This window comes from Nipponia nippon, unplaced genomic scaffold (assembly GCF_047370975.1).
Source record: "Nipponia nippon isolate SJK-2023a ecotype South Korea unplaced genomic scaffold, ASM4737097v1 scaffold_2, whole genome shotgun sequence".
Classification (NCBI taxonomy): Eukaryota; Metazoa; Chordata; class Aves; order Pelecaniformes; family Threskiornithidae; genus Nipponia; species Nipponia nippon.
This window is the reverse complement of record NW_028262336.1, coordinates 111,035,557-111,179,735: the sequence shown is the minus strand read 5'-3', so window position 1 is coordinate 111,179,735 and position 144,179 is coordinate 111,035,557. Positions and strand designations below refer to the sequence as shown.

Sequence of the window (144,179 nt, the reverse complement as noted above, 5' to 3'; positions counted from 1 at the left end):
TAATTGAAAGCTGCACCATAGAAATATTTGGTATCAATAAAATTTTCTAAACAAAATAAAAAATTCTATTTTAATGGATGACAGTAGAGAAAATATTATCCAACATGTACATATTTCATTTCAATGATTGTTATTTACTCATGATTTATTACCCCAGTGCAAAGTAAAGATCAGAGATGACTCATGAATTTCCGATGCCAATTTTTTTTTCTTTGTTTCCCTGAAATTATGGTCTCATCCAATCCCAAGATCAAAGTATTGCCCTACTATGAAGCCATCCAAAATGCTCCAGAAGAAATGCAGGAGCATTGAATTATAACTTTGATTCTAATAAGAGGTTCAACATCATCTTTGTTCTTAAATAGAAAGTTTCATAAGAGATGAAGGATAGGTGTCTAACACCTTCTTTAAGAATAGGACAGGAGACAGACTACATAGATGGTATAGTAACGGCCTACAATATACTTAAGTGATTTGAAATTGATAGACTATAATATTTTTGTAATTTCTAGCAAGTCAATCCTATTTCCTCAAAATATGAGCCTGACTGGTGTTTATAGGAAAAGTCTTTAACACAGATTGGCAGTGTAAAAAGAATCTTCAGGTGGAGTCAATAACCTTTGAATTGCATGATTTAATCCCCTTTTTAATACCTTGTTTCATGGCCCGAGTGATGCAAAAGTAAATGCATCCATGTAAGTGGGTGTCAAGCCTCAGAACAGAGGTATGTCCTGAGACACAATAAAGCAAATACCTCTGTTTTGACAGAGGACAGGCAGTGTTGGGAGGATTGGGACAACTAGCTGTTAAAATCAGAGCCAGCTCCTTCCCTTACTGTTATAAACCACATCTCCAAAGCTCTGTTCCTTGCCGCTGCCTCTCAAGGCAGTGCCTTCTGTTACCTCCGCCTCCTCAGGCTTGAATCCAAAAATCCCACGGGCTGTGTCCACGCACCCTCTAGCCTGGCTCCCTGAGCTGGTTGTCCACAGCCTACCAGCACTTCCTGGCGTTGCACACACATTCAGCTCTGCAGCTCCCTCTTCCATGGGGTAAAACCTCCTTCTGTAAATAGCTCCTCTCTTGTCAGCAATGCAGCCAGAAACCAAAGCCTAGCAATATTCCATATACTGGCTTTCCAAGGATCTCACTGGGAGGTGGGTGTGTTTGTATATGTGGGGAGGCTCACAAGATAAGTACAGCCAGAGAAGAAAATTGCTTTGAGTCTGGTGGGGGGCATGTCTGTGAAATCTTTTCAAAACTCTCTTTTTATGATGTCTGTCACATGTTTCAGTCCATATTTATTGTAGCTTGTGGTTTAACTAAACATTTCTATCTTTAAGAGTAATAATTTGAAATCTCCCCTTATCTTTCTGATTGTCATGGTCAAGGCAGGACAACTCTTGAACTATTTTTAGAGCAAAGACTCTTCTTTAAAGTTTTTGTTCTGAGTCAGAACTTTATTCCAAATTGGGTTTTAAGTGACCCTTAAGTATCTGGTTAAATCCTGTCAGAGCCTACAGAGCTTCTGGCCTGTGTTTCAAACTAAGCATGTGCTTAAATAATGAACTTAAATAAATGCATCTTGCATCAAGGCTTTAGTCGATAGGGTATTTTTCAATAAGCTGGTACAACATTTCTTTCTAGTTGATGTATTGATGTCAAAGGGCCAGGATGGTTAGGTTTTCAGCCTCTAATTTGAGATCTTTTCCTGGCTGATCTAGGATTGCAACCACTGTCTTAATTCTACACATGCATCTTGCATGCTTGTAAATAAAAGTCAAAACTTCCATTTACTTCTGTTGTGCAGGAATATTTCCACAATATACTGACAGCTCCTTTGACTTGACACCGAAGCACTAAATTAAGAAACGTGTGCTTATCTTTCCAAATCTCAGGCCTTTTTTTCATTTAAAAATATGCTAAAAAGCAAGTACCATTATTTGCAGCTTTAAAAAAAGAAAAAAGAAATAATTTTTACCTTACTGTTATAAACAAACATCCTGTTTTCTGCAAATTGAGCTACAGAGCTTTGGTCTAAATGTGAGACAAAAAAAGGCTTTTGCCTAGCCTTATGTTTTCATGTAATGCTAAATATATATATGAAAATTGTTTTTCCTTCATCAGTGTTTCTATCAACAGTAGACATATTACAGTGCACTATATCCTCTCTCTCTCTTCTGTGTTCATTCATGGTCCTTAATGTGATCATCACTTAGGAAAAATTACATGGCTTTTCTAAAATGAAATGTAAGGGTTCACAATGAAAACAGAATTATAATGTTCAAACAGCTCAGAGATGAAGATAGACAAATTCAAAATGGCGGTCAGACACATATTTTTAGCATGAATCTAACAAAATGTGAGCCGAACAGCATGATCCTAAGAAAACATTGGAACAACTCAACAAAGGATATTGCAGATGCTCCATTGATGAAAGCTTTAAACTGGGATTATATTTCTAAGAAGAAACAAATCTGAAATTTGTGTTTCAATGCAGGAACTGTTGGGTGACATTTCATGGCCAGTGATTTTATGCAGGATATCAGTCCACTAAATGATTATAATGGTCATATTGTAATAAAATCCATTCTTTCAATAATACAACAGACATCAGTCAGGACTCTGAAATCCTGCTAAATTTTACAAATGACACAAAGATGTGGGAGTCTTAATTATTGCAAATTGCAGTCACACAGAGTGACTTGAATCCACGAGTAAATTCAGGAAAAGTGTTTTGATATGATCAAAAGTGCAGGGAAATAAAGAGGGAAGGTACTGGTCCAACTCTGGCAAAGATTTCTGGGTCAGACCGATGAAGTAGCTGAAAATGAGCTCGAGAATGGCATAGTGTGAGTTTTCCCTATATGATTAGTGGAGTGATGACTGAGTAGGAAGGACAACATGATTTTACTTCTCTGCATGTTAGCTAATTAGCTACTGCTAATTGCATAGTGTGTACCATCTTGGCATGTCCACATTCAAAAAGGTGAGACTGCAGATGCTGGAGCAAAGAGCGACAGGGAAAAGGGCCTGCTGGTGAGAGACTGGAAGCCAAAGCATTTGCCAAAATAGACATTGTGGGATACCCCAATTTCAGTGTGTTAGCACCCTCAAAGGGGGAAAATACTGTCTGCTTTTTGATGGAGAGAAGACAAGGACCCTCAGCTGGAAGTGGAGACCAAACAAAACCAGACTAAGTGGGTTTGAAATTGGCTTCTTTTCTGGAAGATAAACATTAGTGAAGATATTAAACTCAACAGAGTCATAACTGGTTGAAGACCAGATGAACTGTAAGATGTCTAGAGGATCTAACGGTCTTCTCGCTCAGATAGTTTATTATGTGAAAGCAGAGTACGTGGACAGCAGCAGAATCAGGGACACTATTGTTAGAATACAATACTGACCTAATCCATGCTACCCTTCTCTCTTCTGCTACAAAATGTCATGGCAGTGATGCTGAGAGGAAGATAAGTTTCGGTGGAAGCAAGAACAAAGAGGAGCTTTCCATGGAGTAATATTCAAATCCTGAGCCCTGAAATTCTGCAAGATCTGGTGCTTTTGTACACCTGGTTCTTGGGGAAGGAAGTCTAAAAACTGACTGACTCGAACTGCAGTGGGAATCTGCTGTGGGAACCTGAACTTCAGTGGGAGTACTGTGCTGGAATTATGGAGCGTAGATACATGGAGACATAAGATCTTTTTAATTTGAAAGGTCACTCTGTCAGAACTATTGCATATACATATTACGGGTTAGAGTACTACAGATTACATAAAAATAAAACCAAAAGACAAAGTCATATATATCAAATTCTCTGGAAATTAAGGATTTGGGTAAGTTGGGACATAGATAAAACTATTTGTAGTTTTGAGTATATAACACTCAGCTGAGGAACTTGTGAGATCAAAATTACCACTTCTTTTCAAAATTTTAATAGGGACTGTATAATTTTGTAAAGTTCAAACCCTATCCCCTTCCTGCTCTTCTCTAGCTCACACAGCACCAACCTGTGCCAGTTCCATTATCTGATGTTTCTGATGCTGAGGGACAGGTGAACTCTGTGCACTTAATAACAGCCCAGTTCTATTCACTCAAAACCTATGTGTATCAGCCTGTTAATAATTACCACTGTTCTGACAGACTTATTCCTGCTTCACATCAGTGTATGTGAACAGGCCCAATATTTTTTTATTCTGATGTTTTGAGGCATTTTTACTGCATTCTTCCATAGAACATTCCATTCTGCTTCCTTTATTTTGATGTTAAGTCATGTTCTCATGTTTTCTCCAATGATTAATGGTTGTATCTTATGGTGACTCAGAAGCATGTATCCAGTGATTATGGACAGTGGAGTTAAACATTGTTGGGACTTTTACTTCGATCTATTCTGCTTATATTAATTTAGTTCTATTTGCAATTTTAACATCTTAAAAGGGAGCTTAACTTTAAGTACAGAGCAGCTCTGGTCTATGGAAGAATAATTTTCTTGGTGAATCTATTAGTCTTTTAACTTGCCTTCTGGCTGAATAGCTAGAATGGAAATTATTCCTCTCCACCCCTTTTGGGTTTGCTTTAAATCAAGAGATAATTGACTAGGCAAAAGATACCATTCACAACTATCTGGATTCGGATAGATAGCCACTGTGGTCTGCAGTGTAGTAATACACGTGGTAAGACTCAGCCTTTAGTACTGCTCTCTAGTGTAGTACAGGGGAGGAAAGGTTATCTTCTGGGAGCGGTTAAACAAAGAAGGAATGGACATTGATATGCCAATGTATATTGATACTTCTGCAGTAGGTTTGTGTGTTGGTGAAAATGGAAGCAGCCTGGCGACACCTCTGAAGAGTCTCCTACCATGTTTCCTGCAGAGCAGGGATGGTTGAGGGGCTGTTAGATCTGCCGTATCGGCTCTCAGGCATCATGGCATAAGGACCTTCAGTGCAGGAGAGATTCTGCAGTCCAGTTCTCTGGAGGGTAAAAAACCCTCAATTTACCATTTCCTTTTTCTCTCTGCACATATTCTGTACCGAACAAACTGAAGAAAAGTCCAGCCTAATGATGGTGTTTCTGGGACCTGCATTGTACTTGATACACCTGCAGGGAGCAGCTGAGGTGGCCACCAATGTCCTACTCCAAGAGCTGGGCTCTTTCTGTGGAACATGCAAAAGGTAGGAAAGAAACGAATTATATATCCTTATAGGTGTGAACTGGGGAAGGAAACGGCCAAGTAAGATCCATGCAAGGGGCTTTTCTTTTAGGAGTCGGTAAAGGAAGTCCAGTGCCAGCCATGGGAGATGTAGTTCAGGAACCGAAGCAGCCAAAAAGCAGGGTAGGTAAAGTTCAAGAAATCAGCATCAGCCATCTGAAAGCTGTGTACAGCTCCAGTGTTGGACACCATGACCTTTTATCAGTTACAATGTGGCTTTGGGCAGCCAATGGGACTTTCGTAATCCCTGTGCTCCTGCGAGACATTTATTAAAAGAGAAAAAAAAAACAACTGAACTGTAGACAAGCTTCTCTAAGGGTATCAGAGTGTCAGGGCCCAGAGGGCACCGTCTGCTCTAACGGCCCTGCCCAGCTCCCCCTCAGAGTTCCCCCCACAGCCCACAGCCCAGGACCTCATGTCAGCCCCCTGCGCTGCCTGTCGTCTGCCCTGCTCCTGGCTGGGATGGTGGGACAGGCTCTGGCTCCTGGGCCCCGCCACCCCCAGGAGCCTCCACTGCTCCCGGCTCCCAGGGAGTGCCTGGCCCCCACGGTGCCCTGACGCAGAGGAGCCTCTTTAGGATCGTGGGAGCCAACTTCTTTCATAGTAATCCATCAACGGGGCGATGGCATAGGTAACAAGTGATTGCATACCTTGGCCTCGTGTCAATGGACACTTACATGAACCAGAGTACCTAGACTGGATCAGAAATTATATGCTGAGATTGATCTTAATTCAAACTTGTAAATCACAGATCATAAACTATAATGAGATTTCACTTTAAGTGAGGATGAGAAGAAAATCTGTGTCCAAATCACCTTGTATACAGTGCAGACTTGGCCATCAGACACGACGATGACATAATGCTGGTCTTTATGGAGTCAGCCTTTTGCAAAAAGCCAAATTGACTGGAGAAAAAAAATTCTGAAAAGCATTTCTTATTCTTTTTAGAAAGCTATTTTATAGTAAAAGAAACTGCCTTGATTTAGACAGCTCTTATTGTACACAAAGGAAGCTGCTGATATCTATTTTTGAATGTTTCAACAAAATGTGGCAGCTGTGGTCAGGATTGCTGACTTTTTTTGAAGGAAATCCATTGGGGATGCTAGCTCATCTATTACTTTTGATAACCTATGACAAACTGAGCAGGATTTGTGAGAAACTGATGCTGAATTTCTGTGGATACGACACTTCCATACAGTTGAAAACTTCTGGACATTAAGAAAGCTTTTCTCTGGCCAGGAAGGTTGAATGGAAAAAGTGCAATTATTGTGTGATATGGAAAGAGAAGGTGGGTCACGCTCATTTCTTCCACAGTGAATTGCATGGGCCTTTTGCATACAATGACACAGAAGTAATTACTGCAAATGAAAGTGGAAACAGGTTGACCAGTACTATTTGGATGTAAATGGACTAATGTGATGCAGCAAATGCCCCTATGACCTTTTGTTACAGTAACAAGAACTTTTCTACTGATTATTTTTTTTACTCATATTTTGAGTGAGATTGATAACTGCACGTCTTACTGTCTGCAGGAGGCAGTTTGACTGAAAAGAGAGAATAGCTGTGTCACACAGAGAGATTGCTTTCTGACATTTACAATTAATGTTCATCTACGTATATATAGCATATTGTAGCTGAAAGTAGGTAAGAGAAACCTCATGGATCTTTTGGGGTCTTGTATCCAGTGTAGCACTGATGATCAGAATGGTTATGAAGATAGGAAGACAGGCCAAGTAGCGATGCAATTATTTTTGATAGGGACTATGTGATTTAGTAAATTAAAATATTTTATTGTTTTATAGAAAAATTAAAAAGCCTCCAGGCTACATATGTACACAGAGGTGTTTCAGCCATTCGTTCCATACAGGAGTAGTCCTGGGTCCTGAAGGCACAGGGAAAGAAGAAAAAGCACTTAGGATTGCACCTGGGATGCTGTTCTTTTTACCTATTTGGATCTTGGAGCACTTACCCTGTGAGAAGAGGCTAAGGGAGCTGGGCTTGTTCAACCTGGAGGAGAGATGGCTTCAGAGGGACCTAAGTGCAGCTCCCAGTGCCTATGGAAATGTCACTGAGGAGATAAAGCTGAGCTCTTCACAGTGGTGCACAGAGGAGAAAGAAGAGATTTGTTGAATTGAAATTGAATTGAAAGGGGGGTGGGAGATGTATGGATATAAAGGGGGGGAAAAAGATACACCATGAAGACAGTCAGTCATTGGAACAGACTGCCTTGCGAGGCTGAGAAACTTCATCTTTGGAGGTTTACAGAGGTCTGACAAAGCCCTGAGCAGCCTGGTCTGAATTCAGTCTTGACCCTGCTTTGAGCAGGAGGTTGGACTAGAGACCTTCTGAAGTCCCCTCCAACCTGAACAAATCTATCATCTTCTTTGGATAATAAAAGGTAATGTGTCATGACCTCTTTAGCATTACAAAACATGATAAGCTATTTGCCAAATCTGCTATATTATTATCATGATTAGCTCAATTATGACTAAACTTTGCTGTTCATTTTATACATATAAAAAAGAATATACTATTTCCCTCTTGACTCTAGTAATCTTGCTTTTTTAGAATCGTATTTCCCCCATTGATCTTAGCCATAACATTAGCTGACTCATCTTCAAACAAATTATTTATGAATTAAGATTATAAATCTTTCTGTAGTTTCTATATGTTTTTTTTTTTTTTTACTACAGCTTTATAATGTTTGACCATTGTGTGCTAATTATGTCTTTCCTGAATGAACATTCTGCTTGTAATAAAATCAGTCAAGGAGATTATCTCCATGGGCCCACAAAGGGCTTTGGTATGCAGAGAGTGCAGGTCAGTTTAGTAGTATGAGATGATGGAGTGGATCTCCTTGGAAGAGTACAAACTGCAAAGGGTTTGTATTCTGGGCCATGAAAATTCAAATTTGGCTCTTCAGCAAAGATGGAGAAGAAAACTTTCTGCCAAGGCAGCAATAGGATTTACTTCCTGGCAATGTCAGATATATTCTTCTCAAAGAAGAAGCTATTTTCCCCAGAAATCTTTTCTTCTGTACACTGCTTCTTTTGTTTTAAGATGACCTGGAGCTAGAAGGGAGAAAATTTTTCCTCCATTTTGTAATTTTCAAGTTTGAGTACACATTACTTAAGCCTTGATGTTGTACCAGGATTATTTTTTTTTTACATATAATCTGCAACAATATGAAGAAATACTTATGTGAGAGAGACCGGCATAAGGCTTCTGTAAATTTGCCTCTCCTAATATTTATTCTTTTTTTCATGCTATGATCCCTTCTCTAACCCTCATAGTGCTAACCTAGTCCTCTCATGTTCCTCATGTAACATCAAAGAATAATTCAGGTTCCTCTTTGAAGGATACATGTAAAAGCATTTACCAGATCTTCAGGTATACATAAAGATTTTCAAATAGAGAAAATTAATCTAATTTCACTTTAATGCCTTTAAAAATAGAGTATTTTGCAAGCTCATTTAAGCAATATTAGACTCATGAGAGTTAGTTCTTACTTCTTTTAGCCTTCCTCTCTTTAATGTGTTAATATTGCTCCCCAGAAGTTGTTCATGATGCCTGCAGGATTTCCTGGGTGATCAAGGCCATAGGATACTGCTGCTTTCACAGATTTAGACTGTCTGGCAGACCGTGTGGACTGTAAGTTTGGATGGCAGGTGGCTCAGGACATCCCTGTCCTTGAGGCCACTCTAATGATTCCTGGCTAGCAAATCCTTTCTCCAGCTGTTACTCTGGAGTCATGTTGCTGGAGCACAGCCTCGTGCCAACCACCCCCTCTGCCTGGGCATGTCCCTGGCACTGGGAGGAGATTGCAGGTAACCAGGTATTTCAGTATGGCACTTCCCAGAGCTCTACACTGAGCCCTCTGCCTTCCCACACAGTCAGGGGCCAGACTCAGATTTCTGGCTCTGTGGCAGCAATAGGAGAGATCAAAAAGGTCTGTGTGGTGTGGTCTAGAGAGGGTATCTTTTTGTTTTGTTTTGGTGAAAGTTTTGTGCATTCATAATAATCATCTTGCAGCAGTCTTGGCTATGTCTTTTAACTTTTTGCTTTGCATATATATCAGATACATGAGTGAACATTGAGATATTGGACAGATTTGGTTACCAGCCATTTGTCAAGTATTTTGGAGGTAACCACAAGTTCCAAGAGTGGAAGAAAGAGGTATTTCAGTACCTGACCGTCACAAGTTATTATTAGACTTTTTTTTCTTATCGTGAGAAATAGCTTCTGACCCAGTACAGAAGTTTAACTAGCTAGAAATAGAGTTTAACATTTATTTAATAGGCTCAGGAGAAGTTAAAGATCAAACCAGAGAGACCTTCTGGTTCCATGCCAAAGTAATCATACCGTATGGACTTCCTATGCATAGGGCATTTCTTTCAGAACCTCATACAAATTCCATAAAAAAAAAAAAAAAATTATCCCTCTAAATGCAAGAAAAACATTTGAATGTATTGTATCCTTTTATAAAGGGAAAGTCAGGAAAATCTATTTTTCAAGGTTTTGGTTTATATTTCCTTAATAGTTTAATTAGTTCCTCTGATTTGGAGTTGTCAGAGCCAGCATTAAATAGGGAGAAATGTCTTTGCATAATGAAAGACGGATGCTAACTGCAGTGACATGGCCACATTCCAGTTTGAATAATTACACATGCTTAAATAAAATATCTTTTGACATTTCAGTTAAACAAAAACATTATTTAACCCCACCTGTCCTAAACTGAGGAATACTGCTAAAAAAACCTTTGCATTTCATGTGAGAGTCAGTTGTCTTTCATGGAGGGGCAAAATGAACCTGGGCTATTAATGGGTGACCATGTATAGAAAGGTTGACCCTGTGGAAATCAGTGGCAAAATTTCCTTTTACTTTCCTAAGTGCAGGATTCCACTCATCATTTCTGTGTCTGGTTTTGCCATCAACCTCACATGGGATCTTGTTACCTCACTACTTCATACAAAAGCTTTTCTCCCCCCTCCAAATTCAGTCTAATGGTGCTTAAAAATTGACCACAACCTTAAGTACAAAAAATAAGTACTGTATAAGGCCTCTATTTTAATATAATTAGTATGAGCAAGGCAAGTAAAAGTCTTTTTAGTTTAAGGTTTTCCATTACAAGACTCCATTTTTTGGCTATTTATGTCAAATGGCCTGAGCACACTTATATTCTCCATGTGGGGTAGGGACCTTAGGCTGAGGTCTTTTGGAAATGTCATCACAAAGTGCATTTTTCTTCCTGTGTCTGAAGAGGTGCCCAGATTTGGCCAAGTTATGTGTTTCTTAAAATCTTAGTTCTTATTTGGTCAGCAGTGACCTGGCAGAAATTGGCATTTGGGTTTCCGAAGATGCCATCTGCACTGGGCATCCTCTGTCCCAAGGCTACAGGAGAAGAACATGACTTTCCCTGTAATTTCTCCTCCTGTTTCCACGTACGGCTATGGCACAGCATCTAATAGCAAGGTCTAATATCCTCTGCTCCTGCTGTTCTTCCTTCTGCTACCCTAGCAATGAAGAGATGGAGGCAACCTGAGGGGAATGGGAAGGATGCAAAATCGAGGAACACAGGATGAGGGAAAATCTGCTCAGACTTACTCAGCATCACAGAATAATTCTGTGGCTAGCTCATGCATAAAATTTGCTTTTCCTAGAATAGTGTTATGGTTGCCAGACATGCCATGTAATATGGGATTTCCTGTATTATAGTCTCAAATTCTGTGCCCTGTATTAAAGCATACATGTTATTAATTTCCCTGTATATTCCAGAACTATACAGTCATTGTAAAATCTGGTAATCCTACCACTAACTTTGATCTCCGTCTTCTCTGTGGGTTTTTCTGTGTTTCCTTCCTCACATTGTGTGGGTAAACCCACTTCTGAGGGTCAGAACAGGAGGTAACAGCACACAGTCACACATACGCTTTATGCCACTGCTAGAGCAAGCTGTGCACCTGACTAACTTCAGGATGGGTTGCAAATGGACCTTCAGGAAAGCAGGTTATTGGGTAAGGCAAAAGAAGAGAGTAAGGCTGAGCACAAAGTGAAATACCAGTTTTAGTTCTGGATCTGAAAGTAGTGAAGAGTTGGGGGAAAAGGCCTTCTGGTGGTAACCCCTGCCCCCAGTACAAGGGGCAGGTGTGGCGAGGGGATTGCAGCGATGCCTCATGCTGGATAGTTGGTTGTGAGACCTTTAGGGTTTTCTGAAAACAGGTAAGTCGTTTTAAGCAACTTGATCTGGATGGAGCAACACTATTCACAGCGATGCTGGAAAACAAACCTTTGTGTTCAGGCTCAGGTTTGCTGATCCTCACCTTTTTTGATTTACAGTTGATATGTTGGGGTGGTTTTGAGGGTCCCTGTCCCACTCTGGACCCCAGCTGAGAGCCTCCACTGGTACTCAACTGCAAGCCCTTCTGCCATCTTCTGCACATGAAGTTGTGAGGCTGTTAGAGAGAGCTGGACCCTGTGCTGCTTGCGTTGCCTGATGTTCTGGCTAACCTTCCCCCTTGCCTGTTTCTGGTGCCAACAATGCCTAAACACTGTAAAATTTTGTTTTAAACAGCCCGGCTGCCCTGCTTCTCCTCAGTATCACTTCCCCTGAAGCATCATGTCTTCAGGCACAGCTCCTCTGCACCATGGCTGCGGCTGCTGGGGATCATCTGCGCTTGCTGGAGTTCCTCTCCCTACGCCCCTCTCCAGCACCCTCATTAGAAATGTGCATAATTCTGTGTTTGTAATTAGTATATGCTGTTTGAGGACTAATTATACTATATGTTCTGGTTTATCAAGCACTACTCATCTGTTGTGTGAAAAACAGTTTAGGAATCCCAGCCTGACTTCTGTAGGAGTCTTCCTCCTTTGAAGTGGGAAGATCAGAGTCACGGCTCGGTCAGCGCAGCATGAACTCTTCTGCCCCCACTCAGGGTGCTGGGTGTCAGCAGCAGTGCAAGATGGGCTCCTGTTGTGCAAACATGGCTGGAGCACTTCATGTCCCATAGTGCAGCTCAGAGACAGCGATAATCCTCAGCTGAGACCTATGAGCAAGCTGTATCAGAGCTAGCTGTATTCTTCCCTTCTTCCTTTCCTTTCCTCTTTTATTCTATTTAAATTTTCTTCTTGCTTTTAAGCGTTTTCTTTTAGTAGTGACACCAGCTACCTTTGTGTTTAAGGAGAACAGTTGATATTCACCCATCACTGGAAAAAATATTTTGTACCTAGGCCACGAGCCAGTATTTTCAATGGAAATCATGGTGTGCGGTACTGCAAGTTATTTTAAATCTAATGAGAAATGCAGGAAATCCTGCAATGAAATGAAGCTGACCTTGGTGACCATGACTGTCTCTCAGCATTGAGTATACTAGTGCAGTGTAAAACATATACAAGCCTGCTTTTAAATAGGGAGGCACAAATATTTATTCTACCTACTATTTTATAGAGAATTGGGAGTAAATAGCATTAAAAAAGCTTTACAATAGTTCTAATATCTCTTCTTTTGAATGAAGGAATATATTAAAAAAAAGTTGAACCTGTATAATATAATAAAAGGCAGAATAAATATTTTCAGCATATATTACAGGGATAACCTGATCCTAAGATATCCTGACACCATAGTTTATAGCATTCAGTGTTTGAACATATTATTGACAGTTTTAGGGGGAAAAAAAAAAAAGAAGATCTGAGAGTTATCCAGTGTAGCAGCAAGGATCAGAAGAAGATGCTCCCGGTTGTTCACTCGGGAAAGCCTGCACTGGCATTAGACAGTGTAATAAATGATAGTGTGGCCAGAGCAGTTCATCAGGTTGCTGGTTCAAGAAACTTGAACTTCTACCCTCTTTTGGGTAGAACCCCTTCTCCTCAACACCACAAATGAAAAACCTCCCCTACCCTCCTGTCAGCATGGTTAGCAGGACTTGGGCTACCTGGAGCAAGGTACAATGATAATAAATGGGGTTTGCCAAATGCAATGAGTCGCTGACTGAGAAGTGATCTAGTGATGATGCAACCTCATGCCACTGAGAGCTGTATGACAGCAACCTATCCTAGGAAAAGAAAACTGTGATGTGAAACTTAATCTTTTGGGTGTGTTAACAATTCAAGACTGTCTCTAGGGAGTAATAGGAACAGGAGTGAACGCCATCCCATGTCTCCCATGTAGGCACTTGGCAGAAAATGAAGACAGTGCTCCTGTGTATCACAGCGCCTGCCAACAGTGGGACGGTGCAGAGACTTACTGCACGGAGCACTTGGCACAGGACACCCAGACACACTCCATCCTGGAGAGCTGACAGATTAAACACAGAAGTAGATGGATGGTGACATCAGGTAAGTGTGACATTGTGTTAGCAGGTCGTGTTAGTGCCACACTTTGTTTACATGGCTTATGTGAACTCTTCTATTTTCTAGAGGAAAGGACAAAGTTTAACATGGTTTGTAATGAAGCCTCTGCTCATGCAAACAGAAAGCTGCATGTATCACATGTTGAGGATTTAAAAAGCATGTATAATATGTAAGACTAACCCGTATATTGTGTGTATATATATATGCATATACTTATATTTATATTAAAAATATATCATAATACACATACATCAGTATATGTTAAAAATAAGGCAGAATAAAGGGCAAATTGAGATGTTTCTGGTAAAAGCAGAGTTATCTTTTAAGGCTCTTCAGTCTGGACACAGCCTTGAGTTACCTGGTTTTATATAAATCTATGTATTTTTTTACATGTGCATACACTGATGTATATGTATGGATAGGTATATGTATAATTTATATTTGTAAAGTCATATGAAAATGAGATATCTCCATATAAAATTGTAGCATACAGAAGTGTGTCTGTTTTTATAGGTTTCCAATGGGGAAACACATAATTTCAATAAATATTTCTTCTTCTCTAATAAGATGCAAGACATACATTGTACAGACTATTGAGCACTGCAAAAAAGCCCTGAAGAATCTCAGTCTCACCTTACAGAATTCAGCAATAATCTTTACTTGAATACATGAAGATTAAAAGGTTGAAAAATGGAGGTGGAGATAGCATTCCATGAATGTGCTCATAAGCATCAGATTTATTTATGAAACAACAGATTTATGTGTGGCAGCAGGAACTATACACGTTCCCTAAGTATTCTCCACACCCTGAATCTGAAGAGAAGAAAGAAAAAGACTATTTGCTGCAGAAGCCAAAAGAAAGAGAAAAGGGTTGCTGATCTGAAAGTTAAATGGTGTCACTTGTCCATTTTAAAATACACTTGTGATCCTCACTGGGAAAGGTCTCAAAATACATATGCCACTGCTTCAATTCTGTCATTTACTGTCACACTGAACTTGCAAAACAAAGTACAGCTCATCATGAGAGGCAGTGTGAGAACTAAGCTGCAGAAGTTCTGTTCTGGAGAAAGTTAAACAGTCCCACAGGATACCTGTGAGGAGTTCAGTACCCCAAGCATGATATGCTCAGACCTTGGAAAAACTGCCTTACAGGTTTTCAATAAATCCTATACTTGAAACATAGATCAATATACTTATTACTAGTGTAGGCAACAGGCAGTACATCCGTATCAGGGTATTCTGGCTGCTGATCTGATAGATTCACTTATATAATTGAAATAATATCTTGGCTTTCTCTACGTTTGGCTTCCTAATGGGAAAAAAACAAAAAGATGAGGACCATGAATCATAATGAGAATTGGAAATTTTGTGGTATCTATTATCACTTGGCTTGTTTTAACCAAATAATTTTAGGTAACCATGTCATGTTCCTGCCAGAAGACTTAAATGTTCTCTGAAGTCAATGATTCAGCAGTGTTTCTATGAGAAAGATTGTTTTGATGCTAATTCATTAGGGAGGATGAAGTCAACATACACATGCAGTTTAAAATTCTCTCTCTCAAAAATATACAGCTGATTGTTTATTATCTTTGAATATGCAGGAATTGGCACCTCTAGAAAGAGCTAATTTATTTAGCTGCCTAGAATAGGATTTAGGGAACTTAACAGGAAGCCGTATTTGGAGATACTGGCCTCAGTCCACATTCTGTATCATGTGCAGCTAAGTCTTCTGGTTCAACGTGATTATAGGAAAGGAGATAGATCGTGTTCAAGTTCTTACACCTGTTATGCTTAACTAACATTAGAAGAACAAACTGGGATTTGTGAAAATCCTTACTAGGTCTTATAAGGTCCAGAAATCTTCATTATCCCCTCTTTCATCCCAGCTTGGTCTTCTACACTCAAAACCAATCTATCCATGACAGTAAGCATGTATTAAGATGGTTTATCATAAGGAGATGAACTGCTTTCCATATTATGTTATATGACTCTTTGGCCCTATGTCACATGCAGTAAACCATCATCACAGATTATTCATTGAGAATTGGATTTCTTCTGGAGAAGTATAACTGTGCCTCAAATAAATCTGTTCTTGGTGTCTGTGATGGCTTAAAATATGTGGAAAAGTGTATGGGAGAGTAATTCACTGTGAGTTCAAGGAGGGAGGAGAAGTAAGGAATACAGAAAGTTCCTAAAGAGACCAGACATCACGTGAAGGTGCAGGAGGAGAGGAACGGGGACAGTGACTATGCTGAACTGACTTGGGCAAAGGGAATGTGGGTCCGGAAAGGTCCTTCCAACTTGCTGGGTACAGTGAGCAACCATTCATAAACTCTGGAAGTTCCACCATAAAACTGCTTCCCTAGTATGTAACTAAAACAGGATCTTTCTCAAACTGACAGTTATAGCCATAGAAAAGAGCATGCAGGATTTTTCCACTTTCTTTTTCTTTTGTTTGTGCGTGTCTGTCTGAATAACAAGGCGTAATGCAGCTCTGATATTTTTCAGGCTTCAGTTATGCTTCATACATAACATTAACAAATATAAACTATCATGATCAGAAAGGAGTTATGATGCATTAATGACATTTGCAGTGCTTTACTTTTCATCATCTCCTGTACCAGGAAACCTTCAGAGTGTGCTGCTGGCCACAGTATGCAAAGCCTGCCTCTGTGTTTTGTCTGGTCTAAAAGACCACACTCAAGAGTCTAAAATATTATATGTCTAAATGCCCTGTGAAGAGCTACTTGGCTGAGCTTTCCACTTGCTTTCGCAGCTGCACAGTCCTGGCACACAGCTAAGCGAGTGGCTTGTGGCTGTAGCTGAGAAATCCTGAATGGATGGCAGGAATGGGGAATTTCATGCTGCCACCATGGGAAAGTGTCAGAATCTCCATGATGACCTTCCTGAGCGTTGACTCCCTGTGTTTGATTATGTTGTTTTTACTATTGAAATGCCACTACTAGGAGACTTGAGAGCGGGTTTATAAAGCGTAGTATCTAATCCCTGCTTTGGTTTAACATTTGTCAGTGTCATACTGCAGTGTTAGGCTGTAGAACTGAGGGACTATTTGCAGTTTACTGCAAGCCACTGAAATACTTTCAGGTTTGTAACCACAGCAAAAACCTTCTATTTCAGATACAGTCAAATATAAATTCACTGACAACAGAAAGATCACTTGTTTGACATCAAGAATGCTTCCCCTCTGAGATAATAAAAATGCTTTGAGGTACATTTCTTGAAACCTTGACATTTGCTTTATTCTTTATGATTTTATAGAGGTTTTGTGTACTTTTAAAGCACACAGAGAATTTAAAGCTATAGCTTCGTGAAAAAGTGAGGTTCAGCGGTTAGCACATTAACCTGGGAGTCAGGGGACATAGAGATAGTTCTCACCTTTGCCCACAGGCTTGAGTAAGTTATCTCTTTCCTTGTTGCTTATTTTCTGCTGTAATTAATATGGCTATATTGATGGTTATCTTTTCATTGTCCTTGCAGACCCAAGGAAAGCATCGTAACAATTGTGACTATTTTTGTGATTTTAAAAACAGGAAGCTTTTTGATGAATTCCTTTGAAAATGATGCAAAGCTTTAGGTTTTGCTGATTTAATAGCAATCAGAACTGCTGAGTAAGTCTTGGCCTTGAATGAAGGGCAAGAAAGCACTCATTACTCTGAAATCTTTCTATGTGGACTAGACCTACAATTTTGCACAGTATATTTCTGGTGTGTCTCTTTTTTATTTTTCTTTTCTTAATGTGGAAACAACAAAAATAGCAAATCTTCTGGGGTTATCTTCATACTCTCTCTGGTAATGACTAGACCATGGTGACAATATTGGAAGCTCAAAGGCTTGGAAGGTCTCACTGGGATAACGCTGGGGCCCTTCCAAAGCTGATGAAAGTCAATAGGAGTTTTTCCATTAACTTAAATGGATTCTAGATTACATAGACTATGTATGTCTCATTTCACTGTATATTTATGAACAAACTAGCAATTAAGGGCTGGCTTTACAAAGAATGCATGTTAAGCATGCTATCAAGGACTTATTGGATACAAAACCACCCTTGCGAAAAAAAGGATATCTTTTCCAGAAGAGTCAGCCAAGTGACTGAAGTGACTCTCTCTGCAAATAAGAATATGTTTTGCAGGTATGTTAGCTCTGAGTTAATCTAAAACAGTAACAGATTTTCAAAAAACTGTGGACAAAGTGTTAGTAATAACAACAAACCAAAGCATTCTGCTTCGTAATGATACAGGCTTTTTGTTGCCTTCTGTCTGGGGCTCTAGAGGCTGTAGAGTAGAATAGGGTACAAATGTGGCAGTCAGAGCCTCCTCATCTTGAACATGATTAGCTGACTTCATGCATGACCTTCAAGTTGAAGCTACAAAAGGGCCATTCAGCATTAGGCCTTAAGATGTGAACAGTCCAGAGCGCTTTTGGATGATTTTCTGGGCAATTAAGTCTACAATCTGCCTAGGAATAATTATAGCTCATCCATTTGCTGTGCTGTGCTTACCTTGTCAACACTACTCTTTAGGCACACCTGTGACGTGAGAGGAAACGGGCTAGAGATTATCCCCTCCTCCCCTTTTCCCAGAACAAAACATTGCAACCCCTTGGACTCTTCTCCATCTTGCTGCCCTAATGTGAGTTTCAGAAAACCATGGTGTTCCCTGCTGTCCTTTATGAGTGACCTGGGATCCCTATAGCAGCTCGTTTGCTGTGCCCACTTCTTCCAATGACTTGAGAACCTGGATATTTCTTCATGCCATTCCCTGCCTTCTTTGTCCTCTCACCTCCTGCACACATGTGTCAGATATAGATTCATCCCATTCCCAGATTTTGTCAGGGCCTGGCGGAATCCAAGTCAGGGTTAAGAAGAAACTATTTCTATGGGTAATAGGAAAATTGATGGTCAGCTACTCTCTTCAGTGATGCAGGATGGCCACTCATGTGTTTTGAGAGTGGGAGGGCTCTGGGAACTGTACTACTTCCTCCTGTCTTGAATGTGGTTAGACTAAATCATAGGGCGTAGAGAATGAAACACCAGCTGTGCTGCAGTACTGCACAACGGGAACAGCATCCACAGCTGCAGTCCTTGATTTTGGTGACAATGCGAGGAGTATTGAGACAAGCAGATTTTGACTCATTATTCTAAGAATAGCCCTGCCCCGCTGATGTACTCTTGGACACAGCTCTATTTCCAGAGAGCTGAATTTGAACAAGAAAGTCCAGTGAAAGCTAAAATGCTCCTGGATAGGTCAGATCCCAAAAGACCTGGTTATTTAAAGATTGACCTTTACAGTTTCAGATCAGAGTCTGCACTATATTTCAATAATACTTTTGTACTGAAGGTATGATAAAGCCATTTCTCCTGGATCCGTGCCTCATTAGCTATACTGAGTTTTGCTGTTGACAAATTTGAATTTTGATATAAATGAAGATGACTGCAAAATGAGAAAAATAAGAAGGCTAATATGGAGATACTCCCAGCATCTTAGTAAGGGGAGAGGAAAAAAAGATTTTCTTCATCAATATAGAAAGCTTTGACATATGATATCCAGCCTTCTGGAAAGGACCAGCTGGGCATGAAAAAAAAAGATCTCTGCATCCCATGTTACAGGTGATCTGCACTGACTCCCAAAGAAGGGAGCTGTGCACAAACAGCAGCACTCTACAAATAGTGCAAAAGGTATATGTGTGGTACTGAGGGCTGGGAAGAAAGGGAATGTCGCTGGTCTCCCAGCTACTGCAGTCCTGTGCTTGTCCTCAGCCCCTGCAGGAGCGAGATCATCTTGATTTCAAATTGTTGAATCAACACCATGTTCTTGGTGAGTATTTGCCCGGTCCTTTTCCCTGCAGCATGTTGACACAACAGCAGGGAGGGCACCTCATTGTTTGAGATGGCACAGACATACTGGTATTTACCTTCCATGTTGGAGAAGAGACAGTGAACAATTTTGTCACAAAATTTACCAGATTTTGGCTGTTGAAGAAAATGTAGGGTGGAAATTTAAACGACCTTTTCAGCAACTCAACTTTCATTACTGCATTATTTCACCAGTGCAGTTGCATATGTTAACCCCATTGCTATGGTCTAACTTACACATTTACATTAGTACATCTGCTTCCACTGGGTTAACTGCAATGCTGCTCGGCACTACCTCCCTACCTAGATCAATGAAGGGCAGATACAAGTCTTCTGAGGATATTAATGTTCTGCAAAATCACTTGTTTCAATTAATGACACCTCTTTCATTATTGGAGCCATGGCTGATAAATTGCATGTCTGTCAGGTCTGTGTTGCTTCATGAGGGAGTCAGAACTAGTTCACATGAAACAATTCACATGAAAAAAACCCCAAACAGCTCTCGCTGTTCCTCCCCACACTCCTCTCCCCTCCACTGCTTCCAAAGTGGGGAATTCTGTATTTCAGGACAAAACCCCTCAAAAGATAAAATTTTCCTTTGTCTGAGAACAGTTCAGACTATCCATTGGCAGACCCAGGTCATGAATTCATGCTTGCTCCTCATAGTTTGGGGCAACAGCAACAGCTAGAGGCAGCCTCCAAGGACTGAACCCCACCTGTGCAAACACATTGCTCGAAGTTGTACAGAGGCTCAGTCTGGGCGGAATAATGTTTGTATATGCGTTACAGATGAGGAGAGGTCATGCATGGTGTCTGCAATAGAGCAGGGAGCTGAGCCCTCACCTCTGAGTGTCACTCCTATGCCTCCAGACAGAAATACTGTTACTGGATTCATTTATGCTCCTTTGTGGTCTACACAAGAAAGTGGTTGAGTCTCCTCTGAGACCCTGCTCCCTTTCTCTGCCCTGAGAAATCTTGAATTTTGGGTTTTTGCTTTTTTATTGGGTTGGAGTCAATAAGCTAGGTAGCTGAACAGCAGGAGGGCTGCTTGTCAGCCTCTGGGCTTGGGATTTTACAGCAGCCTGCTGAGGCAGTGAGCTCTAAGTGCAAGGTGAGGACTGTGAGTCCTGCTGGGATACTGCTGAAGGACTGGCTCCTTCTGTGCTGTGCAGGGAGACAGAAGCTTGGCACAACTGCATCTGTACTGCTGGTAGTGTGCAACCCTGCAGCAAAGTCATCGCTCTTCCCTGCCTGGGTTTCTGGCCAAAAGAACTAGTTAGTTACTGCAGATTGGAGCCTCGGAGCAGGCTATCATATACGCAGTGCAGACAATTGAAAGATCAGGGCTTTTCGGCAAAACAGAGAATAAATTGAACGGACAGTATGAATCTCTTTACCAACACACTCATCCTCCTAGAAGAGGAACTATTTAAACCCATCAGATTGAATGCCTTACAGATCTAGATTAAACCTGCCTCACTGTGAAGGCAGAGATAAGGGACCTCTATTAGCCACCACTTTGTCCATCCTCTAATTAGTTTCTAGGGTTTAGAAACATTTACTGATTTTCCTTTGATGAACCTGAAACTCATCAGAATTTTTACTCAGAAGAAAGAGACCCTTATGCCAAAACTGCCAGCAGCTCATGGGGGTTGCAAAACCTACTTTTTCTGTATGAGGCAGGGCAGGGACACAAACCAAGCCTGTCACACCCTGGGCGAGTGCCCTCACCAGCAGGTTGTGAACTGAGTAATCTCTCTGGAAAGCAATTCCTTCTAAAGGTTCACAAACTCTTCTGCAGAAAACTTGTGTTGAACATGGCAAGACAGTATGGAAAATTTTGGTTATAACAAATCATTTTTTCCCAAAGTTTCATGGAAAAATTGCTGAACTGCTCTATATTAGGTATTAAGCCCACTCTGGTCAGAGGTGCAGCTTTACCAACAAAAGAAGTAATATCTAAAAAGTGTTGTCTGTAGTCTGTTGGACTAGTGACAATAACTATGCAAAACATTACTGGAGTTGCTGGCAAAAGAACAGGCACAATTTACTGGCTATAAGATTCAGGTTAGGGCAAGATGAATAGGAACTGTGGTCTAGTGAGTAGGTTACTGGCTTACGATGCAACAGAACAAGGCTCAACTCTTGGCTTAAGTTCAGACTTTTTTGTTACTTTGGGGAAGATACTTAAATCTTTCCTGTGTCACGGTTCTCCATCTGTAAAAAAAAGATAATGATACTTTCCTACATCAACAGGGATGCAGGGACGGTAAATCCACTGATGACTGCAAAGCCTTGAGGTACTGCAGGAGGGAGGGTCTAGACAGGGAGATGTTCAATTCTGTATCTTCCAGTTAAGGAAAGAGAATGCAGAAAATATTTTCTAAAGACATATTGCAAGCTTGTTTTCCCCTCTCCCAAATATGACATGTAGAGAGATATTTCTACCCTTTTTCTCTCCTCTATTCCTTTTTAAGTACATTCCTTCCTTCCCTTGGAGGCAGAGACAGACATGCAGCAAAGCAGATGATGTCTAAAGCATATGATGTTCCTGTATTGTTTCAGGTCTGATCTGATGGTTTTCTGACACTGAAATAATCAGAAGTTTTATGTTTGATTTCATAGTGCTGTTTCTGAGAATTTGATGTTTCACCTTGACCCTCCAGATTCTTCAAAACAGCCTATAAGATCTGCACGGTGTGGGAGGGAATATTTCTGGCAATCTTTGTCCTTTCCAGGAGTTATTTTGTGTGAAGTTATGCTAATGGATTTGCTACCACATTAGTCAAAGCTTTTCTCCACTAAGGATTTGCACATTTGTTTTCATGTAGGAAAGCAAACAAAAATCACTCATTTCTGGAAGATAAACATTTTACTTACCAACTTTTGGAGTGTAGTTTCCTTTGAAACTCAGTTTAAAGAAATAGATGGCAGACAAACTGTATCTAGCTAAGTTAAAATCCTTTTTTCCCCTCTGAAAACCAATCATCTTTTCAGCTAAATTGTCCCTTTGCAAATTGCTTATATTTTACTCTGCAATGGGATTCATTTCACTTCACTCTAGTCACTGAATGTTCAATTTTCTCTATATAAAGTCAGGCACCTGTGGAGCATGAATCATTTCCCGTGACAGAGGGCATTGCACTCTGAAGGTACCTGTTGCTCATGCTTGACCGTAGAGGAAACCTGGATGACTTATTTAGGCTAGTTACCTAGTTTTCGGATAGGCAAAGTTAGGCAGAGAATCCATATAGTTGGCATCAATATGTGTGCATACTTTACTTTTAAATCATTGCATGACATTCTCTGAGTCTTTAGACTTAGTTTGAAATAGGCTTTCCAAAATTCAGGCACATAACATGCTAGGCTTTTTTTGAACTTCAGGGCTTCTTACCTACAGGACTTAGGTATTTTCTGAGGAAGAGATTTGACTCTGGCTTTATTTGAGTAGCTGTGTTGCTAAGATCTGCATGTCACGCTAATCTCCCTGTCACATGCCACATTTTCAGGTGAGAAAGCCCCATGATAAATGATCATTAGCTTTCAAACTCATCTTTTAGGTGAAGCCATGTGATATTTCTATTATTTTTTTATTTAACCAGGACCAGTCACCCTTCACCTCCCCCCCCTCCAATACTTGCAAAGCCTGAAAGTGGGTTCTGTATCCCCTCTGCACAGGAAGGTGTGTTACCACGACCATGTGATGCAGAGTTTGTCCCTCCTGTACTGGGTGCACTGCTTACACTGGCTGATGGAGGTGGCTGAGCTACTACTTTACTCCTTTTCTCAGTTCCCCTAGAAATGAATGGAGATTTGAGCTGGGGTTTCTCACCATTTTTTTGCAGTGGAAATGGGGAGGCAGTCTCAGTGGCTGGCATTTCCCTGTCCCTTCCTTCCCCAGCAGCATCTTGGTGCTGGTTTGGGTGGTGAGCAGGCTGCAAAGTTTGCACAAATCTGTCACTAATTCTCAGGGCCAGACCCTAACAAGACCTCCTAATGGCACCTTCTAAAGTAGCTGCAGTCTTCAATGGAAATTAGAGCCATGGGAGTAAAAGACTGTACAGGATGGAGAGTTTTGCTGCTTTTAGAGATAAGATTTAAACTGATATGTGGGATGGGGGAAAAACATAGTATTCCCTTCATCTTGTTCTGTTTTGGCATTTGTAAGGCTCCAGTCACCGTGGCATCTAGGCATGAAAGATACCTTGTGTCAGCAGGATATGCATCAAAGGAGTCTTTTTCTAATGGATAAACCTGATATCAAAGAACTGAAGAAACTGAACCAAAATTTACAGGTGTCCTTTGCTTTGATCATTAATTAAAATGTGACTTATACTCACAGTGTCCCTATTAGAGGACTTGACACAACAAAGCATCTGAGGTACCCGACTATTTCTTGTAATGCTGTGAAAGACAGGTGTTCATTCCTGGGAAAGCTTTGAAGCTAAAAATAAAATAAAACAAAATTAAAATTAAAGGATATTTCCAGGTACATAGTAATCATCTTAATACTTACATTTGAGGGGTTTTTGTGTGTGTGTGTTAAATACTGACAGAACTCCTGGCTGGAAAGGAATGCAGACAATGAGGTAAAGTAAAGCCTTGTAAGTCATTTGAGATCAATCGTCAGAGAATGAGTCTCAGCCATGTTATTATCAGATTAATAGCTGAGTTCCAATTTAAGCTGGAATTATTTGGATAACAGAAATCAAAAGGAAAGTTTTTGCAAACAATTTGCCTTGAAGCAAAATAAAAGTATTAGAGAGAGGATTTTTTGTGATTTTCACCACACCCCTTGAAATTCCATGCAGACTAGATTGCTTCGTAGGCAGACCATGAGAGAGAGCCAGTCCCAGCACCCTGGGTTATTCCAGCCTGAAGTGTAATATGGATCAGGCCATCTGATCTCCCCAGCAGTCAGCCCAGACAATAGAAACCCAACCTATGGGTGTTAATGGGCCATATGGCAGCCATATGTGGTGATGATCCAGAAAAGCTAGCTTAGGTAGAGATGTGAAGATGCCGCCTTACAACAGGTTGTTTGGCAAGTGAGCTTTCCTGCAGCTTTTATCTCTGCTTTGCTTTCCATGGCAAACTTTAAAAAAACTCTCCCAGCCTTGCCATTTTGTTTTGCCTCCTACTCACTTTGCTTTCCATCCCTTTATGTTCCTCTCTTATTCATATTTCATAAGTTCACAACTTAATATTTAAGTCTATCTCTTGTTTGAAATAGCATTGAATATGCCTGGGGTTGAATCAGCTTTTAAAGACATTTCAAAGACACTTACATGTAGATGACAGAAGTTGCCTAAAGAATCCTGCTGCCGTACCCAAATATTTAGCAACCTCTTCAACACTAAACACATTTTATCTTCCCCTCTCCTGCTGTGACTCTGTGAGTTTCGCTAGCATGTCATAAATGTATTCTACTCTGTGAGTGGTTGTTGTATCATTTGATCTTTATAACACATTGGGGTGAGGGGATACAACAACACGCAGAAATTTCATTTGCAAGAGCATGGGCTCCTTGTGAGGTGTCACACTGTGCTGTGACCCTGAGGTGGTAGCAGTTACCGGTGAGTGCTGTGTGGCTTCCAGTGCTATGGCTGAGCATCTGCCTGGTGTCCATCCCCAAACTCATGGTTCTGTGGAGGGAGCGAGGTGTTAGAGGAGAGGATCCTCCAGCTGTCAGTCCCTCCATAATCTACAGGTACTATGGATGCTAATGGCAACTTGTTGTTAGACTCTTCTACCCCTCAAATGTAGAATAACTGAATAATTTCTGCAGCTCTGGAGAGATCCTATTCACTCTGTACTGTGGTGGGTGCGGTAGCAGTGTGGGAGAAGGCAGCACCACACCAGGTCTGGCCTGTTCCAGCTTAGACGAGGACCCCCTGGTTTTTATTGTTTCCAGTCACAGGGACCAGCTCCCCACTTGGTTTAAATCTTGCTTTAATTTATGCCATCTGAAAAGTTGGTCCACTCATACTATACCACATAACAATTAAATCAAGGATTTAAAGACTAAGCCTAGAGTTTTGCTCTATGAAATTTATTTCACAACATTAGGTTCACCAGGCTGATTTCTGTAATTCAGGACTTCTATGAAACATCCCTGAAAAGGCTGAAAAGGATGACAACCCATGAGCAGAGTCAGTACAAGACTAGCTAGCATGCAAAGCAAATCACAGGTATTTCTGGCTAACTTTCTGTGAGAAGGATGACCCTGTGAAGTCCTGTGTCACTGCAAGTGGGATCTACCTCGTTGCAGCACCCTTTGGTAAAGCCCATAGCACAGCCGCAGCTGTGGAGACCTGACAACTGACAACCCCTTTACCCATCAGAGACGATTTCTCCATCAGCGTTCAGGTTCTGATTTAGCACAAGTGACTCCAGAATACAAGGGCATTCTTTTTTTTTCCCCTTGTTTTTACCTGATGTAAGAGAACACAACAGTTTATAATACTTCTAATGTCCGATGCCATTTTTTGCTTTATCTTTGTCCTTGATGTTGCACCAGTAAGTAGATAGGTCATTGATACATGTATATATTCTGTACTGCAGTTTTTAAAAACACATGTGGAATGGACTGTTGACATTTCTAGCTGTAACATATTTTCACCAGATGTGTTATGCCCATTCATAGATACTGTGTCCTCACTCCTTTTTTAGTTAGCTGCTTAACTTGTTATTTGTCAGTAAGCACCCCTGAGGAATATTTCTGTGAAATATAAAGAGCTTGCAAGTATCCTTAAAACTGTCAATTAGCTAGATGAATGGCACGAAGAGTGAATCAACAAAGCCATCCAAAACAGCGGACTAGTGAGGACAAAACTTTTCATCCTTTCCAGGAAGAGTCTCCTTTGTTTATATTATCATTAACATCTGCACTCTTCAATTCAGATCATATGCCTTTAAAGAAATGTAAATTAACTTCATATTCCTGGACATTCATTTCTAAACATGGACTGTAAAACTTTACCTACTTTGGGAGAGATGCAATATCACCCTGTTTACTAATGACCTAAGAGTCTGGAATTTGAAAAAAGGGAAAGTGTAGACAGTATCCATCTCCCTTTACTAATCCCAAGACTTTAAAAGAGAAGACAGTCACCTCCTATTTGCACAGCCATTGCTGATGTGAGACCTATTCCATGCCTTTTAGATTCTACTTTATCTTTGTAATCTTCATGGAAAAGGACTTGCCAGGGAAAATATCCCTAAAAGAAATTATTTTGATATTGCATTGTAAAGAAAATATAGTTCTACCATTGAAAGGAACTAAAGAAAAGAAAAACACTGAATGTCAAGGTCAGATGCAGCCTTAGGTATCAGGTAGAAAACGGGGGGGGCAAAACTCCCTCTTCTCTGCTGATCTTTGTCTGCAGTGTATATGAACTTCTGCAACTGACTGTTACAGCTGTGGCTTATTTCATTGTTGGCTGTTCTGTGAATTATGGATTATTCCAAAGGTCTGTGTCAGTAAATTTCCAAGAAGTCATTAGCCAATGAAGATATGTGTTTTATTTTGGAATCATTGCTGTATCTTTATATATATATCTGAACACTTGATCTATCTCTTCTTGGCAGGCATTGAGAGAAGGGCTGTATGTAACTTACATATTCCCCTTCCAAGAATTGCAAGAGAGGGAAAGTCTTAGCAAGAGAAGCTGAGAAAGAAAATTCAGTGCCTGATTTAGAGTAAATACATCCCTAAAATGACAAAATTGGCCAGGGAAATAATTTGGGATAGATTGTTTATTTAATGAGGAGTTAAAGAATGGCCTTTACTCTGATATGTTAAGTTTTGTTGATGGGGCCAAGGGCTGTTGGTAGAATTGTTTAAAAAACTGAGTGAAGGGTTTAAGTGAAATTCAGTTCAGAACGGAGCACCTGGCACCTATGTCTATGAGGCACAGGATCTGCCTGTACAGAAGCAGCAGAGCAGATTCAGTCACCGCAGATACGATTCATGTGTGTGTGTGTGTGTGTGTGTGACTTTCTGCAAGACTGTTACAAGCATGATTGTAACAGGTGGCATTATGAAATCTTCAGTGTTTCACAGCTCTGCATCAGTGGGTCTGAGCCATCTAGAACTGGTAGGGTACAACAACTAAAAGCACTTAAAAATGAAATAAAAAAACCCTGAAGTATAACCCAAAGGCTTTTAAGCTGGAATATAAACAGCAAGAATCACATGTTTATTTGTATAGAAATCTTTAGCTATAAATTCAGCACGTGTATTTTTTTTTCAGATAATCATGATTTTGAGGATCTGACTCATGAGAAAATGTGGACAGAGAGCCCGGTGTCCTTCCTGCCACCCTCCAGTCATCCATGATATTTTAATTATAATTTTTTTCCCTATTTCTTCATCAATTTCTGGAAAGAACACTTGTTTTTATAACTGTCACAGGATTATTTGCAAAACACTGGCATTTTTCTTCTGGAGATATATAGGATGAGTACAGTGAAGTTTGTTAATTTACCATTGCTGCAAGCAACAGATTTTTTTTTTCCAGAATTTCCCTACCGCACTCACAAACTAAAATTCAATTTCATCAAAGAGTTTAATGAAAAAACTATAGGTAAATAACTTGACTGGCAAGAATTACTACTTCTTCACAAATCAGGGCTTAATATATTTTCAGAAGATTTTTCTTGGCAAGCCTAAGCACCTGACTTCAATACAGGAGTAACTGGATGAGATTCTATGGTTTGAATTAAAGAGGCAGACTAGATGATCTAATGTTTTCACTCTAACCTTTGCATCTCTGAGATGGGGATAAGTCATGTGAGTCAGGCTACTTCTACATAAGCGTTTTTAACCGTAACATCATGCTTTTTTGTTGTGCTAGGCCTTCTCTGAGGAACTCTCCCATTACTACACTGATCTGCAAAGTCAAAATTTTGCTTTACAGGTATCCGGTTGAGCAGTTTTGCTAGGAAGGTTACAGCTGAATTTGATAATAGCTGTTACAGACTTTTTTATACCCTTTGTAAACTGCATAGCATAATAATTCCTGAAAGCAGTAGAAGATTGTGGTAACTGAGGATAGGAACATATTTTTGGATTACAGGTGTGCTTTTCTAGTTTGAAGCTGTCTATCAAAGACTGTAGAGAACATGAAAATGTGATCAACCAGAACCATAAACAAAAATCCCAGCCCAACAACCACATGGAAAAATAGCCAACTGCAGTCTGGATTACCACAACTGTCAACAAGATTTCCATTCAGAAATCCTCTCTTTGGCCTGTCTTCTAATACTATCACTAATGGAAGGAATGCTCTTAAAGAAGGCAAACTCCTTTATATAGTTGCTTTTGATCATGTACCAAATAGAGTTTCAACTAGAGAAAATGGATAAACATCTGTAAGAATTTGCAAACAATTACAGCATGTTTTTTATGCCTCTCTCTTTCTCTCTGCCTATCTCAATACAAGTGTGTGGACATGCATAGCTTTTTCAGATTTGTTTAATATTCAAATATTATCCAGTGACATTTTGCAGTTGTGGAATTTTTCAAACTATGTTGCAAATTTTCTTCAGTGATTCCAAACTGTGCAGCCAAATTGTGTTGCTTCATTCTGACTTGTCAGATGGGGTGTCAAGTTTTCTTATAGTGTCTTTTACAGTAGAAATGGCTGCAGTTGCAATAGTGCAGGAAAAGGACAAGACACAAATACAGTTTATTATTGCTCTGTTTGGGGTATTTGCAGAGGGGATTAGAAAGAGATTTCTCAACACATAGCTTTAAAGATGCTACTTAAAGGAAAGCTCTCGACTTCTATTCAGTATGCCAAATGACACTTAAACCTCACTTGCTGAGATACTGGCTTTGATCTTCAAAAGTGCAGTTTATGGCAGTGGAAAAACAGAGATAGATCCAGATTCACTTTTTCAGTGTTTGACTGGTTCTTCTTGATTTGGTGAAGAACAAGAAACAAAACAATAAAGTCAGGGAAAAAAAAGAAATAACTGCACATAAGATGTATAAAAACCTGTTCCAAAATTGAGAGTGTTATTGATTATCTAGTTCAAAGCACAGGTGCTTTTATTAATGGCAAGTCATGACAGCTGGAACATACTTCTTTTATTTAGTGGGTGAAATGAATCACTGATTCTCCCATTACACTGGTCTGTCTCTATAAATTCAAAGATGTGAAACAATGCTGCTATGGCTAGTACTCTGAGCATGGCCTGCTAAATCCTGTGTTGTCTATCTTTGATAGTTGTTTGTACATAGAGACCTGCTGTGAAATCAGTCACCTCCGTTTATGTGCAGGGTAACACTTCTGTTTTTATATAAAAGCTGCAGTTTGAAAAATACCGCTATGTGGATAACAAGGTTCGTATCCTGCAATGGAAATGTGAGGCTGTCTGACAGTTTTCACTAGCTGACCCAGCTTTAAACTAGTGGCTGTTTCTACGATGCCTTATTTCAGTTCTGGAAATACAGCTTGAAAAATGGACCAGACTCTGCAACTGCTCTCTCTGTGAGGAGCACACACTTGCATGCTAATAATCGTGATCAGGGGTATGAATCTGATAAACTTGTTCTACAGTAGCTCCAGGAACGATTTTAAATGACTCATCCTAGCACTGACACTAGAAACGGCCCTCTCAGCACTGATTTTAAATAATGATCTCCCCTGATGCTCAGTGCCTAGCCTGCCCACGGAAACATCAGTTATTTGGAGACTGCCGCAATTCTCAGTCCACTAAAACTGTGATGAAAGTCTTCCTTCTCTTCAAGGATTTCTTTGCCAGAAGCAAATAGCTATGGCAGGCAGATAACAGGCAAAGTACCTCCCAAGAGCAAAATGAAGTTTTATTTAATGTGCTCTAGGATAAACACTGCATTAAAATGTTAGCATGAGCAAATTTCTCCAAACAATTGTTAAGACATAGACAGAGATACATAGCAGTTGCTTTTGCCACATCACCCCAAAAGCAAAAAAAAACCCCAGAGGAATATCTCCCTCCATTTCCCTGTCACCCGCGAATTGCTGGGTAGGTCACCCATTTCTAATGTTAGCCTATCTCTGGACACTTTAGGTTGTTTTTCTATACAGAAATGTGTGCTTTTTCTCAGGAGTTGTGAGTTTTGCTGAACTAATGCCAGAATGAACATTGATACCAGGTGCCTGCTCTGGCAGAATCCAGTATCACACCTACAGATAAAGTGTAAAATTACATGTGTCATGCCCAAGCACCACAAATTACTCTGCTCTTCATCTCACATAACATGATAACTCCTACTTTGAGACTTCAGACAATGTAGTCTTGGCAAAAGGAAAGTTTTTCATAGCCAAACATATCAAACCTCATGTATTTTACTGCACCGGAGGGGTTGACTTTTAAAGAAAATGTATTGCCGAATTGAATCTACCTTTGGTGTATAAAATAAAACATACTGCCCTGGACAACTACAGTGATAAACAGTGTTTGAGTAGTTTGGGAGGAATCACAATGCTCTCGCGCTGGCTGCTGGAGGCTCAGGTACGAAGGTGATGCAGATACAAGTACATGAGGGCTCATGATGAGAGAAACAGAGGGTTAGGAATGACGGAGTCCTCTCCTCTGAGATTTCTGACTCTTGCTAAAGTGTTGGAGATGTCTATACTTCATGTTCATTGCCTGAAGGTTGTTGAGGATTTGAGAGGAGCAGTGGTCATGGCTGGTAGCACCACACAGGCACTGGGGAGGAGGGCGATGACTCTTGGGACCCTGCAGGCCACCACAGCTGTCCCAAAACCACAGGCACTGTGTGGGCTGGTGGGATATCTCTGGGCATGTTCCCAGTTTAACTGTTCACATTCAACCAGTAAAAAAAGAAATTTGGGACTTGAACTCCATACCTTAGTTTCTCTGATTTCTAACACATCTTGAAATTTTGGATCCTTCAAATGCATGGCTGATTTCCTAATTAACCTAAAACACACAGGGTGACTAGTTGGCAAACAAAATTTTGCTGAAAGTGAGACCTGATTAAGCAGATTATAATTTTTTCATGGACGATCAGGTCCAATGTACAAAACTACTTCTGCTCCTGAGAGTGAAGTGCCGACTCCCAAAGGACTACATTTGTAAATAGTCTCTAAAAACATGACTGAAATATTTCTTCGTAAATATTTGCATGAGGAAGTTTTCAAATTGTGCAAAGCAATGTCCTTTTTCATCCAGAAATGCAGGAGTTTGAACTGAGGAATGGATTTGACCTCAAAGAACTGTGGACTGTCAGCAGAGATCAGATGAAAATTTACATATTATTAAGATCAAAAGAGTAATTTCCTGAAGTTTTTTTTAATCCATTTTCAGGCAATGGCAATAAGGTTATTCAAGACTTTCTACTTCAAATTTTTTGGTGGGATAACAGGCTGACATCTGTTTTTTCTGAAAACTTATGGACTAAATAGTTATGACAACTTCTATCGTAACCTCAGTTTCATTTTGAATTTCTGAGCTTTGTGCATTTTGCTGAAACAAAGAGGGTAGGGAAAACGTTGGCAATTCTAAAATAAGTGACTGCTTAGCGTATCATTGCTAATATGGAACTGGCCTGGTTAAAGACATAAATCTTTAAGGACAAAGATAATAATCTTTATAGCTTGCAAATTCCTTATTAACGTGCGGATAGTGTTACTATAAATTCAAGCTGCAAATTATGAGCCACACATTTTTAGCTGTTTGAATTCATTCCCTGAATATTTAGTAAGATGATGAAGGGAGGTGAATGGCATCTCCCCAGCTGGACACAGTTCCAGCTTAAGCAAGATGATAAACTTCTAATATGAAGATGGAACTTATGGATGCTGGCCAGAACAAAATAACATTTCACCAGTGGAATTCCAGTTCAAACTCTATTCTGGAAAGAAATCATTCTAACAAGGCTCCTCTCCCTTTTAGGGGCTTCTGGAAAAAAAAATAATGGAAAAGCCAAGTGTGTGGTCTTTTGAAATTTCACATTAATTTGTAAAAGAGACAGCATGGGCAGCTTTTAGGAAAAGAAACAGAAACAAATGCTGCAAGTTGACAAGAAGTATTTGCTGTCCATAAGCTCTTATAACAGCACCCATGACCCTGCAAACAGAATTTTTTTTCCCAGCAATATGCCTAAAACAATGACCCTTAGACCCTTGTGCAGATTATGGAAGTGGTAGTTGATTTTCTGGACTTTTTTAAGGCAAAAAAAAAGATATTACACACAGGAATAAGAAAATTAATTCTGTTGGGATACGTGGATCTTGATGCTTACATTTTGGGATCCTTTTAGATTCTTATGTAGTCTTTATCCTTGAAATAACTGTTCAACTTACCCTTTGTTTTGTCACTTAATTCATATAATGGCATACATGTCTTGGAGAGTGCTATTGATAGGTAAGTCCTCACATGCAACAAATCTAAGTTAAGGCTAAGTGATTTCAGCGTGTAGAGAAATGCTTATTTATCTGTGAAGGTATGGCAATAAGATGGAGCCCCAATAGGAGCGTGCATGATCACAGTCCATGCAAATCTATGTAAGTCCTAACATCTTCAAAACACTGGGTGTGATCCTAGATGCAGTAAATCTTTGTGATGTTCAGCAGTGTACTGTGACTTCATTCTGGCTCATCCACCTGTGTATTTATCTAGCCAAAAGTTTGCATTCACTCTGGTTAAAAAGTGTATCCTTCACTAGTACAAAAATGTTTGTCATGTGGTTTTCTCTGCTAGTGTGTTTGACCTTAAACTCACTGGTCACAAGATGTTTCTATGCAATAATAGCTATCACCCCCTCCACCCCTGGGAAAAAAAAAAAAATCAGAGTGTTGTTGTGGAGTCTGTACCCTTGGACCTATTCAGAAGTCAAGTGGTCAAGGCTCTGACCAATCTCATCTGATGTTGATGCTGACCCTGTTTTTAGCAGGAGGTTGGACTACTTGACCTTCAGAGGTCCCTTCCAACTCAAACTATTCTGTGATTCTACAGTTCAACTCATTACCAAAAATCCACTCTTTCAGGCTGGATAACATGACAGAAACATGTATTAAAGTCCTTCTATCTTAATATTCTAAGAATCAACCATCTTTCACTGTAGACTCAGATCCAGATTCATGCTAGACTCAGGCACATCGACTCAGTCACACAACTGCCCAGTAACCTTTCCCAGCTAGTCAAGCCAGAGGTCTTATGTAAAGATTTCTGCATCCAGAAAATGCCTTTGTCTCTCTGCTGACTCTATGGGCAACCTACAATACTTGCAGTTCTAATTCATACACCTTAGTTTGCTGTCTATAGCTAAGTGGGATGAATTCAGGCCCCAGCACATATTTCCAATTTGTCTCTAATAGTAGACATTTACTTTATTTTGATAATAAGTGACTGTGTTATATACTGAGCCACTCAGACACATGAGCCCAATGATAGAAAAATAAAGCAGGAACCTAAGGAGCATTTAGTTCAAAGAAAGCCAGAGGATTTGCAAAACATTGCTGGAAGTGGGATACAGTGTTTTAATTCCAAGAATTACTGGTAATTTGAAAAATTGGCCCCACAGAGATCAGTGGTAAGACTCCAAGATAGGTTTGAGCCGCATAAAAGGAGCTGCTTTTCAGAGCAGTTACTTTGGGAAGGAAATTCAGAATAATCAACAATTTGCATTTGAGATACTACTAAAATCAACGGCCTCCTTTGGCAGTTTTGCTTCTCAAAGACCTCTAGTTAGTGTGGTTGTTAGCCTCGTTACTGTGTGCTACATTTCAGCAGCTGGAGCTGCAGGGTATGCCCAGTGGAGGAAGAATGAAGGAGATAAAGAGATTTTACAGATTACTTGTTTTTGCATGAAGGCAAATACCGCATTTTCCTTTTAAAGCAATTGTTATTTTATCCCATAGATGCTGTTATTTACAGTGGCTCAAATAGTTTACATTCAAGACAAAAGCTTAACAAGATCAACTTGCTTGATAAAACCAAACTAAACACTTTATAACAGTTTACCAGTGAAGTTCTCATGCAGTGATAGCCATACAAACTGTTTGCTCAGGTGATAGAAAACACAAAATCACTACTGTGACACTCCATTTTGGAATGAAGTTTGGTTATTAGAGTTGGGTTGGGTTATTATTGGTATAAAAAGGCCTTAGCAAGATGCAGAGCTGGCAGCCACCCTGGATGAATTCACTACTGTGCAAAAGGTACAGTGACTGGAGTCCCTTCATACTTGAAGGCCCACTGGGAAAAATACACTTTGCTAGTTCTCTGCACAGAGGTGAACTGCACACTGCATGCTCTAGACAGAAATATGAAGCAGTCCGTGATGCAACATTTTGGCAAATTTTTCTAAGTATAAAAGAAAGCCATGAGAAAAATCAGGCATCCCTTTCAATTATGTAAATGTTTTCATTTCATGGAAGTCCTGGCAAAAGCCCAAGCATTCTGTATGATAATTCATATTCACTTGCAAAATCTTCATGTTCTTAGCAAGACTGGTGCATAAATAATTCTAGAGAACAGTTCTTGGAAATGATCATCTATAGTAGTAATGTTTTAAGACTTGTGGGGACACATTCAATTAAAGCTTCATATAGTTTCCATACCAAAGAAATCCACACAAAGCTGAATAAATAATAGTGGAGAAAATGTTTCCAGCCTACACTAACTTATACTATGGCTCCTTTACACTGCTTTAGAGATGTAAAGGGACCTTAAAAAGGTTTAACTGAACTGTTAATGCAGGACATAAAGGACATTAGCATAAATGAGAATCAGGTCCATGAATATTAGGAAGTTAAACTATTGTCTGGATTACTTGGCTTCAGAAATTAGAAGAAAGATTATGAATCCAATTCTGACTGAAAATTATTAAGCCTTCTCCTTTGCTTTACTTTTTATTTCATCTTTTCTTCTCAGCCATGAATTGTGATTGCTTTTATGTTCTGTGGCTCAGCTTCAGAGGAAGGGAAGGGAGAATGATGCTATTCCACGCAATTCAATAGGCTAGTTGCTGGATATCCCCCAAAACCTGCAATGTGGGCTCAGGTTGTGGATTTCAATCCACTCACTAAAAACACTCGCTAAAAGAACACTTGAACTTACTGACCAAGAGGCGTGTAACTCCATCACCCCATTTTTTTGTACTGAATTTGGTGCTATCTGAATGAATCAAGAGCAGGCTAATAAATCAGGCTCCTCTGAAGGCTTATGCGGGATTTCCTTGCTCAACTCTGAAATACCAGAAGGTTAGATGTCTTGCTTACACCTGTCTTGCCAGGTCAAGGACTTCTGAATATGTATGAGAATTTAGGTCCTCTGAGGGGTTCAATGATATTACAGCTCAGGCTAGAAGTTAGTCCCGTGACTGTAGGAGTACCCAAGGTAGGACCAAGATGAGAAGTTAAGGTGGCACCAGGAGTAGGGATTTGAGGCAGGACTGGAGCAGAGATAGGGAGTTAAGGCCTCAGCAGTCAGTGAAAACTAATTTGTGAAGTGCCAGTCCATTTAGGCTGGGTTAAGTATTGCCATGAAAGTTGGACTTTCTACAATAATCCTACAAATCTCTTCTCCAGATTTGTGTGGAGTGTATGAATTGGCTTTTTTTCTGGAAACAGGATTCTTCCTCATCCCTAAAGTTTACTTAAGACTCTGGACACAAGACTGGACACAACACATACGTCCAGGTTTCAGAAGAAACACCAAATCCTTCAGGCCATCTGGGAATTTATCATTCAGTTACAAAGGGACTGATGGAATCACTAAGGCTTAGGACTTGATATCTGGGTTCACCGAGGTTGCCCATTTCTACCCAGCAGAGAAAACTCCAGGAGGAGGTTTCTGAGTCCTGAGGGAGAAAAAAGGTCTTGAAGACTCAGGATATTTCAAAGATCAAGAGACAGCAGTCTGAAAAGCCTCAGTGGAAAAGAAAGGCTTTTGCCATTTGGCAAGCACAGAGACCAGTTTCTGGGTTTCATGGAAGGGTTTGAAGGTTCCCTGGGCTTTGGGGACACAGTTAGGGAATATATGCAGGGTTCATGGATAGAGCAAAATAAATAGATGCAATGGCATAAATAAATAATGACATTTGATACATGGCCTTTGAATACATAACTCTTTGGACGTAAATCCTGCTAAAATACTGATGGAGGCAGGAATGGGAGCCAGTATCAGAGTCTGGGGATTGCATTGTTCATTCGCCAACGTGAAAGAGAAAGGTATATGTGAACCAGGCGGAAGCAAGGAGATTCTACTTACACTCAGGTAAGAGTCCTGGCATGAATAGGAACCCATTCCTGGCCTTTGTAGCCAGGATTGGGTTGTAATATTACATTTCTTGGTCAAGGGTCATTCCTGGATGCTTTTGAAAGACCAATAGTGCTGGCAGATTGGAATGAGCTGTTACTGTTAATATGAAAAAGCGTGGAATAATTTGGCTTCTGAATGGCAAGGAGAGGACAGCACATACCAGTGGTAACTCATTCTTGACTGGAAATGGCTCATGAAAATGGTTAGTTTGTTCGTTGTATAGAATCTGGCAGCTCACATGGGTGAGAAGTCATTGCTGCTTGTTGGTGCTCCTTCTCTTGATGCAAATTCACATTATCTTATCTGGGAAAGCAGGAGGTGGACAACAATACCAAGTGAGTGAATGCCCCTCATCTATATATATTTTGTTCTGTTTGAATCATCAGTACACATGCAAAAGACAGTAAATTTTTCATTTCCTGGGGACTGGTTTTCCAAAGTGAAGAAACCTTGCCTGCCCCTGTCAGCCTCTTCCAGGAGACACAGTGTGTGGTGATGGAGTTTAAAATTGCACTAACTGTAGGAGCAATTCAAATCCTTTTGTGTCCTGTGTTTTTCATTCCCATTTGCATGATTACAGCTACTGCTGCTCTCACTTTTCTATAGTCCCTAAAAATCATGTTACTTTATTTTAGGCATAATTTCACAGAATCATTTTATGGCAAACAATTTGACTTCTCAGTCTAGCTAGGCATCCCAACTAGAGCTTATCTGTGCAGAGTGTGAACTATTAACACCGACTTCACAAAATTTCTAGAATAAAGAGGTGGGACAGCACTGAAAACCTTGCCATTGGCTGTAAAACTTAGTCTACAGAAAGTGATTCCTAAGGAGCTAAAGGAGCCGCTGGAAAGACTGTCCAGGAGTTGAGGTGGCAGCTGCAACCTTTCTGTGCCTAAGGTGTTGCTAATGGGTCTGGAGGGACTGACCACTGATTCAGTCGTCTTCTCTAGAGATGTATTTAAATATTCACCGGCATCAAGCGATGGAACGTATATGTCCCATTCTTACCATACTGGGGAGAAGTCCCTTGTGGTTCTCTTCAACTCACTTAACATCTAACCACGCTCGTACATTGAGGAAGGAGATGCCAGAGGAGCCTCTTTCTACAAACCAGCCAGGAAGGGTGTCCTCTGCTAGAGAGCGTCAGTCTGGATCTTCTCAGGAAGACCTGGAAGTTCATCTGGACTTTCATCTACACCCTCAAGGAATCCAACAGGCAAAAGAGAAGCTCTCCTCAGAAACATGAAAGTAAGTCTTCTAAACTTCATTTATTATCTTGGGCTGAATGAGTCAGGGTTGGTTTGGTTTTGGTGGGATTTTTTTTTTGTTTGTATGGTTGTTGTTTTTTTGCAAGAAGAAAAAGAAAATATGTTATTTTGGGTGAATCTAAGGTTGTTTTTTTTCTCTTTAACAGCCAAATCAACATCCTCTCCTAACCAGTTGTTTACCCAGGACACTCCTATAATCATGACTTACTCATAACAGACCTTTAAAGTAGTTAAAAAACAGAGAACAGAATATTAAGGAGAAAGTCATCCTTAGTGTAGCTGATGAAACTGAAGTAGTTAATTCCCAGCTAAAGTCCAACACAGACTTACAAGTCCATGATGACCTAGGAAGCTTATCAGATGCTATCTGACAAACCGGAAGTGGACAGTGCTGAAAGACACTGAGAGTGCAGGTCCCTCAGGGAGCCATGGCTGAGAAAATCCTCCAGGAAGAAGAAAGAACTGAAAGACTTCTATTTATAAAAAAGAAAACAAGTAAAAAACCCAACAAGAAAGAATTCTGTTATAAAACAACTGATATCATCCAGACCCTGCCCATCATCATTATACAACACACAGTGATAACAAAAGACAATGTTGCTCTGTTTCTTACTTCACTTCTAGGTCCCAGAGGGTCACTGTGCATTATTAAAATTCTGACGATGTGTTTGATTCCAGGAAAGTCTTTGTACTGAATTAAAAATGCAGTAAATGCTAATTGGAGTTGATATATCTCCTGCTGGATTAATTTTGAATCTAGTACTGTAATATATTGACATCATTTTAGTGATCAAGATGTTCTCTAAACTTAAAGTGTTTCCCAGGGAATAATTACAACTTGGAGGAAGCAAGAAAAGATTGAAGGTGTCAAGGATTAAAAGCACTGGATATTTTTGTTATGGTTTATGGGACTTATAGAGCAAGTAGAAGTGCTTGCCTGAGTACTTGAGGAACCTTTGAATATATTTTAAAAGATCCCATGATTGTTAGATATGGCTGGAAGAAAAAAAATCAGTTCAAGGAAATTGTTGAAGTTGGGAGTGCCTCTTGCCTCGTGTTACAGAAAGATGGACACTTTTTAATACTTCCATGACATAAAGGAGGAGAAGGATCCAGGTGATGTGGGAGTGAGCAGCACAAGCACACAACCAGCTCTGATCAGCAAAGGCTCTCACTGTGTTCCCAGTCCTGCTCTGCCTTCACCACTCTCACTGATGCTTTGGCAGGGGGAATCTTCTTTGGATTTGCAGAGAAATTTTCTCCTAGTCCTGAGAGAGTGTAATCAAATCAGTGTTTCTGTTTTTGTTTGTTTTTCACAGATTTGACCAATGAGCTGTTCCTTATGAACCCACTTTCCTTAGCATGGACCTGATCCATTAGCTGTTGATGTTTGGGAGGCTTCACCAGAGGTCTGCTACCTGTAGGACTTCTGATGAGTGCCTCCAAAGGGACTGTGGCACCCTTCTTTTCTACCCAAACACAGTAGCTGTCTCCTTTCCCTCCTGTACCCACCTGCATTCACAAATTTGTTTTTTCCAATCTCAGGCCAGGGAAGCTAGAAGACAGAAAGCAACAGAATGACTTATTTTAGACAGTGTCGCTATGTGCATGCACTTTCCAAGATTTTGTTTTCCTGTGTGAAAATTTAAGATTTTATGACATGTGAGTATAAATATCACTCTTCTTCCTACACACGGACAAAACCAGACTTCATGTCAGAAAGAGAGAGCTTTTAATCTTGTTTGTTTTGGGATGGAGGAGGGCACAGAGGCATGCGAGCTGCTTGCCACAGAGCTGGAGGGAGGAGACCTGCGTGGGCCAGGAGGGAAGAGAAGTAGCCCCTAGCAAAAGCTGAAGGAAAATGGCAAGGAGTGTGAGGATAGTGCTTTATCCAAAGGGAAGACAGGAACCAGTGGGGGCCAGCTCGTCACCTGGGAGGTGGAGGTACATGGCTTCTACCATCTCTGTATGGTAAAATGCAATTAAGCTTCAGTGGGACTTATGCTTTTTTAAAACACCCAGGAAAGATCCACATTGAGACCTTGCATGTATTAAAAAAAAAAAAAAGGAAAAAAAAAAGAAAAAAAGAGTAGCCTCAGTATTAGGTTTCCGTACAGATTAATCTGCTGATAACCAGCAGCAGAATCACAGCAATGGACCCATCAGGTTTCTCCAACCCTTTGCTGTTGGTGTGGGATTGCTCCCGGGAACATACTGTCTCTTGCTTTTGCCAGTGGATTCTTCAATGGCACACTTAACCTGATGGGATTTTCACCACCTTCTCTGGGAGTAATTCCACAATATGCTTGTGACAAGTTGGCAATATATTTAATTGCAGTGTGTGAGAGATGCCTGCATTTGACCACAAACTCATTTCACATACTGTAACATCGGTTGGCTAACAGATGGTAGCAATTTTTGACTATCATGGACCTGGGATGTGTACAAACCAGTCAGAAAAGAAAGGGTCCACATCCTACAACTAACCCTCAAAGTCCTTCAGCCTCATCATTATCGAAATAAAAAACAATGAGTCAAATGGTAATGGATCATGATCATATTAAGACCTATTGAAGTTAAACTATGTGTCAGTTTCAGAAAGATGCTAATCTGCAACTAGGTAATAAGGTATTATCTAAGATGCTTTAGAAGATAAAAAAAATGAAGAGCCTCAAAACTTATGGGAATCATTCCATGTTAACTTGTTTTCCCAATTTGTGTTAGAACAATCTAGTTCACAGACATGCAAACCAACTGATAATTAGCAAACTCGAACAAAATGTCCCCATTCGTAAATCAAAATTATTCAACACAAATAGTAATTGCAAATTTAGCCTTTTTTTTTCTGTTCATGAATATATTTGTTATGCATAAATATTCATTGAGTAGCTTATGAAAACAGATTTTAGTCTGTGAGTTGTTTTTAAGATGGTTATTATATCTGTATAGTCTTTACTTGTGCATCAAAATGAGTCAATAATTCACACAGGTATCGCCTCTGCTCCCTTGAAATGAGATTGTGACTTTAAAAACAAAATAATATGGAAAAAAATATAGGGATAATCGCAGTGTTGGCATCATGTACAGGAACAAATCATATGCACTAAAAATTGAGGAAAGTATGAAAATTTGTGATTATCATGACAAATACCCACAGCTGTGTGAGGATTTATAAGCATGACATGTTATAAAAGCACAAATAGCAGGAAACTCTACTTATTTCTTTTATTCACAGAAGTATTCTTGAATCACAGCATTATTGTAAATGCCCGTTCTTACAATGATACAATTTCCTGTTTGAATCTCTGAGCAAATGAACAGCATTAATTGTAACTGTTTGTCAGCTTCCAAAAATTGTTAGACAAGATAATATCCAAGCTTTATGTTCACTTGAATAGATACTGCAGTCTGCACCCCCTGTCCTTTCCCTGTCCTCCTTCCAGAGCATCACTTTTTCTGAGGAAAATGAGACAAGCTGCTCTTTCCATTTTTATTGCTGAGAGCCATTCCCCCATCAACAACTCTGCACCTTTTAACCCTAGTGATGTGATGTTGATGGAGCTGCCACTTAAAAACAAATTCTGTTTGGCCATTGGGGAGCTTCCCGCAGTGATGGAGATGACAGAGGTTTTTGCAGGAGGCTGCTTTTGAATCTGCTGTTGGGGGGGAAGCCCTTGTTGTCTGGTATCTAACAGCATTTGGGTTCAAACATGAAATCCCTGGGCTCATTCTGGATTCCTCATGTGTAGGAAGCAGAGCTGCTCGAGTGCTTGGGAGGGAGCAAAATCAAGGGAAGGAAACTCTCACTTGGCATAAAGCCTTGTTTACCCAGTCTTGTGGAACAAACAAGCAAACAAAAAAGACTGTCCAAAACAAGCCCCACTGTGTAACCCACTGTTTGCATGTGGAGTTCAGAATATCTGTTGGCTTTGAGTTCAGTGATTTGAAGGAAGAAATTACAGGAATGCCCTTTGATAGTGAATCTTTCTTTAATACACTAATTATTCTTACTAAACTTGCTATGATATGGGACTTAACACTGCTTATTTCATGATCTTTCTTTTCTAGCACAATAGCCCTCTGAACAGGTGGAGGGGATTTTATCCAGCACATCTTTGGTTGTTAGCCAGCACATTCTTGCTCTTCCAGACGTGAAAATATTTACATATTAGTACTAGGAAATAATATCTTTCACTTTTTAAAAAATTAGTAAAACAGCACACTAACAGCTTATCATGTACTCCTTTCCAGCAAAAATTAATACAGGAAAACACACCTCCACCTTGCATTCACTGCCCCTAGCTAACAGCAATATTTTAATGTTAACTCTTTGTCACTGGGAGTCGATTTTTCCCAGCGCAGCACCTAAGTGCAAAATGCATTAGCACAAATGTCTGAACTCCAAACCCATCTGGCACTAGGAGCTATAAAATATTGCCATATTTGTCTACAGTAGATTTTAACAGACTTTCTGGACAATATCATTTAAAAAACATTGTTGTGCAATGGAATTAATTAACACAAGTAACATGTACAACATAAATTTTTATTGTTTCTTATATGCCATAAAATTTCCAAGACAGAAGCACCTGGTAAAACCATACCGTCTGACTGGGCATGGCATTAGGAAGGCCTAGATGGGAGCAGATGGAAAGTCTGAGGATGAAATAAGAACAGATGGGAAGTCTGAAGGTGAAATTTGAACTTAGGTATTTCAAAGTTCACATGGCTGAACATAAAGTCCCATTAAACATGCTCTGATAAAGAGTTAAACTGACGAGCTCTGCTGTGCCCTCCCTCCTTTTGGATTTCCAGTGTCACTTAGCTGTCAACAATGTTTGTGACAGCAGTTAAAAAAGCACTTGCCTTAGCTTTGCCTGCTCATTTCAAACCCAAGTTTTCACCATCCATTCTGTACCTGGGATTTTATGAAGGCATTAGTGCTATAAACATGGAAAAGCATTTTCAGTTTCATACGGAGCTGATGGCTCTCCCCTGTAATTTCCTTCCACTTCATATAGACAACTGGGCAGCCACAGAAACCTGTGCTGGCAGGGAGGCAGCAACGTGCAGCCAATGCCAACTTGTGGACAAACACATGGGGTTACAGAAGATAGCACCAAGCGTCACCGATGACCGGTGTCACAAACAAAAAGCCCAGCTCCTGCTAGCATAACTTCATGCAGCGTGCAGTTGGCTCATTTTAATGTGTACAGTTTCTTGGAAAAACTTCCCCTCCTACCGTTTCTCCAGCAGAACAGGTCTGTTGCACTTCTAACAGAGAAATGTCATCCAAAAATGTAGGAACAAATATGATTGCTACCTATATGTTAGAGGCAAAACCACAGGGTGGAAAAAACTCTGGACCTGTTCCTTGATGCTTGCTGGAGCTTTTTAGCACCTTGTTGGGGATTTGGTGAAAGGTTTTTGTTTTAGAGTGAATTTGTCTCAGTTCAGTGGTGTATTATTTAGACTGAATTTGTGTGTAGGATCTTGCATGAACAGTATTAGCAAATGTGGTCAACTGACAAATAAGGTCCTGGTATTACTACTAAATCAGGATGCTTTGCATGAAATTGTTACTCCCAACAGGGATGATTATTTTTTCCAGCTCCCACAGACAGGTAGAGTTCCCAGTTTATAGCTCACCATTGGTTGTACAATGCAAATACTGCATCTGGCTCTGGGTTTTTGGGTTCAAAGGCTAAGGCAGAGAGATACTTCTAAAGTTTAAATAGATGGCTCTTTTCAGACGTTGATACAGACATGACAATTTGCCCACTGGTTCTAAAATATTTCTGTAATTTTTAAAATTATTGCCATAGCAGGATATATCTGCTTCAGGATTTGATGATCATGTGGAAAGTGCCCAGAATGGAGACTGATTTACAGTTCAGCAAGTTCCCAGGTCACTTATCTCATGGATGTGGCTGGCAGGATATTTGGGAATGGCCAGCTGTGCCAAGCCAGGCAGGGCACCTGCGTCGAATTTGTGGAGGGCTTCCAAAGCCTGGGAATGATGTCCTTCTCCAGCCCAAAAAAGCTCTATGCCACCATCATCAAATCCATCCCTCCATTGCCATGCCATGTCACCTGGGTCTCAAGGAAGGATTAGCATATTCTGAAATTCTGGAAAGCTCTTGAGTAATGGTCTGAGAAATGAGAGGCTCCCACATGTCCCTACTGTACTTGAGGAAGTGCATTTCCCGTGACTAATGGCCCCTCTGCTGTGCACAATGCCTTTTAGGATTTTTTTGTCCCGCTGTAAGCCAGACCAAAGAATGTTTCCAGTTTCTCAGGCTCTATTTACCTTCTCTCTCATTAGCGGAGGCTCTCTCCCTCGCTTTCTGATGATTGTGCACATACTTAAACCCTTCTGACTGTTTTCAGCTGCTACCACTGTGTTCCAGAAATCTGACACAGGGGAACGCATCCCCTCACTGCCGGCGTGCAGCAGGCGCTTCCCTGGGACTTCTGCCCATTGCATTTGCAGTCCAGTGGGAGAACCAGGTAGAACTGTGACCCCAAGGGTTTCGCAGGGACTCATCGAGCTTGACACATGTCCCCTTCCCCTTCCTGCCACCATGCCTGTAGCTGCATAAGAGTTTCAAAAGCTACAGGAGCCTGGCAGAGCCTGGCACGAGAGGGAAGGCAGCCTGCTGTGGACTGGGCTGGGCAAACAGGCAACAGGCTGGGCAGCCGCTATAGCTTTTTAACTGTGCACCACCAGACCACCAGAGAACAACGTGATGTAACTCCTTGCCTAATTCTCAGCTGCTCAGAACTATCCAGTCTTCAAGGTTGTGATCTTGCTTTTTTTTTTTTTTTTTTACTATAACTGTTCCCTGACGACAAAGTAATATATTTTTAGCATAGTTCAAGTATAAGACACTAAAATTATACTACCTCTCATAAGGGTTGCCTCATAAATACAGCATTCTGTTTTCACGGACACTGGCGTGGGTGTTTCATAAAGTATCATAAACAATTTATTTTGTAATGAAATAACCCAGTAAATTGTCTTTGGTTTCAGATCGTGCTTGCAGCTCCACTGAACTCTTTTTGGTGCAGTTTTTAAGCCAGGGCTGTGGAAAGTCACCCCTCCCTTGCTCTCTCACTAAATATAAGTGAAAAGCTGAAATTATTTGAGAAAAATGTAAAACTTATCAGCTGAACATTGGGAGGTCCAAAAGTATTTGAGGTAGAGCAACACCCCTTGCTAGAATGAAGCAATTGCATTTACTACTTACCTCCTGTGTCTTTTTTAGTGTCATTGAGCCCTGGTAAAGAGATGCAGCATCTCATCTCAGGTAAGATGTACTGGCACAATGCCCTGTTCAGATTGAGGGGATGATGGCACCATGAGGCTGTGATTGTGGTGTGGTACCAGACCTGTGCACTGGCAATGGATGCCACTGAGAGGGTGAGGGGTGGTGTGGAGAGATGCTGCTGCTGTAGACACTCCTCCTGTTAATCCATGCCTCTATGTGACTCTTTTCCAGTGCTCCATGGGTGCAATTCATTTTCTTGCATGAGAAGTCCCCAGTTCAGCCAGATAGTTAAATATGTGCTAATGTGCCACAGATCTACAATGGGTCACAGGATGCTTGAAAGGCAATTGAGTAAAATAAATACGTAAGAATGTAATTACACTGAAAAAATGATTCCTACTTATTTCTTTCCTTGGACTCTGTAGAGAGGTAAGGCTGACCACTGCTTTGTAAAAATCACAGTAAAAGATGGTGGTTTATGTCATTCCTGCTTGTTTTTCTCTGTTTTAGCTTTCAATTTCTTTCATAAGTCCCTGTAGTTATCTATGGCTCATTTATTTGCATTGTGTAGCTATTTAGGGTCAAATTCTAATCCTAAAAGAGCTCAGTTAAAAGATCTGCTGTCACAGTTAGTGAAGCCGGGACTTCATCCACAGCATGTGCGTTTCTCCACTGCCAATTACTGTCAGAAGTAGTTCAACCTTTGCCGTTATCCACATTTTCAGTTCTGTTTTTCTCTTTAAATCTAGTGACTGATTGAGAAATAATCTGCAGAAATGACCTGCATTTTGTTCACTTGTAGGACAGTGAGTTTCCTGCCATGGTGTTCCACCATTTTTAAAATGTTTTTTGCCTTATCTATGAAAGTGTTATAATGACATAGTGCCTTTCACAATATTGTTGCTCAGTGACTCCAAGTGCAGATGAGTTGTCTGAAGTAAAACATCAGCTGGGCAGGTATGCCTTGGTCTTTGCAGTCTTGCTGCTCAACTTCCCAATGACTTCTGAAAGTGCAAGGTGGGCAAGAACTAGACACACAGTTTATAAATTAATTTCTTGAGGTCCTTTCCATCCCCTCCCTTGTCAGTATTTATATATTCTGTGCTTTATTGCATCTAGTCACAGCTTCACCTGTATCCTCCTTCAACACCAGCTCCTTTGTGTGCTGTAGCAGTGTGACACAGTTTTAAACAGTGCAAAATGAATGCTACTTTTCCACAGAGAATGTGTGTTTCATATAAATGTTATTTCCAAGTAGTATTATATAGTACTCAGGATATGATACATCATAGTTGCTTTTTTTTACTAACACAGTGTGATAATTAAGAATAGTTTGTTTGAAATACTTAAAAATTCATATAGTTGTAAGTGTGTGCAACAGGTCAAGTACTTGCTAATAAAATGACTGTTCTTAACATAACTGCACAAAAATAGGATCTCTGCTGTTTGGGGGAAAAGAGCTTTTAAAGCACTAGCAGTCAGATTTGTAATGAAGAGGAAAAGACGAGTGTACGAGTGCTGCAATTTTGACAGCAAGCAGCTGGTAGATTCTCTGGAAGATGACCAGTAAGCTCTGACATTACTCTAAGTAGCATCACGAGAATTGATCCAAGAACTATTCAGACAACTCTTGTGGCATGATTACACTTAAATTGAACTCTTTTTCCTGTTTTGACTATTTTAAATGTTTCAGTGTTGCCATTGCACTTTCTGTGAGGAAGATCTCTCACTATGCTGTCTTGGCCCATTTTGGCTACTTTTTTCTCATGATCAGCTTGCTTTTCAGACCCTCCTTTCTGTTCTTTCCTGACACAACTTGGGTTTGAGAACTGGCAATACACATTGCTAATGTCCATTTAATGCTGCTGTGTCTGGCTTGTCCTCACAGGTGTTGGGGTTAGGGCAGATGTTGGGAGAAAAAAGAACAAAGCCAGTAAAGACTAGTGCCAAGTTTACTGAGCAGATGTGCCATCTCAAGATGGGGAAATCTTTCCTTTTTTTGCATCTAAATTTTTAATGACAATCTCAAATATTAAATTTGTTTCTTTTAAGATTCAAATGGTCAACTAAGCTCTATCAATTGCTGGTGAAAAAGAAAAGCATGGGAATTTCAAAAGAATCTAAAAAGTTCAAGGCAGCAGGGGCATACAACAGAAAACCAAGTTTCAAGAGCAGCTATTCCAAATAAGGGAGGAACTGAGGAGAATTTAGACTAACTTTGCTTTAGTGTAGTTTAATAAAGGTTCTGTGTATTTACCAAGGAAACAGTGTTATCCTACTGGAAAAAGTCATGCAAATAAGATGCTCAGGGTAAATAATTTCCAGAACAAGTTCAGTTCATTGAACTACAAAGATCTGAAAGCACTTTACAGACCTGATAAAATCTCTGCTTATCAAAAATGCCAAAAAAGCAAAAATTTTACTGACACAGAAGCCGTGGCAAAGAATACATATTCCAATCATGTTGACATTACAGTACTTACATAAAGCATTGAGGATGTGCAAGGAATGGGATAAATATGCAAATTAACCATGTTCTTACATGGTAGATGTGTGGCAAAACATGGATTGCATGAAAAGTTTTTTTCTGAGAGTCCCACAAGTTAACGTTCTTTGCTCTTTCCAGTTCACTCAGATCACCTGCAAAGTGTTGGCCTGAAGAAAGGGAAGAACAGTAATGCCACATGTGGTTTCTGGGAAGTAACAAGGTACTATTTCTGATTTGCTAAGGCATCCAGGGCAGCTCCAAGTTGGGACAGGGGAAGGTGACATGAAGGACTGAATCGCAAGTAGAGATCCAAATATCCTTGTTTGGAAGGTGGTTCACTTTGGAGGTTCGCAGCTTGCCCTGCTCAGTCTGGGTGGTGTCTGGAATCTGACGCAACTCAGTGCCTGGGCTCTGCACACACTGGCCCCATGCAGCAGCAGAACAGTCCCTTGTGCCAGGCTTTGGGGTGAAGATGCTGCTTTCTCTTTTACAATATATATACTGAAGCAAAATCCTTAGCTACCTCTTTGCTGACCATTTTACACATTAGGCTGCTTGTGATTTACAAAGTTTAGGACTAGAAGAAACAAGTAGAAACCTACTCTGTTCTCCTGTGTATTTGAACAAGTTAGCCATTGCTTGAACCATACCTGTTCCTTGACCCTAGACATATGATTTTCCATTTAAAATATAAGGACAGCTGTGCTTGGGCAAATGGAAATTTCAGCCAGCGCAGTGCCTGCTCTCTTACCAGAAAGGCTTAGGGACAGAGGACAAAGACAGGAAAGCTAAAAGCTGATCCCTCCTCCATAAAACTTTCCAACTAACAGCAACTTGCAGCTAAGCGAGATGTTATAGCCACATCTTTTAGTACCAGTTAAGAGACTTATTCTTCTGCCCTGTATTAAAATATATGTTCTTTCAGTAGATGCCAGTTTATTGAACAAACTAATTGCTCTAAATAAGTGTCTTGTCTGCATCATGTTGTATTGTTCCACTAATCTCTAAGTGAGTACTAAATTTGTTCTTATTACTCTTGATTAATATAATAATATCGGATAACATAAGCTATAGTAACAATCCTTAAAGAATCCCGCTGGGAACACAGCCTTTCACTGAGTTTTCCCTATCAATAGTCAAGAGCTGTCATTTGGCCATTTCTTAGATCTATTAAATAGGTGCTCCAGAGATGAAAAATGTTATTTTTAAATAGAATATTATGATTTATTACTTTAAATGACTAACAATATTCCCAGGTAAGTCACATCTGTAAATAACCTTTGCCATCTGAATTTGTAATCTGAAAGACTATGACCTGTTTGTTTTTTTTGTCTGTTTTACAGTGGCTATTTGATTGACGTGAATTAATTGTGAAGTACATACTACCTTTTCCATTATTTTGCCTGGATATAATGTTAAACTAATCAACCTGTAGTTATCCAGACTTCTGCTTGTCTATTTTTTTTTCCAAACTGAGTATCTTCCAGTCCTTTGAAACATCATTATCATCAGCAGGTTCATTAAAAATTAGCATCACTGGCACAAAGATCACTGTAGCTAACTCTTCTAGGACTCTCAACAGAAAGTTGTATAAGCATAGTTCCTTTAAAATATTTCTCTAAAGTAGATGCCTTTTTTTCAGCTAATGTAGTTCAGAGTTTCCTTTAGATTTTTGGAAGTAGCCATTCTGAAGCATCACATATATTTTATTCTTTGGGGCTATCCTTTGTTTGGGTATATTGAATGCAATGAGGTCATGATCATTGGTTCCTAGGCAACGACCAACTTCTACTCCAGTGATTAATTCATCTTTATCCATCATATGAAGTCCAAAGCAAAGTAACCTTCTGTGTCAGAAACTTATGATGTATAATTTTTAGAAAGGCTATGACATTTCATTAGTGTGAGACTTTGAGCACATTTTCCAAATGGAAGTTGCTCTCTGTAACATCTGTTTGTTTCTCATTCTTTATCTGTATTGCAGATATTGATATTTTTATGACAGGCAAATAAGCTAATATTAAACCATTTGCTTTGAAATACTTTCTCGACTCTATATTTAATAAGACAGAGATCTGATATACATAGTTGCAAGTATGAAATATATATTTGGACAGAGAAAAAAAATAAAAAAAAATTTGTGAGATATTTTGCATTTGTATAGCACCTTCATCCTACCATCCTAAATGGCCTTTAAAAAAAGAATTAACATAGTTTTGTTAGAAATTTATGCCAGTCACTGCAGTTTCTTTCCTCACTAAAAGTATTGAGCCTGATAAAATGTATTAGCTTGATTTCTTGTAAGTAGGGAAATTGAAGGGCAAAGTGGTTAAGTTCAGCATTTGAAATGTGGGCATCTCATCCATATTTAGGCACCTCTGTGGCCTGATTTTCAGAGTTGCTGAGCATCAGCATGATCCCATTAGGGTAACTTATCAAGGTCATGCAAAAATCCTGTGCCAGGAATAGTCCTGACTCCCTGCCCTGTGTGTTAACGATATGTAAAACCAAAATTAAGATATCAACTCCTTTATAGATAAGGAAAGGCAGAAAGGCCCAGAGTTTCTAAAAAAAGAAGAGACTAGGCATGTCCCCCCACCTCCAGTTTCATCAGATCCATACAATTTCATCTCCACAAGCTGTAATGAGCTCACAGCCATATTATGCTGTTTTGCAGTTCCCCAAACTAGCGCTAGTCAAAGCACAGAAAAGCTAAGTTTTAAACAAGCTATTTGAAGCTACTGCCTGTTCTCTTGTTGCTTTTCTCCGGCTGCGGGCTGCTCACCCTCCTCCCAGAACAGCCAGGGCTGTTTGCAGCCTGGTCACTCTGGTGAAAGGGTATGGAGGATCCACAGGCAGCTGTAGGGGAAGGTGATCTGAGACAGATTTTAATGAAGCAGTGTGAAAATGGAGAGCAAATGCAAATTTCTGTACTGGAGAACAGAGAAAGGGAATGGCAGGAGGCAAAGAAGAACGACGGCAACTTAATTGTTCAACCTAGATGAAAAGTCCTACGACTCAGACCCATGAAGCCTGTTATCTGATTGCTGTATGCCGCAGAGGTTTTTCTTTATAGGGCTGGAGAGGGATGGGAACAGAGACATTAAACCCTGAGCCCCCAGGTGGGCAGGGAATTCAGATGCTGCCAGAGCAGGAGCGCTGAAATGAAAAAGTTATGTTTAGAATGAGTTCACTGGAACATGACCCCATCTGCACAGGATTTCTTTCTTTCTTTCCTTTTCTTTTCTTTTGGTAAGTGGCAGGCAAGTTCTGGGCCAGATTCCTGATATGAGAGAAAAGAAGCAGAGTGAAATCAAAATTTTGGAAGAGCAGTTCCCTGGGAAACAGGGCTTGAGAAACGGCACCGCTGCCTGCCATTGACCTCCTCCCCTGCTCTACCACTCACCTTCAGCAGAGAGAGTGGGGAGTGAGGAAGGAAAGAGAGATGGGAGCAAGAGACAAGCATTATCTTAACAAGTATTGAGTAGTCTGCTTTACTGTACCCTGTATGGTGTAGACACTTAACTGCTTACCTTTCTTTCACCATCACCTTTAATTAAGTTCCCTTAAGGGTCATCATGAGCATGGAAGCTTGGCTTTTTTGTTCTCCACTCTTTTTTAAAGTGAACTGACACACTAGCCAGATTTTCCGAAGCACACAACTCCCTTTTGAATCAGATTTTCCACCAGATGAAAGTATAGAGGGAAAAAGAGGGTGAATGTGATTTTTTTTTTTTTTTAAGGCTGAACAACTTTAAATTATCCCCATTCCCACTTTGACTGTAAAGAAGCTGATATTGCACCTTTCTTTTAAGGCTTGCTAGGTGAGAATTTTCCCCTGTGCTCCCACAGCTCCACTTACAGGGCTGTGCTCAGTCTAGGCTCACCATGATGTCAGCCAAAAGCCAGCCCGCTGCCGGCCTGAGCAGCAGATTTGCTCGGGGGGGAACTCTTCTCCTGAATTTGCTCCTTGGGCTGCTTGGTTGGAGGGCCACCACGGGTGCTGCAGGGAGGGCAGGGGCTGGTGTGTGATGGCCGTGGCACTCTCTTCTCACCAGGAGAGCCCCATGCAGCCCTGTGCACTGTATCTCACACCCCTCTGCAATCCCAGACAGGGCATGTTGGTGCATTTATCCCCAAGGGATGGATGTCCCAGGTTGCATTTCCAAGCCATGGTAGGCACAGAGGTGGTTTCTGCTTTATAGAGTAGCTCCCAAAGAGTCTAATTGTGGATGTGAAGAAAGCCCTGGACAGTAAGCAGTTTCATGGAAGTCCTTTACCTCACTGTAGTTATGACTACCCGGTAGATGTACAGAAAAGGCAATGGGTATCTCGCTGAAATGTAGGGCACCAAACCTCTGTCACATCTGCAAAAGAAAACCTGCCTCTGATGAGATTTTGCCTCATCCCTGTCTTCTCACATTTGGCGATTCTCCTGAAAGTGAAAATACATCTTTTCCACAGCTTGCAACACTGAGAGCAGGGGCCTGTTGCCAAAATCCAGGCCTCTCAGGACATTTTAGATGCTCTAAGGTAGCTAAGCCACCGACACAGAGCTGGTAGAAAGGACTTCAGGGTCCATGGGAGACCCACACCCTTCTAAAGCCATAACTGCAGGTCATACCAGATACTCTACAGCATCTCAAATGGTGTGAGAGGCCTACGTTGAGGCAATTTAATGCTTCCCTGGGAGTCCTTGGTAGCTGAAGACTGCAGGATCCAGCTTGGTTAGACATGATAAGTACCGTCATGCATGTGTTTTGTTTTGCAAGTGTGTGTGTGTGGCAAAAACCAGTAGGAAAGGCACAGAAATGACCTATAGTAACACTCATCTGGCTGTTCTCAGCTTTGACTTTTATATTGCTTTTACTTTTTAATATGTCCAAATTTGCCTGTTATGGAGAAACTAAGATTGTCCAGATGAGTATTACTAGAGATTACCTATAAGCAGTCATAATTAGCTGCAGCAACTGCATTCTCTCTAATGTTAAAAGGGGTGGCAATCCCATCTGCTGTTGGCTGTCTGCTGCATCGAACCTGTTTTAAGTGCTGTCTTCTGTGGTGGGGAAAGGCATGAGCTCAAGTGAGGGGGATGAACGGTCACTACAGTCACAGGACAATCACCCTGCACAGGTAGAATGAGTCAAAGCATCATGTCTACCTTATTTACCTTTCCTGCTCCCTGTCTGCTTGTGAAAATTATATTTTATGCAAATAAAATCATTTTCACAGGGAAGTGAAACTGATAACTGGCTATAAATGTAGGACACATGGAAATTTCCTAGATTTCCCACTGCTGAATTTTGCTGACTTATGAGACCAACAGTCCTGGAAGACTTGTAAAGGTTTTGTATGTTTACTAGAGCAAAGATTCCAGTTTTTGGAGGTTCATCGAGTGCTAAACCATTAGCACAATTGAAAGGAGAATATTACAAAACAAAAAAAAAAACCAAAATCCATGAAAAGGATAACACTGAACTGGGAAAAAATTTTGCTTGCTTTTTCTGCAAACCACATAGAAAGATTATTTATTGACCTGAAACCAGTTTATAATTGATCAGGCTGGTATAGAGCTTGAGCTCAAAACTTTTAATCAACATTGTTACTATTTCTAAAAGATTCAAAAGGAATAATTTAATGGTAAGAGAAGAAAGAAGAGGAATTAATGTCATCAAGCACAAAAAAAAAAAAAAAAAAAAGCCACAAAGCCTAATCTGGTTTTAACATAGCTTTTATCTCATATCTGTACTAAAAACTAAGGGTGTTTAAACTTGCTTGTTCAGAAGTGATCAGAAATAGGCATTATTTATTCTCTTAAAGAAAACTGGTGTTGCCTGGTCTCTTGCTCTCTTGTTTACAGCACAGCCTACACTGCCAGTGAAAGGAATTCTTCACTCCAAACAGCCTTTTGTAAACAGATAAGTTTGAACTTTTATTCCAGAAATTGCATTTCCGTACAAAGATTCTTCCAGTATTTTATTGATCTTTCACAGATGAAGAGAAAAAGGAGCAGAGTTTGGTGGAAAAAGGAAGCAATTTGGGGTTAACTGCCAAGAAAGGCTTTGACAAGATCATATAGTTTCACCTTCTAAGCTTCTCTGCAGAGTGTAGAGTAAGACAGGTATGAAGTTTTACTTCCAGATTCCCTGAGACTATACAGAGTCCTAAAAAGAAATTATTCTTGATTACAAACACAGTATTAGGAATGGATGGAAAGCAAGAAATATTTTGTGGACTTCACTGTTTGTCAGTGTTTCATGTGGTGATCAATCCAAAATCTTCTTGTAGCAAAAATAAGAAACAAAGGACAAAATTATTAACTTCTTCCAGCATTTTCTAGAATATGTTGAAAGAGATGCAAGTGGCATGGCTGGGGCCTACTAATTACAACTGTCATCATGGGCAAAATATGTGAAGACAGATACTGAATTCTCTGCTTTTGTCAGCTAGAGTCCTCTGCCCTTCCCCAGGTCTCTCTAGCTTGGATTCTGGACAGTAGGAAACTTTCCTGGCAAAAGCTTTATCTGAATTGACACATTTCCATAAAAAAAATTCAGTGTTGATCCATAAACACTTTATTATGAAGTAAATAAATAAAATTCTGCACTAGCTCTGCTCAGTGTGGTCCCTTGCTAAATGTCTGACCAGATAGGCAAATAATTTGACAGAGTTTTTGGATACAGGAACTGTCCTAGAAAAGGAGACTCATTTGTGTCCTTAAGTAAAGCTTCATGACAGACACTGGAGAGGAAATAATCAAATTCCTATACTATACCTAAGCAAGTAATCCTCATAGAAGGAAAATACACATCTTTCTCTGCTGCTGGTGAGCTCATCCCATGAGGCAGCAAGATTTATGATAGCCCTTGATCTTTTTATCTTGACTGGTAGTTTTCAGATCCTTTAATTATGCAGAAGTAGCAGATTTTTCTGCGAGGTCTGTGAGCTGCAGGGCTGGCTAATGGAAGATGTTAGCCTCAGTTTTTGTGAACCTTTTTGAAAGCAATTTCAAAGTTAGGTAAATAGCTCAGAAACACCCATTAGGTATGCAGGTGTGACAGACACTAGTTCATACCCTGAAGTATCTCTTATTGTTGTTTTTTTTTTCTGGAAAGACAGGTCTCTCCCATATTCCAGGGCTGCTCTGCCCAGGGAGGGGAGGACTGCTAGTTTTCCTTATGTGAGTTTGCTTTTGTTTGCAGGGAAAAGGAGTGGTGGGTATTGCATAAAGATTATTTCAGGGAAGATCCTGTACCAAAAGCTACTTGTAGAAGACAAATCTTTGCATGTATTATGAGCATTTAGTTGCATGTAGAAGAACGCAGAAAAATGTTGAGTTATTCATCACTTTAGAAATTTTTGCAAATATGCGTTTCTGCCATGTTAAAGTGTCCTGGTTTCAGCTGGGATAGAGTTAATTTTCTTCTTAGCAGCTGGTATAGTGCTGTATTTTGGATTTAGGATGAGAATAATGTTGATAACACACTGATGTTTTGGTTCTTGTTGAGTATAGTTTACACTAGTCAAGGACTTTTCAGCTTCCCACGCTCTGCCAGGTGCACAAGAAGCTGGGAGGGGGCACAGCTAGGACAGCTGACCCAGACTGGCCAAAGGGCTATTCCATACCGTATGACATCATGCTCAGTATATAAGATGGGGGAAGAAGAAGGAAGCGGGGGATGTTCAGAGTGATGGCGTTTGTCTTCCCAAGTAACTGTTATGCATGATGGAGCCCTGCTTTCCTGGGGATGGCTGAACACCTGCCTGCCCATGGGAAGTACTGAATGAATTCCTTGCTTTGCTTGTGTGCACCGCTTTTGCTTTACCTGTTAAACTGTCGTTACTTCAACCCATGAGTTTTCTCACTTTTACTCTTCCGATTCTCTCCCCCATCCCACCGGGGGGGAGTGAGCGAGTGGCTGTGTGGTGCTTAGTTGCCGGCTGGGGTTAAACCACGACATAAAGCATCTTGAATTTTACATGGCAGGAATCTCCATCATCCACTCAACCTTTCGATTCATCAAAAGCAAGGAGAACAACAGAAATATATTACAAAATAATCTGGGAGAGTGGTGTTGTAAAAACACAGATAACCAATAAGGTTATATCTGATTTAGAAAAACAGTGGTGTCGTGGTTTAACCCCAGCCAGCAACTAAGCACCACGCAGCCGCTCACTCACTCCCCACCAGTGGGATGGGGGAGAGAATCAGAAGGGTAAACCGGAGAAAACTCGTGGGTTGAGATAAGAACAGTTTAATAATTGAAGTAAAATAAACTAGAACAGTTAAATAGGCAAAGCAAAAACCGTGCACGCAAACAAAGCAAAACAAGGAATTCATTCACTACTTCCCATGGGCAGGCAGGTGTTCAGCCATGCCCAGGAAAGCAGGGCTCCATCACGCGTAACGGTTACTTGGGAAGACAAACGCCATCATACCCAATGTCCCCCCCTTCCTTCTTCCTCCCCCAGCTTATATACTGAGCATGATGTCATATGGTATGGAATAACCCTTGGGCCAGTCTGGGTCAGCACCCCCCCCCGGCTGTGCCCCCTCCCAGCTTCTTGTGCACCCGGCAGAGCAGGGGAAGCTGAAAAGTCCTTGACCAGTGTGAGCGCCACTTAGCACCTATTTAGCAACAGCTTAGCACTACTTAGCAAGACCCAAAGCATCAGTGCATCATCAACATTGTTTTCATCCTAAACCCAAAACACAGCCTCATACTGGCTACCAAGACGAAAATTAACTATCCCAGCTGAAACCAGGACAAGTGGTCAGACAAATATCACTGAAAATTTAATAAGCAAATTGAAGAGAAATACTTAGAAATAAATTATGTTCAGCAAGATGAAAATCAGAGAGGAGATTAGTTTTCAAAGTAGCCAGAAGATTTTTAGTTCTTGCCTGCATTTGCATTATGATCTAGAATATTGCCTGAGTTGCTTCAATTGGAAACCTGAGATCCTACACTAACGCATGCAATAAAATGCCATTTCTAATTTTGCGTTCTAAAAACAAATGCATTAATTGAGGAAAATTAAGGGTTTGTCAGACAGAAGGCCTGTGCTGGCCTGTAGAGGTTCCTGTCCCCCAGCTGTTAGACAGAGTCCTTCATTTGAGCTGTGGTAACTGAGCAAGATACATTGCTGCACTGTGTGGAAAAACAGGGTCAGTTGATGGTGACTCACGTGAACCCACGTTACTTTTCTTCACAATAGGATAACAGCACATGCACAGTGAGCTACTGTGTCTCAGCTGACAAAGTCCGGAGCAGCCAGCTGGATTATGCCCCTCATATCGCATCACAGGATGGGAGCCTAACAGGCATGACTTATCTGCATAAACTCCATGGAGTATAATTCTGGGCACATTATCTGCAAAGACATGTCTGTAGATCAGAGAGTCATGAGGAAAAAGCAAAATCATAAAGGGTTTATTTGTAGATAGAGCAAATATCAACAGTATAAAAATCATGACTAGGGAAAGATACACATATAAACATTTGAAAGGCACAAATGTTAATGAAGGAGTAAACTGTTTTTCACGGTGCAGGCAGACACTGGTAGGAGAGAGGTTAGAGCTGCTTCCTAGAAAATAGTTCTTATGACTTGATTATCGCATAAGCTGCATGCAAACAGCTCCCAGTCAATGAGGTAGACCCAGCTGTGCTTGATATGATCCCATATGCGGCCTACGGCAAGTAACTCAGGTTTTTGCATCTCTGACTCAGAACTTATCTATTTCATGGGGGGCTGTTATGAAACTCAATTAAGACTTGCAAAGCTTTTGGATGGCAGTATCTGCATAAGTGTGAGGCATTATATAATGGGATGAAATTAAGGACAGTGAAGTCTGATTATCAGGGAAAAAAAATCCCGACAATGTCATCTGTTAGATTGGGGAATAATGCCGTAGGGGAAGCAGTGGATGACTCATTGCTTGAGTCAATTAAATCTGGGCTGGATGCGGCACCAGCAAATATAATGTAGGGCACAACCTTCTAGTAGGAAAGATATGGTACACATGACCTGGTTTCTATGATCTTATGCTTGACTCTATAACCAACCAAGATTATATGAGCTCATATAAACTTTACATCATTTCTCATGTGTTTCTCATGTGTTTAAGGACTCTCAGAACATTGTTGTGGTCTGTGCTCAATTGATGAATACTTAATATACTAAAGTGCTGGAGATCATTAGCATTCCTGAGGTTGTCTGGCATGCTTTGTTTATGCAGCGTGGAAGTGGGAAATATTTCTTTCAGCCTTTATGAGATATTGGCAGTGTCACCTCTTATAACCATCAGACTAACAATTATTGGACAAAATATGCTGATTATTGAAATTGCACTGTTAGTATGCTTTGGTGCCAGAATATTATTAGGACCTAGAGCCTGCACCACATGGAGGACACAGACCATGTGGTGGGTGCTGTGCAGCTGCTTGATTCTCCTCCATACTTCCCTAAATCACAGAATTTGAGGACTGTCTGGACCTTATTAGCTTAGATATCCTTTATGACTGGGTATCAACACAAATTTTTGTTCCCTCTGAAACAGCTTACTGCTCTACTGGTGCCCTTGCTAAAATCTGGGGATGGATTGCTAGGTTTTAAAAGGCTTGTAGAGAGGAGGAAAATAGCACTCTTTTTTAAGGGGCCACTTACAAGTCTATGCTCCAGCCACATCCAGCCCACCTAGATGAAGTTTCTTGGTTAGGAGCCAAATCATCTTACTTGTTTAAACCATGAAAGGCGACAGGCGCTCCTGGAGAATTATTTAGATTTTCGTCATCTCCATGAGAGGATCTTATCCCCACTGAACAAAAAAAGCCTTATTTTGATGCCTGTAGATGAATCTACAGGAAGTCCTACACTGTTCCACTGGATGGACAAGATCAGTGGTGGCTCTGTGTTATTGGATGTTGCTGACATGACTTGTAAGGAAAGTCAGCTGCAAAGCTTGGCTTCAGTAGGGATTTGCTCCACTGACCTCGTGCAAAAATCAAGTAACAAGATCTACTTGCTCCCCAGAGTTGTACAAAATTCAGACTGCTGGTGCTTCAGCATTCAGGTCATAAGGTAAAATAGCAACAGGACTGGAGGTGCCAGGAGTCAATAAAGGTTTGCTCTGGGGCCCAAAACACCCTTTAGTGGCCCTCCGTGTAGAAGGTACTGGCTTCAGCACCTGAGCTTGATTGGTTTCTGACCTACATGTTAGCATGAACGCCAACGTAGCCAAACTGGCCTCCTGCTGACATGGGTGGTGCCTTCTTAGAGCAGCCAAAACAATAGCCAGTGCATTCTACCTTTACAGCACTTTTGTTTCAAAAACTCTGAAACATATCAGTCCCTGATATACCTAGGTGCACCTTGAGCTGGACTGTGCCCATTTACAGATATTTGGGAAAACAATCTCTGAAGACAGGACCTGGCAGATGTGCACTGTACTTAAAGAAGTAATTCAGCCACTAGGTTTGAGTGACACCAACATGCATTTACCATCTTTTGTTCAGCTCCAGAATACTGGAGTCTATGGTAGTGATGATGCCCAGTTATGTTTGATCAGGTATATCAATATATATGGAACTTCCTGGGCTGGTATATTGATATCCATTGATATATCACCTACCTTGCTCCCTAGCAATTGCCAGTGCTTTAAAAACATAGCTTCTCCTTGCAGTAACTGTCACCACACAACATGGCCTGTTCCACCTGCAGACGTCAACTCAGTTGCACTTGGTTTATTGTCACGGCTGCTTTTGCAAACTGCTCTGCCTCCTTAGGTCATACTTGAGGAGTTGCACCACGGGGAGAGGTGATCCTCTCCGATGGTTACAAAGTAATTTCTAACCCCCATACCCCATACTGGTTCCCCTGGGGACATTGCAGCCAGACCAAGGTCACTGACCAGCCAGCCTCCTGGATGTGGACAGCCTGAGGCCAGCCTGTAGCAACCAGCCAGACATGACAATGCTGTTGTTGATGAATGTTTGCTGTGGTGATCTCATGGTGATGTGATGACATTAAGTTGAACAAACAAAGTAGTGGCTAATTGACTCATCAGTAAACATTCAGCTAAACAGAATTAAATGGAGAGAAAACTTTGTGAAATGATTTAATTTAATAGGAAGCTCCTGATGACAAGATTTTAGTAATTACAACTTCACAGGGCCCAGGAGGTTGTGTTTTTTTTTTGCTCCAAAAGGTAACCCAAGCCACTTTGAATGGAAATTTTTAATGTTTTTTCATTTATAACCTGAAATAAAAAAATACATTCTGTAATAAGCAGGACATCAGAAACACACACCTTACACACTGCCCTTAGCACTCAGTGCATTTGTATACATCACCATTTCTAAACTATCCAAAATAAAAGCCAAGCCTCGGGTAAATTAACAGATTTATAACTGGTAGTTTTCAATTTCTAGTCATCATTTCAGACGAAAGAAGGCTACATAAAACAGAGTTTCATTCAAGTCAGGTCCTGTTTTCATCATTAGCTCTATACAGAGGTGGAAATTTGGCTTAAAAGGGTAGCTCCTTGTTCTTGGGGCTGTTTGAATATAGCAGTTATTACACAATATTTCTGAAAGTATTTTGTGACAACGCTATTGATGTAATTGTTATGAACCATGCCTTGATGAACCATTTCCATCCTGTAGTGACCCTTAGAAGGATTAATTCTGTGATGATTCTTTCAGCCACAACTTCGTTATAATAAATGTTAAAGTTCAGAATGAAAACGTCCAATAGCAAAGGACTTGTATCAGTTTAAAGGTGGTAAGTCTCCAATTTGACAGCATCAGCTGCTACTTCAATTTTCATGTTCCCAACAGCACCCTACTGAGTTTTATGAGCAGCTGTGTTAGCAGCAAACATCTTTCAATGGCATTTGCTGTGAGAGAGCTCAGCTTTCTGCTGCAGTGCAGGCCTGCAGTGCTCACACCTCTCAAAACATTTACAGAGCTGTTACTTCAAAAGTGACTATTGGAACATCGAGCAACCTCTACCCATACTCCTAGTTGTTCCTATCAGACTAATTCCTGTCCACTAGTTGAAGACACCTGTAGCCCCATTCAAAAGTCAGCTGCTTCTTCCTCCTGGAGAGCAGCGCATGATTATACCATTTGCAGATTACTTTCTTCTTGGCACTTGCCTATACAGAGAAGACCAAGGATTTCCACTGGCCTCTGTCTGTGGGAGAATGAACCCAGCAACAACTTTAGCCTCTCTCAGCACCACTGTTATAATCCCCTGTGCATAATGTGATTACTTATGGCAGTGTTAGATTTTTCTCTTTCTTTCTCCCTTCACATCCAGGCCCTTGTTCTACTGCAGTAGCTCTTTTTTCACCTCTCCAAGTTCATCTGTCCCTCTCATTTCCAACTACAGAGGTATTAATGCATGAACCACCTGGGGTCTCCTCCTGATATTTGTACCCATTGCTCTGACCTCATCCCCCTCTCCTCTGAACCTCTGCATTTGCCAGACCTTCTGCAGCATCTGTGTCAAGCTTCTCCTTGCTGGGGGATTCTTTCACTCTGCCATTACCTGATGACACCTCCTCTTCACTCCTTACAAAGAGCATCCCATGACAATTCCGTATTCTTTGTGTAGTTAGCAATCTAATTTTTACAAAGAAAAATCTGTTCTGGCCAACCTAGCACAATTTTGTTTCTTTTCTCATGGGGGGGGGGGGGGATTTTTTTATGTTTACAGCCCTTTCTGGCAAGGACCTATAGTCAGAGTCTAGATTAAATGTGCCAAGTTGTTTATGGCATTATTATGCAGGAGAAGTATATCTAATTTGTGGAGGATAAATTTGCGATTGTGGTGATACACAACATGTGGGCTAGTTCCTTAGTCCTTGCAAGGAGATAATTCTTTCTTAGAGGTCAGCACAATTAACATCACCTCTCTAAACCTTCACAATAATTACTTGCATTATTTTAATCAGAGAAATAACCTTGTTCCTCTGAATCTTGATTAACGAGAGTTACCAACTGTAAAAATATTCTTTATGTGTTGGTTTGGAGCACCTTCTGATGGCTCTGTATCAAGCCAAATTAGATCCTTTAGGTATGCTAAAAACACAGAAGTTCAAATGACTCACAGACCTGCAGTGTGACATGATGCCTGTGACTTTTAGGTCACTGGTTCAGCTCAGAAGGTACTGAAGGTCTTCACTGAAAAGCTCGGAGAGTGCTGCTGCTCCGTCTGCTGTTGAATGCTCATAGTACTCACAACTTTTGATTGATGCTACTTTGTACCAGTAATGAGCAGTGGCTTCTGTTTTTCCCCTTTCCTGCTATTGTTATTAACATCCTCCCAATCAGCACATTTGTTTCATCTGTCTCATGGTTTTTATGGGTGATACAGCATTTATGGAAGTTAGTAGAAAATTTTTCCACACTGCTTTCTAAGGAAGGAACTATTTTCATTTTGATGAGTTTGTTAAGCTCTACTTGGTAGAGAAGAAATGATACTCTAATTAATACTCTTCATAGGAAAAGGTGATAGTGAATAGATTTAAAGGCTAAAATGTATTTATTTGATTAAGATGGGTGGAATGTCAGGATGTGTTAGGAAACAGAGTAACCTCAGCTCTTGGTGCTTATGTTACTGCCATTCTGTGTATGAATAAGAATTACTTAATTCTTTACTTTCCTTCAAGAATTCCACCATTTTATGAAGAAAACACACACATGCAAATACACAGGCCTTCACATAAACAGATGAGGAAACTGGATGAACGGACTATCATTTTAGGCTCTCCTATTGAGGAAAATTAATTACAAGTTAGATGATTCCCATATTTCTAAACTGGATTGGAAATATCTATTAATTTTACTAAGTATTTCAGCTGATAGCTGCTGAAAGAGTCTTTTAGTCGGTCTCACACTAGAAATGTCAGTTGCTTTAGCTGATTGCTGGAATTGGTGAAGGATGCCAGTCAGGTTAATCAGAACATATAGACACAGTAGGGGTAAATATTGTGCTAAATTTAGCAACACGTTCTGCTAGATTGCATGAGCAGCAGTAGGTGTAAGTGCTATATATTAGGATCAACATCACAACAAATTTACAGGACTCCCAAGGGCAGTTGATTCAACTGATGCTGCCATGGCTAAATGCCAGTTTTTGTATTACTAGGTAATCCTGCTTTTCTCTTTTTCTTAATTGGTAACCACAAAATGATAGTTAAAAAATAAACATAAACACTATCTATATATATATATGTGTATTTGCCAAAATCGGATTGGTAAGGAGTGAGAAAACTGGCTGAAGACTATTGAAATGATTTTTCGTGTCTGAGACATGACCCTCATTCTGTAAAGACTTTGTTTTGCATTTGCTTAGTTTTACACAGTGTAGGATCAAGTAATGAAAAAATATAAATACTTTACTCAAAAGTGCAGGACTAAAGACTAGGTAGGTCTGTACCCTTACGTAAAAATGTACCAAAAAATGCCAGTGGAAAAATGTTTCTGTCCTTTGAATTGACATACTGGAAATTAACATTGGTCTGAGTTAACAGGCTTAAACAATGATTTCTGCTACAATCTTATTAACTGACCAAGAACTCACTGATAAACTGATTAGATGTGCAATTAGATGTACAGAGAAAAAGAAAGCCATCAGTCACTAATTCTCTGGTAAGAAATAGAGGTTTAGAGTGCCTTTTCCAAATTGTGCAAATGTTCAAGGTGATATGAAGGGAAACCATTGTATAATAAAGCCTGGTTTGATATCCTCCTGAAAGGACTGACATGATATCTGTGATAACTTCTTCCAGGTATGTCTCAGGCTGAGGTAGCAAGGTCTCAAGAGGCAGGATGCACACTGTTGTTGCAGCCTCTACTTCAAATGCAGGGTCCTGCCTTATGACCCTACCAAGTGTCCCCAAGAAAAAGCTTCCTTGAAGACCACAAGGTGAGACTCAAAGAGGTGATGTTACTCTCTTTACAGTAATAACTTTTAAAAAAATGGATTATACTTTCAGTTCTTACATTTCTGGGTAGCAGTTGTCACTTCGATATGTTCCACAGATGTATTAAAATTTATGCTGCCATTACCAGCCCCTTCTTTCCTCTCACCCTGGGTTTACAGTCCACTTAGCTCTGTTTACTGACTCAGGATTTCACGGCCAAAGCAGACAGAATTCAGCTTTTTAATCAGAATTGACAGCCTGCTGTCATGTACCGTGCTCCTTTGCTATGGGTTAATGTGAAAAATCTTGGGCATGGCTAATTTTTGTTCAATTTGTAAAATGTTAGCTCATGACATTGAATGTCATTCAGCCCGGCACTTGAAGCACTGAATGTCAATTAGCTTGAACAAACGGAATAACAATATCAGATGGGCAAAAAATTAACTCGGAAAATTCTAGCTGAAATTAATCCTCTAGAGCCATTTGTCAAAGATCAGTAATCTGATTGCTAAATGCTTTTCTTAGACAACAGTTTTACAACTGTCTTATCAAGGCCTGTATTCAAAGGAACAAATAAACAAAGCCTTGGAAATCCATATTTCAAGGCTTATTTTTGTTTTGTCCAGTAAACAACCATCATTGAAAACACAAGAAGACAGGAGCTGTGATTCTGTGGGTAGTGCATACATCTTGGAGTGAAAACCAAGTTCGCGTCCTCCATCTACCATTCACTCATCCTTCACTCAAACCTCTGGGAAGATGAAACAGAGTCCCCCTGCCGTTTCTGATGACATTCATTATGCTCCTGGCATAGCAACTTTCTGCAGGGCTTCCAGCCTTAATCTGAAGGTCCTTGCATGGCTGCATTGTGCAAGGATAGATTCTGCCCATTAACAAAGTAAAGCTTCCCAGAAAGTTTCTGCATGCAGAGCAAGTGTCCCTTGTACGTGAATCAACGTAAGGAATTGCTTACATAGGTTTAAAACTGGGTTGTATGAAGAAATGCTGCTTGTTTTTTACACTCACACAGATCTAAAATGGCTACTCCAGTTTTGCTGAATCTTAGAATAAATAGAAAATGTCGTTTCCAAATGAGTGTGTCATACAAAACCACAAGTAGTGAGAATATGGAGAAAAACAGACCAGAATACAGGCCTTTGTTTAGTATTTTGATTACTACAAAGGATAGCATTTGACTCATGATTCTGCTTCTGGTGGTCTCTATTTCTTGGGTTTGAAGAGAGAAATGACTGTGTCTGACAGATGTTCATTATGTATTTTTAAAGTTACAGTAGGTTTATTTGAAAGTGACACGGTGCATTTGCTGTTTCTCTGTGTAGAATCAAGTGAAATTATGGTGCAGTACTTGACAGGGCACTTTGTTACTTGGGGAAATCTGCAGTGCGATTCATTTAATGTATTGCAAATGTTAGAGATGCCTTTTTAATACGGGTATAAAACCTGTGAGAATACAAATATCATAAGGACACAGTACTGATTTACAACTTTCTAGCTGGACATGTGAATGTTTTAGCTTTGTTTTGAGATGAAATACGAAATGTAAAACTCACTTGAGACCACATGTACTTATAGCCTTTAAAACACATAGAATCAGTCAGCCTAGGAATTAACTTATTCTCAGTAGATGTTAGCATAAGTTATTTCAAAGCTCATTGTTTACATAGGTCACAAAAGTTGAAAACAGCTGGAGGCATCCTTCATGCATTATTACTATCTATGTAAGTAACGGAATTTTATAAGTGAACTATACAATAAATAGCCTACTGGAGGAAAAACAGCAGAAACATGAACTATAACAGTAACTAGTTAACTAAAATAGATGCATTCTTGTTCTAAAGACATCTTGTTAGTTAGTGACAGGCTAATTAATTAATGACCAAGATTTAAACCAGGTGCATGTGAGTTCTTTTAGCTGTTTATACTGGGATGTAAAGAATGCTGATTAAAAAAATACTAAATACTTGCTCTAGAATTTAACTGGGTGCCAAATATGCATTTGGGGCCCTATTCTTCAAGCTGCTCAGTGTTTCCTGTGAGGCAGTCATCAACTAGGAGGGATATTGGACCCCTTCTTGAAGGTCTGACTGAGTGCTGAGGGCACTCAGCCTTTGATCTTTTTTAGTTCACAAGACGCCCGAGGCACAAAGTGCTATAAATGCTTACTAGACTCAATTGTGTAGTATTACTTATGCACAGAATTTGGATTTTTATGGTTTAGATTTCTCGTAAAACTGTTTGGGACTAACAGTACTTCCCACCTGACATATTGTCTAACCCTCTGGACTCTCATAACATTTGTCAAGCAACTGAAAGACCTTTCTATTTCAAAATGCCCTGGATTTCAGAAGTGGCCACTGACTCTCCCATGCCCATTCAAAGAACGCTGGAGCACTGCTAAATCACTCTAGGAAGCCTGCAATTTCCCAGTCCCAGTACTAGAAAAACGAGATCTATGATCAAGTGGAGATTGTTTCCTTTGTTTAGTTGCTGTTTCACAGTCAGAGGAATTGGAAGATATTCCTACAGTCCTCACTTCTTTTCATCCTCCCCAGTTATTGTTGTAACACAGCTCTTGTTCTGCCACATGAATGTCTGTATCTCTTTTATAGAGCTTCAGCAGAAGTTGTCTGGGACACTGGATGTTAAACTTTAAGTGATTTAAGGGAAAGTTTGTCACTTTCTTGATGTTCTGCAGGTGAAGCATCCTGACAGAGAAGCCTGTATAAATAAATGAGAAATAGCAAATGACCTGGTCACTTCAACAACATAATCCGGAAGAATTGTATGGATCCCTCAGGAGGGAGCTGGAAATTTTTACTTACAAGTAGTTCCAGGGTCCATTTAGTCACCACAACCTGAGATTTCTTCTCACTTGATCACTAGGGAAAAAGAGGAAAGACTAATATGTAGCCAAGATCCTCCTTTGGGATATAAAGCAGCAGAAGGCAAGTACCCTTGCCCCACTGGGGCAGCTGTTCTCCTCGCTGTAACAGCTGCCTGAGCTTTCCAGACAGGAAACAGAGGCCATTTCACTGAAGCCTGAGCCACATTCCTGCAAACTTTCTCCCTATACTGCAACCAACACTCACTTCTCTGCCCACAGTGTCTCTGTGCTTTGGGGCTGCTGAGAAGCCTACTTCACAGTTGAAGCTGCCACCACTCAAGGCTGCACCCTAAAAAGGTAGACAATTCTGGGTTGCAGGTAAGTCAGACTCCTTGTAAGCATGGGAAAAAAAGATAGTCATCCTTCTCGACAAAACTGACTTATGTCTAACTTTTAAGTTAGTGACAGAAAAGGTCTCCAAAAGGAAGTGTCTGTGTTTCCTGTTAAAACAATGGCCAAAGGAAAAAATGCATTTGAAAGCCTCCATGGAAAGATCTGGCCTGCCTGAATATGGCATCAAAGCTTAGGATCTAACTCCTCTGTTTAGTTTCTAGGGTGGGTGCGTTATTTAAGGGAAGGCATCTTTCTTGGTTCAAGTTAGATTACTCAGACCAAAAGATGGCTCATGAGTCATGCAGATAATTCTCAAAGAATCAAAACTAATATCGACTCCTTCTCTGAAATGCTCCAATGGTCTGTATGTCTCTCTATATTACATATTTTCTTCTGTGTTCCTTACAGAGTTATATGACCAGTGCCTTCAGCTAGTGAGGGTCAAAGTCTTACATATGTACATGAACACAGTGAATAGTTTCAAGAGTTTTGCTCTCATTTGTTTAAGGCACAATCAGTCATCCCAAAGAGATACAGCTCTAATAGCAATTATCCCTTTTAATTATCTTATCTGATCAGGACATTGATTATAGAAACACATTTCAGTCAGTACACACACCTACAAACAACTGTCAAAGGGCAAAACAAAAGTATATGGTATCCCAATTTCCCAAAATCTGCTGTAAAGAACAGACAGAGATCCATAAAATACACAAAATGTCTCAAAACGTCTCAGTGGTGTGTTGTTCCTGAGCCTGTTTAGCACTCGTAATGGTGTGTAATACTGTCGGGCTCACTGCAGATCAGAATGAGGCAATGTGTTGCCAGTTTGAAAAGAGTGTTAACAATTAAAAAAGTGCCAATCAAAGCAAAAAGATGAAACATTACACAGCTATTAAGAATATTATTCAGTCCTTTTAAATGATTGCCAATTTAGATACTTCTCTTGTTAAATCATTCTTGTTAGTTATTGTACTGAATGCCAGTTTTCAAGAACAAGACAGTCCACAAGCTTAGCTCATTAATGAAGACACAACCTGGTAGGTAATTTTATAATTAAAATGGATATTTTGAGGACTAGACTGACTTTTGCTACATATACAATTCTCAGTTCAGTAAGACATTTTATGCAAAAGAATTTTCATGCTAAATTCTAAGTGTAACTAAAGAGATGAAAAGGGAGGTACAGTTGAACATTTCTGTGACTGTTTTGAGCAGAACAGCCTTAAAATGTTCTGTTTATTAACACAGTGGAGAAAGGTTTGTGTAAGGTTAATGTTAGAATCACTTAGGATGGTAACTCCTTCTGCAAAGCATCTGCATAAATTAGAAAAAGCTGCCAGATTTCCATCTGTTAGCAATACAGCTTCAGCCACAAAGACAACTGTCGTGACAACCACACTGAGTTAGTCTTTCAAATAAAACCTGTTAAAAGCTACTGCCCTCCAGCCTCCACTCACTGCAGTTAACGGCATTAAATAGCACTCTAACTGGTATTTATTTTCTTAGGCATTCCTCACTTGTGCAGCTGCTGGCACACTGGCCTTTGATTTGAAATAACCTCAACAGGATAAGAGTTTACAGTCTGAAGGTCATGATGTATATGAAGTGCTTGTCTGAAAGAAACATCCAACCTGAACTTTCTCAGGCTGATGTTACTGGACTCTATATACTTGTCTCTCACCTATTTTGCATGGTCTCATGTCTGGGAACTGTGATGGTTCAGATGATTTCTTCCAGATGATGGCTAACCACAAAGAGACCACTGGGGCTGTTCTGGACAACTGGTCTAGGTTTAAAGGTGGTGCGAATCACCTTCAGGGCCTTTATCCTCTCCCCGTCCAAGCGCCTCCTGCAGTTTTTGATGAACTTGGGTGGCACAGCAAGTTCAGGCTAGTTTCAGCTCATCCATGAAATCTGTGCTGACAACAATACCAAAGCTATTAGAAAACTCATTTGTAGAAGGTCCCTTATTCAACAGTCTACTCAGGCATTTCTGCGTCTCAGGGTAACACATATACCACCTACTGACCTTTGTAGGAATAGGCTTAACGTTTCTAAAGCCCTCACTGAGATGTGGATATACAAATTAATAGACTTTGTTTTAACAGTAGAACTACTTTTGTGCTGTTTTGTCACTGTTGTCGTTGTGTGGACTGGGCTGCTGTCAGGGACAGTCTAGTGGTGGGGCTGAGGAGAAAATAATCACAGAGGTTTCTTCTTCTGGGTTTCATGATATGTTGCACTTTTTAGTGCAAGTATTCCTAAGATTTTAGTGTGATTGCATAGGAGCCAAAGGGCATCAGACACCCAAATACCAGATGCCATTTACTTTTAATTAAAAGGTCCTTTTCTAAAGGAAAAAAAGGAAAAAGCGTCCAACATCTTATGGTTAGGTCACCTGAAAAGATTGAGAAACAGAGTTTCTGACTTTCTTCAGCAGAGGATACAAAGATGATTCTTGTGTCTGCTGGAAAGCATTGTGACAAGGCTGTGCAGTAGCTCTTTATGAATTTAACTTCTTCAGCTTATCTGACAACTACTTAGTATCTGAGCACCATATGGAACATTTTGTTGGGCTCAGTGTGCACCCTTTCAGGTTTCCATTTGGATGACAAACCAGAGACTTCTGATTTCATGTCAGTCCTGATGAACTCTCCTTCCTTGTCTATCCCTGCTCTTTTTGAGTTGGCAGCTGCATGGAGGAAAAAGAACTCACACTTCATTGTTCAGCTTAGGGCAGGGAGTGGACTCCTGGGAAGAAGGGGGACAGAGGACGTGGTTAGCTACACTGCTGCGCTCTGTGGGTGCTCAAAATTGCATGTGGGTGAGCCATGTGCTGGTGGTGGAATGGTGCCAGGCAGAGGTATGAGAAGAAACCAGCATCAACCCTCCAAGCAAACTCAGTGAAGAAGCAAGGCAAGATTTTATTCACACTATGAGGCGCAATGGATCTATTCAATGAAAAGAGATGATACAGGCTAACAATGGGGCGCTAGGGCACAATAACAGTAATATCCTGGGTTCAAAACCAACATCACTGCCCTCTGGCTGGCTCAGGTGTGCTGAAAGTTAGTCAGTAATGACACAGTATCTTCAAAGCATTTACAGTGTTGGCCAATTAAAATTCCTTCCCTAGCACTTTTATTCCTGTTTGTTAAGAGTTAGATCAGGCTTTTAACTTCAAGCAAGGAGCTGTGGGAGGCTTTTTGGAGTAATGCTCCTTCCAGCACATCCCTCTTATGTGGGAGGCATGATGATAATCAGCTGCGGCTCTTTCCAGGACACAGCCTGGGGAGGGGGCAGGGAAGGTGATGCTGCAGCAGTGCAGCAGCTGAGATGGGAGGCAGCCCCCATCTCAGGATGCCTTCTCCATGGGCTGGTGGTTGACTCCCTGCGCTGCCAGTTGCACTCTCATCTGCCTGCGCCCAGGCTCTCCTCTGGGACCAGGCAGAGTGTCAGGGTGGAGGGATGCCTTTCACCTGGATGGACATCAAGTCAAAGGAGCGGGGAGCAGATTGAGCTCATTTCCTCTGGTTCCTCTCCCCATACCCAGTTAGCTGGGGTTGCCTGGCCCAGAGGAAGGGCATGCACTAGCAAAAGGCATCACAGCTGGGGGGCTTCTCCTGCATGGCTGGAGGCTTTGTCAAAGGCTCCTACAGCTCCTTCAGGGGCAACACTGTGATCTACCACTCCAAACTTAGCCACAACCATAGAATCATAGAATGGTTTGGGTTGGAAGGCACCTTAAAGATCACCTGGTTCTGACCCTCCTGCCATGGGCAGGGACACCTTCCACTAGACCAAGTTGCTCAAAGCCCCGTCCAACCTGGCCTTGAACACTTCCAGGGATGGGGCATCCACAGCTTCTCTGGGCAACCTGTTCCAGTGCCTCACCAGCTTCATAGTGAAGAATTTCTTCCTTGTATCTAATCTAAATCTACCCTGTTTCAGTTTAAAGCCATTACTCCTTTTCCTATCACTACATGCCCTTGTAAAAAGTCCCTCTCCAGCTTTCTTGTAGGCCCTCTTCAGGTACTGGAAGGTCTCCCTGGAGCCTTCTCCAGACTAAACAACCCCAACTCTCTCAGCCTGTCCTCATAGGAGAGGTGCTGCAGCCCTCTGACCGTCTTCATGGCCTTCCTCTGGACTCGCTCCAACAGGTCCATGTCCTTCTTATGTTGGGGACCCCAGAGCTGAATGCAGTACTCCAGGTGGGGTCTCACCCGAGAGGAGTAGAGGGGGAGAGCCACCTCCCTTAACCTGCTGGCCACACTTCTTTGATGCAGCCCAGGATACGGTTGGCTTTCTGGGCTGCAAGCGCACATTGCTGGTTCATGTTGAGCTTCTTATCAACCAACACCCCCAAGTCCTTCTGCTCTGGGCTGCTCTCAGTCCATTCTTTGCCTGTATTTGTGCTTGGGATTGCCCTGACCCATGTGCAGGACCTTGCACTTAGCCTCGTTGAATTTCATGACGTTCGCATGGGCCCACCTGTCCAGCCTGTCAAAGTCCCTCTGGATGGCATCCCTACCCTCCAGCATGTCAACCGCACCACACAGCTTGGTGTCATTGGCAAACTTGCTGAGGGTGTACTCAGTCCCACTGCCCATGTCACTGACAAAGATGTTAAACAGCACCAGCCCCAATACTGACCCCTGAGGGACACCACTTGTCCCTGGTCTCCACTTGGACATCAAGCCATTGACCGCAACTGAGTGCGACCATCCAGCGAGTTCCTTATCCACTGAGTGGTACATCTATTGAATCCATGTCTCTCCAGTTTAGAAACAAGGATGTCATGCAGGACAGTGTCAAATGCTTTGCACAAGTCCAGGTAGATGACATCTGTTGCTCTTCCCCTATCCACCAATGCTGTAACCCCATCGTAGAAGGCCACCAAATTTGCCAGGCACAATTTGCCCTTAATGAAGCCATGTTGGCTGTCACCAGTCACCTCCTTATTTTCCATGTGCCTTAGCATAGTTTCCAGGAGAATCTGCTCCATGATCTTGCCAGGCACAGAGGTGAGGCTGACTGGCCTGTAGTTCCCTGGGTCTTCCCTTTTTCCCTTTTTAAAAATGGAGGTTATGTTTCCCCTTTTCCAGTCAGTGGGAACTTCACTGGACTGCCACGACTTCTCAAATATGATGGATAGTGGCTTAGCAACTTCATCCACCAGCTCCCTCAGGACCTGCAGATGTGTCTCATCAGGTTCCATGGACTTGTGCACCATCAATTTCCTTAGATGGTCTCGAACCTGAACTTCTCCTACAGTGGGCGGTTCTTCATTCTCCCAGTCCCTGCCTTTGCCTTCTATGACTTGGGTGGTGTGGCTCAAGCACTTGTTGGTGAAGACTGAGGCAAAAAAGTCGTCGAGTACCTCGGCCTTCTCCGTATCCTGGGTAACTAGGTCTCCTGTTTCCTTCCGGAGAGAGCCCACATTTTCCCTAGTCACATTTTCACCAACATACATGTAGAAGCTTTTCTTGTTGCCCTTGACATCCCTGTTCAGGTTTAATTCTATCAGGGCTTTAGCTTTCCTAACCTGATCCCTGGCTGCTCAGACAATTTCTCTGCATTCCTCCCAGGCTACCTGTCTTTGCTTCCACCCTCTGTAGGCTTTCTTTTTGTGTTTAAGTTTGTCCAGGAGCTCCTTGTTCACCCATGCAGGCCTCCTGGTGCTTTTGCCTGACTTTCTCTTTGTTGGGATGCACCGCTCCTGAGCCTGGAGAAGGTGATTCTTGAATATTGACCAGCTTTCTTGGGCCCCTCTTCCCTCCAGGGCTTTATCCCATGGTACTCTACCAAGGAGATCTCTGAAGAGGCCGAAGTCTGCTCTCCTGAAGTCCAGGGTAATGAGCTAACTGTGCACCCTCCTTGCTGCCCTAAGAATCTTGAACTCCACCATTTCATGGTCACTGCAGCCAAGGTTGCCCTTGAGCTTCACGTTCCCCACCAGCCCCTCCTTGTTGGTGAGAACTAGGTCCAGCATAGCACCTCTCCTCGTTGGCTCCTCTATCACTTGGAGAAGGAAGCTATCATCCATGCATTCCAGGAACCTCCTGGATTACTTATGCCCTGCTGTGTTGTCCCTCCAACAGATGTTGGGGTGGTTGAAGTCCCCCATGAGTACCAGGGCTTGTGAACATGAGGCTGCTCCTATCTGTCTATAGAGGGCCTCATCTGCTCTGTCTTCCTGGTTGGGTGGCCTGTAGCAGACCCCCATTATAATGTCACCTGTCCCTGCCCTCCCTTTAATCCTGACCTGTAAGCTCTCAGTCAGCTCCTCATCCATCCCCAGGAGGAGCTCCATGCACTCCAGCTGGTCATTGACAGACGGCAACATCCCCTCCTCGTCTCCCTTGCCTGTCCTTCCTAAAGGATGTCTTCCTACCATGTCTCATGGTATTAAAAATAATTTCTGGAGTTTCCCCTAAGCAATTGCAACCAGAAGTGACAGCAAAGTTCGGCCTGCCTAATGCAATTGCACTATCTACTGATACAGTAACAGTTAATGTCACCACCCTCTAACAACATTAGCCTGATCTGTAAACAGATAAAATAGAGGCTGCTGGTGATGTAACTTTGTTGATCATAAGATTAGAGATCCTGCTGGTCTTTGTTTGAACCCTTTAAAGAAAATCAGAGAGATTAAGTAGAGAATTTCCAGTGCCTTTATTATTAGTGTGTAATATGTTTACTTAGTCCTGATTAAACAAGATAACTTGGTAAAAAAAAAGATGCATGCTTTCACCAGCTCTGGAAGGGATAATCAAACTGGGGAAGCTCTCCAGCATGCTTCGGTTACAAAGCAAATGTGACTATCAGCACAGCAGCCAGCTGAAAAAGGATCATGGTCCTGGAACAGAAATCATCCGCTTCTGTGTGCAAATCCTGAATTCTCCCTGCAGTGCAACAGGAGACGCGCAAGAGGCTTTTAGTCTTTATGCAGAGTCATTAACATCAGAGACGTGATTTCACTGTGTAGATGGGAGGGGGTGTATTCCCTTGGGTTAGGATCCAAAACACACCAGGTATTCACTTTCTGCTTAAAGAAAGTCTTTCACACTAGAAAATATGTTCAAACATGGAAGACTGAATATAATTATTTACATTAAACTCACATGTTTTTTCCTGACTGTTTTTCCTCCTTACTGGAGGTGCGTATGTTCCAAAGCCAAGCCCTGAAGGCCTTGTTCTATCTAAACTCCTGAAGAGTGTTTAAGCAGGGACTTTGTGGCTCATAAGTAGCTTTTTCTTCCTGGTAGCTCATTTTCCAGAGAGGTCATGTAATGAGCATATAATTTACTACTTTGGGCTGCATCTTCTACACTCACCATGCAAAGTGAAGATTATCTTATTTTTGCTGATGCACTCAGCAGAAAATTGCAAGATTTTTGTCAAAAAATCCAGTCTCCAACATTGGAAGATTTTTGGGAAATTTAATTTCAATTTTTCAAGATTTTTTTTTTTTGAGAATACTGCCTTGTTCTCAGAAAAAAATGTATTTAGTTAAAAACAGTTCTAAAGCAAATCATCAGGCAGCCTCATTGCTGGGGCAGTTCAGTGTCAAAGAAAACACAGCTGCTGGTATCTCTCATCAGTAGATGCCAGACCCTTCACATTGCCTTAGTGCTTTGGGAGTAGATCGAACATCCATCTCCAAGCGGGAGGCTGTTGTCTATGTGCTCAGAAAGTGCAAGGACGGCAGCTGTGTTGTGTATTCAGCATTTCCCTGAGGGCACTGTAGGGCTCCCACAATTTGCTTCCGATGAACTAGCTAGAGTACAGGGAGCACTAGTTGCAGTATGGAGCAAAACTTACGCTAGCTGTGTTTGAAAGCTGGAATAGGTGCCCCTTGTCCTGCAGGACTGACATATCCACTTGCTCAGCTCCCAGACCAAGTCCATGACCATAAAAATATCAAGGTTCTGGGAACCATAAAAAATCAAGGTGAGAGAAGGGTTTTACTTGTATCTTCGCTCTTGAACAAAGATGCTATCACAACTAGTGCTGCCTTCCTTTGTTTGTAGCTCTGTATGTTGACCTGTGTTTCTTTGCCACACTATTTCTGTCTCAGCACAAGGGCTCAAAAAGAAATGAAAGGAGAGCAGTGACACCTTGGAAGTGGTGACTTCATGCAGACTGAAACAGAGTATTACTAATATCATGACCCTTGTTGTACAATACTGATCTCCACTGCCTCAGAAGGACATTATTAAGCCTCATTTGTGACCTGGAGGGTTCCCACTTAGCATATTTCAGGAAAACATTCCTTCATGGGGTGCAAGGGCAGCTGTCTGACTCTGTGGGTGCAAGCAGTGCCAGGCTGAAGTACAGCAAGCAAAGATCTTCCTTCCACTGATTTGCAAAGGGTTCTATACCTGTCCTGCTTGTAATGACAGTGATATCTGCTAAGTGTTCTGCTTGTTACAAGATAGCTCTCAGGAGACTTGGGTTGAAGACCATTTTAGTTAGTTTGCTGCAAGAATTGATCATTGAGCTAAGACAGGGGAGACTGAGTTTGATCTTAGTATCAGTCCTCACTAGCATCTCTGACATGATGAGTATGAAGCTATAGTTACAAATTGTACATTGAGTTGTGATAAGCAATGTGCATGCTTCATGTGCCTTTATTCCATTTTGTGGAGATTTAAAATCCACCTTTGCCCACTGGGAAAAAAGAATGCCTCCTACCATACCATAGGAAAACCCTAAGTGTTGGCTGCTCTGTGGTAACTGCCAGTTCCTTGGCTACAGTCTCATTTTACCACAGGCACAAGGTTGCTTATCTCTTCCTCAGTATTAACTAGGAAAGATGTCCTGCATGGTAAGAGTGTTCATTGAGGCTGTCCCCATGGGCTGCAGCGGCATGTTGTTGCTTTCTGGCCTGGGACCCTGCTCTTACATTTGTCAAAACTATGAAGGGATCCTATGGAATAATAATCCCAGATCGCAATGCTGTGATACTGAGTAAAAACCAGCCATTTCAAACCAAAAGACATCAGTCATCCTAAGTGCACAGATCTGCTTGGCATTTTTTGTCAGTTTTGAGAGCATTTCATTTACTGGCCAGAGATGTCAAAAATAACAAGAAAGGGTTCTTCCAGTATGTAAGTTGCAAGCAGAAACAGAAAGAAAAGATAGGCCCACTGTTAAACAGTAGAGGTGAATCAGTCACCAACAATGCTGAAAAGGCAGAGGTTCTCAACACCTTCTTTACCTCTGTCTTTACCAACACTGTTGGATCCCAGGCGTTGGGAACAAAATCATAGAATCATAGAATACCAGGTTGGAAGGGACCTCGAGGATCATCTGGTCCAACCTTTCTGCACTATCTAGACAAGATGGCCTAGCACCATGTCCAGCTGAGTCTTAAACATGTTCAGTGTAGCTGAAGTCATGGAATGGATCCTCCTGGGGGACATCACGAGTCAAATGAAGCATGTGATTGGGAAAAGCCAACATGGCTTCACAAAAGGCAGATCGTGCCTGACAAATCTGGTGGCCTTCTATGATAAAGTGACCTGCTTGGTTGACATGGGGTGAGCGGTCGACGTTGTCTACTTGGACTTCTCCAAGGCCTTCGATACAGTTCCTCATGGCCTCCTCCTGGAGAAACTGATGCATTATGGCCTGGCCAAGTGGTCTGTGCAGTGGGTGAGGAATTGGCTGACAGGCTGCACCCAAAGGGTGGTGGTAAATGGCTCTTTTTCAAACTGGCAACCCATCACAGGTGGGGTCCCCCAGGGACTGATATTGGGCCCAGAGCTATTCAATATCTTCATAAGTGATCTGGATAATGGAATCACATGTAGCCTGGTGAAGTTCGCAGATGACACCAAATTGAGTGGGGAAGTAGACACTCTGGAAGGGAGAGCCACCCTGCAGGAAGATCTGGATAGGCTGGAAGAGTGGGCTAACAAGAACCTTATGAAGTTTAACAAAGACAAGCATAAGGTCTTGCACCTGGGAAAACATAATCCAGGAGTGCAGCTCAGACTGGGATCCACCTGGCTAGAGAGCAGCTCTGTGGAAAGGGACCTGGGGGTCCTGGTGCACAGGAAGCCCAACAGGAGTGAACAGTGTGCTGCTGCGGCCAAGGAGGCCGATAGGATGCTGGGTTACATCAAAAAGGGCATCACCAGCAGAGATAAAGAAGTCATTATCCCACTCTACTCAGCGCTTGTCAGGCCGCACCTGGAATACTGTGTACAGTTCCGGTCCCCATTATACAAAAAAGATGTGGACAGGCTGGAGGGGGTCCAGAGAAGGGCCACCAAGATGATCAAGGGTCTGGGAAGCCTGCCGTATGAGGATAGGCTGAGAGAGCTGGGTTTGTTCAGCCTTGAGAAAAGGAGGCTTAGAGGTGATCTCATCACCACGTACCAGTACTTAAAGGGGAGCTACGAAGAAGATGGAGACTCGCTTTTTACAAGGAGTCACATGATGAGGACTAGGCTTAATGGGTTACTCCCAGGGAGATTCCAATTGGACATGAGAGTTAAATTTTTCACCATGAGAACAGTCAATCATTGGAATAATCTCCCCAGGGAAGTGGTTGACTCCACTATGCTGAACATGTTTAAGACACAGCTGGACATGGTGCTGGGCCATCTCGTCTAGATTGTGCTAGAAAGGTTGGACCAGATGATCCTCGAGGTCCCTTCCAACCTGGTATTCTATGATTCTATGAAAGGATCTTGAACAAACAATTTTTTTGTAAGAAATGTTGACACATATTTTCTTCTCCCCCTATATTAAACACAAATTTTTAATATTTTTTAAACATTTCATATCATTTAACAAGTTTTTTCTTCACTTAGGAATTTTATTTTTATAGTTATCTATTTCTGTTTTTTTTTGTTCTGACAAAATGATTTCTAATATAAAAAATGTCAAAATGATTTTTCTATGACAACAAAAAGTTAGATGAAAAAATAGCTACAGTTTGCTATAAGTATTTTTCCTAAAGCAACATTTTTTTTAGCTTCAGGTTCCTCCACAAAATGAATTGTTTATGCACTGAATACTACTCTTCAGCAGAAAAATGTTCTTCCCATAACTGTAACATATTTCCCATCCTGAAGGGGAAAGTGAAGAAGTTTTTTCTCTGTACGACTGGTATTGGAGTTAGCAGACAAGCCCACATTCATAGCAGGAAAACTGTTACTTGTTCCCTTCAGAACATATCAACTGTAAACATTTATAAAGTGCAACACAGTGAATAATTCTGATATAAGTGGAATGGAATAAACAAAAGGAGCATTATCTGAGGAATTACTCGGCCAGCGTAAACTTACAAGGTATGGAAGTTTGCTTACAACCTGAGCATACTTTTGGCAAGGTAACATTCATCTCACCTGATGTTAGGCATGACTAGTTCTCTAAATCTCCTTTATAACTGAATGACAAAGCTAAGCACCTTAATCAAGTGTTCATTACACTTGAAGGGACATTATTTCAAGAGGCAGAATGGGTTATCTTCTGGAAATGCCAGTCTTTCCCCATCCAAGACAATTAATTTATACTAAACACTTGGATTTCTGATGACTAAATCTGGGTCTAGGTAAGAGAAAAAGATTTAAGTAGAAGAGAATATTAGAAGTCAGAAAGCCCAAAGCTTTTTCTTCCAAACTGTGCTGTAGTCTTCCTGAAGGCTCGTCCCTGCTTGCAAATCCTAAATACTAAATTCCCAGCTTGAGATGGAGGTTGCCCCACATGAGAGGAAGATTAAATTTAGTAGACGTTTTCCAGTGTGAGAAGTAAAGAAAGATTGGGGGTTTTGTGCAGGCTGTTGCACAAGGAAATTGTTGAGGTTTTGTACTCTGTTGATAGTAAGACTTGCTTATCTGATAATGAGAATGGCAGCTGGAAAAATTTCTTTAGTTCATCTAGACTATTACTGTGCTCACAGTGGATTAGTTCTGCAATAACACTACCATATGCAGGGCCATCCTTAAGAACCTGTATTTTATATTAGAAAGGTCACATGTCAGGGATCAGTAAACACTGGCCACAGCAACACAGGCTTCTTTTTTCTCTTTTCCCTCTCTAATTTTTTTGTATATATAAGAGGATAATAAAACATAATTTCAGGCACCCTCCCCCTCTGTCATTAAATGAGTTAATGCAATATTGTGTGCAAACACACACACACGAAGGATCGGAGCTGGAAGCACATCATCTGAACTCCATGGCAAACAAGAGCGTTATTCTGCCTTTTTGGACAGCCGCTGCTAACTGCTGTCTCTGGACTTCAGCGATTCCATGATGAAATTGTTCTCAGAACAGTTCCTTCTCCTGTGATGAGCTTGACTGGTTCTCCAGCTGGAGCCTGCATTTGTAGCTCCTCAGCATGCTTCGTCTTCAGTGCCTGTGTGGTCATGCTTTATGTCTGCCAGTACACAGGACTGCAAGCTGCGTTCTGGACACTTGCAAAGTTCAGATATGGGGTCCTTTGCCTGTTCCAGCTATATATTTATATAACATTAACAACAGAAAGCATATCATGTGACCTCCGAAGAGCTGCTTGCATTTTATTTGCCTTCAAAGTCCCTAGACATTGCGGTATTCTGTGGGAACCAAATATGCACAAGCAGAGACTAATGTGACAATATATGATCATAGGCATGTAGCTGTACAAATCTACCTTCTGTCATTTGGACCAATCTCAGTAAACTGAAATGGTCACCTTCATAACTTCACTGGCTTATATTCGTCTGTCTTTGCAAAAAAGACACATTTAGACCTACATTTCTAAACAAAGTCTTGGGGATTTTGATAGGGTATTTGGACGTGAAGAAAATGTATGAAGATGGAATCTGCGTGTAATTTTGTTAGAATTTTGCGTACAATTATCCTGTGCATATGACTTTTCATCTTCAAAGTGTTTTACAAACATTTCTCCATCAGCATTGATGTAATTCTAATCACTCTGGCAGATGTTTTGCTGGACTTTGATACCGTGTCCCTGTATCCAGTAACCCATGCAGCCTGGAACAGCAGTGCAAGCTGCAGCAACAGCATGGCCTTCTGATTTAGCTTTGATGGCTATTACTAAAACTGAAGATAACAGAGAAGCAAATGCATCTGTGTTTTGGAAAAAGAAACATTTGGTGTCTAAGTGGGTTTATTTTTTGTTCAAAACGCAAGTTCTAAGCTAGGAGATGAGTAGCGACCTGGAGGAATCAGGGAAATCACATGTTACTGAGGCATGAGATAGACACTAAGGTAAACATGCACGCAAACAAAAATACAAAAGTGTGACGATGAGTTGGAGCCTTTCATGTAAGGAAATGGATATTTTTTTTTTTTTGTTAGAAAACACTTAGCTATATGTTGAAAAGTAAGTGGCAGAGTCTAGAGAGAAATTCAAGATACTAGTTTCATGTTGACCACCACCCTTTCTCAGATTCATTCTCATCAGTGTATTTCTAACTAATATAAGCAGGAGAAAAGTGGAAACTTTCTTATAGCACAATTGTTTTGAAAGTACTCTGGTAGGTGTAGAATGACAGCTTGATTATCTGTCTCTAGACATCTATATTCTTGTAACATTCAGAACTGTGTTGGCTATTACATCAGCTCCTCTTCCACCTTTTGGAAATTACTGCTGTTTTTCAAAAACTTTCATAAAAGTACAAACTTCTCTAATATTTTTCAAACCATTTTGCAATAGAGATATTTCTCCTCTCAGATAATCCCCTTGTTTCCCTATTAACAGATATTATGAAAGTTGGTAAAATAACAACACGAACATCATGTTTCATTTCAATTATAAAAGACTAAGCTCCTTAGCAAGCCTTTGCTTTGATAAATCCCAACCTAACACAGGCTTTCCACTACCACACACAAACACTTGTGTGCACACATGCACACTCACGTGTAACCACCAAAATAAAATCGTTGGGGAAATACATTCTCAAAGGTGACATTAAAGTGTTTAAGTAGCATTTTGAACCACATAAATGCTTACTCAAAGTCAGATTTCCTTTGTAATTTGTTTCAGTGCTATCACTAAAACAAGAGGGAAAAGAGAAATGAATTATTGCACTGTAATTTTTTCCCCACAGTCCTATTTGCCAAAAGTATATGTAATATATGCTGTAAATTCTGACATGTGGTCACAGGCCTAGGGAAAACAAGTCTCCCCAAAATCATATGACAGGAATATTTAATGACTCCAGTTAACTTTTTAAAATAATCATACTTAATAGCTTACACACAAGGAAGAAAACTTGTATGAGAATAGACTGCTAAGTGATACTTCGTAATGAACTGTGTGCACGATTTTTATACATTTTTCTCTAAAAAACAATGGCAATGAGAAATCACTGCAGAGCGCTTCACCACCCTGTCCACTCTGAGCTGAGCCCTGGCCTGGACCTGCGGATCCTGAGGAGCAGTTTGGAGGATGCGCTATGGCTCAGCATTATCATCTACCCCTGCTCCCCACCTCACCTGGGGAAGGAGTTTGCTGCTTCAGCATTTCTGTAGTGTCCCCCATCACCAGCAGTTAGAGGAGCCCTCCAGGGAGAGAGGTCAGGGCTGTTAGGGTCTATTAGTGCCTCAGGTCCCTGGCTCTCCTCTTGCAGAGCCTTCCCTACAGACTCTTGCTGTGGGTAGTGTTCCTTCTCTTCTCCCTTGGAGAGACCCATTCCTCAGCTTCATGCCCTGGGGTCTTGCCCCTGCGCTGGTGTGCCTCTCCAGTCACCTTGCCTGTTTCTGCTTTCTCTGGCAGGGGAGCTGACAGAAAGCAGAGTCCTTTAAGCCCCCTTGCCGCCCCCAAATCCTCCTTTTTGACAGGATACAAGCAGAGAATGACTTCTCTTCGGCAGGCATAGAACCCCCTCTCCCTGTCGCTGGCAAGTGTGTGAGGAGCGGAGGGTGTCTGTGCTCCAGCTTTGTCCTCCTGCTGGCTGCCTGGGATGGCTTTGCTGCACAGCCTGGGCAGCCGCCATGGCGGGGGACACCAGCACGTCCCCACCTCCTCCCTCTGCCCCACACAGCTGTGCTGGAAATTCCAGGGCAGAATGAAGCCATTCTCTCAGTCCTGTTACCAGCTCCCAGGGTCTGTGCTTTGCCCTGTGAATGTCAGTGGGGCCAAATGGGCCAATTCTGACCCAGTCAAGCAGGTATTAGAGAACTGAGAACAGAAATTAGTCCATTGCTTTTGACCATCGTTCATCCATGCTTAAGTTAAAAATCACAAAACTCGTTTCTCTAGACACAACGAAGACTATGATAATATGATAAAGTTGATAACACTGAGTTACAGTTACAAAGCTGGAGAAGGAGTGTCTGTGTACTTTCGCACACGTATAAACCACTACACATACTCTAGAATAGTTGTCATGTTAATTTTTCTCTTCACAGAAATCTCACATTCCTAGAGTAAGAGAGAGCAGAACTGAGCTCACTGTAGTAATACAAATCTCTCTTATGATTTAAAAATAAAAAGTTAATCGTTCTTCAAATTAACAGGAATTAGAAAGGTTACACTTTCTTCAGAGAGCTGTGACATTTGCTCAGCTTTCTTACCCTGTGATCTGGGCCAGTATCTTCAAGCCTGCTCTCCAAGACAAATCATGGTTCAGATGCCCTTCACAGCAGTACCTCTGGCAATGCTGCATCCTCTTCACTGAAGGCTAATTTAATTTTACTTTCATTGTCTCCAGTGGAATTACACCCTTACAACTGAGACGTGAATCTAGATATATGAAAGAGTAAAAAAGGGATGTCTCTGGAAGCACTTCCTCTGGAATCTCTGATATATTTCTTTAAAAAAAAAAAATCAAACAAACAGGCAAAAAAAATCCCAAAGTAAATTGACCAATGCACTTTGGACCTCAGGTAAAAGCCAGCCATGAACTAAAGGAAGATAGCTAAAGGACATCTAAGTAAAGGTGAAATCCAAAAGCTCTGAATACCCATTGCATTCACACCGGAGGAGATAGGAAGGAGACTACAGCTCACCTGGGAAGATAGAATAAGGATAGCTGTTATTTTACGTGTTAAAAGTTGCAGAACATCTTACCTATGTCACAAATAGGGCACAGTTTACAAAGTAAATATGCATATAGAGTTTTAAAATGCAAATGAAAAAAAATTGCAAGAGAGATGTAAGGGCCTAAAAGTGTTCCTACTTTGAGCAATGCAAAGGTTTTCTTCTCTACTGAAGTTTCCAAATGGCTCAGTCCCAGGGTCATGCAGAAATAAGATCTTTCATCTTTTTCTTGCTAAAACAGAGAGAGAAAGTCAACCTGGGACTTGAGTCAAGATCTGCAGCACTGTAGGCAAGTGCCCTAACCACTAAGCTGTAGTAATCAGAAAGTGGATTCTTCTATCTCTTATTTTGACCAGAAATTCATTCTTGGCCCTCAGAAGCTTTTCTTCATGAAAATGCTCTGGCATACAATCAAATTTCAGCAGCATAGCAAATTATTTGCAAATGTAAGGTAATTTGAATTTCTCTGCAGACTAAGACATTTAAACAAGTTGCCTTATTTCACCTTCAGTGACCTTCAAAATTCAAACCCAGTCTGACATTTTCTCCAGTTCAGCTAACAAAAGAGCATGCCTTGCTCCATGCAGCCCTGAGTCTGCTACATGCAGTCACGACTGGGACATTCTGATGAAAATTTCAGATTTGCTATATCTGTTGCAGGCCAACAAATACTTAATGAAAAATTCCCAAGTGGAATTTTAGCTGGAATCATTGCTGGAACAAGGGTAAAAAGAGAGAAACATTCTCATCTTGAATAGTTCAAAGTCATGTCAAGCTTCATGTACCTAGTAGTGGGACTCACGATTTTTGCTGTTCACATCTTCCCATGGTGGTTGGTAGCACTACATCGAAACAATCAGCATACAAAGTTGATTAACAAAAGCTGTAGAGATTAAGAGTGCTTCTCATTTCTGGCCATCAGGCTATGGCAGTCCTCCCTCTGAAACTGAAACATCCAAATCAAAGCTCTTTTAGAAATCTAAGGCTATATTTCATAGGATGTACATTCAAATATGTGTACAGGGAAGTGTGTAGGAACAGTATTCCATACAAATAATGTCTGTGGGTAAGATGGGAGGTGGGTAGATCACAGCAAGATACAAAGGCTAATTTGGGGGTGAATGTTTCAGCTTATGTATATCAAAGCATTGATGTATGAGTCATTGGCACAGAATGACTAATTTTTTGCATCAGAGTAATAGAATGTTCTTGCTTACTGCTTTTCAAATCTATGAATAATGCCGAATGAAATGATTCTTCTTTAAATCAATCATCTTCTGTGTTCACTGCATAACAAAGATACTGGTTCTTAGACAATACATAGATGGATGTCCTAAATATGCCAAATACGATAGAGAGAAGAGAGAAAGAGAGAAAGAGAGAGAGAAGAAAAGAAAGAAAAGAAGGAAAAGACAGACACACCCCCCACCCCCGCGATGCAGTAACAGTATTGTGAGACTACTTTCTGATAAAGCTGTGTATAGAATCAGCATAAAGCTGTTTATTCAATACACTTTTTTTTTGCAACTGTTCTCAGAGAGGTCACTGGTCAGGTGTCTTACTATTCTTGCTTGAATAGAAGCCAGTTGTTCATTTTTATGTTAATAGTAACTGGGAGATAAGGAGTGGTAAATATATATTTAGATCTTAAATTAACAACTTATGACAACTTGAATTAAAGCACAATGTGAGTGTATTACTGTTCACTCTGAATCCGCATGATTAGCTACATCAGGTATTAGACCAGCAGGAATCACTAGCTGTCATACTTGTGGTAACTCTCTAATTAGCTATGACATAGAACAGCCTTTTGATCTTGACCACATTCTACTAATTATTTAATCTTTGACAACATAAGAACATGTTTCAGCATATAACCTAAGAGAGAACACAGTATAAGTTTTCTTCCAAAGCCTACACAAGCCAATAGCATACCCAAGAAAACAACGCCAAACTTCTCTTAAATCCCTGTTTTTCTCCTCTCTTTTTATTAAAGCTGGACATGAGCCATGACTCCAAATACAAATGGGCATGAACTCTTCCTCTTAGAATAGAAATCATTGCATCCAGTGTCAGATATCTATGAGAAAGGTGTTTAAGCCTGAGTTGTCCTTCTGGGTTCTGCTTTAGTCAATGGAAAGAAACAGACACTTTTAGATAATTTTAGATGTTTACCTTAGAATGAGGCAAATCATACTCTGGAGTTGCCTTTTTTGCTTCACTGACTCTGAAGGTAGGCTTGGGAGACCAGCTTGGATGTAAGTACATCTGGTAAAAGAAATCTCACCTAAGATATCTAAGAAAGACCAGATGTATCACACCCCAGAAAATCCTAATTCTTTCCATGGACTAAGAGCATGCTTGGGGTTAAATGAGATGAATTCCAGCCTTGTTGTCTTCTATATATTTGGCAGAACCTGTGTCTGGGTCTGGCCAAAGAACAATTGTTACATTTCCCTTATGAGTAAAGTAGAAACATTCTTTGAAATTCTGGTATTTGTGAGAATCTTACCCAGAACAGTAGGCTTCTCGCTAAAGTATTTGCTGAAGAGTGTTTGGGGGAGAGCCAAGCCCTTGACTGGCTTGATTCAAAGTGAGGAATCAAGGCTACTTAATGTAGGTGAGTGCCCTAACAAATGGGTTTGTGTCTGCTTTTGTGCCTGTTTCACTTCATGTCATTGGATCAGGAAGAAATGACCTAAATCAAGGCTGAGTAGTATCTTCTGGATGGGCCTCTTACCTGTGGAAAAATATTTGCTCACTACATTATCAGGTCACCTCTCACCTGTTATCTCATTAAGTATGGAAAATCTCTTCACAGAGTTTTGTTAAAACAGATATGGTGCCACAGAATTCTTGGGTTTTGAGAACTGGCACTTTCTAATGAAAAAGCATGATGCTGGAAGGTCCTGGCCAACAGTCCCCAAAACCTTCTCTTTCTCTCTCTCCCTTTTTTACTTTTCACTAAAATTTTGTGATAAACTCCAACGTAAATGAGCAGAACAAATTTGCTTATTTATTATACCAACTTCATCTTCCACAAGAAACACTCCAGTTTGACTGCTTTATACATTGCAGAGAAAAAGCTCTCACTGCTAAACTGTGATAGTCTTTGGCAATGAACAAGAATTCTTCAGTAGCAGCCAATGGTTTCAAACACACTTTCCTTCCATTTGATGAATATCTACCTGAGCAGGTGAAAGTGGGCACCAGCTTCTCTACTCCTGCCTAGTAGTGTCTCATAGCTCATGCACATTTGTACAGCTTCCAGGCTGTAGCTGTCTCAGGATTGGCCAGCTTGAGAAGAGTTCTCATTTTTCTGCCCTCTCTGTGCCCATTGAGCACAGTGCCAGTAGCACATTCCTCCCAGGTCTTACAGACCAAGTACATCGTATAGGCACCACAGCTCCCCCTGGTTCCTACCTCACTCTTTCCTATGGAATTGTGCTTCAGATAGGTGAGAGTTTCCTAGCCAAAGGTCTTATTGAACTTCCTTGAAAGTTACTAACTAGTTCTAAAGAGAAAACCCTTCACTTATTTTCAACAGGTTTTCCCCAGCAGCCTTGGCAACCAGTAGTGGGAGGGCAAGTTTCTCTTTTACAAGCAGTGGCAAGAATAAGGAAGAAACACACTCTTAAGATCTCATTACACTGGAGAAGTGGGCTTACAGAAAGCTCATGAAGTTCAACAAAGGCAGACGTAAACTCCTCCAATGTGGTATAGAACAGTCCCATGCAACAGGACAGGCTGGGGAGAAGGCAGCTTTACAGAGAAAACGTGGGAGTCCGGATGGATGACTTGAATTAGTGAGAGCAGAATCTCCAAACCGAGAGAATACTGTTCTTTGTTCTGCACTTCTGAGACTATGTCTGAAGCCCTATGCCCAATTTTGAGCTCCCCAAGACAAGACTAACTCCAACATACTGGAATGAGTCCAGTCTATCACCAAGGGTTACTGAGATGATTAGCTGCTAAGTACTTGATGTACAGGGAGCACCTGAGAAAGCTTGATTTGGTCAGTCTGAAGGAGAGAAGGCAAAGGACAGATCTTATTGGTGCTTCTTTTGGGGGTGCATGGCAAAAGCATGAGAAGGAATAGACAGAAACTGTAACACAAGAACATTTCTACTGGATATCAGGGAAAAAAATCTTCACCATGGGGGTTGTCTAACACTGGCGCAAGTTGCCTAGAGAGGTTGTGAAAACTCCATCCCTGGAGATACTCAAAATTGGACATCAAAAACCCATGATCAACCTCACGTAACAAGAAAATCCATCGAATGACCCGCTAAGGTGTCTTCAAACCCATTTTATGACGAAGGTCTTGAATGGAGATCTTAGAAACTTAATTTTTGGTATCAGGTGTTACCATTCTGGTGAGATCTCAGATCATGAATACAATTGTGATAGACCTGAATCTACTTATTAAAATGATATTTGGATCATAACTGTGGAAAGTCAGTCAATGAATGAGTGTAAATTTCTTAAAAATACCTAGTTGTCATATCCATATTCAGAGATAATCTTTTACAGAAAAGAACTTGCTTTTTGGGATCCTCTAGTGTTACAATCAAAAACTTTTTTCAGTATTTGCTATTTACAGTAATTACCTAAACATTACCGTTTCTTAAGAGCTAAAAGAGTTGTATGATATAAACTCATGTTTTATAGATAAAAGAAAAGTAAAAGGTCTCTGATTTTGAAAACAAAATGAATAGTTGGTTTTGTTTGCTTTGACTGTTTCTGGTAATACAGGGATGTGTGACCATGACATAACAGAAGGAGACTGTGCAAGATGAGATTCAACCTATTCCTTTCAGATCTCTAGTTCTGATGTTCTGCAGAGCATGGTACAACCCTGAGAGATAAACAAGTGCCACTGTTTAGAAATCAAGTTCATTTTGACTCAGAAGGCTTAAGGCAGTAGAGAGCAATAAATGCTAGTAGTTCAGTGCCGTGCACTAAGCTTTTGTTACTCATTTTCTTTTTCCTTTGAGACACCCACATGAAAGTTGCACAGCTGGTTCCTGTTGCTGTTATTTACTGCAGTTGCACATTGAATAGTTTGCTATTTCTTGTGACATTTTTCACGTACCTCAAACATCAGTTTCTGTGCTATTCCATAAAAATGACCATTTTGCATGAATACTGAAGAATTTACCTTTTCAAACACAGCATTTATGGGGAAGTTAATCTTTGGTTATTCTATCAAACCATTCTCCTTTTCCCCATTTTCTAATGGGGGTATCAGAAAGGGTATCTGACAGAAGAGCCACTGAAAGACTTGAAAACTGTGGTAAATATGCTAACATTTCACTGGCATGTCGTTAAAAGTGACTTAAACATTGGAATCAATACAAATGGCACACTTACTTATTTGATATTTGATTATTTGCCTACTGCTCCATTTATCTTGAGAAGACTCAGCATCTCTTTGCACCAGGATAGACTCCTGAAAGGAAAAGAGAGTATGATTGTTAAAAAAGGGAAAAGCTGCAACTGTATTAGGAATTCTTCCAAGTATCCACATCATGTCTGTGAGGATATGCATTGAATTACGCTGTAGAAAGCAAATGGAAACAGAGGCCTCTCTGCACCATTCAGCATATGCTCAGCATGCTGATGGAGAAGTCCTTATGTGAAAACCAGCAAGGACCTATAAAAGAAGCAAGAACTTTGAATCTAAGGCACCGAGAAGAAAACTGGCTTTCCTTCTGACTCAATTTAGGGCCTAAGAAAGGTGCTGAACTGACAGACCAAATTCCTTTCTTAATACACAAAACAGGTGCAGCAAATGGTGATTTTGGAGCTTTACCCACTGTACCAGTACATTTCAACCCTGGTTGAGGGGGAATACCTCCAGGTAGAGAGGGGAGTTCATCTTCCAAGCCTGTACTTTTTTTTCCCTTGTGTTCACTGCCAACAAAGACACCAATTAGTGCATAGCCTCAGCATTTGAAACTAATGAAAGCAGAGACAACAGAATAAAAGGAGAGATGTGTTTGCTCCTGGAATTCTGTTTTCACATTTATTGTGGATTTTAGCAAGGCCTACAATCGTTTGCATTATTTTAAAGAAAAAAAAGAAATGCAAACCAGTCTCATTACCATTGGATAAGATGATGGGGGAAATGGGCTGGAAAAATCCTGGATCTTTGCGGTGCCTTGTTCTGAAATTATAAAGAGTAGGGCAAATTCTTTACTGCTGTGCCATTCAGCTATTATGTTTAACAATCTAATTAGAAAGGCTGTGTTGCTTTTCCCCATTATAAAAGCAAAGACAGTGCACACAAGCAAAACCAATTAGACAGCTGTAGTTTACCGAGCTGGCTTGCCTCGAGGCTGGTTTCTAATGAACCCCCAGTAGATGTTTCCTATCCAGAAACAGGACAGAAGAAGTACAGCGATAACACGTGCTGTCTTTCCTGTAATCAGGTACTAATGCCTGCTCTAGTTCAGGGAGCTGTCACTTGAGGTGGCTGTTCCTTTCTGCAGCCATGGTTGCCACCAGCACCAGCACTGTGACAGTAACCTGGCTGATAATGCATGTCCCCAACATGGCTCAAAATCATGCTAACAGGTGGCAATAAATCTACAATGTTACTCTCAGTTTTGTGATTGCTAATTTCAGCTCACCAGGGACTTGTTTTAACTTAAAGCAGACACAAAACTATACAATAACCTGCATACTTGCCATGCTTTTATTTTTCACCATGTATGGCTCAAATTAAGGCTGGCTGTATTGAGTAGATTGCTCACTGCAAGTTAGTCATCTGTTTAGTGTTTCTGATGTCCCACAAGGAAGTTGTGGTTGTTCACAAGTCTATTAATTAAAAAGAAAATGACTAAGGAAACTACTCAGTGGCTTGATGAACCATTCAACCACTTCAAAACTAAGGAAAACATTAAAACACCCCCCCCCCCGCCACCCCACCCCTCCGCCACCATTCCTTTTCTTGAATGGCCTGATAACAGGTATTTGTTTGAACTGAACTTTATAGGGCTTGTGAAAAAACAAGCTCTTGTCATCAGTGCATTTAAATGAGTTTTATGTACAAAAAACTTAGTAGTACTGTCTGAGCTAGAATAGAGGAGATCTTGTCAGCATTCACATTAAAAATACCCTTATATTCATTGGGTTATGAGTCATTTATAAAAATTCATTCCAGGCTAAAATTTTGCATTATTTGACAGTAATACTTGGGTCAGAGGAGGCAGGCTGGGGGCTTGCAGAGAAGTTTGTATAAATTCATTTATATTCATAAATTAAAGGTACTTGCACAACTATATATTCATATATTTATTCAGCTGTAGATTTGCATTACTATTACTATTGCTATTATTTATCACCTGAAATGTGATTTTCTCACTCATATTATTTTGAATGTCTCCATTGGGGAGACATAAATAAGTGCAGAAACTGTTCTCTTCCCCCATTGTCACACACTGTTTGCCTCCTCTACCCTTGTTTCAGCAGGTTATATAGGGGTGGAGGGGGTTAAAACAAGATGAGAAAAAAGGGAAAAAAATTGAAGATCCAGGAGTAAAGAATAGAAATCCAAATTGTTGTCGTTTACATAAACTTAAATAAGACATTGAAAGTTAAGACTAAGCAAATAGGAATTTGAAATGCATTTCGGTTACACCACCACTATAGAAAACCTGACTTTTTGATCCAATTTTTTTTAAAAATGCATATTTTACAAGGGGACAGAAGATATTTTCTAACTAGCTGTCATTGTTGGAATGCTTTTAAGATGAAATAATGAAAAAATTTGCACTTGAGGATAAAAGCCTGAGTTGGCGGAAGAATTGTATCTTTAAATTCATCCAGACAAGGGCAAAAATAACTACTAAAATGGTAAAAATCTTTGTCTGCAATGCTTTCAACTTATATCTGCAGTTACTGCTTTTTAAAGGAATTACTGTCGAGGATGGTCAAATAGAGTAAAGATCTAGTTATGAACTTTATTAAATTCCACCCACACTGACAGAGCTAGCTTAAACTAACCCTGTGGGTGAAGGTAAACACGAAAGAAGGGGTTACCTAGGCTACTGTATATTTGCAAGTACTTGCCAATAATATCTCCAAATGTAGCTTAAAAACCAACCAAACAAAATAGATAATGAATGCTAGTAAGGATTAGGAAAAGTGCCAAAGATAACAGATCAAGGAATTATTCTTCATGGGAAAAAAATGTAGGATCAGATTTCTAAAACTAAAGCTAGTACGAATTCTTTATGCTAAGGCAATTTAATTCTCCAAAGAAAGAAAGTGCATTGGTGGGTGGGTGAGATGAAAAGGCAGCTTTTAAAGACCTTTTCCTCTGTTTGTAATGGTCAGTTATTGTTTGCAGTAAAACTAGGTCAATTATTGTTGGTTCAAAAAGAGGTAAGAATTATGTCTGGATTAATTCCAAAAGCTTTTTTCCCGCCTTTTTGTACTATGCAAATAATACAAAAAATGTTTTTTCCCACTGATTGACAGTCCACTGTAGGATGTCTTCTCAAACCTTGATAATGGCATCTCACTGTTGCCAGCCCCTAGATTAGAGGAGTTCACTGCTGATGATTTTTAAGTTTAACCTGCACATAGTGGATAGAGTATCTGTCTGGGGAAGGAAGTTGATGAGTTGCTCACTTCATGGTTGGTCTATATGAGTGCTGAGGCTCCAAGACCCCCATACCAGGATGGGGATCAGACTTTGCGTTGAGATTCAGCAAAACTAAACCAAGGTGAAAAGAAATAGGGAAAAAAGGCATCTTTTTAATGACCTCCTTTAAAACATGTTTCTTACAATAGCCTGTGTATTGATGCATTCTTTTCACAGGTTTTGTTATTTTGGGGCCACAAGCATGTTGATAAATGATCTGGAATGTCTTGCTGTTAAATATAACTCCTTTACATATCTCTCAAGACTGTTTTGCATCTTTGTGCAGAAGAACAAATCCTGAAGTGCTGGGCAAACCTCAAACTAAAATCTGGAAAGCAATCAATCCCTGCAAGCATGTAATCATGTGTTTATGTTTCCCTCACATGTGACCAAGTACCAAATTGTGGCCCCATCCTGTGCTTTCACACAAGGGTTTATGACATACGCACACCCGCTTCTGGGTAGAGCTTCCTTACAGAGGAGTGTAAACATAGAGGAATCCTTGACTAAGTCAGACTGGAGAGCCATTTTGTCTGTTACTCTGTCTGATATAACCAGTACCAGATGCTACAAAGAACGACAGAAGAACCCTGCAGGAGGCAGAGGCAGAATAATCTGCCTCCACAAAGATCTCCTGATTCTACTCACTAATTGTCAGAGATTAGCTTAAGCCCTGAAGCACTAGGTTTAAAACCTCTTCCAAAAGTTTTATTTTCTTTAATTATGATAACTCTGGATATCCATGATATTGATATAATATCCAATCTCTTGATGAATCTGGTTAAGTTTTTGGCCTCAACAACTTCCTTTGGCAATGAGTTCCACAATTTAATTACATGTAATATAAAAAGGTATTTCCTTTTATCAGTTTTGACTTGCCCACCTTTTAATTTCAGTGAATGCCTTGTTGTTCTTCCTTCCAGAGCCGGAGTGGAAGCCCCTGATCTGCTTTCTCTGTGCCATTTTATATGATAACATTAATTGTAAAATGTTTTCATTTTGCTTCTCATTCACCCTTTTACAAGGGGAAAAACCTCTGTCTTTCCAATTTTTCTTCATATGACCACATTTCCATTTCTGTCATTTTTCTGTGAACTCTCACCAACTCTGTCTTATTGTTTTATGGGACACAGCATCTGGTGTTGCAAGAAGTATCTGAAGTATGCTCTATCATTTTTATATTTAAAGGCATTATGATGTTTTTCATGCTGTTTCCACCCTCTCCTCTATGCTTCTACAGCATCTGAATGCTGTAGGAATTTTTTTTGGACCATGAATATGCTGTTAGTGTGCTGTCTGCAGTGGTACCTACATTTCCCTGCTGAACTGAGCCATTATACAGATTCTAAAGCCTTGTAAGAATAATTTCACTTTTTTCCTCTGATGTGCTTTACTTTGTATTTATCAGTGGTACTTGAAGCTAATTTAGAGCTGTCTGTTCCTGACTAACTGAAGCGATTTTGGATGGGGTCCAGTCTCCGTAAGTATGGTGGTTAACTTGAGGCTGAATTGTAGACCCTTAGTAAGACAGTTCTGCCCAGATAAGAGCCCAGTTTTCCTTCCTCAGCTGATGGAGACAGGTAAATTATGTGAATGCCTCTGAAGCAAGACCCTGTCTGCCTAATCTAAGTCATTAAATTTAGATATGAATTAGGATTCTGCCTTTCTGTATATTTTGTTATGGTACTGTTCACTATTCATTACTGACCCTCCATACACATTGAAAGCAAGCCTTAGAGTGAGACTTGGGTTCACCTCACCAGCAACCTTCGGCTTTTAAAGAAAAAGCTAGAAACCTCTCAGTAGAAACATTTGGATTATAAAATAAATCCATAGCTATTTAATCCACAGAGTTGCTATAAAGGGAATTCAGAGAGAGAGCTGGGTTGCACGCTAACCCAGAGAACAGAGGAAGGAAGTGTGGCTTTTCTTCACCCTTTGTGCTCCCCACAGAACACCTCATCATGTCCCCTGCAAGGGTGAGGGATGCTAATCTACTACTGGCCAGGAGAGTTTTTGCTATAATAGCATCTGATGTTGGAAGTCAAGATCACAACCCGATGCGTCTTATTCGTTCTATAACTCAAAAGAAGAATCCAGACTCAAGGAAATCAGCCTAATGAAACAAAGAAGAAAGAAGAAGTGGGGCAAGAAAACAGGAATATTAAGGAAGATGGAACATATGAAGGGGTAAAAGGGATACATTTACATAGTCCCAGAAAGTACACATTTTACGTGAATTGTCCTTAACTTTTTTCAGACTTGTTACATACAAGGACATAAGAACCATCCTACTGACCTGAACACCAAATCATTCTAAGTAGACCCTGCTAGTTGTCTAACCATGTACCTATCTATTGTACTTTCTGATAGTTTTTTATGATTAAAACTTTTTATTGTATATGCATTTATTAAACAAAATACTACCTTACATATACTTATTTATTCTATCTGTATTCTTTTATTTTGATCCTTAGGATTTACCCTCAACAAGGGTTTTTTTTCTAAAACTTCATGTAGGTTAACAGAAATGTAAAGCCACAGTTAAAAATCAATGCCTTAGGACATACAAATGCCAGCTGGTGGTGTGGAAATGTCTTGGGTGGCCTAGGATGTGGCCAGCTGTGATTTTGGGGTTGTCTGCAAATATCTGGGAAGTTATGATGAACCTGTTTCTGAACAGATCTGGTGAGACTGACCTTTCATGCTCTTTATGCCACTGACACGTGAATGTCAGCGTTTGTAATTGGAACCATTGCATAACATTGTGAGTGAAATTCTGAACCGTAACCTTTGGAAGCAGATGGCTTTCATCATGTGTACCATGTCGTATTACAATAGTGGGTATGCCTTTCTATGCTGAATTCAACAATTATACTGAATTAGAAAAGATTGTTTACTCATTTAGTGGTTTAGTAATAATCAGGAAAATGATGAAGTAAGGAACTATATCTCTGTTGAAAATATATTCCAATCTAATCACTAGAGAATATTTTTATAGTTATTTGAGGGTACTGTCACCTCCAGTTTACTTCCAATTTTATCACTTTACTTGAGTTTTGAATATGTAAGTGGTGTCTTCCATTTTATACACACATATGCCCAGGCAGACAGGTTGTTGCTTTAAAATGTCATTTCCGTGAAGTATCACTTGAAAAATCCTCATGTCTTTAACTAAGTTGGAGAAATTTGTGCAAAAATATAAGGTCAAAAGAGCCCTATGTGGCAGATCCTTGTTTGCCTGCTTCAGAATGCTTCAAAGGACTTACTTATTTGCTTACCACCAAGGCTAAGAATATGTGTCAAAACTGTTTAAGATAGGGATCAGTTTTAATAAATGTGACCTCAAACCTTCCAAGGTGTTTAGGTCTGGGAACACTTATAGTCATCTGTTATTATTTTGGTTCAGCTGAGTTTATTGTTTTAATCAGCAACATTTCAAGAGAGCTGGTATAAAAGAATTAGAAATACTAACTTGTTTTCCATGTTTACGTTTCTGCCATTATGTAACTTTCCTTCTCATGGCTGAAGTTATGAGATGTCTTGAGTTGTGGCAAAGCAACACGGAAAGTTGGACTAAGTATCCTTCCTATAGATCTTTCTTTTCTAGCTAGAAACTGTGAGGCTGCTGTAGGAGTTACTGGAGGAAATTGAAAGGACTGTGTTATACAGAAATCAAGACTACGTGGACATCATGGGCATCTCCTGCATAAATCTGTGGATAATTTAAAAGTTAATTTCCATGCCGTCTCCTAAGTCTCTTATTGCGTCCCTTCCTCCAGGGAAGCTACTTCCAGTGGAATCATTTTGGATGAGTTGTAGATAAGACTTTTCCTACATAGTCCTCTGGATTGAGTATCCCCGTAGCAATATAACCAAGAGAATAAAATCCAGTTTGTATGAGTGATACAGAGAAGGCAGGCTTGGAGCTTCTGGTTTTCTCCAGCTTGCAGCACCTGACCAAGGAAACATGCAACAAGGCTTGCTGGGGCCAAATCAAAGCTCTAAAAGTGAATGCATTTTTGCAGGGAATTGAGTCTATGGAACTGAACCTACTGCACTGGCAAGAAGAGAAAATGTCCTGGTTTATAAAAATTGTATATTAGAAAACTAGATAACATAATGACACTTTGGAAGGAATATTGACCATGTATGTCAGAGTACTGGCAGATCTTTAAAATTAGAACAGGACATTTGTGTGAGACAGACTATCCCCTTTGCTTACAGGAGTACTTCTCCTTGTCTCCTGTCAGAGTGTTGCTCACAGTTGGAGAGGTGATACTGAACCAGCAGGACTGTAAGTTGGTTCCAATACAGAAATCATTGCTCTTTCTGTTGTGATGATCCTTCTTCCTGAAGGAATTAATCAATAAACACCTTTGTGCATTGTACATGCCACTGATTCTACTTCATGGAACAGGGTTCAGAGCTGCAGTCTCCCCTGCAGTCCTGTCACACATCTGTGTGCATCAGGGACCTCTTGACGGCTCACTGGAGCACCCAGAGCATCCTGCAGACAGACAGACGTGCAGGTAGATTCTCAACTGCTAAAGGGCAGATTTCTCAGTGGTTTGATCCCAGTTATCAAGCTCTTTGCTGTAATCGGATGGACCAGAAACTGGACTGAAAATAGAGCGGGGAAAATTCTGACCCCACTTAAATAGCAAAGTCCTATTGATTTCCTCACTGGGGAAATTCTTATCTCAGTAAAGATACAATATGAGTATCTATACAAAAACAGGCAAAAAAAAAAAAAAAAGAAAAAAAAAGGTGGGTGTGCTAATCAACACCTACCTGTAACTAAAGGGATGATGAAAGAGAATAATCATCCCTTTTTATTTTATTTTTCTTAATTTTTATCATCATTAAGGTGCAAGTAAATATTTTATAAATATCTGCTAAAATAGAGAGGAGACGAGTCCTTGTTAATGAACTTGTGGAACTCCTAAAGGCATTCAAAGTATTTTAGGTTATGCACATGGTTAATAGACATGATTCATAACCATGTAATATATTCTTCTCATAAACTTATCAAGTTAAAACTATTTAGGAAGTTAAGTCTGCTACCCCTCATGGATCTCTGTATGCTGATGGCTGATTACCATGAATTTTCCATGCCAGCAATTAATCAGAAAATAACTAACCTCACAATAATTTACCAGAACCAGTGTAAAAACAAGTGTTACTTTTCCCTACTGGTTTCATGCAATGAATGTTTGAGCTGCTATGTATCTTATTATGTTCTGGGTTTTTTTTGGTTTGTTTTTTTTTTTTTTTTTCCCCTCCACACAATAGATTATGCTACTTTAAATTCTCTCTTTTGTTCTTTGAGATAATTCACTTCAAATATTTGAATATTTGATTTTATTTCACCTGCAATCCACCATTCAGTCAGGCTATCTACTTGTAGTGTTTCCTCATAAGTGAATTCCACTGGCTCAGCTGTTCATTACTTTGCTTTCTTCCCAGCATCTCCCTAGCTTTCTTTTCTTCTTCATCAAGAAGCAAAAATATGAAGGAGCTGGGAAAGAAGGGCTGGGACAGGCTGGGGGTTCTTCCTGTCTCTTCTGGATCTGTCTCAGGCTCAGATATTGAGCTAGGTGAATAGGTAATTTTTTTATTTTCAGTTCAGTGATCGAGCCACAATAAATAAATAAAAATTGGTCAGCTTGAACAAAGATTTTTGAAATTTCTTTGCTGCTAAAAACTTTCTTTTTCAGAACAGTTTCAGGTCAGACCATACTGATTTCTGAATTTTTGGTACTTTTATGTTTTCATAACTACAGATAAGTTGGAGTATACTAACAATAACGTACCTACTTCACAAAGAGACATGTTGACTTGCTTTGCTGCTGTACATGAAGTGTTTTGAGGCTCAGAGCTTCTACAGCTAGGGCAGTGGTGCTGTGCTCAGGTGGATGACAGTAAGTGGCCTGGGGTAGAGTATTACAATGCTGATTTACAGACCACAGTTATACATACATTTCATAGTTCAGACAAGACATGCAAGAGAGCGCAGCTTCAGAATGCAGTGCAAGCTTTAACTTTATAGCCAGCCTTAGAGAAATGTTTGTGTTCTTGCACAGCAAATATATATTTTATCTAACCTTTAATCCCATTATACTGGATATAATTTCAGATAACTTTACTACTCCAGAATACTGGATCTGGAAAACATTCAGTTTAGAAACTAGTTTGAGCACAGTAAATCTTCCAATTCTGCTTCATTTCAGTCTTTTCTTCTGGGAACCTGTCCTCTTTGCTGTTTTTCCTGGTGCTAGGTTCTGAGATAAGTGCAAGGGGATTTAATAGAAAATAAAAAAAGCGATTTGTTTCTATTAAAAAGAGTTGTGGCTTAAAATGTTTAAAAGAAATATTCTACTTCTCTGCCTTTTCTCATAATTTACATTATACAGCTCCGGATTCCCTAGACTTGAACACCTAATTCTTCTAGGCAAATATTTTTCTTATTCTACTTCTGCTCGTTGCATCCAAGTTCTTCAAATTTCCCAATTCATCCCATTCAAGCCTATGATTTAGGAACTTTGTGATACTTTCTTGTCTGGAACTGAAACTATTCAGGGTCTTATTTAGGTTTAAAAACCTGTACAGAGATCAGAATGGGAGTGTGGTTTTCTGAACCTCAAAAATTTAGCATGCAGTACTATGAGATTATTGCCATCTTACTGTAACTAAGCAAGAAAGTTTAAAAGGTCTTAGGATGTCTGTACCCGCTTTGACATTTTTTGAATTAAAAAATAGTTAGATTGAGGACTTGCTAAAAACACATTCTTTTCCAGGAAAGAAGGAACTGCACACCGTTCTGGATCTTAATAGCAAAGTATCCAGCACAGTAGCAGATGCCACAAACTACAGAACTTTGCAACAGTGTCTGGGAGCCAAAGACACTGGTGGCTGTGGGTCAGGAATGGGACAGTTGGAAAGGTCTTCTGCGTTACACTAGGTTACTGAAGATTGGGTGGATTGCTGCTTTTTTTAAGGTGCTTGTCTGAGGTAGGTTTCTGATTCATTATGACAGGAACATTAATAATGAAGAAGGGGAAAGGATATAAACTAAAAAAGAAGAGTTTGAGAAAATGAAGAAAGGAAACAAAAGGACATGAGAAAATCAGAGATGGAAATTCTTCTAAACTGGAAAGAAAAAAGTAGGAGCTTTTAAAGCCTTTTAAAAAGAGAAAAAACCCACAATAATTAAATTTATTTAAAGATAAAAATGTCAGAGATGTTAGTAAAAAGGAAAAGAAATTATTAAATGTTTCTATTCTGTATTGAATAAAACAGGAGACAGTTATATGTGGATGATTATATATATATATACATATGTCTCATATGTGGATGAGCCATGAAGATGTTGAAGGGTTTAGAGGGGAAGCTGTATGAGGAGCAGCTGAAGTAACTTGGTCTGTTCAGCCTGGAGAAGAGGAGACTGAGGGGAGACCTCATTGCAATCTACAGCTTCCTCACAAGGGAAGGAGGAGGGGCAGGCGCTGGTCTCTTCTTCCTGACGACCAATGATAGAACCCAAGGGAACAGCAGGAAGATATGGCAGGGGAGGTTTAGGTTGGACATTAGGAAAAGGTTCTTCACCCAGAGGGTGGTGGAGCACTGGAACAGGCTCCCATAGGAGGCAGTCACTGCGCCAAGCCTGACAATATTCAAGAAGCATTTGGACAATGCCCTCAGACATATGATGTGTATTTTGGGGTTGTCCTGTGCAGGGACAGGAGTTGGACTCGATGATCCTTATGGGTCCTTTCCAACTCAGCACATTCTATGATTCTATGATTCTAATTTTTTTTCTGCATTAATGAATGGTGAAAAATTAAACTACAGAAACTGAAATTAGATATTTTGAAATATCTAACTGTTTAAAGAGAGCTGTCTGAACTGTTACTACTGATTTTTCATAAGTCTTGTAACAATAGGGAAGTTTCAGAGGCATGGATGAAAATTTATTATTGTATCAGGTATTTCTAAATGTACTGGCCTGACACTGATCCCAAGAATAAGTAGAATGGGACTCCAGAAAGGACAGCCTGTAGTATGTGTCAATCACAATGAGTTTATGGATAGCTGGTCAAACATCAGGGCTATTATAAGACATTTTTATTCTACAAGGAATTTGATTTGATGTCACACAGCATTTTGATGGAAAAAAAAGAGAAAAAGATAAAACGGTTCATTAAATTAACAGGTAGGTTTTAAAATGTAATTGGAAACAGGCAAATCATTGTTAATGTATGTGTTTATCTCTGCAGAGCTCTGTAGAGGTAAGTCCTTGGCCTTCTTTTCTTTCAAAAGTCATACTTGTAGTTTGAATGAAGATCTAAAACCACTCTTAAAAAAACAGATGAGAAGTGCATAAGATCATGGTAGAGCTAAATAATGGTGCTGAGATATCACTGGGGATGGGATTTGTCTTATTCCCCATCATTAGCAGCCATAAAGTCAGGTGTGTAATCTATGCTGGTTGCACAGTCCTGTAGAGTCAAAGGAGAGCTATTGGCACCTCCAGGGAACAATCCATCCCATGTCATTATCTAAAACAGATGTGAGGAAGTGTCCTCTGGAAGTACCTATAACTTTCCAATGGCTCAAAAAGGAACCTATGTGGGTAGCATAAGTGAAAGGCCAGACTTTGGGGTGGTTGAAGGTAGGTGAGAAGGATCTTACCCTGATACACGCTTATCTGTATCACTTAGTAAATCAAGCACAAGTAAATAATATGGCCTTTAACATAACCAGCTGTAATGTTATATATCTAAAAAGAGAATAACAGCCCTTATAGAAGAGAAGCAACTGCATTTTGTAAAGAAGGGACACTAAAAGACTTGATGGTCATGATCATCTAAATAAATGAAAGCATGGCCAAAACAGCTATGTGCTAATGTGTGCATCGTCAGAAAAGGAGTCAGGAGGGGACAACTTTTTTGCTTCTACAGCTAGCTCTGATGTAACTGATGTTGGGATGTAAAGCTCAGTTCTGGCATCTAGTCTTCAAGAAGCATGTTGAAAAATTGGAGAGGCAAAAGCCACAAGAAAGATTAGAGGACTATAAAACAATTCAAGAAGTGCAATCTATTCCGCTTACTGGGTATAGCCCATTACGACGGCTTGCTTGTAGTCTTTTATACACCTAAATTGTGAAAACCAGATCTAATTATAACAATACAGAGTAACATTCATACAGTATGAACCAGGTGGTAAAAAGTGAAGCAAACCAAATTCAGTTTAGTCTTTAGGTTCATGTCTTTAACAGTGAGATGAATTAATCTTTAGAGGAGTTTAGCTGGCATTGTGATGAATTCTCCAGTGCAGGAAACATTGTTTTAAATCAAGGCTGGACATATCTATGCTTGATTTGATGTAGAAATGATATTTATGCAATCATGCTAATTGTGTTTGTCTGTTTGTCAGAGTGTCCCCTGACCAGTTTTGAACCTATTGGCTAATTTCTGTCAATGTGACAGGAAGGCAGCATTCTCACAGATAACAGTCATTTCTATGAATCATATGAAAACAAAGCAGATTGAAAGAAACGTGCCATGACATGGCAGTGTGAGTCCACACATTTTTACCCCCAAAGAATCCACATGGTTGTTAATTTCTCTCACTGCTAAAACTGTGAATGATAATTCTAGAGGGAATGTATTTAGTTTTGGTTTCTAACACTTGATTCCTACTGTGATTATCACTCTAAATAGAGTGCATTCTTAAGAGAGAAACTCTCATCAGAGTTCAAATGTGTTAAAGATACCTAACTAATCAGTCAATCAGCCAGGAGGCTCAGAGTCATAGGAAACCTGTTTCACCCATTCTGGTACTCATGGAATGTCCTCTTTTAAGCAGAGTCTAACTCCGATACGACTATTAGAAATGAAGTTAGTCATAAAAACGGGAAGACATATGGCATCTGTTAAGGAGAAAATCAGGCTAGATGACCACAGAGGTATTTTGTGGTATAATATCTCCAAGTAGTAAGCAAACATGGGCTTTTCTGTTTATTCATGAACAAAAGACCATGTTATTCTACTTGGCATAGTGAGTTCAGCATTTTCTAAGGTTTTTTGGCCTTCAGTGATCAAGCTATTAGATGTTAAGCTCTGGAGTAACTTGCTGGATAAAGTGGTCTGGTATTGCTTAGCATTTTTTTAATTATTATTATTATTATGATTAGGGAAGTCTTTTCCAATTCACACATTCTTAGCAAACCAGACCAAAGACTGACAAGGACTGAAGTTTATAATGTGGCCATGGGACTAGTTGGTTCATTGGGATGGTTTTGTGATGTGATGACAGTTAAGTAAAAGGTTTCCTTTATTCCTCATGCTACAGATAGATTCAGGATGGTTTTGGTACCACAGGCAATCCTGTCTAGCTTTTTACTTGTTTGTCAAAATGTATCAGTGAACTGTGGAGATGCTTTTGGTTTGTGAAAGAGAAGAGTGCAAGGGGACAAGGCATTACTGTCTGAGGTGACCAGACAACTATGGCGTGCTAAGCCTGGTGGTTGTCTGTCTTGTCATCTAAGGGTGTGATGAAAAATTAAACTTTTTGCAACATTAATAAATTTCAATAGGTAATTTCCCAGGTAGAATGGACATAAGACTGCAACTTTCATCTGAGTTGGAAAGAATTTCTTACATCCTCAACGTTCAGTCTAGCAACTACCTGTGTGAACTCATCACTGCTATGTGGGAATGGATGCCAAAATATTCTTCAGATTTGCTTATGAGTGTATGAAAACTGTCAAGAGCCTGCCAGGCTGGGCAAGAAATACTATTGGAAAGGGATGGGTTTTTCTCTGGGAGCTCTCTGGGCAATGGGGCAAAGGTTGATCAACCCTTGGTTGCTTTAGTTCTTCTCCTGATGGATTATACAGACACTGAGAAGATTCAGTTGAGAAAAATACATGCCAAAAATAAGAATAAAAATTGAAAGAGACAGGAAGGGTCTGAGGATCAGGAGAAGACAGTGAAGAAGCCAGGCAAAAAGGTAATGTATACATAGGTATTGTGGCTAGAAAAAAGGTGGCACAGCTGGGAATTTCCTTTCTTGCTGCCAATTCCTAGCTGCTGTCACAGCATTTTTGTGCTACTGACAGGAGGGGTAAGTTAAAGCAAACAACTTATGTTGGAAGATCAGATCAGCACGTCACTAGTTTGGGAGTGGCACATTGCAAAGTTGGCCTGAAACTCCCTTTTCACATGTTTCCTATGTTGTGTAATATGCTTTGTAGTCCTAGCCAAAGATCTAGGGCTCTACATGTATACCATCAAGAAACCATACTGATTCATATCAGGGCTTCATGAATGCAGACATATTTTATATATACATATCTTTCCTATAAATAAGTCAATCATACACTTCCTTTTAGATGTGCAATGTTGTTCTCAGAGAGGCACAGTTACACAGCGTGCCCCCAATTCTACATACATTTTTTGCATGTTTGCTAGTAACAGTATTGAAAACTGTATTTGAAAAGCATAGTGTAAAAGCAACAAGATTCTTGATCAGAGTTAAGATTTTGGCAGTGAAATCACAGATTAGAGAGTAGTAAGTACAGGACAGTGGCACTCAGCATATCTTCTCTGTTTTTATTTTCATTGAAGTAACTTCAAGGTCATATGTCCTCTTTGTTTTTGGCACAAGCAGAGGGATACTTCTGTTTTTTCAATGTTGACCTTTTACTGTACTGCACAAGTAACGTCCCTTTCCTTATTTTCTAGGTATCTGGGACAGCTGTACATATTACAAAGGTAAAGAAGAAAAATCCTTTAAGACCAGAGGCTGCTGAGGAAAGCTTCTCCAAGAAATATTTCTCATCGCTGCAGTGTCCATGAGCTACTAAATTACTATAAAAGTATTGCTAATTTGACTTTCTCCCCATAAACAAGCCATGATAGTCTTTGAAGATCTCAAGTAGGTCTTGAACAGGTTCAACTCACAATAATTCAGCTGAAAGCATTAGGTTAATTACTCTTATTTAAAAATCACTGAAACAGAAGTTAATTAAAATGTAAACAATGGGCTACATTGTTACTGACAACTTTAGAAAAAAGAATCTTTGAAATTCTTTGTGTAATGGATTTTACCTGACCGCCCTCGGAGGAGAGAGTGGTTTTGCAACAGATCACGTTACTGAACTAACCTTTCTTTCACTTTTAAATGAAATATATTCTTTGCTTCTTCCAGTGCAGCGCAGCTGCACAAACTGGAGCCAGTCAAAGGCTGTCAGAGCTCTGTTTACCGGGGAGGTACTGGCTACTGGGAGGCTGCTAGACACAAAATACTGCAGAGAGCAGCTGGAGTACCCGAAGTAACCAGAACGCAGTGTGTCTGAGAGCACCAGGAAGAGAGAAACAGATGACCTGGAAAGTCAGAAGGCATAAAAAAATGTCAGTTAGTGAGAAATTATTAACACCCTGGCCAGTTTATGCCAAGGACAGAGGGTTCTCTCATGCATTCTTGTGCAGTCCTGGCTGTCAACTGAAACATGCCGAGGAACAGAAGCAATCCTGTGTATGGGCCTGATCCAGAACTAGCTGAACTGAGTTAAAAGATTCAAGGGGTTAGGATTGGGCCCCCATTAAAGGATTAGGGAAAAAAAAAGCCACAAGATTTCCCTTGTTTTTTGTGTTTTTCAGGGTTAATCTTGTTATTCTTGCTCTTCAAAAAAAAAAAAAAAAAAAAGAAAAAATGTGCCAAATAGGTGGGGCAAAAAAATTCTGGAATTTATAAGCCTGAGGGGGGGAAAAGAACCTTGCCAAATTATCTTCCTGCTTCACCAATGTATTTAGTAAATATGTGTCTTCTAATTCAGTATAAGCTCAAAATATCTATGAAGGCAACAAAAGTAAAATTTAAACAGAAAGCCCTACAGTAGTAAAGATAACATATGACCAGTATTGAGGATAACAATGGGTTTTATGTTTGGCTCCTTCCTTTGTGGTAGCTAGTAAGCCAACATAGATTAGCAGGGTGTGTTATGCATATTACCTGAAATGGTCTTCTGGCCCACATCAAAAGCTGTGAGGGAAAAGCTGCAAGTGACTGTTGTTGTTGTTTCACATAGAAAACTGGGGTTTTCAGTAAAGACATAAATGGATTCACGGAACAGTTTTATTCCCCAGTGTCTTACTAATGATGATGTTTTGAAACTGCAAGTAAGAAATCAGCCTCAGGGACTTTCTGCAGCAAAAACATGTCATTATATGCAAGAAAGGGTATGTTCTCATAGACTATTTTTTCTCTGCTACACATACTGACATCATTTGTTTGTTTATATTCTGTTGTTTCCAAGTACAATGCATAAATGAATTAATAATAATAAACAATTATTCTCATCAAAGCTTCACCATCACTTTTCAAATTAAGCTGCTGCACAGGAATGAAAGCAAAGAGTGGAGAAATTCAGTGTCTTCTTGAACTAAACTCTAATCCCCAGGACAGATTTCCTGGCTATGTGGTTGCAAATGACATTTTGGTCTCAGCATAACCTGTCACAGTCAACACACCATTACTGACCCAACTATAATTCAGAGAGTGAGAAAACAAGCATGAAAGCCCATTCACTCCTAGACCTTGAGTCACTATAGCAAGCAGAGCAGTTGTGTAAGTAAATACTAAAACACAGCCAAATTCCTGCCAATTCTGTGAAACCTAAGTCACAATTCAGTCCTGTCACACTTGTACCCCTTTTGTTTGCAATCATGGAGAAATTGCTGTGACCATTTTTTGTTAGCACACGTCTCAGGAAGAGGTTTTATTTGGACATGAAGGTAAGTGAACAAGACTTCTCATCAAGATGGCTCTGGCCTTAGTGTCCCGTGCTGACAGCCAGCTATGATTTAGACTGCGGGCATCAGTGGTGCTAAGATTGTTGGAGAGAGACCAGGGTAGAGCTCAGCCTGACTGCCTATAGCTAAGTGACCATGCAGCACAAACCACAGTGATGAGGAAAGGTGGGCAGGCCTTTCAAAGAGGATTCACAAGGTAATAGAATTACATTTTATCACTGCAGAATGTGGCAAAAGGAATGTACAGTCTGGATATATACTAAGAGGAAATTTTCAGCCTGCCTGAAGGAGCAACTGTATGCCTCAAAGAAAGAAAGGTTTTTGGATGTCCACTGGCAATCCCAAGGTTGTACCAAAGATGAGTCATCAAGTCCTTCCTATTTTAAGGAAGAAATGTCTTCTTTGCAAGACACAATAATATGGTGCATCCTCTCCTGAAAGGAAGAGCAGATTTGCACGGTGCATTTATTAGTTTATGGATCATCTGCAGCTGTGGAAGAACAGTGTGAAGAACTAGAGTGGAGCTTCCCCCTGATCACCTAAAGCCTGGCCTCTTTTGCAAAGAAGGTAGGTGCAGGAGAAAGAGTGCATGTTTGAGATTTAAGTGCATGAAGCCTAAAGGTTTCCTAAAGCAAGTTTTGTATTGTGTGATTCTGTGACTGTGCAGTGTTACACACATTGGTTAGTGTGGAATTAGGATGCAGAAGTCACTTGTGGAATTCAGTAAGAAATAAAGGCTTGTGGCAAATGGCTTACACCAAACAGAGAGATATACTAAGCTCATTTCTCTATATATCAGCTTGCATAACCTGCCTTTAATAATAATTATAGTAATAATAATGTCATTTATACAAGATATAGTGTATGTCCACTTTTCTGATATAAAAAGAGACTGTTTCACTTCCAAGAGAACTCTTGTGATTAATTACTCTATCTTAGATAACTAAAATAATATTTGGTACAGAGAAGCACAGCCCACATCTCTTACAGGAGTTAGCTTATCACTGCAAAACAAGGTTGTCTTCGCCTTAACTATTAAAATTTTTTGTCCACAACAATTTGTTTCCCATCTCAATTCTGCAGATATGTATGTGTTTAGTAAACTTTGCTTTCACTGAAATCTAGCTCGCTATTTGTGATAGCAAATTGAAAAATACTTGCAACTATGGATTCTTTGAGAAAGGACTTGCCTTTTATATTTGCACACAGAGCTTAATACAACAGGGTTCAGGATGTGAGCAGTACCGGTGCTGCGATCCAAGTGATAACCTGATTAAATAGAGAAAACAGAAGCGAATGGAAAGCATTACAAAATACCTGAAAGCTATATTCAAACATAGAATTTTACATTCTTTCTAAAACATTAAGGGAAAGATGCATCAGACAACATTACAAGTATTAACAATTGCGTATAGTTTTTATCACTTTCTTCAAATGCACTGGTCAGGAGAGCAGACAAAGATGGTAACAAGGAACTTTCTTCCATTTTTCAGAAGGCAGAAGAACCAACAGTTCTGCAGGTGTAGCCGTCAAGAGGATGGTAAGTACATGTCAATCTCAAAGTCCCTCAAGCACCATAAATAATTTTTTTCAGTCAGCAGCCAAACAGAAAAATTAACAGGAATTCAATTTAATTTTAAAAAAGTATCTTCTTTTATACTCACAATAAAAAAATAAACCCTTTTCTCAGTGGACTACAACACTTGGTGTCAAATGCAATTGTCTTATTCTTCAAAAACTTACTTTATTTAACTCAAACTTAATACAAGTGAAATGGAAGAAGAATTGTCTCATTTTATAACAACATGTTTGTGATTTTCCCCCCCTTTTCTTAGGGCTTCCTATTTTCTAAATTCAACATAAATTTGGAAAATCTGTTGGTAAGTCCTCAACTGTAGTTTTCTGGAAAGAAATAAATTACACCAAAATCATTGCTTTGCCCTTGTTTCAGCTCTCCAAGAACTTTTCAACTCTTTTTTCCTTCAGCTGACCTGACAACAGCCAGTGAATAATCCTGGACGAGTGAGCTATTTTACTGTCATTTCTGTAGCTAATAGAGAGAATGAAAGCTAGTTATGCATATCTGACTTACGATCTTGACATGTGATCAAGTGTAAATAACGATAAGGCTGCTGGAGAGAAGCTTTTGGCTTTAGATCATATACCTATGTGTCGTGGTTTAACCCCAGCTGGCAACTAAGCACCACACGGCCGCTCACTCACTCCCCTCCAGTGGGATGGGAGAGAGAATCGGAAGAGTAAAAGTGAGAAAACTCATGGGCTGAGATAAAGACAGTTTAATAGGTAAAGCAAAAGGTGTGTGCACAAGCAAAGCAAAACAAGGAATTAATTTGCTACTTCCCATCGGCAGGCAGGTGTTCAGCCATCTCCAGGAAAACGGGGCTCCATCACGCATAACGGTTACTTGGGAAGACAAAACGGCATCACTTTGAACGTCCCCCTCCTTCCTTCTTCTTCCCTCAGCTTTATATGCTGAGCATGACGTCATATGGTGTGGAATATCCCATTGGTCAGTTGGGGTCAGCTGTCCCAGCTGTGCTCCCTCCCAATGTCTTGTGCAACCCCAGCCCACTCACTGGTGGGGTGGGGTGAGAAGCAGAAAAGGTCTTGACTCTGTGTAAGCGCTGCTCAGCAATAAAGAAAACATCTCTGTATTATCAACACTGTTTTCATCACAAATGCAAAACATAGCCCCATACTAGTTACTATGAAAAAAATTAACTCTATCCCAGCAGAACCTGACCCAGACTATTCCAGCCTTTTAAAATGGGCTTTTATTCTCATGTAGAGATGCTTTTCCTGTAAGACTACTGGCTCTGGTCCAGAAAGAATCAGAAATGAGACACTTGAGAAAAAAATTTCCAGAACACTTCGAAGTATCAGATGAAGACTACTTTCAGAGCAGATTAAAAGATGGATGAATTTTCCATGTATGGATGATCAGGACACCAGATGGGGATTGCATTTCTTACTTCGGTAGACCAAAAGGAATGCTTCCTAAATACAGATTGCATATTGAATGCAGCACCGGCCCTGAGTAGGATGCGTAATGTGTATGTAAAAGAAATGAATATATCTTAGAAATATAAGGCCAAGGAATAGTTTCTCAATAGATTCAATCATGTGCAAAGCCCTAAGTGAAAACCAAGCAATTGTGAAGCATAAAAATGTCTGGCATCACAGTTTTTAACATGCAAGTTGGGAGCCAGACTAGGATTTCATTGCTGCTGCTACACAGATTGTTCTTCTGCTTCTCTGTTCTTGCCTTTATTCCAGGTCTTGTCATTACCAAAAGTTTTCCCTCTCTATTCTGCCATCTCTTTTCATAAAACAGTCACTTGAGGGAGAACTCCTGCTTTTCAAGGTTTTTGTGATGATTTGAATGACTTGTCAATTCTGCTTCACATAGGAGACATGCTGCATATCCTTGTCGAACATCAGACTCCATGTGCACTTTCTCTTTTATTTGTAATCTCTATGTCAGATTGAAATCTTAAGGAGTGTTTCAAGACATTGTTAAGTCTGGATGATTTTCTTTGCACATATGCAAAGAGCTTATTATGATCCAACAGAAATTTGAATCTGAGGGGGAGCAATTTAGTGATGGACAGCCTCACAGAGCACCTCATAAGATCATCTCTTACATGACAAGGAGGTCTGGAAGCTGTCAAAGAGACGGTCTTTCACAGATCACATAAAGGGTTTGAACAAGGACATGGAAGGGCACTGAGTTGAGAAGAAGCTTTATGGTTTGAGAGTTATTTAGAAGACAAGCTGGCAGAGGAGGGTGAGCTGGGAGAGGAAGGGCCCTTGATTCCTTAAGAAACTCCATGTCAGCTCAGATAGTAATAGAAGAGTGAGAAGGAGGCAGGGAGTGGGTGCAGATGTCCATTTTGCCCACATCTGTGTTGTTGTTTCTCTGTGTAAGGAGTATTTGGTGTCTGGTACTCCTTGAAGTCTCTGTGTCTGCTCCATATGTCTGTAAATAGAAAGCATTGCCCCAACTTTGAGGGCCTGGCATGGATGGGACATGAAGGTGCCACTTCTGCAAGGAGGTGGCAATCAAAGATCAGAAAAGTAGGGAGGTCCAAGAAACAGGCAGAAGGCAGCATGCAGGCCTGCTTTGGTAGGACTCCAACAGTGCAAGTGTCCAGAGTAGAAAGCTCTTCCTAGCCTCTGTGCCTGAATGGTAGCACTTTGGGACTGAAGAATTGGAATGTGAGAATGATGAAAAAAAAAAGCCTTTTAAGAGGGTTGTGTGTATGTGGAGTAGCAAACAGTCAAAACTGCATTACAGTGTTATATGATCTGTAGCATGCACACAATGGTAAGTGGGTTTAGAGGAAAGTGCTGTGAGTCCCACCAGTCCTGCTGCTAAAACCATGCCTGTTTGCAAGAACATCAATTTTTATTTGGAATGATAAGTAGATAAGGAAAGATCAGCTTCTGTGCTTCTCAGCGCAATGAAGGACACATGGACACCACGCACTGGAACAGAAAGTGGGGAACAAGGCATGCTTTTGGAAACAGAAACAGAAGACACAATGTTTTTTCTATAAGCAGTTGGTGGTAAAGCAGGGGGCACTGTGATGCCCCCTTAGCCTCCCAATAGCCTGCATTGGTAGGGACACTGAAAAGATCCTAGGGTGTAGATGGTGAATTTTTCCTTGATTTATTACTAGGAATTGAGACAATGGGTAAATGCTGAGGGCAGAGAGGTAGGATAGATGTGGTGGCTGGAGAAACTCAGTGCCTACAATTCCCAAAAGAAATGAGGGATGGGTGAAAGAGGAGGATGTCAGCACTCTGCTTAAGGAAAGGAGGCAAAGGAGAGTGAGAAGTGCTGTTAAGCTTACAGTAGCAGCCACTGGATGGAAAAAATCCCCAAACAGGTGTGATTCAGCTTCTGGGGAAAATCCTGAGAAAAGACTATAAATTTTCCTTCAGTCTATAGCTTTGGGTCAGCCAGCCCTTCTGTAACTGAACTTTAGTGGGCTAGGGGATGAAGTGCAGTAGCTGGAAGCGAGAAGAGATTTTGTGTAAAGGGTGGGTGGATGTTGATTCAGACAGGGATACCACAGTGCCAGGATGCTCTGCAGAGAAAAGCAATTGTTTTGCAGCTGCCCAAGTGAGTCAGAAATAGGGGTCTGATCTGAACTTTCCCTCCAGGGTATCTGTGCTGCAGGATTACCTGATAGGAGATTTGTGCAATGCATTTGGGAATGGACCCGTAATACAGTCCTAAAACTGAAACTCTTATTACCAGGGTATGTGGACCTCTTGGTATATATCATCTCACTTGTAAACAGATAGATTGTCCACATAAGGGACCTCCCTGTCATTTACACTGTGAATAAAGAAAAATGAATGATGGGTGTACTAATTGTTAAATCACATTAAAATCTGAATCCGCATGCCTCCCTACATCCTACGGCCTTAACTTTCTGGAGCTAGCTGGCTATCACATGCCAGTCAGACACTTTCCAGCATGAGTCACTCTGGTTTCCAAATTTGTCTTTCCCAAATAAAAATGAAAAATTCCAAATGTCTTACATTTTTCTATAGAAAAAGGGGACGGAACATCAAGTGCATATAGTCGAAGAATTGTTTTCTATTTCCTTTTACATCCCTAGTCTAGACAAGAGGTACTATGATGAACCTTGGCTTTGCTGCCAATACCAACAGCGCTTTGTGGTCTCGTTACCTCACGTCTGGCTAATTCCCAAGGACAGTCATAGCTAACGAGTAGCCCTTTCAATGGTCATTCCAGCAATTCATTTGGGCTACCCTTTCAAATAGCATGGAGAATTCTTAAGAGAGAAGGTCTTTTGTACTGAGTAATGTTTCACTCGCTGCGCTTAAATGAGAGGGGCAGTCAGGTTGTAAAGATTTATATAAATGAGAGCATTGTACACTCAAAAGGAGATTGGTATGTTTGATCTCAGCTGTTACTGATTTACCTTTTCCACATGATAACATTCATTAGGCAGGATAAGTAAAGGCTGGTGTGTTCCATTTTAATTATCAACAGTTAAAATACATTACAGAGGGTGGAGCTTCAGTCTAGTTTCAGTGGGCCGAAGTGTGAAAACATTTTCCTACCAAGCCATTACATGGGATGACTTATGACTTTTTTGCATCCTTTCCTGTCTCCTCTCCATCCCACCCCTTTTTATTTTTCACGTCTTTTTCATTGTTGTTGAATATTTCTGTTTCTGGTCATGGGAACTGTTCTGTCACTTGAAATTTCCTGGTAGCTTCACTGCTGCTGCTGCTCTCTTGTAACGTGTGAAGTGCAACAGTGCTAGTAAGGCAGTGATCATCCTGCCTGACACCTCCAGGCACCAGTGTTCCAAAAGGTTCATAAATTTATTAGAACAACCTCCTCTAGGTGACCCTGTTTTGAGCAGGGGTTGGACTAGATGATCTCTAGATGTGCCTTCCCACCTCAGCTACTCTGACTGAGCCTCAGCAGAGGAGTCAATTTCCCCCCACTTCCTTACAATGTAGGTACAGTATAAGGCTGTTATGCTGTGTTCTCCCAGAGCACTAAGTACTTTCAAAATACACTGATCTTGTTTTAGAGGGAAACTAAGAGTAACAACAACAAAGGACAAAAATAATCTCTCTTCAGAAGTAATTACTTTCTCACTACTGGCTTCACAGATTACTCAGATTCAGATACTTAACTGGAAATTTCCAGAGCTAAGTGAGATGAATACTGCCCCAAACATTTTGATTTTTCAATTGAGTGAATGGATGTCTCTCCCAACATTCTTTTCTTCCATTGGGTAATGTTTTTAAAACATTAAGAAGTTCCCATAATAAAACTTAAGCACTTCATGTTAGATGAATTAGTACAAAACACATTTTTTTCTTAATTATCTCTTTGCTGAAAAGCCTGAATATAAAATATACTTGCACATACCTGCAGGCATATTTGTGAATAGACTCCATTAACTTCAGGTTCTTAATTTTCTGACTTGCTGAGTGTCCACAGCTCCTGTTAGTCTGTGTTGAAAAGATGAATACACACTCCAATAGAACATTATTTCTCAAACTTAAAAATGTTTGAATATTTGAAAATGTTGAGTTTTTATGTCCATGGCATATCAAAATTACTTTGATATTGTAGGGATGACCTTAGCTGTTAACATCAACTTAAAAATTTGAATAGAGACACGTTTCATTGGACCTGTGGAAAGTAATACGCTGCGTGTGCCACATAATGAAGCCAATGTCTGAAAGTGGTAAAATAATACAGGATTGTAAAAAATTACAAGCAATGACTTATACTTTGACTTGTACTTAGAGCTGCAGGTACTGAAAACATCACCTTTTCTTGATTATTTTGCCATATAGAGAGATGGAAGAGCTTATAATAAGGATTTTCACTGATTAAAAAAACCCCAACCTTATCTGAATGCACTTTATAAAAAGCAGCTATTAGAAATGCATGCTTTCCTTGTCTTGAGAGGAGGCAGAAACTCACAGGCATTCCCTACCAGGCTCCTTTTCTTATAGCTTCTTTTCTCTTTATTCTTGGCACTGCGGTGGATAGCTGGTGACACCAAATTCTGCCTCAGTTGTGCTTCCAATTCTTTAGGTACAGCCAGGCAACAACAGCTTTTTTATAAGAGAAAGGTTACAATGGTGTGCACGGGCATGGAGGTGGTATTCCAGGTATCTTGGCAGTGAGCAAGCTCATAATATATCTGGCCTTTAGCATGGCCTTTCCACTCTCAGCAGTCCATGTTGTTCAAACAGGTTCTGGGCAGGGAGTGATGCCCCCATCCTGGTCATCTCATCTGAGCTCCCCCTGCTCAGGCCACAGAAACCAGACATTTCTGTGTCAGGTCCATGCAGCTACTATCTAAGCCAGAGCTGTCATTTAAAAGACACAAAGTAGGAGACTGTCACACCCCTAGATAGTTATACTAATGTTTACTATCATCTACCTGATTTCTAGTGAGAATATGTCAGTTTTTATACATCTTATTTCATTATGACATTTTCTGCTTGATTGATATGTGCATGACCAGAATTCTTTTCATGGGAGAATATTTTTATATGGAGATTACATCACCTCTTTAAAGGTCTACAGGATCTGGTCTCCAAGAAGTGTGATGTATCCTGGAAGATGTTTTAAATTCTTTTTTATGAAAAAGGAAATTATGGGAGAAAGGTAATTGTATGATTTTTAGAATTTACCGTACTGTATTGTCATACCATGTATTGTCATGCCATGAGAGGTGTCTGACTGATGAGCAAAATTAGACTATGGGGAGGAACGACTAAGGTAAGAGTCCTTTATTTAGTGAGGACTGGCATTTATGAGAGAGGGTAATGCTTTTGCTTGAGGAAACTACGGCATTAGGAGAAAGAAGTAAATATTTAATATTTTTATCGGTGATACATGCAACATACATTGTTTAGCACTGGCAATGAACAGATTTGAGCAGGGCTGGACATGCTCAGGGCTTGACTTTTTTCCTCAGAAACCTTAGCTCCAGAGAAAGACAGTCTCTGGTAATTTTCCCATAATGTCTTCTAAGCTTTGTTTTCATGTCTCAGCCTGGATGCTACAGCTTTTTGGGGAAAGCATCAGGGAGAAAATTTTGCAATCCTCTTGTCACTGAAGCTTTTTGATCTTATTACCTAAAAAGCAGGAGAGGCTCAGGATGGTGAAGACCTGGAGACCTGTCACAGCTCCACCCCAATGAGGTAAGGCAGTTTTCCAAAGGCTTGGACTGGTAGATTGGAAAGATGACTTGTGCTTTTGTGGACTTGTTTTCCAAACAGGTCAATTCTTTGCCAACATTTTCCCTGTCCTTTAGACCTCTGGTGAGCTTAATTCACATACTGAATTGGTTTCATCTGTGTTTTTGCCATGCATCTTATGGATAACTGTATGGCACCTATAGGTTTTGCACCCACATGAGTCTCCTGCATTCAACTACTATACGAAGTGAAACAGCTTTAGTGTGAACCGCGTTTTGCCTGTCCCCTCTGCAGTGCACAGGGGAAGCAGGGAGGGTTTTTTTCCAGATGGGGAACTATTTATTTTTGTTGAGCCTCTGTCACATCTGTTGTGCAATTGCCTTTCTGGCCTTCCTCCTCCTTTTCCAGTATGTACTTCAGTGGAAGTCTTGGCACATCCTGACAATGTGACGGTGCTTGTTACTCATGAGCATATTGTCTGACTTTTGATTTAATGTCAGCACTTCTTTGATCAGGTTCCTTCTGCCTGAATTAATTAGGGGAGGAGTGACACACTTCTCCGTGGGTCTTGGCTGGCCTTTAGCCCAGTATCTTTGCAAGGAGGTTTATCATGCAATTGAACTGGCGTTAAGTCACGAGGAACTGGGAGAGCACAGTGAGAAGAGATCAAGATCTTACCACTCCTGTGAGCAAAGCCATTCCTGTCAAGCTACAGGCTCTATCAGGGGTGCATTTGTGCCTGGTTTACTTGAAGTGTATCCTAGTTTTGCCCCTTCAGGCCATGCAAAGGGAGAATTTTTCATATTTCTTCTCTGTTCCAAGCTGCACTGGTACTGGTTTTATTTCTAGGTGTTTCTTTTACTTGCTCTATCCTGATTTTTTATTGCTCTGTGTTTATTTTTACTGTCCAGCAAAGACCAGACCATGCACAACCTCCAGCAGTTCTCATCTGTGGTACCAGGTTGCAGGCCCATGTCCTGCCCCATTCTGTATATTTTTTTCCTTTACCATGGAATATCTGGTCACAGGGAGAAACAGGAGAAAAAGGGCTGGCTAGGACCATGGCTTTCCCTTTCTACTTTCCCTATCTCTTCTTCTTATTTCTTTTTCCCCTCCAGGAACTTGCAGTGTAGGTTTAAAAACAGCTGTGGTGTATTCTTGAAAATTTTATTTTGGATCAAGGAAAACTAGCTGTTTTGAAAAGCTGTCAATGTAGATTACTTCCCACTAGCATTGCTGTAGGTTGTATTTAGTTCAGACAGTTAACTTTTACATATGACTAGTATCAATTTATTAAACAGTGGGTTCCTGAGCATGTTTTTTTTGCACATGAGCAACTGGGTTTGAAATTGAAATTTCTACTTTTTCATGTTTCCCATGTGTCTTCTGTAGTGTTGTGGCATAACACATTTTACAAATCAAACCTACGCTCTTTCTTTGTTTCAAGTTTCTCTGATGGTGAAGAAAAACATGTGTGTATGTACCTGCTGGTGCACACCTGTATATAGGCAGGATTATGGCAGAGATGGTGGGTGAAGCAAGTGTTGTGGTCCTTTGGGTCTGTCACTGGTACATGTTTGTAGACAGTGTCTTTTTGTTTTTAAATTCAGGCAAGCTTGTTTCTTCTCATTGCATGGTTTCTCTGAGCTGGGAAAACTGAGGAAAGGGCTTCACATGTCCAGGCTATCTAATATCCTAGAAAAACACCCTGTTGGTTTTCATGGTGATAAAGCCAGGCAGTGCGGAAAAGGCAGTCTTAGTCCTAATTCATGATTAAAAAAAAAAAAAATAAAAAAAAAAATTAGCCAAAATCAACACCAGAGTAAATCTGGTGAAGAAAATTTGTTCGAAATCTGCTCTGGGTGAAATCTTTTGATGAGTCTTTCTGTTTCTCTAACCTTTTCCTTAGTTAAATTTGTTAGGAGTTTTGTTAAGTTTTTTCATCTCTCAAAGATTAGTATCAAATTACTGCACAACTGGAGACATCCCTACCCCCGGACTTCCTTTTCTGCCCTTCATCCCCATCATCTCTGAGTTCATATGTCACAACCACAGTACCATTGCCAGAATCTGGCTTCTCTTTCCTCTGCCTCTCTGCAATAACCTATTCATGCCTTAATCAATTTGCATCTCATCTCTCCAATTGCCTGCTACTGTGGCCTTCCTAAGTCCTTTCTTTCTAATCATCTTCTGCAGTAAAGCTGGTTGAACAATGGAAAAAAAAAAAGAAGAAATAAAGACCAGACTTGTGTCTGGTATAAATCAATGAAACTTCACTGATCCCACTGTTGGCACTAGAATGATGCTGATTTTAAACCAGTTTAGAATATCTGACTCAGAATATGTTACAATTCTTCTTTGCATTTTGATAACTGTGCTACATAGAAACCTTTCCTGTTTGTTATTTATGTACTTTTTTAAAATGGATTTTTTGTTAATACCTGTTCAGTGAACAGTGACTTTTAGTATGTATTCACCTAGAAACAGGGATAGTGCTGTGTGGAAAGAAAGAGTATTTATTACTCATTATTCCTAAATTGTTTGTTTTCTCCTGCTTGAGCAGTTTCACTCATGACCCAGAGCTAGCTGACTAATACTCATAAATAACTAGAAGCCAGTATTCTGTGTACATGGTGGAAATGGATTTGCATAAAGTACGAGACAATTAGCTATGGCAAATTCACAAAATTCAGGAGATACTTGCCAATGATTCACTGACAGGAAAATACAGCTGAAGCCATTCAGATACTTTATTCACAATGGCTATTTTGTCCAGTTCTTTCCCAGAAAACCTGACTGGTAAAAATGGGTTTAGCTTTCTTTTAGACCAGCTGCCTGTGCCGCTATCCAGCTCTTCTATTTCAAATTTCTTTTTTCTTTGTAGATCTCACTTACATCTACCCTCTCCTCAGTTCCTCCTCCATTTATTCACCTTGAGGTTTTTCAAAGTAGTGATATCTTGGTATTTTACTGAGGAGATGGATAGCATTGACATTTGCCCTATGTCAGGTATCATAGAATAGCTGAGGTACGAAGGCATCCCTGGAGACTGTCTAGTCCAAACCCTCTGCTCAGAGCAGTGTCAGCTACAGTATATATGTGTATGTATTTACTGTCTGGAAACGGAGTAGGTTCTGGTCTTTCCGCACCAGTTTGACTAGAGAGGAACACATTGTACTTTGGCTGTCTTCATGTTGCAAATGTTGTTAATGCAACGCACTTCTTGGCTTATCCACCCCAGTTAGCTCTGAAATAGCCAGGCCCGGCCAGAAGCACTAAGCGTGTTGGGCACTGCACGCTACCATGGGGGAAACCTGGCGCTGTAGCAATACTGCTTTTCGTGCTCAGCAAGCCTGTGTGTCCATGCACAGCACCACAGTCTGTCATGTAGACATGACCAGAGACATGAAGATGTCAGATGGTCACTCATGTTGCAAGCCTCCGAGTCCATTCCTGTCTTTTTGAATGCTCTTTCATACTGAGAAGTACATGTCCACCCCATATCATCCTATGCATATTAGGAAACTTTCAATGGCTGAGTGTATTTTAACAATACATGTACAAATGCACATGGTATACTGATATTGTGGGACCAGTCTTTTTAAGAGAGTCGACTTAGGCTCTATTTTTGAAACTGCAATTAAATGCATAGTTAATTGCTGGCCCAGCTGATACCACTTATTTATCTCACTTCCCAAATTAAAGGCACAATCAAGTAATAGGATGTCTAAGTGTCATTATTTGCACACGAGCTTGATTACAGATGCAAAATATAGAAAGAAGAAAAAATATTCATAATACTCTGTTTTCCTGCATACCCTATATTGGATAATTGAAGCTATCTTTGGCTATGTTACTTTGGGATCTTCTGGAAAATGTGATATTAAGCAAGAACATTAAAAACAAAGCCTCCACAGATGCTCACAAAAAAATAAGCATAGCAAAACAAAATCCCCAATGTTATTTATATTTCATATCACCACTAAAGAAGAAAGAAAATAGGGTATTAAAGAAGGCTAATCTGGAAACCTGCCTAGACTGGCAAGTTTGGCAGCTGGCATGTTTCATGTTTCATTAATACTAAACGAACAAATCTCAAATCTTGACAAAAATTCTGAATTTTGCTTGGAATTCTTTTAAAAGGCTCCCCTTTACAAGCTGGTAGGATATGGCCAAATCACTGGATATCTTTAATGAGCATAGCGGCTTCTTGGATTAAGGTGGATGGACATATAAAGAGGGCCTAGATTTGAGACAACAGTCCTGTTTTCGTTACTTCGTCATTTAATAAGTAGAGAAAGAACTTAGTTCTCTCTCCTGCTTCTGAAGATCACTTGGTTGCACCACTGTCTGATGCTTAGGATCACCTGCTCAATTGATTTTTAAGAATTATTAATTGTCTTTATGCTGCACTGCTGCACCACTCTGTATTACCCTGTGCTAGGGAAGAAGAGATGGTTTCTGTCCATATTTGCTTTCTGTAAGAGAGACATTACATACAGAAGTGGCTGAACTGGTTGTATCTTTGGTTTAGGAAGAAGGGATAATGGGAGTTAAGTTTGCTTTGCATTTTCCATTCTCACCATCCTCTTCAGTTGCCACAGACAGTAATTGCTCAGACTGATTAACTTCCACCTTGGATGTTACTTCAGGTGTCTTTTCCTGTTTCAAGTTGAAGTTCCTCAAAAAGAAGTCAGGGATGTCTTAATGCTTTCCTAGTGATAATAAAATGTTATATAGACTTTTCACTAAGTATCTCTACTGTGTTTAAGCTTTGGCCAAATTGTTTTATCTGGCAAGCATTGAAAGTGAGATCCAAAATGAGTGACTGTTGCTATCCTTGTGAAAACCAACCCACCCTTAATTTGTTAGAGTCTCCCAGAAACACCATTTCCACGTGTTTGTCAGAGGTCAGCACCAGCATCTCTGAAGACTCCGTGTGCACCAAGCATGGGCCAGGCTGAAGCTGCAGTGTCTGTGTGGGGCTGTCCCTTGGACAAATTATTGTGCCTCCCAGGGGGTGTGAGAGTAAACCCACGGCCTGCCCTGTCTTGTGCTCTCAACAGTCTCCTGGTTGCAGCTCAGAAACTTGGAGAGAGAAGGAGAAAACATGGATGTTTCAGGGAGAGCCTGGCTGGGAGGGGAGGAGTGTGGAGGAGAGGTGCTAGATAGGGAACAGAGACAAGAGGTGGGTTGGGACCAGGGGAAAAGAAAGCAAAAGCAGAGAAGATGGAATGGGGAACAGGAAAAACTGGGATAGGTTGAGGAAGGGGTAAGGTAGGGGCAGGCTGGGAAAATGCTGATATGAGGCACAGGATAAAGAGCTTGAAACAAGGAAGGTCTGCTTCCTCTAGATCAGGATCATTGAAAATACATTCTTTCTTTTTGAAAGAGAAGGATCACTGTTCATGTTCATGCACATGGCTGGGCTGTAAACATGATGTGCAAACATTCTCATGCCTCCTCAAGGTTATTGATGAAGTTGTTTGTATTGGGTTTGCATGGCAAGGTTTTGTAGCGGGGGGGGGCTACAGGGGTGGCTTCTGTGAGAAGCTGCTAGAAGCTTCCCCCATGTCCAATAGAGCCAATGCCAGCCAGCTCCAAGATGAACCTGCTGCTGGCCAAAGTTGAGCCAGTCAAAAATGGCGGTAGTGCCTCTATGATATATACAGCACTGGTGAGGCCGCACCTCGAGTACTGTGTTAAGTTTTGGGCCCCTCACTACAAGAAGGACATCGAGGTGCTGGAGCGTGTCCAGAGAAGTGCAACGAAGCTGGTGAAGGGTCTAGAGAAAAAGTCTTATGAGAGTGGCTGAGGGAGCTGGGGTTGTTTAGCCTGGAGAAGAGGAGGCTGAGGGGAGACTTTATTGCTCTCTACAGCTACCTGAAAGGAGGTTGTAGTGAGGTGGGGGTCAGTCTCTTCTCCCTAGTAACGAGTGATAGGACGAGAGGAAACGGCCTCAAGCTGCACCAGGGGAAGTTTAGGTTGGATATTAGAAAAAACTTCTTCACCAAAAGGGTAGTCAGGCATTGGACCAGGCTGCCCAGGGAAGTGGTTGAGTCTTCATCCCTGGAGGTATTTAAAAGCCGGGTAGATGTGGTGCTTGAGGACATGGTATAGTGGTGGACTTGGCAGTGCTAGGTTAACGGTTGGACTTGATGATGTTAAGGGTCTTTTCCAACCTTAACGATTCTATGATTCTAGGATTCTATGACTTGTGTGAATCGAGAGCTCCCAAGTACTCCATGATGGGATCTTTATCTGCTGCTGTTTTTTCTTCCCTTCTTGAACCCTTTCAATAGGCATGGAGGCCTAGGACACCTTGTTGGTAAAGAATGAGGCGAAGAAAGCAGTGAGTATGTCAGCCTCATCCATGTCTGCTTTCAGTAAATCATCTGCCTCATTCAGCAACAGGCTCACATTTTCGTTGTTCAGCCTTTTCTTACTAATATAGTAGTAGAAGCACTTTGTGTTGCATTTGACATCCCTTGCAAATCTCAACTGCATTTGAGCTTTGACTTTCCTGACACTATCAAGTTCTTAGTTTACTTGCTGGATTGGAAATACTTTTATAAGACATGTATCTGAACTTTGCACAGCTCCTTTAAAGAACATTGTTCCTCTTATTTAGTCTTTTGGTATCTACAGCACCTGCAGTAGTCATCAAGGCAGAAAGGTGAAAGAACAAAAAGGTACACAGTAGCTGTATGTCCTTTAATGTAAATGTAATTTGAAGGAAGAGTCACATAGCTCAAAATCAGCCCAGGTAAAATATGCAATCTGTTGATTTGCAGGTTTAACAAATGCTTTTGATTTTTCCCAGGGAGAGAGATGGTTTAATTTTAGTTTGAATTTATTATACAGCCTCTTCAAAGTTGAAACCAGCAATTTCCTGACCTCCCAGCTGCTCTGCCTGTGATCATGGGACACACACCTGCAGACTTGTAGTCACAGTTCCTGTAACCTATTTTCTTCTTTTTTTAGTGACACACGCAAAAAACACAGAACTAAACACTCCTACTCTTTTGCCTGGGAAAAAGGAAGAAACTCTACATCCAGAAGGATGGCCAAACCTGTTCTTTTTTTTTCACCGGACAGGAAAAGCATTGAAAGAAGAATGAGCTGGAAGATTTTTCTTGCCATGAGCATTAGAAATTGTACTTCAGTATTCTTACAGAAAATGGTCCCTGTTTGGGGATTTCTGTCCCCATATTTGAGCTCCTCTCAAACTTTCACATGTTAATCCTCATAACAGCCCTTTCAAGGAATTATGTGTTTGTTATGCTCATTTAATGAACAGTGAATGGCACTCATTATTTTGAACTGCTTGATTAAATGCTGAAGATGGATTTAGACACTTTGAATGAGGAAAGCTCACCGGCCTGTTCGCCTTTGGGAGACACCTGATGCCCTCTGCTCCACAAAGATCCCCCATGGGGCCCATGGATGTTGCCACCTACTCCCTTCACTGCCCACTGCGTCTGTCAGCTGTGCAGGGACAGATCGAGAGGTCCCCCGACACAGCCATCTCCCGAGGGACCTCATCCCATGGAGGTTTTCTGAGTACACTGGAGGCACTCAGAAAGGGATGAGGTTGGTTTGAAGGACAGCAGTTCTGTCCACCTTCACTCAGGGCCACAGCTGGAGAAGATGTCGACTGAGGACTAAGGCACAAGGTGTGTGCTAGCTCAGAAATGAGGGCAGCAGTGCAGCAGTGGGGTGCCTGAACTAAGTTTCATTCTTTTTTTCTCTTCTTCTAGTGAACAACTTCCTTCTGGACAGTTGACCTGTTTAGCCAAGTCAGCCTCTTTTGCTGCATTTTGTACTTGAGTGCTCCAAATGAAGGAAAGAGGGCAGTGGTACTCACTGGTGCACTGGTGGCTCCCACAGGTAACATGCATAGTCAGAGCCACCAAGTCAGGGGCACAGCCAAGCCTGGAGGTGCAAGTTAAACCACTTGAGCACTGGGTACTTGCTGTTTTGAATGCCACATGTCCAGCAGCCCTGATAATCTTGAATTAACCCCCATGAACCTATGGGAGATGAGGAGAAAAATTCCTAGAATGGGAATCACAGGGACCGGGACAATATAGGGGGAAGGACAATACAGGGCATGCAAAATATCTTGGTAAAATCAAGGAGTGATGTGTGTGTGCATGTACTTACGTGCACATGTAAAAATATATGCCTATGTTTAGTCACATTATGAATACCTAAATGTTCATTATTGCACCAAATTGTCTACTATTTTTATTTGACATAATTATATTGATTCCACTTGAGCAACTGGACCACTATTATTATTGTGTGTCAGAACTAAAAGGAATTCACCAGCTAATTTTCTGTTTATTCATAACTTAGTGTCAAAATACAGATTACTTTTATCTTTTCTTATTCTGAAAACATAGTGGCTAAGCTATTTGAATCCTGGATTTTCAAGCTTGGGAAAGAAAGTGACCTTATAATATTCAGAAACACTTTGTCACGTCACTTTATTTGGAACTTTTTCTTTGACTGAAATGGGGGAACAGGACAATAAGACAGCAGCTTCTGAAGACTAGTTTACTACTATTTTGTTAGCAATCAGGTGAATTCATTTTCTTCTTTAAATACCACTTTTACAAAGCAGAAACAGTGCATCTTTTAAAAAGAAACCCCAAACTTTCTTTGTATTGGTTCAAAAACCAGTCAGAGACCTAATAGTTTCTAATGGCAATACTTTATTTTTGTCTAGCTAGCCTCATTTTCACAGCTTTTATGTTCTCCACTTCTCTTGCCAGACTTTGAGAGCTATGAGCTGGGGTTTTTTTTGTTTTGTTTTGATACTCTTGACACTAAAAGTCAGGATTTCCAGACACTCCTTGCCCAGTGCCAAAGGGTTAAAGAAGAGCATTTGCTTGTTTGGTAGGTTTTTCCATGCTTTTATGGCTCTGCAAAATGCACATCCAAAGCAGTAAAAACAAAAGACACTGACATGGAGATTTACTATGATTTTTCCACCTTCGTCATTGTATGAGATTTGCCTCTACACCCATTTTACAGTGGGAGGAGCACAATGAAGACTGCTCTTTAAAAGAAATATTTCACTGGCCGATCTTAGGATGATCATAGACATTTTGTGTGATTCTCTCTTCCTGTTGCTATGTGGTGTCTTCTTTAAACAAGGGTATGACTGCTGGGTAGCAGAGAATTTTGCAGTGAACATCAACAGGTTTTTTTTCCAGAGCTTTTACATTGTTTTTCATGGTGATATGGTTTCACATCTAAATTCTGTTCTTATTAGCTTGTATTCATGGGTTGTTTTCATATATGCCTGTCTGATGCCCATACCATTCTATGAACTTATTGGTAGCAGGTGCCCAGGGGTATCAGCTGCGGTGTCGAGAGGATGAAAGAGGATGACAAAGTTATAAAGTGTATTGGCATGTTTATTTGCTGTGTCATATTCAATCAAAACTGACATTTATAACCCAGCTCCTTCATGGCATTCTCTAGCACAGTGTAAATGCCCAAGAATAAACATGTCAGCTTGAGATAGAAGATCATGACAGCAACTGAGACAGATTGTCATCTCATCTTCAGGTTGAAAATTAAAATTTCCTAACATGGTTAAACTTGCCTACTGCTATGTTTACAGGGGACAGGGGAAAAAACCAGACAAATGAGAATACACTGACTATTAGATTTTGAAATGACACAAAGTACCTTGTCTGTCAGTAGAAAAATAATGCTCAGTTGAACCAATATACTTTTTTCATTGCAATCTCAGTCTGGTGTGAGACTGCTGTTTCTGTACAGGCATATATATTTTATAGGCATTAAGGAGAAGCGAGCACATTTTATTAAGTTTGTGAAGCTGCCTGGCTATTGCTAAAGCCAACAGAAACAAGCACTTGGACTCTTTACTTTTATTCCCCTTTTCTATCTGAAAAAGGAGCCTCCTTGTTTTTTTCCTAATGGCACCCAGTTTGCTGACACTCTCCCAGTTTCTCCAGTAAAGAAACAAAGAAATAATAACAAATGCCAGGAATAATTTGTCAGTGTCTCCAGCAGGTATGAATGCCATGTGTCGTCAACATGCAAGAAATCAGAGAAGTGGCTGTCTAATAAGATGAAAAGAGGTAACAGAAGCAGCTGAGCTAGTAATTATCTCCCTAGCTAGAGCATACTGAAAACTAAACTAGCTGCTTGTGCATTTAGGTCTCCTCATGCTAAGTGTTCCTAAATGGAAATCCTCTGGAATGGCACTTTTTAGGATTACACGCTGCTTTAAGACCTTGTCTTTGTGTTACACCACATGCCTGAGATGACTGCAGTGTGCTGCCATTCCGGCCCCAAGCAGGCAGGCAGCCCTGAGACATCATCATCCCTGTGCTAGGATGCACAGAACAAGTGTCTGGGCACTATTGAAAATAGTAACAAGTCTACAGTTTTTGCTTTTAAGGAGCTGGGTGCGAGCAGAGATACATCAGCAGATGTTTCACCACATTCACATATTTTCCATATGACAGATCCTCAGACAAGCAGCTGTCGAGTAAGAGAGGGAGAACAATGTTAACATCTAGGCCTTGGATTGGTTTCTTATCTTTTCAGCTCAGGCCTGCTTGTGTTTCAAGCACCACTACTTTTAAAATTTATTCTATCTTGTACAGCATTTTAAACATGTATGTATGTAGCTCAAATGCGATCATTATAAAGCTGCATCAGAATTTATGTTCAACTCTCAGACATAACCTTCAGAAGATGGGCTGCATTTTTCTCTTCTTACTCTTAATCCCATTGGGACTGTGCATCTGAGTAAAGGGTGTAGAATTTGGCCTCATCATAACGGTTTCTTCCAAAGAATGCCTTCTAAAAATAGCTATTGTCTACATCGTCTCAGTCTCCAATGGCTGTAAATCAATGCAGCTCAATAGCACTGACTTGGATGGAGATATGCTGATTAATATGCCAGCCAAGAATCTGGTTTGCATATATGTAAATCAAACTCAATATTAGTTCCCTTAATTATTGACATACTGATATTTATGGTCTCAACCCAGTAATTACCTACCTGGGGTGAAACAAACGGTGTCTACTCTGCTCTTAGACTTCAATTCAAGAAAATAACATTTTAGTAACAAAAGAGAATTTCTAAAATATTTTTTCTTCTTGTTTGCAAAGATCTCAAGATTCAAAAATAACCTGACTTAATATATGTACAAATTACCCGTGGTAGTCATTTCTCATTCTTATGAGGCCCCTCTGATATCGTTTAAATTAATGGCATATGGTAACCCTTTCAGTTTGCATTGCTCATTGGGAAATGAGTCAATGACTATTTAATGTCATCTTATTATGGTTCCCTAGTAACGTTAAGTTTAATCAGTGATGGTTACATTTGTTGAGAGAGTTCTGCTTATGTTCTGTTCCCTTCTCACAGGGTAAATTTCCCCAGTCCAGTAATTATGAGCAGGCATGGAGTGACACATGTGCCAGCTGCCCAGCACATGTGGAAATGCTCAAATTCACAAGTCAATCATACTGTATAGGGTATATAACTTGCTAGGACCTTTGCTAAACATTTTCATCATACTTCCTTTCAAAGTAGACTTGACCACATTGTGTCTATCTTTCTTTCTTTCTGTATCCCTTAGTGTTCTGCACTCTCACATCAGGAGTGACCTGTGATGCTGTAAGCAGCAATCCTAGAGTAACAGACTACCAAGTGTTTGCACTGCATGGTAAATTGGCTCATAGCATTAGTATTAGAAATGACTGCAATGCAAAGACCAGTATAAATATTCCCACTCCAGGCTAACAGATGCTGTTCAAAAGTTGCTTATTAGATCATAGATACAGCTGAGCTGTTGATTCAGTAAAGATGATGTATTTAATGCAGAAGGTACGTAGAAGCACACTTCAAGCATTCAGGTCCCAAAGCTGTCATCTCTCAAGTATGTTTTAGTGTGATGATTATAGGAATTAGAGTGTGATGAGGAAGTGATGAGTACTTAGGAGTATCTAGTGTTATTTTGATTTTTAAAAAATACTTATTTTATACTTTTTTATACTTCGTATTTGTGGGGGTATTGAATAATCACCATTTATTAGGAGGAATTATGGTTTATGTAGTGGTAAAGGGACCATGCTAGATTTAATGAGGTAATTTTAATTAATGTCTATCAACGATTTCCTCCTGCAAGTCCCATTTTGTAATGTTGGTGCTATAAATTGGTCTCAGTCCTTTACTGGGAAGATCCTACTTTGCAGATCATAACATACATCAAATGATCAAAATGGGAAGCACAACTAAAGGGAAGAAAATAAATTCATGTATTTCAGTGGTTTTCCTTCATGTCATTCCCTGGAGGAGGCATGGTGGAGAAGATAAGGGTTTCAACTCTTTTGCTGCAATCTTATAATGAATAAGAGAATGGGAAAGGAGGTGGTTGTACTTCCGGCTTTTGTTGTTTTCTAACTCAGTTGATACTTGCACTGGGAGCAGCCATACGCCAAACTGAGAGCTCTTTAACTACTTACCTGAACTGTAGATGCTGCCAGAGAAGAGGTTATAAGATCCACGTTTTAGCACCTTAACCATTTTATTATGGAAATCTCTCATTTCAGCATCAGGAAAACCTTACAGTTTCATCATTACAGATATGCTGCAAATGAGCAAGTATGCAGTTGCTAAGAAATAGTCAAACCACGGAAAAAGAAACCTCTTCAACCTGATGTTTTGCTCCAGTTCACTGTAAGGACATCTAGATAAATGAGAAAGCTAATTTGACAATACCAACAGGACCCATCACACAATAATTACTGTGCTTTCAGAAGAAAAAGATAAGAGCTAGAGAATTAATATTAGTTTTAACTTGAGATAGCTTGATTTTACAGTACATAAATTTGATTTCTTTAAAGACTGGCAGAACGTCAGTCCTTGCATATGAATGGTTTTCATGATGGAGATTAAACTCTGTAAAAGATTTATTATGTAGGATTATAGGATTCCCTCCATGATGAGGAATTTACTGCCAGTGCAGCTGATTGATGGAAACTTTAAGTTGAAAAATCTTTCCTTTTCCTTTGTAAATCCTGACCAAGGTGCTAGGTTCAATGCTGCTGTCTTTGCTAAAGTAAAACTCCTCTGGAGGAGCACATATTGAGACTAAGAGCTTTTACATGTGTGAAGGCTTTGCAGTTGCTTCCTGGTTTATCCTATCATGTAAGACCACTTTTCATGAACTGTGAGCAGAAAGTGACTTTAGTGAAGATTTTAGTGTCAAACATCCCGCTTGGTGCACTTTATTTAGTGTGTGTGAACTTCAAAGTATTCGCTTTGCTGTTTTGAAGCTCCTTTGTCATTGTCATTATAGCAAAAACGCTAGTACTTAGTATTTCCATCTCAGTTTGGGAAGGTACTTAAGTATTAGCTTAACTTTGGTCATGGATACATATGCTTTCCTGAGCAGGACCAACTAAAGAGCAGTTCATGAACATCAACAAGTTTTACCTGCCTGAAGGCCTCCCTGTTGGTGACTGGTTTGTCCCATGTTGTAAACTCCATTTCATAGGCAAAACAAAGCTGAATACTGCTTGCTTGATATAATCAATCAGCATAAACACCTTGACTTAACGTGTTTATTAGCATGAAAAGAACAGAGAGTTCCAGGAAAGTGGTTTTCCTCCCATTCTTTTATCCTTGTATTTCTTCGGTCTGACAAATGAACACCTCAGCCAAAACACTGCACGTTGTTGCCACCCAGTCCTTGAACTGCCCTGTGAGGTAGAGACCTCTCTGTGGGAACACCTGTGGTCAAACACCTCCTTATCTCCACTCCAAGAGATTATTTCTCCCCTTCTTCAGAGCCACGGTCCCCAACCCCACCCCTTCCCCAGCTACACAATCAGTAGGTTCAGCATTTGGCACAGCTGAGGGGGAGGAAACCCCATATATGGAGGAAAAGGGTGGGAACAGTCATCATTTCCTTGTTCGTTTTTTGGGGGTGGGGGGGTTCTGGTTATGTTTATAATATAAAATTAACAAACCTGTAACCTTATTATGTGACAGCAGGAAGTTTTAAAGCCACAGTGCCACCTAAACATACGATCATTAGGATACTGACATGAAAATAAGTGTTCAGAACAAGTCTTGTAAGTTAAAGAGCTCATTCTGCCTTCTGCTTGGTCAATGCATATGTTAAACAAGATAAATTAATGACAAGTTATTTGGGCTAGATTCTGAAATGCTCAAGACTGTCTGTGGCATAGTTTTAGATAACCAGGATAACTGGGCACTTTGGGTTTATTCATTCCTTACCACCTATCCTGGAGCATAAAGCCAGCTGAGTTTGTACTTATCACTACATCCGTGAAAGACATCTGGCCTCAATTGCCTTGCATTCATCATGGGAACTTTTCACACTGTACAATACTGTTAAACCGTATAGGATTATTAAACTCTTTATTTTTAAACTCTTTTTGAATGTGCATCTCCTTTCCCACAACTATCTCTATGAAGCATATTTGTAAAACAGAATTAAATTTGTGCTTTTGCATAGTATTATTTTCAGACTAACCTTTGATCAGGGATATAGTGTGGCTGGTTGAAGGTATTGTTAAATGAATGAACGTTCCGCCAATAAACACCTTTGTTCGGTCAATCATCTCTTTGAGCAGAGAGAGAGGCATTAATTTTTCCTTGCAGGACAGAGACAATCACCATTAAAGCAGAACAAATATAAAGTCACATTTCAGGCTAACTATACTATTGACTGAGAAGCTCCGTATTCTGATGGATGCAAATCACATTCACAGATTAAAGTAATTTTTGCAGCCTAAAGGAAACTTTCTGGTCATTAAATTTTTGTTTAAGCATTTTCATGTGTGGAGAAAACTTGTTTGCTCAAATTTTTATCATAGCCCTTGAGAAACACATCTCATTATATGTCTGGGATTTGTATGTTGTCTGCAGAAAAGCAATGTAATGATATGAAGTTTAAAAATGCAGAGATCAACAGAAATTATTTCACTGTATAACACTTACAAAAATCCTCATAGTAAGCTTTTGGGGATTCAGATGAACAAGGTTTTTGTTTGCATCCTAGTCCTGCCATTGAAAGTGTACAGGGAAACTGTTTCTATTCTATCAATGATGAACTAAGCAATCCACCCTCCCAACATGCAAAGCGTTATAATTTATTAAACCTTGTCAGCTGTTACCAACATTTGAGCATTTTACAAGCTACCACCTCAACCTGGAATGAATTAGTAGGAAATTGCTGTTTAACAAGTGTTTAAAATGTTTCAGTTAATAGTTGTATTAATACACAGTGGTTTGTGACAGAAGTAATTAGGTTATCTTTTGCCTATCTTTTTCCATGCTGCCTTCAACAGAAGTGAAATAACTTAGAAATCCCTACAAACTAAACACACCACCTTATAAATACTATTTTAAAAATGATGACTTGTTTCAAAAATGTGAATACTTATTAATCTGTTAGAAGTAAAGGAAAAAAAACACTTGAATTTTATTTGATTTAGAAAAAAAATCAAATGGGGAAAACATTTCCTTTAATTAAGTGCCCATTAATAACATTAGTTAAAAATACTGTTATTTTCTTAGAATATCCTGTTCATCTCCTTTTAAGAATTAATTAAAAGCTTTGCCAGATACATGCCTTGCTTCCAGAAAGGAAAACATTCTCAGTCTTTCTCCAGTCTTTTTTTTTTAGCCTATTGAGTAGTGATTTACAGCCATCAGGAGAAAACCTACACTGCACATATATGATGCATCTCTTGCAGTTGAATACCTTTTAATGTTCTTTTATTCTTCTGAGATCATTTTGCTGGGGCTTTGGAGTATGTAAAAATAGTACTGTGTTAGTAACACCACACATGAAAAAACCCAGTGCCCCAGATCGCCACTTTTCCACGCACATGCACTGCTGCATGCAGTCCTATTGATCCAATAAAAGATATTTTCTCTTTAAGTTCTCTCAAGCTACTTCGCAGATTTGCCACAGGCTCCTAAAAGCGCCTGGTCAACTGCATTTTGCCATTTTGCTACGTTCTCTGTGCACTCATAAACTTGTCCATGTGCTCATTTGTGACCGACATTGTCTTGCGTGAGTTTTCTCTCCTTCTTCCCAGTGACTGTGCACTTTGGCATTAGCTAAGGAGTAGAGTGTTTTTCCTCTTTTTCTTTTTCTTGCAAATTGCTGATGGGGGAATATCAAATGCTCTGCTACAGTTCTCATGCTGGTTTGCATGTGAAATAGGTCCAAAAGTAAGAAAGATATAGAATAGGTATTTGTGAGAGCTGAATCAACCCAAAGTGTATACAGCAGTCATATAGCTCATATACCATACAGATAAAAATGCCTTGTATTTCAAAAGACATTAGGGAAAATTTTGTACTTGAAAGGGCTCCAGACTATACCCATTTCTTTAAAGTATCAGAATTTTTCTGCCTAATTGGATTAAGATCAACTTTATTAAAAGATGCCTGAATCAGTTAAGTTTTCTATGATACAAAGTGAGCTAAAACAAAACCACCAATGATAATAGTCATGGTTTCTGTTAACAGTTCACATCTGTAGTTAACTTGAAACAGATGTTTTTCAATACAAGCCATTGTTTTAAATTTGAATGTGACAATATGTTTTGATGTTTTCTCCTTAATTGTAAAATCATGTAATGAAGTCCCTTTAGTATGTGTGTGGTAAATTGCCAAAGCCTCTGTTTTTCCAAAACTCTCTGGTAAAATTTCTCATGGTGCCTTAGTTACGATTGTTCATGACAATCAAATGATTCTTCTTTCAGACCACAGAAGGTCCATTTGGAAATTCTGGAGAGGTCTCAGCAGGACTGGAAACACAAGTATGCATCTCTTAGATTTCCCTAATGCTGGGCAAGACTAGGCTTTCCTGAGTGCAAGGACTGCCAGTGGAACTTCTCAAGAAAATTTCCTGTGAAATACATCTCCATGATTTCTAATGAGCAGTATGAAAGTATTTGGTGCTAATGTATTAGGTCACTGGAAATCAAGTGATAAGGATAATATTTAATGAATTGCAGTGTCTTCTGAACCTGGTGACTGGGCAGGTGATTTTCACAGAATGCAGAAGGCGGAAATCGCAAATGACACTTCATCACCCAACAGAAAGTGTGTGAGACTAGGAAAAATACCCATGGCTGCTTATTAATTCTAGGTCAGTTTGTGGTGTTTGGTAGCAACGATGAAGATAGGAAAGCTAGAAATGGAAAATCACAAGTAACTTTAAGTCTCCTGACAACAGATATAACGATAACAATAATAAAAACTACTACTGAAGATGACACTTCATTTCTTCAGTAGAAATGTGATGTACATATGACTATGGAAGAGAGAACGAAGAAATAAAAAGGTCTGAAAGCCTGTCCAAAAATCTAAATCCTTGTCAGCTTTCAGAGATTTAGTGGCTGAAACAGAAAACAAAGACATACACAGAATAGATTTGTTGAGCTTAGTCTTAAAGAAGAAGAATGGGTTAGTTAAACTTTGAGGAAACTGGATAGGATTTTCATGATTCAGGAGTTCAGCTGGGAACTTCAGGCAACACACGAGCAGAGAAGCCCTCTGAATTATGGAGGATTGTGCAACGAGGTTGGGCTGATTAGCATGAAAACAGCTAGAAAGCCAAGGATAGGGATAGGTGGAGGTTTGTCGTGTAGATCCTGTGTTGCTTGCAGAGCAAAGGGGATGTGATTAGGCAGATGGTGATAATACTGGTAAGAATCTTACTGTCCAGGTCAGGATACCCAAATCATTGCTTCAAATACAAGCGAAGAATAAAACAGTAAAATATGGGTCAAATATTAATTTACAGAGAGAATTTTATTCCTTGGCTTCTGTTATTGGAAGGTCACCTTTGACCACCCACCTATATGCTGCTTTCAGATAAGCAATCACATATTTGTGTGTCCATGGAAGTGCAAGATTTGGATTTTTGTGTTTCCCTCTGTAATTGGCTGGGTGGACTTCTGTTACTGAGGGCAGAACACAAAGAGTGCCTTCCAACAAAAGAGATATATTTCTCTATTTGTGTAAAAAGATCTCACCTTTCCGTAGAAGCAGTCTATATGAATATGTATGACATATGGCCAATGTGTGAGTAATATGGTAGTTCACAAAAAATCTCAGCACTCATTTGGGATGTATAACGTTTGCTTCCACTTGCATTGTGGGTCACCATTTTACACTACGTCATAACATTGTTTTATTCTGACTTCAGATTGAATTTTTCAAGAGGCAAAATATAGATTTTGAGCTTGAGTGTTTAGAATCAGTTGTTTTTTGTTTTTTTTTTTTTTTAACAGGGTTAAACACTTCGATCACTGTGAAAATCTGCCCCTTCATTGTTTTGCCCCAAAATCTTAGAAAGCCTTGTGAGAAGTTCTTACCTATCCTAACTTATCATAACCACAGAAATACTTTGCCAGCCCAAAGGTCTGCCTAGCTCAGTATCTTCTCTTCAACAAGGTCTGGACAAGATATATGAATATTTTCTCAACCTTTTACTATTTCCAACTCAACTTTTTAAACCGGATGTGGTTTTGCATTTATTAACCCTCAGTGGGTTGCTTTTTCATGTGCTTGTCTGTTCTCCTCTTCAAGCTATGTAAACTACTAGGAACCACAAAATCACTGGAAGACTGCTATCCTCTGTGTGAAGAACATGTACTTTTTTAATTTTTCATTTTCAGCATGGTTCCTGCTAGCTCCTTTGGAGACTTTTGGTTCTTGTATTCAAGAAGACAATGAAGCTCAATCCCTACCCTCTTCATGCCACTCATGATTTTATAAGCTCCGGTCATATTCCCCCTTGTCTGTAGATTGATGTTCCTGGTCCTCCAAGCCATTCATTGTACCATCCACAGCTTTGACCATAATTGTTGCCCTTCTCTGAACCTCTCTATTTTACGTATAGCTGTAGTGGGACAAAAGAACGAGGACTGCACTCAGTATCTAGAGTCTGGGTGGATGAGGGAACTTCTACAGCAGCATAATGCTGTTCTCTATTTTGGTTTCTCTTTCCTAAAACTCTGGGGTTTTTTGACTGCTAATAAAAACTGATCTGATGTTTTCATGAACCATCTCTGATAACCCTAAGTCCCTTCTCTTTCATTGTAATCATTACTTCTTTTTAGATAGGCATCACTTTATATTGTTTACACTGAATTTCAGCTGCCATTTGTTGCTTATTGAGTCAGATTTTTTTTCTAATTATCCACAGCCTGCCTTTGCCTTCAATTATCCTGAATAATTTAGTAAACTCAATGAACTTTCACCTGACAAATTTACTGCTTAACTGCTTCTGGATCGCCTTAATGCTAGGGCTTTTCTTTCTCATGTTTTTTGCAGTCCATGTTGCTTCTTCCTATTTCTGCATGAAAGAGTTAGGCTTGAGGTGCTTAAGCAGTTGCAAAAAGGTTAATACTCTAAATGAACTCTTGGGGCTTTGGGGAATATCATCTGTTCTGTAAATTTACAATTTTTTGCTTTTATTTCCTTCAGGTCATCCTTTACTGCAGCCACTATACACTAGTATCATAGATTCATAGATCCTTGGGAAAGGTTGCCAGGAGAAATTCCTTTTATGATTTTTGTTTTATTTTGAATAGCTACTTATGCTGTTTTCAGTATCACCATTTAGACTTGAATGCATATTTGTATAAGAGTGTCTGTTATTCTGCTCCCAGAGCTATATGGTTTTTTTTTTCAAATTCACCTAACTTTTATTCACAAACATGCTAATGACATCTCAGCATCAACTTTGTCAAAACACCACATGAATATCTAGATTATTGCTCCATAAGTTATTGCTCAAATGATTCTTCTATCAAATTAAGGCTGAGTTTCTGCCTGAGTGAGAATTAGAAACAGCCAAAAATGGCCCCACAGTATTTTTTTTCCAGTGGAGTGATTCCATTAGAGGTGAGAACAAGGACCTAAAAAGCACAGAAGGATGGCTTCCAGCTGGCATGCAGGCAGGAAGTGTTGAAGAGACTCTTGGACCCATCGGTGGGGCTGCTGAGCAGGTGAGAGCAGCTCGGAGCAGGTGCAGCAGGCAGGTGGGACAGAGGGACCCTGTGCCAATATCAGTCCTGAGGGAATGCTGGGCTGAGCTGAAAGCAGCAGTGTTTTGGGGGAGCCTTTGAAAGTGTTCCTGTCAAGCACTGAGCAGCCTGGATGCTCCCTACTCTTATTTAAAGTCAGATTGTTTTTCCCATCCCATGAACCAGCCTTATCATAGCAATCTTTCACCCTTTGCAGTAGCTTATACACCACATACGCCCATTTTACAAAGGAACAGACAAGGCTTTCCCTGACTGACAGCCATGCAACTCCGCCGCAGCCTGGAGGTCAATGGGGCCATTCCTCCCCTGGGCACCATCACTGCTGGCAGAGGTTTGGTGGAGGAGCAGGGTAACGCCTGTACTCCCCTGCATGCTTGCAACTACACCCCCAGTGACTGCTCGGGCTATGGGTAAAAGCAACTGCCCTGTCTTGGAGCTATGTTGCCTTTGGACTAACCAGGCAAACACATTCAAGGGAATGAGTCTGAATTCACTTCTAGACTGGATTCAGGCTGTGGTACCTGTCCCCTCATTCCCTGCCATGCCTGTGGGGCTTGGAGTGAGCGGGGACCCACCGGGGACCCGCCAGAGACCTCTGTGCTGGCAGTGGCAGGGGGACAGGGCTTCACAGCCCCAGCTGCATGGCTGTGTGGAAAAGAGTGGGCCTTTCTGTCCTCACAGTGAGTGGGGATATTTAACCTTCTGCATTGTGGCCCTGGGATGCAGAAAGGCTTAGTTTTGATTTCATCTGTGCTGCTGATTTGACGGATGACCCTGGAGGTGAAATTGAGCGTCAATTGACGCTCAATCCCAGCTGTCTTCCCACTTAGCACAGACGTGTACTAGGCCTTCTTCTAAAGATTATTTAGTGAATTGTCAAATTAATATTTGTAAAACATTCTGAAGATGGGAAGCAGACCCTCCAAGTGCCAAGCTTCTGCTGTTCTTGGCCTCTTTCCATACCACAGTGTTTGTTACTCTGATATTTCTCTGCAACACCAGGGTACTCCCCTGTACAACACAGGTAGGTTTTTGGGTTTCTGTTCCTGAATTTGCCATTGATATCTTGTTCTCGTGTCATTTAACTGCTCTGTGCTTTACTTTGTCAATGTGTACAGTGGTTATAAAAACATCTAGCAAGCTAACAGGAACTGTGAAATGGAGGGACTTGATGAACATTGCTGCATGTTTTTATGGGCTCATACGAAGGATAGAAAAAACATGCCAAGTAATCAAAATTTTACTGCTGTTATTGTTTAGTTTGATATTTACTGTTTAGCATGATGGAAAATATCACAATACGATAGAGGAGAGCTCTAGCAAAGGAAAACCTTCCTCAGTCAGTTTGGGCTCACATACCAGATACTTAGCATATAGTGTAATTGATGTGTCTGGCAGAAGAAAAAAGAGAAACAGAGGTAAAATGTGGATGCTGCAATTCTGTTTTCACCAGGCACTGGCCAATAAATTATGTCTAGACTTTGTCCCTCGACCACTATGCAGAAGGTCTGGACTGAACTACCTATAATAAATTAATTGTGGTGAGAAAAAAATCACAGTGGGAAAAGAAGCAGGGTCTTCATTTCAGCTTCCCATATAACTTCTCCGCCAATAAACAGCTTTACTATCGTAGCTCAGCCAACAGGCACTTTTTTGAAAACTTGTACTGAAGCCCAGACTTTCTTACAATATCACAGTTCACTGACTTGCCAAATAGTTTCTGGGTAGATAGCACATCTGTATCTGGATTCATCCCAGTATTTTCTTATACAGCTAGGCTCCACCTGAAGTATTTTACACAAAAACCTCTGTAACCTCTTCTTGTTTCAAGCTTTGAAATCAGAAGAATGATGAAATATTTAATTATCTGTGTGCCCTGCCCAGGTTTTTTTCATTACTTACCTATAGCTGTCTGTATGCAAAAGGAAAAAAGAAAAGGAAGACTTTTTTGAAAACAGGACTGCATCTGGGGGGGTCTGTTTTCAGAAAGGTCAGCCCCAGCTTTCTGTTAAGGTGCTGTAATTCTGTGTCTTGTGCTGAGGGGAGGTGAAGGATGTGACACAACTCAGCTGAGCTGTGAGTGGGCTGGGCAGGAGCCAGCTCCCATCCAGCCCATGCATGGTATGAAAACTGATAAATAAAAAGGCCCACAATTTTTAGAGTCTGGCAATTTGCACCTGTCAAATATATGCCCACATTTTTGTGGCCACAAAATGAGTTATAGATGTGAACCTCAGCATGTGCCACTTCTACTCTCTGATTTACATTCCCACCAAGGCAGTCAGAGATGCAAACATGCTCAGGTTGAGGCAATGAAGTGCAGATGCAGGTTTTCTGACTAGAACTTGCTCTTTCGCAAGTGCATCCCACTGCACAGCTTTACTTCAGTAAGATGAGAGACTGTGGGTCAGAAGCAGGAGAAAATAAAATATATAGCAGCTACTTTATAACCCACTCAATGTTTATGTGACTCTTTTTGCTTTTACAACGTAATTGTATTCACTCTTATCTTAAATACAGTGTTCCTCCACCCGTAGGTCTGACCTGCTGCTGCAGCAGGTGGGGTGGCAGAGCAGGTTGCCTCGAGATCCTGCCTCAGGATTTTGTGGCCCAGAACCTGTTTAAAAAAAACCCCACTATTTAGTTGTTTAGCAGTAGGCATGAAGATTTTAGCCAAAAGGATTTAAAATTAAACAGTGGATTTTACATATGTTTAAATTACCTAAAGCCCCACAGTCCCGCCGTGCTCATTAGGCTGGCAGGCTGGTCCCCGAGATGTGCCAAAGGGTTTCCGCTCCTCCGTTGTTTCTCCCAAGCAACAGCTTGCTGTCTCTGGAGGCATTTGCATGAAATGTTACCGGCATCCTTTGTTCTTCTGTCCTTGGATGGCTGTGGGTCCTTGATTGCTCTCAGACAGAGCCAGAGGTGGAACCATCATCAAAGCTATCAGTTCTGGCTAAGCCTCTTAAAGATTTTCGAGTATTAGTTTTTTTTTCCAGGCTGAAGCTTGGTGAGTTAGGGCAGTGTAGTCACACAGAAAACATCTCAGTAAACAGGCCAGCACACAACATGAGTAAATTTTTGCATGGCGGAGCCAAGTCTATTATGGATACTCTTTGAAAACAGCATTAGAGCAGTCTATAAAACATTAAACTTGCCTATTTAGTAATTCATAAGCCAGGGAATAACAAAGTTGAGGCATGGTGATTGAACATAAAACCTTTAGTGCGTTATTTGATGTATCATGTCTTCAATGGGTCTTTAATTACCCATTAGCATATTATTTCTCAAAGAATACCCTCCAACTTTCCCTGTGACCACAATTATTCCCATGTGCAGAATTTTGCAGTGTTTTTCATCATTGCATCTTAATTGTTTCCTCTGAATATATAATTAATTTGATTGTTTTTCTTTTTAGAGACATGAACATTCACACACCCCCAACATCTTTATAGCTGTACCTTAAAGCTATTTCTTGGAGTAAATTATATACATATCTCTATAAGCAATGTGTGAAATAGGATTTTTGATTTCTGTTTAAGATTTAATCCTGTTTTCATTTAAGGTCATAGCACAAATATATTTGAGGTTAATGATTTGGAATTTTATTCTCAGGAACTAAACTGTCTTGGAAAATCAAGGAGAATTGCACTGCTGATTTTCTAGAACCATTGAAAATCCATTACATATTTTTAAATGATAATTTTGTTTTTATGAAATGTATTATCAGTATTTTTATATTTTAACATTGGTGGCAATGAAAGTGACTCAAACATCTTTCAGGAATAAAAATTGTAGATGGGACAGGCTCCTGTACCATACAATGGTATAATTCAGCAGTAGCCTGGTTAATACTGGAATATATGAATATGCTTGCAGAGACATTCAACGCAGTTGGTCTCGGTTTGATAGGGCTTCTTGATGAGCACAGTTCTCACCAAGGTCTTTGAGGATGACAGTGTTTGGTGGACCATGGGGGAACCTCCGGCCTAAGAGAAAAGCCAGAGCTGCCAGTCTTTGTATTGGATGGTTGAAGCACAAATGGCAGTGGGAAGTGATGTGATCAGAGCCGTCTTGTGCAGCTCTCCAAGTGCAACAGCCAAAAGTGCACAGTAAGGAAGGACTGGTGAGCCACCATAATGTCCTGTAGACCCAGGTCATCCCACCACTGCCATTTATTTTGGCCTTGCAACATCCAATTCATGTGTTTGCTATACGTTTACCTCTAAGAATGGGAAGGATAGGGAAAACTGATCAGGGAGCAACAGAAGAAAAGACTCCTAGGAGAAGAAAACCTGAGAGAAAATGTATGGACACAGCCGGATACTGGGTAAATTGTTAGATGATCAGAGAAGTACATTTCAAGTGTCTGGTAAAGACTTAGAGGAACTCACACCTGGCTTATGTGGTGCCTCCCTCATAATTTTGGATGTACTGCTGGGTATAACATATGAAGCACGGGGCGATGTGGGATCTGTGAAGCCCTGGGGATTTCCTGAAGTACTCTCATGCTTGGTGTGAGAGACTTGGAAATGTGGAAGAGTGATTTACACCGAAATGTTCAAATTTAATATTCTAACATTTTCATACTGATTTTTATTGTTTGTTTTCATCCTCCTTTCCCTTCCTCCAAAATTGCTATTTCATCTTCTCATTCAAATCTGGGACAGAAATATGTGTGAAATACTGGCATCTCCATTTCAGCAGAATTTCCTGGGTTTGCTTTTTAATCAGAACTTCTCAAAAGGGAGAATAAAGAGAATCACTTGGGATGTTCTGTGTACCAGTGTGTCTACAGGTACAATTAGAGACCTGGGAATGGAGCTATGCACGTAGCAAAACATATGAAATAAATCAGTGCAAGTTAAGACGACTTGCCCACCCATCTTTTCTTTGCTGGAATAAATCTTGTGTATGTTTCCACTAGATCATGCTTTGATTGTCAGGATTGATTAAATATTTTCTGCTTTCAATTCTGAGGAGATGCTTTTGAAAAATTTTTTATATTTTATCTGAGCACTATGGATGCTGGTTCCCATTAGTAATGAAATCTGTCCAATGATGTTTGGATCTGGCTGAAAGCACAGAATTTGCCTTTTTTCAGTTACTCACTTGTCGTGCACCAAATAGACAAGTGGTTAGTAGCAGAAGGACAGTAGAAATAAAACAGCCCCCAAATATACAGCCAGTCAGGTCACAGAATTTAAATAGATGTTATACTATATTTTTAGGTCGTATGTGAATGCTTTGACTGTTGTTACTCATTTTGTTGCATCTAAGTTATAATTTTAACCAACTTTTCACAAACCTAGTAACTGGGCTTTACATACAAATGCCTGTCATTAAAGAGCTGTGCAGGTTATATAAAAGTGTGTGGGTGGCTGGGTGAAGTATGTGCATTGCAAGCAGGAGTAAGCTTATCCCTTCTTGGGTGTCTTCAGGTACCTGCAAAAAGAGGGCACTTTAGGGATAAACTTACCTGTTTTGACCTTCCGAAAGCTGTAGTTGCCCCCCTCCTCTGTGGCTGATGCAAGCCAGGCTCTTCCTATCTTGCCTGTGCATTCCCAGGGTCTCTCTTCGGCCCATGTTGTCTGCCAGCAGTTTAATTCTCCTTACTGGTCCAGCAATATCATATTCAAGCTTTTAGGCAAATGCCATCCATTTATTACAAATTCCTTTCATTGACTTATTCTAAAGCCTTCTGTTAACTTCACCTCTATATGAAGGACAGAAATTTTCTATCAGAAGCAACTTTTCTTATGGCAATTCTGAGAGCTGCTGTCTTAGTGGGAAAAATCTTTGCTCTTTATTACACATCCGCCCTGCAACCCTGAGCTGTTGGACTGGTTGGCATATTAATAGCTGTTCACTAAGGATGTAACTGCTTAACTTCTGGATGGTGATCACTCCCACTCTGTTCAGATTTGTAACAACTAGTCAGGTTAAAGCAGGGAACTGTTATCCTCAAATGACCCATGTCAAACTGAAGTGTCTCAGTAGGGAGATAAGAAATGGCAAAAATAATAGACATAGCAGATGTGTTGCTGATTTGGGTATTATACTCAACTTTGAAATGGAAATAAAGATAGACTGAGAAAAGCAAAAACTGCATTTTATTTAGATTATCATGTAAAAAAAGGCTGAGGAATCTGAGAGCATTTGGAAGGGAATGAAAGGAGTTTTTAGCAGAGCTGGAACAACTCATATTAATGAATTAAAGATTTGGGCTAAATTGTAACAGACATAACAAATAGTTAAGGCATTAAATAATCATCACTGGGCCTGTTAACAGATTTAGAAACCTTCTGACCTTTGAGAAGCCAAGTTAATCTAATTTGTTGTGTTGTTTGTTTTCTTAAAATCAATAATCAACCTTTCCTCTTTTGAAACTATATGTTTTAATGAAGTACTGAAAACAATTAATTACCCTTTGAAGAGATGGGTGGATGAAATTCCCCTTTTGCAACTCAAATCTGCAATCATTTTCTTTCATGATTCCTTCAGCACGTCTCAGTGCTTGCTGAATCCCTGAACAATGTGGAAGACTTTTCGTGTACCAGAAAGGTGGTGTTTTCTTGGATTTAAATAATCGTAGGCTTTCAGCTGCTTTAATACCATTAGCTAACATTTCCAAATGTTTGGTGTGTGGACAGATCAATGGCTTTATGAATTTAAACATATTACTCCCCTCACCCTACCCTATTTCAAATCTGGCTTTTGTTTAAAGCACTCCATAACCTCAGCCTTATTCTAGGTTAAATATGATATTAATCAAGCTGTGGATAAAGGCCACGTATATGACTGAAGCTGTGTTTATTAGCTTTAGTGAAGCCTTTGATTTGGTCACACATTCTTTGCTCTTAACAAAGCCTCAGAATAATACAATATGGGTTTTATGACAATCCCTAAGTTGGTTATCATCATATTTAAGCAATAATGGAAAACAAACTATGTTCACTGTAGTGGCATATGATCTGATTTTAAGCTCTCCGGTGCAGGTGTTCTCGATGGTATGCTTCTTCTATTGCTCTGGTTGTTTTCTTTGGAAATGTCTATTCAATATGCGTAGACAACTAGAATATCTGCTTTGTAAAGAACTTCTTTTTGCAGACAAATCCCTCCTTTAATCATAAATTAGACTTTATTTGTACTTTGCAGCTTATGGAGGATATGTTCTGAGGAAAGGAAAACTGAAGATGTGCAAATAGGTAATTGCGGGCTCTATCTACATGGTGATACAGAGAGTTGTTTTGAGGCTGTGTGCAGGTACGGATGTCCTGATGGCTAGCAGGATTTCCACCTGCAGGGCTGAGCATCCCATGGAAGACATTACCAGCTTGATTCTGCTTTTTGGTGTGCTGGGTATAATCCCTGCCCAGGATTAGGCATATGGTGTAAACCCAGACCGGATCCCTTGAAGAGAAGATTACACTTCCAGCTATTATTCCTGAGAGAGGGGCCATAGGTGCCACCATCGTGCAGAAAGCAAGAATACTTGCAGTCTAAGGAAGTCCTGGCTGTAAATATCTGCTCTTGTGCTGGAAGAATAGGGAGCAGAGGGAACAAATGTAATACCCTCTTTCAATACAGTGATATAGCAACAGGCTATTGTGCATATTTATATACCGACATTGTAACAGATGTGTTAAAAAGCATTATTATAGCTGTGAAGAATGTGGTCACCAGCGCTCAGAGCAGGGTTGTGCCTCCCACAGAGACAGTGGGTAGAAAGGTTAGCCTTCATCCCCATCATGGATGAATTAATATTATGCCTGTAGGGCAATTTTCAGGACTTTGTTGTGACTTGGTCTCCATGTCCTTTTTCTACTTACATGGACAATAATTTCCCAAAATGCAGGGGGACCCAAAGGTTAACATAATTTTCCCTTTGAATAATAAAACCCTGCAATGTATAGCCACTTATGTGATCCCTGAGGCAGTGACTCAGTCCATTACAATGAGCAAACCTGATTAAGAATATAGTATTCTAAATTGCTGACACCTTTTTTTCATTTTGCCTTCTCTTGCCAAGACCCAGTGGCTGGGTGCTAAAGGCAGACAAAATTCCAGTTGTAAACACAGTGCAATTTTTAACAGGAGGAGAGTAAAGATCTGGAACCTGCACTGAAAGATGTGATACAGTCATTGACACGTGGATGCTTCATGCTTCAGCACCAGTCAGTGGACAAAATGATTCTATGATAAAACAAAAAGACGCTTTCCTCCTCTTCTGTTAGAATTACTCAGTTAAATGGCATAGATTGGTTTATACTGGAGGCTGGGAATAGCAGACCTAAAATCTTTTCATATTTTAGAATGGGTGCTTTGTGGGTTTTCTGAATTTTCTTTTCCTAACTGTTATACTATTAGTATTAAATAAATAGTAAGACAGTTCTGTGTAATGTTATTGTTTCCAGTGATGCCTGTTACAGTTGTCTGGATCCCTTTGAGAACTGGAATCTGCTTTGATGCCCTCTGTGTGGCTTTGAATAACAGACATGCACTTTTTAACCTTCAATCACATTATTTTTTTAAAAGCAGGGGAGAGAGTTTTTCAAGTACACCAGTTTCCAAATATTTTCTGGAAAAAAGTCTGCATTAATGTTCAGCACAGTTAATCTCTGCAAAATGTAATAGCTTCCATGCAGCCACCCTGTTTGGTGGAGTTCCAGAAATGCCAAGGAAAAGCAGCTGGATTAGGAGGTCTCACAGTATTGCAGTTGTGACATTCCAGAGTATTCGGACCAGATAGTACAGGGCTCTGCATCCAAATGAAAGCTGAAGATATTTGGCGATATTACAATCTGAATTTCCATTATGATTTTATCTGCTCTGGAGAGTTCTCTCTGGAGACTTGAGACAAATTTTCTTGCAGTAGGTCTTTTTAACATCATTTGGCTACTCTTCCAGTACTATCTGACTTTGTATCCTTCAGAATAAAGGAGCTTGAGGTACCATAGAATCATACAATCGTTAAGGTTGGAAAAGACCCTTAAGATCATCGAGTTCAACTGTTAACCTAGCACTGCCAAGTCCATCACTAAACCATGTCCTCAAGCACCACGTCTACCCATCTTTCAAATACCTCCAGGCATGGAGACTCAACCACTTCCCTGGGCAGCCTGGTCCAATGCCTGACTACCCTTTTGGTGAAGAAGTTTTTTCTAATATCCAACCTAAACTTCCCCTGGTGCAGCTTGAGGCCGTTTCCTCTCGTCCTATCCCTTGTTACTAGGGAGAAGAGACTGACCCCCACCTCACCACAACCTCCTTTCGGGTAGCTGTAGAGAGCAATAAAGTCTCCCCTCAGCCTCCTCTTCTCCAGGCTAAACAACCCCAGCTCCCTCAGCCGCTCCTCATAAGACCTGTTCTCTAGACCCTTCACCAGCTTCGTTGCCCTCCTCTGGACACGCTCCAGCACCTCGATGTCCTTCTTGTAGTGAGGGGCCCAAAACTGAACACAGGATTCAAGGTTTGGCCTCACCAGTGCCGAGTACAGGGGCACTATCACCTCCCTGGTCCTGCTGGTTACACTATTCTTTATACAGGCCAAGATGCCATTGGCCCTCTTGGCCACCTGGGCACACTGCTGGCTCATGTTCAGGCGGCTGTCAACCACCACCCCCAGGTCCTTTTCCACCAGGCAGCTCTTCAGCCACTCGTCCCCCAGCCTGTAGCATTGCATGGAGTTGTTGTGACCGAAGTGCAGGACCCGGCACTTAGCCTTGTTGAATCTCATAACAGTTGGCCCTGGCCCATGACCTATGGAGCCATGTATAGTCTCCTAGAACAAGTAATCTGATCAAGAGCCTGCTCTGGTGATTATGTTTCTCAGGAACCTCCCTGAAGTGAGTTTTGGGTTAAACCTGCTGCTTTGATGAGATCAAAACCACATTTCTGACTACTGTCTTTCTGAGCGTCCCATGGGACTATGTCCATCAT

General features: G+C 40.3%; 1 long non-coding RNA gene across 5 annotated transcripts; it reads right to left on the bottom strand.

Moving 5' to 3' along the window:
- Positions 1 to 61,452: 61,452 nt before the first annotated feature.
- LOC148055920 (uncharacterized) lies at positions 61,453 to 140,066 on the bottom strand. Of its 5 annotated transcripts, none has more exons than XR_015705075.1 (10): positions 139,717 to 140,066; positions 112,342 to 112,424; positions 106,583 to 108,037; positions 88,293 to 88,371; positions 83,705 to 83,865; positions 83,059 to 83,151; positions 82,454 to 82,888; positions 68,592 to 68,829; positions 66,513 to 66,569; positions 61,453 to 66,408 (listed from the first exon to the last, which is right to left on the bottom strand). It is a non-coding gene; the product is annotated as an uncharacterized LOC148055920 (long non-coding RNA). The 5 variants fall into 5 exon arrangements; XR_015705077.1 differs by having other exon boundaries at positions 68,592 to 68,824; XR_015705076.1 differs by having other exon boundaries at positions 83,722 to 83,865.
- Between the last annotated feature and the right edge of the window lie 4,113 nt (positions 140,067 to 144,179).